This window comes from Tinamus guttatus, unplaced genomic scaffold, assembly GCF_059628265.1.
Source record: "Tinamus guttatus ecotype Peru unplaced genomic scaffold, ASM5962826v1 Tinamus_guttatus_pri_ptg000213l, whole genome shotgun sequence".
Lineage (NCBI taxonomy): Eukaryota > Metazoa > Chordata > Aves > Tinamiformes > Tinamidae > Tinamus > Tinamus guttatus.
In genome coordinates this window covers 12216976-12360075 of record NW_028288747.1, presented here as the reverse complement: position 1 = coordinate 12360075, position 143100 = coordinate 12216976, and the positions used below count along the sequence as shown (strand labels likewise).

Below are 143100 nucleotides of genomic sequence, written 5' to 3'. Positions count from 1 at the left end.
CCAACACCTACCTGCAGTCTGCTGGCTTCTCCAAGCGAGAATGTGGATTGAGACACACGAGACTTTTCACTGTAAAATAGCCTATGCCTGACATGAGAAAACCCTGGATAATAAAATTTTACATGTTTTTTCATTAGCTCTGAGTTAGCTAAGGTTTAAGACTTTTTTGTTGTTCTTGTTGTTAACTGATTTTTCAATGCAAAAAATAATTTACAAACCTCCGCTCCACCCCCATAAATATTTTCCACAACAAGGTGTTTATTTCTGAAGGCCCCAGATAATATGACTCATACTGAGTTTTAAAAAAAAGGAGAAGTGAGGCATTTTTGAACGCATTAATACTCTTTCACAGCCAGATTTTCCCCTTAATCACACAGCATGAACAGGTGAAAAGGGGCAGAAAAACTGCTTTAAGAAAGACAAAGACAAAAACCAAGGATCAAAGCAAATGTGGAAGCTAAGTTGCAATATTGCACCTACCTTGGGAATTCCCTATGCACTGTGCAAAGAGCAGGATGTTGGAGATCTCTTTGTGACCTTCTAGACTACAAGGAGTAAAATCATGGATGATGGACTAGGTGTAGCACGTGCATCCATAGCAAAAGGCTTCAAGTTTTACTTGAAAAACAAAACAACAAAAAATGAAGAAAGGTAAATAAAATCTGACCTTCAAACTTTCCTATCAACAATCAATTATTGGGTTCAATCACTCCAGGAAGGGCATTGCGGGCAAGGGGTGAAATCAAGATGCGTTAGAACTTGTTTCTAAGTGTCAAGTCTTGATTTTTCATGGGGTTCAGTTGATTTAAAAGCTGTTTATGAAGCATTTTACAGATGGGTGCGTTCTTTATACAAAATGCAAACTGCTTACCCAGATGGTCTCACATCTGGATTAGTCTGCAGTACAAAACAGAAAAAAACATAGTTGCATTTTTAAGCAGCTGCTATCTGTAGCAGACCTAAAATTGGTGATGCTCACCTAAGACATTTATATCAGTATAATTTGTGAATGGTATTTATTTCCCTACTTCTGACAAGCCACAGGGCCCTGGTGGAAACATTTCAGAGTGTTTGGGTGTCTGACTTACTTTATCATGATCGCAATGGAAATTTATTGCCTGATTGCACGCACTATTATTGAGAAACACAAACCTGGTTAAAAACAGAAGAATAGATGTTTTTCTGTGAAAATTTAGTTACATAAGCTCTCAGATAAACTGATAATACGCTGAAGCCCCTTATCCAAATCTTATCTCAAGCCAAAAAAAAGCATTGAAAGATTTGGGGAAAAAAGTATTCTAAAAAGATCTTTTGTGAGCCACTTTTCCTTGCCTTCATCCGTTCTGATAATTACCTGATTTCGTTTCATTTCTTAGGGAAAACAAATTGATTCCCCAGACGATCTGTGCAGCACTGTTCTAGGAGCTTTGTTTCAGCAGGTTTACAGCGTGTTTACATAGGAACTGTTCTTTCTACAGCTATTTACATTTTTGGCACAAATTGTTTTTCATCTACTTATAAATTATCTTTTTGTTTTCTTTCTGCTTTATCTTGTCATTTATTCTGTTGTTCTTGATCATTCTTGGAAGGGGCTATACTGCCATCACTCTTATGGGAAATTTGCTAGCTCTTTTCAGAGAGTCCCTGTGCTGAAACAAGCACGACCGTGTGACTTCAGATGTGGATCAGGCAGTCTGTTCCTGATGCTTCATGGTTAGAAATGGTCAGAAATGTCTTCACTGAACCCAAAGCATTTTCTGAAAATACCTCAAGTTTCAGGTCTCCGACTCCAAGGCGGGTTCTGAGGCGGCCAGGGAAGGCAGCACCGTGTCTCTGGCTGAGGAGCAGCCATCCTGCTGCACTCATCTGGTTTGGGGCCCTGGCCTTCAGCTTGGGCATGTTCCTGCTCCTGGCATGAACCTGTGCAAGGTTCCTTCTGGAGTGCAGGACAGGACTGCCCTCCCTGCAACCCCAATTGCCTTATCATCCAAATGTGGTGACCTCTTGTACCATCTGTGCAGCCAAGTTTCCTTCTCATGGAGAGGATGGAGGACTCCCCTTGCATGTCAGGATGAGGGAGCTTGGCTGTGCCTGAGTCAGGAAGGAGCATGCAGGGAGCTGGAATATTCCTGTAGGTAGACCCCAGAGCGCAGGCACAACCGGGACTCTGCTACAGATCCAGGCACTTGAAATCCCTGCGCTGTCGTGAGAGCTTTGCTGCAGGAAGCCTAGAAGTGATGAGAGCCTGTCTGTGCTGGGGAAGTGAGGCCTCCCCATGCCTGTGGTCTATCCTGGCAGCTCCTGCTTGGCCTCCTTTTGCTGGGAGAAGAGGGCACACACAGGACACGTATGCCAGTTAAATGACAGGCTAATTCTAACCAGTGATCCTGGGGAGTCATCACCATATTAAGAGAAATCCCTATAAACCAAGTTCAAATCCTTTTAAAAATGCCTCCCCTGTGTTCTGCATGAGGGCAGCTAAACACACATGCTCTTTTCCTCGAGCCACATTCCAGCTTGCATAAAAACCTCCCGAGTCTAGCTCATGCTGCTGGAGTGTCAGTCATACATAGCACAGCTGGGCAGCTGCCGATCTGCTCCCCTTCTCCTGGCAGAGGAATTTTTGGAAGGCTCCACGCTGTTAACATCCCTGTCGAGGTGGTAGCTGCAGGCGCAGCAGTCTGCAAAGCACAAACTTGCTGAAGCCTGGAGGCTTCGCCGCCCTCCCCCATGTTCAAGGAGCAGTTTTTACATGCGCGCTCGTAGCCACCGAGTCACCAAGGCGAATAAGACGCGTCGACTCATACCCCAGCCCACAACAAAACCTGCTCAGGCAGCGCTGGGGAGCTCGCACCAGGAAGCTGACTTCACCCAAACCGCTCGGCTATTTCTCATCGCACTATATCGGGCTCTGCTACCACCGCTGCTGCCTCCGGATGAGCGAACCCAGGCTCCAGGACTTATTTGGCCTGTACGTGCAGTGCTACCTGGTTCCTCCTTTTTTTTTATTTTCCCCCTTTTCTTCTCTAATATAATTTTTCTCATCTGGTTAAAAATAATCCCGCTGAAAACCAAGAACACACAAAGCTCCGCTCTTCTTTCTTCCTCCCCATCTCGCTTAAGAGCATTCGACTTCCGTAAGGTTTAATTTCAACGGCCGCTTTCAGCTTCCTGCGACTGGTGAGTTCTTTTTTTTTTTTTTTCCCTCCTAAATCTCTTGATGTGAATTTATCCAGTGCTTTTAGTTTTACTTCTATTAGTAAATTCCTGAAAATGATCAGTACTAGTTTTAATACTATCTGTTAAAATCTTCGATATTGTGATAACTGTGTTAGACATTGGTTTAATCCTCCAAGTCACGTATGCTGTCCTGGATTTTGTTTGTTGCAAGGATTTTTTCCACTTTACCATAAAAAGGCCTTGTGTAAAAGCAGAAAAAGTGGCCAGTGCCACTTTTTTACATGGTAAATTATGTTGTAATTTACACTGTAACCAGGAAAAAAAGAAAGAAAAAGTGAATTGCTATAAAAATGGTGGGTCTGGTTGTGATCCCTTTTGCTGTTGAACCTAGGAAAGGCATGCGGGTGTAAAGCTGCAACACCTCGTAGGACATTGCTTCCCCATCCATGAGGTACACCAGGGCTGTGAGGAAAATGCAAATTCAGGTTAAGATTTTACGGTAAGAATTTGTGAATGGTGAAGTTTAGCTTATAATGTGAGGTTTGAATTGCGTTCAGTTTGCCAGTATCTTTGTCCCTGGCTCTGGCTGCAGTGGAAGCCCAGATGGCTCCAACCTTCATCTCCACCGTCATCCAGAGCAGGAAGGATTTTGGGTGCATCTAAATGGCTGCGGATGTAACATGTTGCTTTGCTCTTCTCCCCTCTGCCACGTTCCTGGGACCCTGCTAAAGAGGGCAGGGGTGTGCGCAGGCTTGCGTGTATAACCTCTGCGCTCACTTTTTTAGCTTCTGCTTATAAGAACTTCACCCTACATCATCTTGGTGGCTGTGGGATGGTCTTGTCACATCACCAAAGAGAGGTAGCTCCTTCAAAGGTGAATGAGGAAGGAGTGTCCTTCAAACACAGGGCTCCACAAAGAAATTTGAATGTGGCTTAACAGATTTTCTGTTGTCTTCTTTCCTCTGTGTTTCCCACTGTGGATGGGGTGGGAGAGGGGCTCTGGGACCTGGAGGCCAGCTTTGACACATTTGTCCTGAAGAAAACATTTGCAGAGAAAAAAGGTAGGACAAATGGGATTAGACACTTGTTAGCAAACAGATGGGTCTGTCTTTTTTGGTTTCAGTGCGTGCTTGCCTACTGTCACTGTCAGCGTAAAGTGGAATTGGGCTTTGCATTGTGCTGCTTTGTATTTTTCCCTTTGGAAACCGGTCGGAAAATAGAAGTTCCAGTAGAAAAAGTGATACTCATATACTTATTGCGGAAATTGGTTTAATTTCCTGCATCGCAGGCAGGTCTGAAGATGTGTTATACGAGTGAATTCCGTGTTGCTGGGCAAAGGGGATATGGATTTGATGTGAGCACCCTGTTCGGGATGTGGGGAGCCTCTGTAGGGTAGAAAAGCTGCCTGTCCACTTGCTTCCTCCTTAGACAAGATAAAGCCTTAGCAGGATGTAGTACCAAGTTTTATATTCGTTAGGTCAGGTACTACAAACAGAGGAAGTTAGTAGTCTTATATTTAGAGAATTTGTGCTTTTATAAGTAATCTGCACTTGCTGCGTAAGTTCCAGGGCAAAGAATTAAAATACCTTAAATAGGCCTGATTCTCATATATAGCAAGACAAATTAATAATCTTCTGATTATGAAGGACTAAGTGTCTGTAAACTACTGTCATTTATTCCCATTTCAAGGCAGCTTTACTTCGCTAGAACGCTGTAACATGGCCTCACTGCACATTAATCACCTCCATCAGAGGAAAGTCTCTGTTCCACACACGGCACAGTAAAACATGAAGTTGGAGAGGTACTTCCAGAAATACCAGCTTTCTCAGGAAAATGTTTTTATGTAGGATAGCAACGGATCCTGGCTCAGCTGGTCCATGGGGAGTGTGAATCTGGTGGTGACAGGGAAGCGCCCTCCCTGCTGCGGGTACCTGCCAGGCCTGCTGCTCTGGTAAGAGCAGCAGCGGCTGGAAAGAGCAGGGGCATTGACGAGGCGATCTTGCACACAGTGAGGCCATGCCAGGTAAAGTGGACCCTGCGCAGTGTTTGCAGAGCACGCTGGAGATGAACAGAGCTTGCGGAGGCTGTCGTGCAAAGCCACTCATGGGCCTGTGTGAGCGGAAGCACCTTCCTCTGCCGCCTGCTTCCTGATAACCCGGAGGGAGGGCGCCAAGGCACAGCGGTGAAAGTCTCTCTGTTTCTCTTCTCGTTGCTGCCATGCACATGTGGATAGGTACCAGGAGCCGGCTCAGAGCTTTAAATCAAAAGAATTTTCACTGAAAAATGCCTATTCTGCTTGAAACAAACACCGCCATTTTCTTTCTAAAATCCTGGTGCTATGATTCTATGACTTTAATTAAGAAGTAGTCAAATATTGCTGAACACATTACTCAGTGTGGCCACGTCAATTTGGCATTATCCATATAACGAATTTCTTTTTTTTTTGGGTAGCATTTTGATTATTGTTTGAAAACAATTAAAATGAATAACTGGAGTTTGCCTGTTTAGTCTTAACTTGGCATTTCTGAGCCTAGCATCATTTCCCAATTAGGTTCTCATTTTTCAGTCAATGGCATGTGGTTTTATTAAATCAGCACTTCTCGAATGCTGAACACACCTTACTGCTGTAAAAAGTCTTCGGATGGCCCCAGTGAGCAAGGGAGGCCCCAGTGAGGCAAGACAGGACGTGTAGCCTGCAGCACAACACTTGGCGGTAACAGGTTAAAACGAGCAGCCACCGAAGTAGCGAGGGGTAACAGGCACGACCGGCCACCAGGGACTTTACTGGGGCTTGGGGCTCTGCTCTGGTCTCCAGAACCCAGGAGAATCCAGGGAGAGCTGAGAGCACCTTGTGCTGAGGTGGCTCCGGCCTCAGCTCGCTCCGCTCTCCTAGCTGGCCACGCGCACCCACTGAAATCTACACGTGGGCGCGGTGATTGGATCGGGCTTTCCCGAGGCGGACTGGGCTGACATGTCGTGTCGGAAAGACCCAGCAGAAGCAGGAAGGAGCGAAGACCTCTGGCAGCCGCCGCAGCGGCAGGGACTGGTGCTGGTGCTTTGCGGAGCGGCGCTCCTCACTCGCACTGCTTCGCAGAGGCGCCTTGCCAGCCCGGAGGAGCGATATTCCTCCAGCTGCAAGCTGTTTCAGTGTCTGCTGTATGGCGTTTTCTCTTGACTGTCACGGATTCGGTTTCAAAGGTTATCCTGGTTTCTGTAAAATTACAGATGAGATTCTCGTAAAGCAAAAGCGGGAGGCCAAGACCCCTAGGAAATTAAACTGTTTCGGTTGTCTGCTGTGCATGCCAGGCACCGAAATACTGCGCAGGCTTTCGCTCCAGCCAGAAAGCATTTCTTTCCTTTTTGGTGAAAGACATGGTAACGGACAGTTTTTTTTATCAAGTTGATTACATCTGAATTACCTATTAACTTTCTCACAGCTGTGTGCTTGTGTTTTTGTATTTCAAAAATATACTGTAAAATATACATTAAAACATATATATTAAAAAACCTTATGTAATTTCTTCTGTTTTCATCAGAAAACAGCCAGTTTTAAAATTCATATTTCTTTAAAATTCCCCTTTAATTCTGGATGAAAAGCTGTTGTGTAAAACGTCTCTGTAAATTTGAACCAAGTCTCCCAGGATTCAAAATGAATCATGGGAAATGTGATCATGATGTTTCAAGCTCTCCTAAAATATCTCTTTTCTTATATGCTGGATCATTTTCATGCAAAATATATAGAAACCAAGAAAAATAAGGAAAAAATCAAATGTTCCTTTCCCTGCCTCCCGCCGAAAAACAAAAACTCTGCACTGAGATTTACCATGGGGATTTGCCCAGTCTTTCACTAAATGAAAGCCAAATGTATGTCAGCTTTAAGAACCTGCAATGGCTTCTCAAAAGATTGAGCTGAAGGAGGACCAAGAGGGACTTTTATTTTACTTCTGGTGCTAAAGAGCAGAGCTGTTTCTCCTCTTAACCTGTTCTGTATGACCCAGTGTTGCCTGCAATACTATAGGTTTTATTTAAAAAAGTGAGATGAGATTAAGGTCATACAGGAACTGGAGAAAGGTGAAGGAAAGCAGTACTGGACAGACATATTCTGCTCTGTGTTACTGTAAAATATAAATCAATGTAAGTTATGAAACCAGATATAACTTTTGCTATTTCAAAAAAAAAAAAAAGGAAAAAAGAAAAAAAATGTGAAAGCACCTTTGAAATTGTGATTTAATCTACCTCTGTCCTTTAATCTACCTCTAAACTCTGCCCAGGGTGTATGCAATTCCATGTAGGCAATTAGGCACACACATTTTCTGTGTGCGTTTATTTTAATCTGCTACAATTAAGGAATTCTAAGGAAGTTTACAAAGTAAGGACATTTTTCCCTGCCTATTCTGTAAATACCTATTACCTGGGTTTACCCTAGTGCCAGGCAGAGTGCATGATCCTGAGTCGCAGGCTAGAAGGCAACTCCTTTTTTAATTTAAAAACCAATTCAAGGGCCAATATTCCCATGGGGAGAAAACACATGGGGGGAAAATTATAGTGATTGCAACTGCTACCTGAAAAGTGTGTAAAATTCTTTCCAAGCATGCTCTCAAAAATTTTAACTTTCTTTTCAAGCATGCACACATAAAAAAAAAATAAGAAAGAATTTAAAAGAACGGCAGTTACATGCTGGCTGAAATCCCAACTATGATTTTAAAGAGCCTAGTCTATACAGAGGTGAGAACAAACTTTCTCATGTTGGCAATTCTAAGGTGAAAAGTTAAAACTGCCAGCCGGTTTCTTTGTGTTATAAATTAATTAACCCACCAAATAGCTTTTGTTCACTTAATCATGGCTTTGCTCAGTAACTTTAGAGGCTTAGCACATACTGCAACAAAATTAAAGTCTCACACAATGAATATGTTTTCCTCCTCAAATGAAAAAAAAATCCATGTGCTTTCCAAGTGATTATTTTTAATTGTTCAGTATCAAAAGATGCATCTCTATCTGCTACTGAAAATGTGTATACATTCAATGCATATTTTTTTCTTATCACAAAACATGCAAAATAATCTTCCATCAAACACTAGATAATTCTGTACTAACTAAAATTTTCCTCCTTTGCTTTTTGCCTCCCACTGAAATCAAACTTATGCAAATGGTACATCATTTAATGAATATAGAGAACATACTTCTACCCCCTTACAGTCATGGGGAGAAGATCATATGTTATGTAGTTTCATGTACACAGATATATGGATTCATTATTGAAATAGTTACAGATTTTGAGTATATACTGCTTCATCTTTGGATATTACTGTGTAAATGCTTATATAATCATATACACCTAGTCTAGCAAACAATGTGTCATGTGAAAGAAAAATTAAAAGTGTTTATTCAAAACTAATAGACAATAATTTATAAAAGAGAAATGGATGCTTCGTGATGACTGTACCCATGTCCGTAAGTAGACAGTCAGCTATTAAAAACCAGGGGAAAGGGCTAGACTTTATGAAAAGAGAACACAATTGTTTGAGGTTGTAGATAAGGGAGTACTTCAAATTTGGTGAGCCAAACTGCCCAAGGTGCCTTTTTGATTTGTGTCAAACTTCAAGAAAGGTTAACTGTGTTAAAGAATGATATGACATGAAAAATTTGAAGTAGTTGGAGCTCAAGCTGCAAACGTTTCCGCATGTGAGTAATTTATTTTACACATGGTAGTCTCATTAAAGTCAAATAAATTACTTAAATACTGCACATTTTATGAGATTAGTTCTTCGCTTTGTTTATAATGAAATTAGACACCAAAGCTTGCATTAAACCTGGAGGTCCATTCTGATCCACAGAAAGATTTTACACTGGTACACACAGTAGCGCTTCTCTATTTCCATCGACTCGAGAGGCTGATCGGACAGTGAATGGGCCATGGGCTTCTTCTCTGTGAAGGGGTTTATTTCCTACATGAGATTTAATCACATTTAAAACTGAAGAGAATGCATTTGAGTATTATATGGTGTGTAAGTTGTCAAGTCATGCCATAAATATGTGAAAAAAAAAGAAGCCGTTTAGAGTCTTGGCTTGAGCTGGAAGTGGGTACTTATCACTACCAGCTCCCATGGGCTGCTCTTGAGTTCAAGATCTCAGATCAATTCCCTAGAGTGCTGGAGACTTTTTGTTCATTTTTAGAGCTGTTCTAATTAATTGTGTTCATGCTTAATTTGTAAATGACTGCATGTGATTAGTCACATCTAGGCGATCCTTGAAGATAAAGTAAACATTTCCTTTGTTTGATTGGATAATTAAAATTAGGGCTAAGCAGTTCTTCTAAGGGAGTCGAGATGTTGATTGAATGGATCTTCAGACGTATCATTATCCTCTGCCTATATGCATTCATTATAGGTATTATTACTAAACTAATGAACTGCCAGTTGTTACTTCAGGCTAAGATATCTCATTATGTGGCTATGTACATATGTGCATAGGTGTAAATGTATATTTGCTCTTAAGGTCTCATACTTTACATTCTTTACTTCATGTCTTATTTCATCTTCTAAATAACATCGGTCTGTTTTTCCTTTAGTTTGCTAATAATAAAATTGTAAAGATGACCGAATACTTTTCTTATTTTTTTAAAAAAAATATTTTCCCTCAATTTCAGTTGTTAAAACTGCCAAAGGAAAAAAATACAGGTTTGTGTCGAGCCAGCAATGATTTTTGTTAAAGGTTCATGAAATTGGAAGTTTTTAAACTTTTGTTTTTGATTTTTTTTTTAATGCTGAAACGCTGAAATTTTAAAACAAGTTATGGTTTCATTTTGTGAATAAGAGAGTGCAAAATAAAAATTTCTAAGTTGTTATGTCCATGAAGTTGTTATGTTAGGACCCTTTCTTTTTCAGTGTTTGAAGAAATTTGTTTTTGAGAAAGTAAGACATCCTGTCTTTGAAAACTTGGGTTCAGTGAATGTTGCTTGTTCTTCTGACTTTAAGAAACCATTGCAGGTGTGATTTTTTTTTTAAGGCTAATAGCTGTATAAAAGCTCTCACCCAAGCTTCTATGTATCCGCACATTTCTTTAAAATATAAAAACATATCGGCTGATAGTCTGGCAGTTAATCCATAAGTCTCCTAAATAGGGCAGGCACCTGAAGCGTCTCAGGGTAACGCAGTCTGCCATCTTGCTGCTAGGCCAGAGAATAAAGATGGATCTTGTAGTAACTGGCTTAGAAAGGGAATAAGATGAAAGCAGAATATTTGGTGTTGTAGTGTGGGGAAAAGATTAGGAATGATATGGGGCTGCAAGCGAAGTCCTCTGGGAGGCAGCTCCCTCTCACAACCAGCAGTACCAGCAGTATCAGCACCAAAGCCGCTAAGGGCTGAAACGGTAGCACTGCCTGAGTTGCAGACAGGCTGTGTCCTAGGTTGGCAAGATTGGGAACAATTAAGACTAAGGATCAAAATCCTTTAAAAATGATTCTAAATGCCAGGAGGCAGGTAATGCGCATGCCAGAGCTTAGTGAATGCCTGAAGAGAAGGCTGCGCAGCAAGGGGCTGTTTGCTCGTGGACCAGCAGGAGTCTCTGAATGGACTGTGGCTCATGTATTAATTTTCAGTAGTCCCACTCATTGCTGGCAAAAAGATGCACAGTGTTTGGAGCTTTGCATGTGCCTGGAGCTGGTACCACCGCCGTATGGAGATGAAAACAGAGGGCTCTCTGGACATTGATCCGGCCATCCTGACCACATCCATGGTGTGCAAAAGATCTCCATTGCAGGGGCAAACCCTCTCCCTGCTAACTGGGCACTAGTACCCCTGTTTTCTCCAGATCTACTACCCACTGAACGACCCTCACCATGCCCAGGATCACTCTCAGATGCTGCTCTGCGCTCTGCACCACTCACAGCACCCGTCGAGGGGAAGGTGTAAGCTGCGAGTTGCTCTGGTCAGTGGGCATGGTTCTGCTTCTCCTTCCTCTTCTTGATAGTCTTTCAGAAAGAGGTGCAGTGGGCATGTTATGTATCTGCAATGAAGTCTGAATAGACAGTGATTATAATCAACAGGATAGAAAAAAGCATAGAAACTGTTTTGCAGGCACCTGTGTGAGGTGGAAATTGGTGTGATGAGGAGAAATGTGGGCAGGCAAAGCCAGCACATGCATTCAAGCCTTGCAAATGGAAGTCTCCCCAGTGTTTTCAACTTTCTTTTATGCAATGTTCAAGATTAAAAATCATCCAACTCGTGTCCTGCTAACAACAGGAACTGCAGGAAGCCGTAGCCGTGATAGGGACCGGATTATGGCGGTGATGTTTAGTATGTTAATTGCTTTAGCTCTCAAAAACATTTTCTGACTGATCCGTGTCATGTCTAAGTATTTCTTTGTCTTGCCTACTTAATTTTGTTTACATAGAAGCTAATCCCTTTCAGACCCCAGTTTACTTGAGGTTGCAGTATCCGTATCTGAGATGGTGTTTGCAAGTGGGATTTCCTACCTCTTTACAGACCCCAGGCTATTAGGTGCTCTCCATGCCCTGCAGATGTTCAGTGCAATGAGCCCATGCCCATCTCGTGCGCCGGGCCGACACAGCGAGTGAAGTGCTCTGCAGCCATGGACAAACTGCTGGTAGTGCCCTGTATTGCAAAGAAGGTGGGAACAAAAATACGAAAGCAAAGAAAGTGAAGTTTCTGAAAGTGAATAGAAAAACTGCTTCATGAAAATCCGTGCAAGAATTTTATATGCAGTTAAATACAAAAATTCATTAAAGGTTACTATTCAAAATGATTGCATCAGAATTAGACCTGTATTTCCTATGCTTAATAATATTAAAACAACAAACAAACAAACAAACAAACAATTCACAATAGCATTCAAATAAAATCTTCAATTAGTGCGAGTGATGAAAACATAAAACAAAATAGTGTAAAAAAGATATAGGTATATACCTGGAATTCCAGCTGTAACATTCTTCATAAAACGTGTAAGATTCAGCAAATCAAACTTCTGGAAAATATTTAAGTAGCATAAACTCAACCGTCTGCTACTAGAAGGTTTTGTGCAGTCTTTTAATGGGTGCAGCATGTTGCAAGGTCAGACCTAGTTTGTAGCATATAATAACAGAGAAAGGAATGAAAGCTTTTGCAAATATTTATGCAACTGGTCATATGTTGATGCACAGCACTACTCTGTACTGGCGATCTTCAACCTTTTTTGTTTTCTATTGATATGTAATCTAAGGTTTCTGTTTTCTCATTAACTGAGCTATTTAACAGCATTATAACATAACATAACAAATAGCATAATTATTTTAATAAATTAAAATGTTCCTGGCTTAAAGCTGTGTCAGTGACAGGCTATGTGTGTAATGAATATGCATGTGTGTAGTACCAGTAGCAGTGTGAAGGAGTGTGAACTCCAGATGGCTGCCAGCAAAAGCAAGAGCAGGACTGCTGACTGCCATCTGTCTACAGGACCAGAGTAGGGACCCGCTATGGACTCTTCATTTTTATTCATCTGTGGACTGGAGCGCAGTGCAATTTGCTCTGAAAATATCTCCATGCTGTCCCAGTGGGATGCTTCAGCATTTGTTGCTGTTGGTATCAACTAGCTATGCCCACTAGCCCCTAACACCTTTTTAATCTTTAATTATTTATGTGTTTCCTTTTCAAAAAAAGGCAACATAACCAGGTCCATTTATCAACAACCTCATGGCAGAGCCACGCTGCCGATTTCCCGGCAGCCGGGAATGCTGCCACTCGGGCCGCAGCCTCCATCGAGTTCTTAGAAGCGCGCTTGCCTCACGCAAAGCGCGTCGCGCCGCCACGGCGCAGGAAGCGCCGCCTGTTGCAATGGCTCTTCCGAGCGCCCGTAAGTGGGGCGAGTGCCACGGCTGCCACTCTCGTGCCGCGTATAAAGGCCGAGGCAGCGTCTGAGCCTCAGGCGCGTCTTCTGGCCGCTTCACCGCGTGGAGAGGTGGCAGGGGCACCGAGGCAGGTAGGGTGCTGCCTAATTGCAAAATGGAAGCGGGGGAGCTGCCTGTCGCAGTTATCAATGCCTCGGAAATCTTCTCTAAGCTCATCCAGTGCTTCTCTCTTTTTAATGCAAAAAAAAAAAAGAAATATGAAATGAGCTGAAGCATTAAGCATAGTTCTAGCTCACTCTGCCTGATTACTCTTGCTTTCTCTATCATTCTCTCCTTCTCCTTGTACACCCTGCCAGAAATACAAGGGGAGGAAGAAGGGAGCGTGTCAGGCTAGTGAAACTGGAGCATGTTACTGTAACATAGCATATATGCTTTTTGCAGCCATCATTTGTTTCTGTGCCACTGATTTAAAAATTTGACTCTCTTCATATACAAACAAGGCAGAAATATATTATTTATGTAATGCACAGAGGAAATTTTGAAATTAAACTGTCGTATTCTTTAACCAGCTTTGCTGAGAGGAACTGTTTTCCTTCGGTTTGGCAGGTAGTGATTTTCATCGTGCTTTGTGTGCAGCCAGGTCCTCCTGGCGTGAGCACTGAATCTTCCACGCAGCTGGTGGGGAAAATATAAATGCTTTCCAGATAGGGAAATCTGTCTGAACGCTGGCAGCAGCTCAGGCCTAACTACATACTACAAGGAGGTCCTCTCAGTTCAATTTTACAACTTAACGTAACTCCTTCAAATGATATTGTTTGGCCAGCGCAGCATTGGCGACACAGCTTCTTTTGGCTTGTGCTTACTTCACAGAATCACAGAATGGTTAAGGTTGGAAGGGACCTCTAGAGATCATCTAGTCCAACCCCTCTGTGTTACTTGCTTGTTGAAAGTGATTTGTTAAGAAAAATGTTGAATGCTTATGGGTTCTGCTGTGAATCCTAGGTTACTTTTGAAAACTATTTTATTTCATTTTGCTCCAGAGTCACATCTGAAGTCTTTTCTTCCTTGTTGCTGCTCGTGGTTCTGTGTTATGATTCCTCACAGAATAGCCTACATTAGTTAGCAAAGGGCTTTTATTTTTTTATTTTTTTATTTTTTTTTGACTCTGGGCTGTCCGTAGAGATCATGGGTATGTTTCCAAGGGAGTTTAAACTGACTGATCAGGGGTGATTGAGGTTTTTGGTAGTCTTGCTTAAAGGCAGCAAATGTCTCTCTAAAAGCAGATTAGGGACAGTTATATCGAAGTTAGCTTGATTTTTTTGATTCTTGAGACAAGTAGAGGAAAAGAAGTAGCTGGTCTCAGTGGAGACTAGCAGAGATGATAGAACCGTTAGCGCTGGCGGAGCAGCAAGAAGCTTATTTACATGAATGGCTGTTGCACACACAGCTGGGTGGGAGGGAATGACAGAGTTCGGCATCCTTGATGTGGAGTGCTCCCCGTGGCCGTCCAAAGACATACCCAGAAAACCATATCTTGATCAAGAGTGTTCTGTTCTCTGTGGTTTATAAATGTTACATTTTATTTTTACTCTTCCAGAAACATCATTTGACTCACTGGAGAATTAAAACTGACAGCACCACAGAGCTGTGTGGGAGAAAAGGGGATTTTAGACTCAAGTGACACACTCAAGTCTTGAGAAGTAGAGATGTTTGGATGGCTTCTCACCAAATGGAAGTGATCTAAAGAGTCGCCTGATAACACTGCATCTCTGCAGCCAGCTCCTACCGCCTTGAGACAGTGTAATTGGACCTGGACTCTAATAAAATGCTGGATTCAATCAAGTGTGTGCTGGTGGGAGACTCCGCAGTGGGGAAAACATCGCTCTTGGTACGTTTCACCTCTGAGACTTTTCCAGATGCCTACAGACCCACCGTGTATGAGAACACTGGGGTGGATGTCTTCATGGATGGTGTACAGATTAGTCTAGGTCTTTGGGACACATCTGGCAGCGATGCCTTCAAAGGCATTCGTCCCCTCTCATACCAACAGGCCGACGTGGTGCTAATGTGCTACTCAGTGGCCAACCACAACTCCTTTCTAAACCTAAGGAATAAATGGATTGGCGAGATCCGCAACCACTTGCCCCGCATCCCTGTTTTGGTAGTGGCTACTCAGACTGACCAGCGAGACACAGGGCCCTACAGTTCCTCCTGCATCAGCCCGATGGACGGGAAGCGGCTTGCGCAGGATGTCCGGGCCAAGGGCTACCTGGAGTGCTCTGCGCTCAGCAACAGAGGCGTGCAGCAGGTGTTCGAGTACGCCGTCCGCACGGTGGTCAACCAAGCCAAAAGACAGAACAGGCGGAAACTCTTCTCCCTGAATGAGTGCAAGATCTTCTGAGTCACATCAGCTGTGGATTTGCTCACGTTCATCTTTCTTTGCATAAAGGTCTATCAGCAGAGATGGTGAGAGGCAAACAACCAAAGGAGGACTCCCAGCAGAGGATCACATGGCACAGGTGCCCCTAATGAGACAGAGGGATGCTTCGTCTGGTCTGCTTTTCTGTTTGCTTTTTGCCCTTTCCATAGGTACTATATTTAAAAAGAAAAGGTAGGGGTAAATGTCCTCCACAAACCTGCGTTTGGCCTTTGCTGGTCTGGACTGATGGGGATCTAGTCTGGTAACAGCTGTGCTGATGCTGTTGCTGTCACTGATGTTCCTCAGTTGTTGGTTTGTCTGCATTTATTTAATGATGGAAACTTCTGCCCAGATCTAACCCTCTCCTGACAGATCTGTCCATGTGAAATTTTTGTACTCTAAGAACTTTGTACATAAAGCTTGACCACTGTATATTCTATTTAAAAGACTTTTCTATATGTTGCTGTAAAATCCTGACAGAGTTTGTTTTCATATAATGGAAGTTTTTTTTCCTGTAATTAACCACAAAAGCGAACTGTCCTGTCCATAAAATAATGGCCTGCAGCCTAGCAGTTCTTACACATGTCCAAGCTACTAGACAATAGTAACCAAAGCTGGTGCGCCCAGCTCAGGAGTGATAAAAAATTAGTGACATTTCAAAGCTGTCCTGTGGATTTTTGAGATCTCTTTTGCTTCTTTGTCTCATTCCTAGTACAATGGAGTCTGTCTCAGCAATGTCTTTGAAATAGGATGAATTGGGAGGAAACTAACCTGTTACCTTCCTAAATTTGACCTGGTTGCAACCCGAGAAGAGTTGGCTTATAGTGGGCTGCTTTAGATACATGGGTGGGAGAAATCTGTGCTGTCACCTCTGTTGCCCCTGAGGTATTTCTGATGCCAAAAGATTTCAGTCTCCAGGAAACATAGGTGTTTTTTTTCAGGAGAACTAAAATTCTCATATACTTTAGTATGTTTCCTCCCCTCCCCTCACAAAAAAGCCAGTTGTTTTATTGAAAGCAGTCACTAAATGTAATTAAAAAAATAAGTGCATGGCAATATTTTGAATGGCTGAGCACCATTTTGGGGAGTTTTCATACCAGGCATAATTAGAAAAGCAAAGAGTGAAACAGGCTTTGCATCCTGGGGAGTCTGGCAAATGCAAGAGTCAAATCCCGAGGTACTTGGAGTTACTCTCCTGAAGAGAAGGGCAGTTGAAGGAGGTGGGAACTCCACACACATATGAGAGTTCTGCTGGAAGGCGGGTGTGGGTTGAGCCTACAATGTCTGTCATACATTCCTGGTGATTTGCAGTGTCCTCCTTCTCTTCCAGTTATCTGCAAAAAGCCTCTACTCCAAAGCAGCCCTCAGATCTTACAAATTTGTCTCATACCAAGGTTTCTGCTGCCAAGGTGGAAATCTCTTGGGGGGGATTTTAGTGCTGCAAGATTTTTGTTCTTTTTTCCTGCTCTTCAGCTAGCTCAGCAGTGGCTTTCAGGGGGTTCAGGGCATAGTGCTGGGAGAGGCGGCAGGCAGAACAGTAGGATGAGCATCCTCCATTGGGGATCCAAAGAGAACAACCTCAGTTTCAGCTGAGCCCAGCTCATGTATTTCAACAGGACCAGATGCAAATCCTGATTCAAATCCAAAGGTGGGAACTTCGGGAGTTAGCTCATTTAGCAAATAAGCTAACTGCTTATTTGCAGTAGTGCATCTTCCAATTTATTCCTCAAAAAGAGGTCAGGAGCTCTCCTCATTGCTCTATCTCTGAGCCTCTCCTTGAAAAGAAGTACAAATCAAATCCTTCTCCGATGAATCTGAGAGATGATCTGACTGTGAGGTAGTGTTTGCATTATGGCTGCCTTGAGGAGCAACTGTGCACAAAACACCCATCAACCTCATCTGAAGGGAGACTTCTTGTCATAAAATGCACATTGGTCTCATGTGAGGCTTTTATACCAGCTTTATATCCTTATAGGCTTCTGCACCCTAGAACACAAGACGAGGGCTCCCCTCATCACCCAGCCTTCCTGTGGTATTCTCCTTCCTGCCACTCTTTCTCATTCTAAAACTTCAGACACAAAGTGCAAAACCTTTGCCCCCTGAAACACTAAAATTGATTATGTTTGCAAAAGAACCTGAACAGCGTGATGCTTATGTACAGCTACACAAGCACCTAGGTTATTTGCAGTCCTCCCTTAAAAACCTTCCAACGTTTGGACACACACATTTCTACACCTCAGCACTTGCAATGCCTCTTCACTGACACTTGTCTTTTTTGTAACCCTAATTTAAAAGTAGCTATTGTAACTATTTGAACATTAAAGAATACATGCAAAAATATCCCACTGTTACTCTCCAAACCTTTTACCTTTTTAGAAATTTCTGTTACAGTCTCCACCCCACTAACTGATTTAATATCTAGTTTAGTCTACTTTTATTTGAGATAATTTTTTGCCACTACGTTCCAAATGTTTTTTTTTTATTGTCTGTGGGTTAAGCTTTCTTTACAACAGTTCACACACATATATACACATACACGAATATGTACATATATCTCGTATATATATATGATTTGAAGAATTAGTAACTGCTAGGCCAGGATGCCCTGCTGTGATTTATGCCATGGGATGCTGCATTCAGTGCCCAAAGGGCTGCAGGGTGGCTGCAGATAGTCCTGCTAGAGTCAGATGAACACGTGTTTCAGAATGACGGCCCAAGGAAATTTGCATTTCATCCATATTTGTTTCACCACGCTTGTTACGGTGTGCCACAAGGGCAAAATGAAGACATGAAGGTTTGTTTGCAGTGAAACAAAACAGATGGGGTTCTCAGAGCCATGTGAGTTAACCACGGGGGATGCATGGGGATTTCGGGGTGTCCTGATGTGCCCTTGGTTGGGGGTCCGGGTGTGAGGTCATTGGGTAAAGTCAGGCTGAATTTTAATATCAAGTCAGATAGAGGTGTGCGAGGAATGAAGGGAGTTTGGGCTTGGTGCTATCGAGCACTGGTCCCAGCGGAGCAGCTGCTCGGCGGGGACGACGCGAGGGGACGGGGTGGCGGGCAGGCAGGAACCGACCCCTTGGGCCTCCCATCGCACCAGCCTGGCTTGTTTTGCTCATGTTACCTGGGCCACGGGGTCCGTGGGTACAGCTCTCTGATAAGAATCTGCCTCTAATACTCAAAAGAGATTCAAATGACAGCTGAGCAAGAGTAGTTTCGAATTCTTTTCCTCTGAAAAAAAACAGCAGGTTCGGGGAGAACAACACACTGTGCAGCCTCATGTCTGCTGCGCTGAATTTTTTTCAGCTCGAAACCTTGCCCAAATGCTCCGTTTCAGCCTTTCCAAACCAAACCACTTCAAGTTGTTATTTTTTTGCTATGTTTACTTTGTCACACTGCTAAAATGGCTTAAAATGAAAAAAAAAGAAAAAGAGGAAAAGAAAGTGCACTACTGTTTTTGTCATCCTTTGACTTCTGACAGAAAAAAAAGTCATTTTGGATTACTCTTTTTAAATTAATTCTGCAAGCTGAATAAAAAGGTTGGATGGCAATGCAGTTCTAATTAACACGACGAACAACCCTTTCAGCAACATTTTTTTTCTTTTGTAATTTGCGAAATGTGATGACAATACATTTTGCCATCTGAAATACAGATTTCACAGCTTTTTCATACTTACTTGATCTGCAGCACACCACACAAAGCTTTTCTAAGAATAAACAACAAAAATAAGTTTCCAATCTTTTTTTTTTCCCCAGAATTTTCATGTGGGAAATCGTTCAAGCCTGTTAGATGTAATTAACAATGTTTTGTCTGTCTGCTAGTTGTAATTAGCAGTTTGCAAATATTTGTGTGATTTTGGTTTAGCTGCTTGTGCTTGCCTTGCTCTGCTCGGCAAAGCTTCGTGTCACAGTTGCTTCTGTTTTTGCGGTTACCTTCTCAGCTTCACGATGCGGGAGGCAACAGCCGGCAGTGGAGCAGCAGGAATGGGGCCAATGCAACTGCTTTATGTTGAGAGCACGGCTGGTTTCCCTGCAGTGTTTTTTCCCCACTGGTTCCCTGTCCACCTAACAGGGACCCTGCCGGAGTGCCTCCCTACCTGTGTTACCCTTTTACAGCATCTGAAGGAATAAAGGACAAAAGGGGAATACTGTGCATTTTATCATCTCCCTCTTTCAGGGTAGAACTTGAGTATAGCCGGGAATAGAAGATGGTCCCAGGATGCATGTTTGCCAGGGAAGTCCCCTAAAATAAAGTATTTGGATGTGCACAAGCATGGACCCCCATTCGGGAAGGTTGTCTAAAAAATGCTTAAGTTAGGGCCAAAATAGGGCCATACTGGAAAAAGATAGCATTGTCAGCAGCACCTGTGTCACTTGGAATCTCAAGTGATCTAGGTCCCTTTTGCAGAATTTTGAAAAAATGACACCTGTAGATGCTTTGAAAATTGGATCAGAGGTGCCAGGTAATGTGCTCTGGGCACACGCTGCAGCTGCTCCGGCTAGCACTCGTGTCGATACAGAAAATGCATTTAAATAAGCGTTTTTACACATGGTCCCATAACCACTGCAGCAATTGGGCATGAAGTAAAAGAAAAACTGAACTGCTATCCCTGGATGTGAGGAAATGTGCGTTTGCCTCAGGGATTGCACATAAGAGCCCTCAATCAGTTATCCCAGGGTACCCCTTGCAGCCGACCTCCCGCATACCCTTCACGTTCTGCTCTGAGCAGCCAGCTGCTAGAAACAACATTTGCTGAGAAAAGCAACATTTTGGGTTATTTGGGTGCTTATATCACCATAGCTGCTCGCCTGCAGTGCTGATGGACTTTCCCCTGGTACTGGAGATGTTTCAAAAACCCGCCTCTCCCCCGCTCCCGACCGGAGCTGGCTCCTGCACACGCTGTGGTGTTTGCACGCGGGCTGGGCAAAGACTGCTCTTGTCTCCACCGCAGCCTCTGCTGCGCATTTCTCAGCTCTGCGCATGCCAGCTGGAAGAGCCTTGAATGAGTTATTAGCAAATGAAATAATATCCATTGTGAAAACACATCTGCCTCTCAGAAATGACCTGTACAGGACATCCCGCGGGGATTCCTGCCAGGGCTCCCTCACCTCGGGCGGCAGCCGGCATGATTCACGTGGGGCGGCGCGCGACACAACCGTGTGTACGTTGGTGGCTGCTGCTGTCTCTGGGAAGGAGGAAGGAAACGGCGAGGGGTGCCCCTGCACGGCCCGCGGCACTCGCTCGCGCCTGCAGCATTTCCAAGAAGCCGGCGGCGGCACCGCTGCCTCTCCGACCAACCTGGGCTGCCTCCCTCCCGCTGGGCCCAGCACCCGTCCCTGCGGCGCCTGGATCCGGCTTCATCTCCTCGTGTGGGGTGAGAGGGCAGAGAAGGGCCAGCAGCGAAAGCAGAGCCGGGCTCGGCAACCTGCAAGATGAATTAACCCAGCAGAAATCGCTGGAGGGACAGGAATTTCTTACGCCTCTGCTAGTACATAAGCAAGTGCAGAATGTTCTCATTCGCAGAAACCTCTATGTCCTTCCTATATATAAAATGTAACAGTCATTTATCTCTTAACATTTTCATTTATTTGTTATTTCATTTACAACCATGAGAGCCTCTCTGCTGCTTAAAAACAGATACCAGAGCTGTCCTGCCATGTTCATGCAGCGTGTGTTTGAGGAAGGTTTAAAGGTCGCAACACCTCATAAAAGCTGATTTAGGATTTCTAATGTCTCTTAGGCATTAACATATTTATTTTTTAGATATTCTGTGGAGTTTGTAGTGGTGTCTGATCTATCACAGAGTTACTGTTCTCCTAAACCAGAGCTACAGCATTGTCTAACGAATAGGGCATTGGACTGGGCATGGACTTTTTGCTGCTAAGTCCATTTTTTATCATGTGCTCCATGAAGTCAGTTCAGACCAGTAGATAGCTGTTAAATTCAACCAGCCTTTGGATCAGGCCATATATAAGCTAAACGAGTTAACTTTCAGAAGTACAAATTCAGTTTGGTTGCTGGTGCAATCTCCTTCCCCAAGGGATTATATTCAGGATCATATTGACCAAAATGGATTCTTTTTCCCTGGGCCTGCTCTATGTGGTTCACAGAGGCAAAACAGTAGGATGGGCAGTAGATGGCAAACTCTAGGGCACAGACACATCTGTGGTTCTCCAGCTCCGCTGCTGCTGGTTGGGCGACATCAGGCAAGTCCCTTTTTCACTTGCCCCATAGGTGAAATGGGGAGACGTTACTGACCTTTTCTTAAAGTGCTTTCGGATCTATCACGCAAGTTCCTGGGAGCCGTACTTATTTTCTAATTTGACAGTTCCTAGTTCCCCTTCTAAGAAACGCTTCCGATGATGAGCTGGTTTGCGGTGTTTGCGCGGAACAGATTTGCAGTGCAAATTTACAGAATTAAAGCTCTTCGGTGTTTCAGTTAACTGAAGGCATAGGATAGGTAAGCACAAGGGCAGAAAGAGAAGGGAGAATATGTATGATGCAGGAATCCTCTACTGTTTTAACAGATGGCAATCATGTCTATCAATATAATGCTCCTAATGGTGTGAAACACAGGTAATGGGCTGAGCTAATATCTGATCCATCGGTAGCATGTTCAGAAGGCAGATTCCAAGTTCTGCTGATTGCGAGGAGGGTGAACAGAGGGAACTTCACTCTATTGCCCACTAAATGCTGTTTTGGGAGCACTCTCTTACATTCCCTGTGGTAGCATACCTGAAGACAGGACTCTATGCGAGATTAGCATTGATCAGCCTCTAGCAGGGACATTTTTATGGCAAGGACTTAGCTGCTTATCCAGCAGCTCTCACTGAAATCTCATCACAGATCTAATGCAGAAAGGGTTAAGCGGGTCCCTGAAAAGAGACTACTTTCTTTTTGGGATTTGTGACAAATCACTTAGGGACACCACTGAACTACCCAGAATAAACACAGCATTTAGCAAGCAGAGGAACTTAGATGGCCGCAGGGTAGCGGTCTGATGCTGTGGGTATGCTGGAAGAACAAAACACTGGGAAACCTGAGGCAGAATAGCAAGAAAAAGTCTGCCTTTAATTCCACAAAACTGGCCTGCAGAGTTGTGAATGCTGTGACTAACAGCAGACGCTGAGTGTGTGCCGCACATGTGGAATGAAGTGCAGAGAAAGCAACGGACCACATCATTTCACAGCAGTCTGCAAAAACCAAGAGAACCAAGAGAAGAGGTATTTAAAAAAAAAAGCCTCAGAACTCGGAGAAGTTCTTCATAAGAGCAATGGGCAAAGCTGCAGTAGGAGATGAGCAGACAGTCAGCATGAATGTGAATGGAAATTACATTAATTATGCAAGCAATGATGATGCTAGAGATAATTATACAACACTCAACTCCCTAGGCTGTGGAAGAAAAGCTGTGTTAGGCTCTCAGGGACTTGCAGATACATAAATAAGTTGGAAAGAAAAAGCCTTAGACTGGAACTGGCGTCCTCAAAGCTGCTCCAGTGAGGTTTATGCTATGCTTGTCTGACAGAAAACCATGGTCACAGACAGCAGCAATTCTTAAGTGCAGTCATGCTCATGCTGCCCTAACAGGTACATACTACAGAAAAGTGAAGTCCCAAGTGAAGGGGACAATGAATCAACTGTTGAAACAAAAGAGCAGTGCCACTATCTGGTGTGCTGTTTGAAGGCCCACACGGCACCATGGGGCACCTCCGAGACCAAAGAGTCTTGGTGTTGTCTGCAGAGTTGTGGGCTTCTGGGTAAAGACGTGGCTGCATCTGACTCATCCCAATGCTGGGCGAGGAAGGAAGACGTAGGAGAAGGGCCTTTGAGGGGTATTTGGGGTCGTGAGGTACGGACATGCCTGAACTGGTGCCACTAGTACCAGAGGAATGAGATGAAAAAGAAAAAATAAAGTCAGATTAATTGTGTGCCTCCAGTGTGTGCACAGCATTACATGACAGCAAGCAGATGTCATGGACTTTGCACAAAACAACCATCTTTCATGGTTTGGTACCCCCCAATATGGGCATAAGCGAATGAGCCACAGCTGGTGCAGGCAGTGGCCATGGTGGACTGGAGTCTGCTCCTCCCAGATCTCACAAATACTGTGCAGGGCACATCAGGCAAACGGGCAACAAAATCAAACTCAGGCAGGGCCAGTGTGATTACTGAATGATCCAACAATCTGCAAATTCAGCACTAAAAAACACAGAATAAAATCCATAGTAAATAGCGTAAAGTATAACCACTTTTTTTTCTTTCTCTGAAATGTCTAGAGTCCATTTGTTGAGTGCAATATTTTTACAGGTGTATATAGTGCAGTTAAAGGGAACTTGTTTCAAATACATGAAATTCAGGTCATTGAAGTAGTCTGAACACCTGCAGACATGAACATCTGAAAAGCTGTTTAAGTTCAGAGCTGTGCTAGACCACCTGATCAAAAGTAGTAAAGAGCTGTAACAGCAGCATTGATAGAGGCCCTAACAATGACATGAACGTAAGGAAGTGGTTTGCCCTAAAGAAGGTCTTGAAAGCAGGTAGGAGGGGGAAGGAGGAGAGAGGTGGGCTGCTGCTAAGCAGAATGGTAGGAGTTAAAGCGTAGTGAAAGGAAATAGCTGAGGCTGTAAAAAAAAAAAAAAAAGCGGAGGGTGGGAAAGGTTGCTGAGACCTGAAAAAATACAGAAGTGACAATCTGTCTGAATAGAGCTTTTACTCATTTTTTTATACCTATCCTTAAAAGTCATTAGATCCTGCATGTTTTGCGGCACAAGAAGCAGAGGAGCAAACATGACATCCCAAACTAGAAATTAGTTGATGGACATGCAACTCGTAGAAAGACTTGCATTTAGTGGTTAAAACCTGATAGGTCACTCTGCTTTTAGGTCACCCTCCACCCATGCTCTCTGCCAGGAGAGCATGGAAAGGTGGTCAAGACCTTTTGCAGCCCAACTTCCTGAAGAAGAATTAAAGGCAAAGTCTGATATTATCTCACAAGAAAAAAAGGAAATTTACTTTACACCTGCACAGTCCCAGGTGTGACACCTCCCCCTAGGCACATGCTCCCCTCCCAGTCCTGCTGATGCCACAGGATTGCAGCACCTCAGTACAGGGCACATACGAGCCCAGGGATGCAGAGGCCAACCATGGGCCCAGTGGAGTGTGTTCCAGGGCCAGGAGCACCCAGGAAGACATTTGACCTTAGGTAGGAGCTGAGGGGGCTGTTCTGCAGTTGCTGGGGGCTGCAGATATGGGCCAGGGTGTGATGGAGCATCCCTGAATGCTTGGGGTGGAGGAGGCTTCTGCGCAGCGGCAGAGCTGTGACACCCAGTGACACCCAGTGGTAGCACCCAGGGTGCAGTAGCATCTGTGACACTGAAAGCTAGGGCTGATTTTTCCTCTGTGCTCTGGAATCTGCACAGCTATTACAACCATCATAAAATCGATATGGAAACCTAAGGTTTGGTGGCCTAAATTTGTAGCTGTTAAGCAAAAGGTTTCCAAGATACAACAAGTTTTCCATGTAACTTGGGAGCTTTTCCCTCTGCTGAGACTGAAGCTCTGGCACTGATCCTACCCAGGTTTGCTGCAGGCTGCTAGGGAGTAGCCTGCCAGCATGCAGCAGTTTGCACAAACAATCTTATTTGCCTGGCGAGTGATCCTGCCCAGATGAAGTGACGCAGAAAGTCTTTGCAACACGTGCCGTGGGACTGGTGCTGTGCTGTGAAGTGCTGCACGCAGGTGGCCAGATGTTAGAGAAAGCGGGTGGCTAGTGATGACACGTGGCTCCCTCAGGGTATGAGTTGTACATTTTGGTGGGTTTCAGCAGGATTTGTTTTTGGAGTGATACAACTATTCTGGGCATAGCTTGGAGCGTAATTTCTGGTCCCACAGCTAGTATTTCAAAGTGTTTGGGATCCACATGCCCATTTGCATGGCATGTCACAAGAACTGTCAGGAAAAGCGCAGTCACAGAGCTGCATGGAGATGAAAGAAGGTAGCAGGCTGGCACACTGTGCTCAAGGGCTCACAGACTCGACGGGCACATTGCAGATGGGAAAGGCAGCATGGCTTTCTGCAGGGTGCGGGGACGGCTCGGCGTCCCCAGGACCGCAGGCCTGCCTCCTCCTCTCTTGGCAAGCAAGCGGACAGGAACGTGGCCGAGAGGAAAAGGCACTTCTGACATCTGATTCATTTGGTCTATTCCAGACATCAGCGAGGTGAACTGTGCCCCAGAACAGCAGTGTTTCTCCCTGCTACTGTAAAAGGAGACACTCAGGTGTCTACACAGGGACATCTGAAGATAGGGAGATTGATCCACCCTTCCCTATTTATCCTGGACAACAGTTAGCACAGCTTTTGGGATCCTCCTGTGTCCTTCATGGTGCTGATCTGGTGAGTCTTGCCTCCGCCACCACCTCTGCAGGTACGTAGCAGCAGGACAGGTGAAGCCTCCCTTCCTATGGCTTTCTGTCTCCAGGCTGGATGAATTCAGTTCAGATTGCAGCATTTTCCCTTAACCTGTTTGTATATTCTCATGAATACTTTAAGAACTGAGTATCTCTACCGTTTTTGATCATCCATCAGATTTAGGTGACACCTGCCAACAAATTAACAAGTGCTGGAGAGGAGAGAGACAAGCAGAGACATGATACTAGTTTTCTTATGAACTCCAGTTAATAGAATGATGATCTTATTCCTCTGATAAGCCCAATCCTTAGGGAAAATCTTTTCAGTGTATTCAGCTAGATAGGCAGAAGATGTGGATGCTGTTGTTGAAACTCTGGGTGGAGGGATAATAAAATAGACTTCTACTTGCATTAAACACTTTATATTACTACTCCACTGAGAGGGATGGAGGCACTTGTCACAGTGATTGCTTCTTTTTGAAGCTAATTGCACTTTAAAGGTGTTTCCTATAACTATTATTTGATGTAGAGTCAAATAAAGCTCAAAGGAATTAAAGACAAATGTAAGCTTACAGGGATATTTGTTTGAAGTTGAACTTCTGCATCATCTAAGGCTTTTTCTACCATGTAGATCTGCAGCATTTAATCTCACTGCAACCATTCCAGAGGTTTCCCACAAGGTAGGATGTAAAGGCAACTGAGACTAGTTGTCGGGCTTACAATTTTTTGAGACAGGGATAGATGTGGAGGTGAGGACTGTGTGGTGTAAATGCATGGCCTGATGCTAATGCAAAACTAGAGCCTTCCTCTTTAACCATCCTCACTTATAAAATGGTCTGCAAGAGCCTCGCTGGATGGACTAAATCTGAAGAAGGAATCTACAGTTCATTGTGACCGACAGTGAAGCTCGTCTGTACTCAGATTTTAAGAAATTCGTTTCCTAACATGAGTTAGGTCTAGCAATTTAAATGAAATATTGTTCATCAATTACACTTTAAGGTTAAGACCGCAGAATCTTTCATCACATTGTGGAGAAATTTATGTGATCACACAGCATAAATGTGGCACTCTCTCCAGCAGAGAATGGAAATTATTAAACTGGGCACAGGCTCAGTGAACTGCAGCATGGAAGAAGAGAAGGCTCTGACTCATCCATGCTGCAGAGAACCGCATGAGACTGCAGTTTCACTTTTTGATGTGGTCTCATTAGAGCTGTGAACGCTGGGTGAATTATTACAGTGAACCACTGTTCCTTCCACCTGGCTAAACACTTGGTAATTTTACTTCAGGCTCTGGGGAAAGCGAGCTCAAGCTGCTGCAGTTGGTGCTGTGCCCACAGTTTAAGTAATATTTCAGACCCTCACACGTTCAGGAAGGAACCAGACTCCCCCATCCACCCTTTCCTTCATTTACTTCATGGCTGAGTAAAGGAAGTACAAAAGGAGTGGGTCTTGTCCTTCAAGGCCTGTCACTGTGCCCCTGGGGACCTTTGTGGTCTCCAGGCCTGTCAAGAGAGGACACAGCACATCCTCATGCCGATACAAGGAAACTATATATATTTTTTTCCTTAATGTTCACTACCCCTTAGGTAAAACTTCACCTGAAGGGTTCTTTGATCAGAGATTTCAGGACAAAAAAATGTTCCCTCACTGAGAAGTTTTTCATCTGCATCAACTCCATACTCACATCAGAAATGTGACCGCTAATGAGCTGGGGACTCTTGCTTGTTCTGATGGTACACAGCAGAAATAACTCTGCAGAAAGTCAGTCTACCACAGCTTTTTCAGCACTGTACAGGGTACAGTAATATCAGCATAAAGGTCAGTGGGAATAGGCAGATGGCCAGAATATCGGAGTGTCTGTCTTGCTATCACAAAATCACAGAAGAGCAGGGACCTCTGGAGATGGTCTGATCCAACCCTGCTGCTCAAGCATGGTGGCCTAGAGCAGGTTGCTCAAGTTATACGTAAGAGCATTTATGGCAGAGGGCATTTTCTTCTCCAACATTTTGAAAAAGTGCATTATAATTCCCCTACCCACTGCTTTCAGCGGCTGCACCTACCTTTTGATGCAAGAGCAGATATGCAGGTACGTAGAAATATGATCCCGCAGCCACGCCATGTTCCTCCTTCCCAGGTCCCCTCCCCAGTGCCATCGCGGGTGTCCCAGTGCCTCGGGCACTGTGCGCAAGCTCGGAGGTGTGTGGGAGCACATCGGCCGCGGCGCCGCTGCCTGCCACAGTGCTCCCCATCGCAGCAGCTGGGAAGCGGCAGCCTGTAGCTCAGGGCGCTCGCAGGAAACGGGCCAGCTTCATCTTCTGTCCTGGTGCTGCTCGAACTCACGTCCTGGGGGGTAACCCAGCTGCCGAGCAGCAGTGTGAACAAGCACCTCTGCCCTCACCAGAACAATGAAGGACAGACAGAAAACAAGGCTCAACACGTGGCCACGCAGCATGGAGATCAGAGCTCTTGCCTGCCCAGAGACGTGGGCTCAGAGCCCTCCGTGCAGGGCCGTCCCTGACAGGGAGCCCAAACACCAGGGATCACCTAGTGACATCCTCCACAACCAGGGCCTGCCTATACGTTCCTCCTTCATCTCCATTCCTCTCCATGAGTCACCAACTCCTGCCCAGATTGACCAAGGGGGCAGAGGTGCTGGCCTTTCCTTAAAGCACATATTTGAAGATTTGTTCACAGGATGCTGATTTTTGGGGTCTGTGTTAGCAGCTTCCATGAGACCTCTTTTCTCATGCCCCTTGAGGAATTCAGAGTGTAGATACATGATTAAATTACTTTGGAGAAAGCTGCTTGGCTAAAGTACCTCTAGCAGGCGGCGCCTGGGTGAATGCTCCCGCTCTGTGACGATGCGAGAAGTTTTACCTTGCATTTTGCACCTGGATAATTACCATGGAGTGAATGACACACTGCAAATTCACACCATCAATTAATCTCTTTGTGTACCCATGCTCTGAAGCAAAGGAACATCCTGTTTCAGGAGTGTGGGTGAGGGGAGATGTGAGGGAGACACCCTGTCAAAAGAAACACTTCTGAGTGCATTTGGTAGGAAAATCAAGGGGTTGAGAAATGTTGCAATCACAAATTCTGTGCCTGCAGACTTATCTGCAGATCCAGTTGTCTTGGATTCAAAGGCAGCACCTGCAGCACACCAGAGCTTGACCTGCCCTGGAGACCAGCATGGAGAAAGGATCACTTGGAAATGGGGTGGCATTTTCAAGTGAGGTGCCAATGTCCTAATTAAAATGGGTAAGCACCCTAATTCCTTCTTCTGGGTTCTTGCAGACACAAAAAGAAGATTAAGAGAAAAGAATATATATATATATTGCTTGCCTCTGCAAGATGAGATGGTGAAATTGCATTTCAATTGCTCTTTAGCAGTATGGAGGCCTGGAGTTAGATATGCCCCTGATCTAAAATGTTGGCGCAGAGTATCTTTCTTTGCTCCCTGTGCTCATCTTGGGCTTGGCTGCACTTTACTCATGTATTTAATGACTGAACTGTCATTTAATTTTGCTGCACAGAATGCCCTTTGAGAGCCATTAGAAGTCTTTATTTTGTATCACACATTGATTCCCCGCCTTAAGAAGTTGCTCTCCTCTCTTCAGAGTCTCATCCCTGCCCACATCCCCACCTCTTGCATGGCTTTGCAGTGAACTGGAAAAGGAACCGACCTGGCTCGAAAATGCTGCAGTGTTGAATCAAGCTTTTTTTTTTTTTTTTTTTTTTTTTTCCTGGAACTTCAGCCACCAATGCCAGCTTCTGAGTAAAATATACATATCACAGATTGCACCAGGGGCTGGCAATACCTGATGGCAGGGCTGTAGCAAAGGTGTGAAGCACCTGAAAACCCAAGGCAGATACGGCAATGAGAAGGTAGGTCTCCACTCATTTCTGTCTGTGAGGTGCAGAGCTGGAGCCTGATGTGGGGCAGCAGGAGACCTCTGGATGTAGGAGCTTCTCATGCAGGACATGAGCATGCACCTGTATCACCACAGCTCTCGTGCCCTGTGCATGGCCCTGCGCGCCAGCTGTGCAAGGTGCAGGTGCATGAAACGCTTGAGCTGCTGCTGAACGTTGCTTCTCCCACAACACTGAAAATGGTTTTGTAACTGCTGCGTTAAACTAGAGGAGGAGAGAATGGAAGAAAGAACCAGAAGCCTGTGGGATCTTGAAGGCCATGTACTTGATAATGAGACATTGCTGTGTTTGAGCATGCAGAAACTCACAGTTGATGCCCAGAACAGAGCAGCATGTGTCTCCCATGCGCTGCTTTTCCACAAGCTTCCTGCATTTGCAGTGTGCCTGTTTCCCCAATCAAAAAACAAAGGGAACAGCGCTTCCATTCACATAAGATAGTTCATATGAACTAATTCAGTGCTTCTGATACAGAAAAAGTGCCAGGCAGTTCTGGAAGGCTTCTCCCTGGGAAGCTGCCTTAGCTCAGGTTTGTAGCTACTGCTAAGAAAAGCAAAAAACATGTATGTTTTAAGTTACTATTTTTTTTTTCTGCCTGACATTAAGCAGTCATGTTAGGGCTTGGTGTTAAAATATCCTCCTCGTTCTGGAGTTTCTTACCCAGGCTCAGATAATGTGGCTGAGCTACTTGCGCTCTGCACTGGTTGGTGGATGAGCTGCAGAACACGAAACAGCCTAACCACAGAGACCTGTTTTCTTTCTGCACCGGAAACACCTGCCAAAAAGGCTGTGTTCACTCAGACCCTATGTAGAAAAGCCCTGAATTAATCTCCCATCCATATATTAATAGGTTGTGAGATGATCTTTGGTACATTGATTTAAATATAATGCAGTTCATTGTTTTACTTCACCAGGTGAACAGCTAACATAACGGTGCCTGGAAATAAACTTCTGTTAAATGCATTTTTCAACACTGCTAATTCACTATGTACAGTCAGTTCACATTTTCTTCACCTGACTGAAAAGAACTTGGAAAAAATAAATTGTATTGGGATGATTAAATGCAACTTGCGAGCAAACAAAGCACTTTATACAACAAGGCATTAGGCAGAGACCTGCTGGCCCCGATCTGGAGGCCCAGTGCCTTGTTCAGCTTGGAGCGCAATCTGTGAGGCCTCTTGGTCTTCCCAAGCCCGGGCCACCAGGCAGAAGAGGGTGTTTTCCACGTCTCCCATGTGCCATGTGTGAGCAGGTGCAGGCAGCTTTTGGCAAACTGTCTAGATCCAGTTCATTTTCTGTGTGTGCTATTTGCCCAGTAACAAGATGACAGTTTCAGTGCTGAAGATGTTAGTGGGGACAATATCTATGATCCCAGAAAGCTGCCCCTTTAGTCCTGGAGACCCTCTGGTGAAAACAGCAGTAGTAACTCCAAATGGGCTATTAAGGTTGTAACACCTATGTGGGAAGGGGTAAGAAGAGAAAAGCTGAGTGGGAAAGTCACCTAGGGGAATGCTTTTGCTTAGCATCAATTCGTAGGCTGGATTGCCTTGTGCAAACCTGAAAGTGCTCCAGCACACACGCTTCAATCATGACCTAAGGGAGGCAGCCTTAAGCTGCACCCATCCACCGAGTGTCCTGCCCAGGAATGCAGATAGGTATCAACAGATAAGGTATCGAGTTCCCTAATTAGACTGTGTCCAGGGATAATGCAGATGGGAGACAGCCTGGATAGTGAGCCCTCTATGGACCCTCACGTCTGCGTCGGGTGAGGTTTGTGCATGGGGCATTCAGCCCCACCACCCCTTAGGATGGGGCCGTCCCTCCCTGTCTTGGCCTTGTCCTGAGTTCCTTTCAGGGCTCTGCAGAGATGAAGGCAGTGAGCAATCCTGCAGACAGTGGTGACACTGAGGGCTGAGTGTGCGTGTCGAAGGAAGGTGGCACAGGGTTTCAAGCTGTGGTATCCTGAAGGGTTTGTTATGAGCACCACCCAGTGTAGAGCACCTCTCAGGACATGGTGGCTGTGTCTCCTACATGTCTCCCAGCCTTCTGGTTTGCAGCAGGTGTGCTTTTGTGAAGCTACCAAGTCATGACAAGAGTAGATGATCAAGAGAGTTCCACTGTTGCATTGACAAAATGGATTTTTCTTGGATTAAATTATGATGCAAACTATACCTCAGTGCTAATAGGAAGGAACACACAGCCCTGAAACATGAGTGGGGTGCATCACACCTGAAATACTCCTGGATGTTTTTAGACAACATGCTGTTTTCTTTTTCTCTTTTTATAAAAGATAAACTTCTTTCCTTTTTTGAAGCCTATATGGGATTTCCTCATACACTGTGCACAGGCTAAACCTGTCAATTACATGTGCAGGTTCACTCTGTTGCGTGACTAACAAGAGCGCATTTTAGTAGACTCTTCTGTGCTCTTTACCGTTCAATCTCCTAAGGAATTTTATTCTCAAAGCCCGCAACAGGCAAACCCTGCAAAAGACGCCTGCAGCATGAGCAGGCACGAGGTCTCACGCTGCCTAGCAGAAGGGGGTGAGAAGCAGCTGGGTGTAAAGTGACCTTGCAGCTGTGCTAACAAGTGTGCTGTTGTGAAAGCCAAGACGAATCCAAGTCTAAACTTGGAGGATCCAGTTCCTAAGGTTTCATTTCCATGTAGAGCTTGGTTGCTACCCCCAGTCTTTAACTTACATGGACTTCTTGAGGATCATGTTTAAATACAACTTCTCTGTAGACTAGCAGGCGGGTCCAACTGGTGGCACTGCTAGGGTAGTATGTGGTGAAGCTCTCTATTTAGGTCTAAGTGATTCCCCTTCATTAGGAAATCACTTACACTATAACAATGCAAAGTTTTACCAGTCTAATGTATACAGTGCTCATTAACTGGTCCCTGAAACCTCCCTGGAAATTTCAACAACACATTAATTATGGGCAATTTGTGTTCACTTGTCTGGATTTGTTATCCAGTTGTTGCAGTAGTAACTTTGCCTCAAGGATGCACAGGATGCACAAAAATTCTGTAAGAAGACAGTCCTGGGAAGACATTAGGGTGTTAATTTGATTAAATATTTTATTTTTTGTCATTTGTGTTTGAGCAATTTTCTCCACTAGGAAAAATAACCTTTGCCATTTGGAAATTGCTTACCTAGCTGATGAGGAGCTATTCTGGGACATCTGTTCCGTACACTGGCATTTAGCAGATTCTTATGCTTTTTTTTGTGCTATATTTTTTTTGTTCCTCCTCCATCCTTCCCTGTTTGATCGGCTTTGCCGAGATCAGTGCTGGGGATGCCCAGAGCGGCTTTCCTGTCTCCGAGCTCGCTGCAGTGAGCTCTCCACCCTTCCCTATTCTAGCTCTGAGGCACTGTAGAGAAGAATCATGCTTCCCTTTGTTGAGATTATGTTACTGCCACAAATATTCTGCTTTCTATCTGGGGCAGGCTGGAATCCTTTTCTCTCTCGGGAATTTAAAGAGCAAGAGCATTTACCACCACTCACTGCAGCTGGAAGCATTATGCCCCTCTTCCTTGGAAAGAATATCCATGCCCTTTTAGAGTTGACTGGAGAGTTGCTGGGTAGGATGGAATGAACTCGGAGCTGCACACCTGAGGAGAGCCTCCAGGCTGGTGTCCCTTGTGTCACACTGACCACTGCTGCCTGCTACACTTTTGTGAATTACTTAGGAGCTTTTATCATAGCCCAAGGGATAGCAAAATGGGTCCTCCCATTACTTTCACTCAATCTATCATTGCCACATGCCAAACACCAGGTCAGGATGGAAAACTGTGATCACATAAGACATAAGGCCTAAAAGCATCATACACATGAAGTACAAATCAAATACACACCAAGGAAACAAAATTCCTTGGTCTACAATTGCATCTTATGGCTTTGCAATACTCTGTCATTACATGATAATGAAAGGTGAGGGAGTTTGCTTATGATCCTGCTTCCCTGATGTTGGTGACTCAGTCTGCATTGCAGCTCTGATTCTTTCACAAGTACTCAGTGCTCTCATTACTAAGTGTCAGTTATTATACTGTATTTTTCATAGTGTTCCTTGCTACAACCAAAGGCTCTTTTGATCTCAGATGGGTCTTTTGATATTTAAACTTCATTTCAGTTAAAGGCTTTTTCCGGTCAGTACCTGGTTTGATCTGCCCTTTGAAAGAGGGGCTCAGGGAAGGTGCCTAAGAAGTTTTAGGGGAACAAGCTCACACTGGTAGGGGAAGGACAGGATTGAAGCAGCAGCTCTAACCTAAACTATGGGGCAGAGCAACAGTGCCAGCTTCCTTGGATGTTGTTAGGGTAACAGCTAAATCCTCCCTGTATCTATAGCTTCCCATCACCAATTACTAGCTAGCTTCACTTCTCATTCCATGAGACAATAAAGGATACACGTTTATACCAAGCTATCTCACCACCACCGTGATTAATAAAAAGCCTTTGACTGGGCACAGCACAAAAAAATCATTAAAAATGCAGTTTATTGATAAAATTCAGAAGTATCAAAAGACTGAGATGTCAGAAATACTGACAGAACATATTGTGTAGCATGCAAGCTGACCCACCAGAATTTAAAATCAAAGTTCACAATTTTCAAAACCCTTTGCAGGGAGACTAACTTTCTGCAAGTTCCCCTTTTTCTCTGTAACTTTACAGAGTGTAAACTTTATCCTGTAGAATCATGTCAGCATTGCAGAAGATATCCCTTAACTATGGAGGCCCAAGGCAGCTGGAACTGGGTCCTTCAGGATTTTAATCACCAGCTTGCTATTTGTCTAACAGCTTCATCAGAATACCCATGTGTTATTGCTGTTACAACAGTGCTCAGTCAAAAGGAATGCATGCCATACTGCTCTGGGGGAAGCCCAACAAGCCCAAGAGTGCAGAGAAAGACTGCAAGGAACTCCCTCCTGCTCATGCGGACACAGTCTGAATGCACAAAGAGAAGCCCCTCTCCTCACAGCCATGCTGCTACATAGATCCAGACAGCTTCTACGTGACATACCCTCGTCTCTCTAGATGGTCCCAGTCTGACCAAAAACCTCTCCCAGCCTGCACCAGAAGGATGCAAGCAAAGCAGGGTGCTCCCTTTGGTCAGCTGGAGGTCACTCAAATACAGGAGCTTTGGCTGTGCCACACTTTGGTGACTCACCACCATCTCCTGCAAAGGGCGCCAAAAAAAGCCACAATCAACAGGGCATGGAAAAACACACAGTCATAGGGAGAGTTGCACAGAGACTCCAGAGCCCCCAGGAGAGATCTTAGCACTTCGAGAGTTACAGGTTTGAAGGTCCAGTCCTACATTTAAACCTTCTTATCATGTGACAGGTAACAGGATCCTGAAGAGGATCAGAATGACCTGATAGCTTGGAAATGAAGGACAACGCTTCCACATATGCTGTTATTTTCAGAGATGGCAGATTCTGGGATTCCATGACCACCAAGAACTCTTTCACTTGATCTGCTGGGATTGGCCAGACTGCAAGCAGCACCATGGCTTCCCTAAAAGGGAGAAAACTCTTCAGGTCTTCATGGTAGTCCTGCCAAACATGGCTATCCCTCAAGTCCTCCAGCAGGGCCAGAGTCTTCAGGGGCCAAAGACCCAAGCACTGGTTCTCAGCAGTCCAGCTCAGCTCACCTGATGAGAAAAAGAAACTGCTTTAGCAGCAGCTAACAAGGCTGTGCTGTGAACAACAAGCAGACAAAAGAGTCCTCTCAACACCTCACTCTCTCTCTCTGAAAAACGCTTTTGCCTTCTTAGAAGCCTCACCTGAAGGCTGGAGCTAAGGCCATATCTGCACTGCCCAGCCCTCCACCCGCTCCCCAGGGCTGCACTTACCAGCTCCTTCATCACCTCAGGCCTCTGCCCCGGCACACCTGGCCAGCTCTAGCCATTCCATGCCGGGCTGCCGCTGCAGCAGCCCCAGCGGTGCCCAGAAAGGCGAAGGGGCGACAGACGGCTTGGCCCAAGTGGCGCAGCTCCCACGGCGCTATGGACAACATGGCCGCAACACTCCCCAAACCCCGAATGCAAAGTAAGAGAAACAGTCAGCCGCGCCACGCTCGCCTTTTATAGCCGAGTCCCTACTGCTAGCCAATCAGTGCGCTCTGCGTTGGCCCGGGCTGTCCCTTATCCAATCAGTGAGCAGCCGGCGGCCATGCTGGGAACGCCCCGCTAAGGCATCGCTTATCACTCGTTAGGCCCTAACAGCCGCTTCGCACCGGCGGCCGCGCCCCGGGGGAGGGACTAGCGCTGTCATCACCGCCCCACGCACCCGCATGCAGCCAATGGCAGCGCTCCAGCGACCCGAAGAGCCAATTGGAGGGGGAGGGGCGCGCTAGCAGCGGCTATAAAAGGGCCTGCGTGGCCGCGATTGCGTATTTAGGGGCTGTGCTGGGGCTAGTGGCACGTCCGGCAGCCGTTCCTCCTTCTGGGAGATGCTGGCGCTGGAACCGGGCAGGAAGTGGTTGGAGCAGGGCCTTGCCGGGCAGGGAGCTGCATGGAGAGCGGCGGGCAGCGCCAGTGGGGCTGATGTGGCGGTCGGTGAGTGTGGGCTGGGGGATCTGTGCCCCGCGGCTTGCGGGCGTTGCTTGTTGTTCACTGTCTGCCTTGACTCTGGCTGGCCTGTTTGCTTGGATATGTTTAGATATCCTTGTGAGGGAGAAACTGGGGAGAGGCTGAGGCTTTGGGAGGCCTTGAGTGAGCTCCAATTTCTCATTGGGGAAGGGTCTGCCTCCTGTAGGAACATGCCTTCAATTGTGTCCTGCATGCTGAAACAGAAAAGTTTGGCTTTAAATTTTTCCTTTGCTACTTTTCTATGGGAATCTTCAATAAATCTGTAAGTTGCAAAAGCATTGCTAGCCTAATGCCTGAAATAGCCTTGGTATCTTGTGTATAGTCTTGTGAATGTGCAAAATATCTTGTTCTGCTCCCCCTCTGATGGGTGTAGCTGAATATGACTGGAATGCCTTGGGACAAATAAAATCCCAGCTGAGCATTGCTCAGGAGTGTGTGGAACTGAGGGTCCCTCTCTTAGCATTGCTTCACTTCTGCCCATTGCCAGCTTGTGCTAATGAAGATCCTTTCTTGTAGGAAGGCAGCTTGGGTGGGCTCCCAAGCACTGCCTGGGACCTTGGCCTCTGAAGACTTTGTCACTGTTGGAGTGCTCAGGGAATGGCGGGCTTTGGCAAGCCTGCCTCGAAGGACTGAAGAAGTTCCCTGACTTTAGGAAAAACATGGAAATACCTGCCACATGGCAAATTCCAGAGGATCACATTAGAGGATTTTTGGCTGTGGAATCTCTTTACTCAGCCTCAAAGACACTGATGTATGTGGTTGCACAGTCTTATGTGTCCAGGTTGACTGGTCACCCTGGTCCTCTGGAAGATCCCCTCACTCGCTGCATGGTGTTACGCTTGAGGCGTTGAGCAGGCATCCTCAGGGATAGGCACTCCTCTATAACCATAGAGGTATTGCGATCCCTTTTAGGAGCCCTAGAGTCTGTATGCCTGTCCTATTATGAATGCTTACTCTTTCGTGCCCTATTACTGTAGCTTTCTTTGGGGCTCTTCGGATGGAGGAGATGGTGACTAAGCTCCGGAATGTTTTGCGACCAGAGCTGCTGTTCTCGTGTGACCTCCAGCTGACAGAAAGGGTAGCAGTGCTCTGCACAGCCTGCATGCGCGTCGGGAGAGACTCGTCATCAGCCTGGGGCTCTCGGGAGAGCCCTGGGTTTGCCCGGTGCTGGCCCTGCACAGCTACTTGTGGGTCTGGCCACGCCGGGACGGGCCGCTCTTCGTGTGCCGCAACAGCGCGTGCGTGACGCGGAGGGAGCTGGTGGCGGTTCTGTGGGATGCCCTGCGGCGGCTGGGCCTGCGTGCGGAGCAGTACGGGGTGCACTCCTGACTAGGCACCGCTGTCACCACCCTCAGTGGGGCCAGCTGCAAAGCTGAAGCTAAGGAGTTAGTCATCCTGTAGTGCGGAATCCTTGTGGTATTTTGCAGTAATTTAGTATTAACATCTGTAAGGGATGTTGTGTTTCAGAATGAAATGATTTCTGCCACTTCTACTCTACGTGGATGTATAGTAGTAGTAAAGGATGGGGAGAGTGTGTCAAAAGGTGCCTTGGTTTTCATCTGTCTGTCTTGACAGAGAAGTCTGAAAATACTTCTATCTTAAACTAATAAAAACTTCCTTTTTTATAAGGTCTCTGCCTACTAGTAATATTTTTCACCCAGAACACTTGTAGACTTGTTTTTTAGAGCAGTAAATGACCAACAGATTGAGTTTGAAGGAACACTCATGCACTTTAAGGTTATGGGTTAACTTTAGTTAACATTACATGTTAACTGCATGCTCTCTTACAGCAGATTGCTTTTTGTATTAAAATGTAAAAAGCTGCTGTGCTGGAGAAAATGCTACCAAGGTAAGGAAAATAAGTTTCACTATTAGCCTAATAACAGATACTAAGAGTTGAGGTTTTACAAAGCATCTGTATTCATAAGGTACAAGGCAATGGCCTGAATAACAAGGTTCTGAAAATATATCACTTAATCTTCTATCTGCAATTCCCTCTGAGCATAATTAGTCTAATCAGAACTTTAAATAATTAAAATAGCAACAGTTTGCTCAACAGTTAATTATTTCCTTAAGGTGTGTTACTGTCTTAAACCTTTTTTTTTTTTTCTCCTGAATTTTAAGGCTGTCTTAAACTTGAGCAGTTCTCAATCTTGGTCTTGGCAAAGTACAATGATTTGAGAACTTCTAACCTGGAAATTAGAGTTATATGCTGTTTGTTAGCCTATGTCTACATGTGCTTTTCAGTATTTGGCTGGGTTGGGAAGGAATTGATGGGTCTAGCAGTTTGTTTAATCCGGCCGAGCGCTATACTGAGCAAGTTTATTAATAATCCTTGTTACTGTCACTGCTCTGCATGATCAATGCATGGATCAATGTAATTGCTAAACTGTCTAGTGTTTGAATCTCACTCTGTGTCTATTTGCTAACAAATTGTTGGGTGCTAGATGAGTCAAGCCTGTCTTAACCTTCAGTAAAAATTCCATGGGATTTCTGTGAGATCTCTGGTTACCAGAAGTTAACACTGTCCGTGTAGGCCACCACCAATGAACTGCTCTCTGCTGTGTGGCACAAGGGATGTTTGTGTTCACTGTAGGACTTACTACAGTGTGACAAGACTTAAATGATTGCTATCATATCTAACCTTCTCTTGAGATCTTTGTTCTGGCTGCAGTTCAGCCAAAAGCTATTTGTGTTTCACTGTCTTTGGTCACTAGAAATGCTTGCTTGTTCAGTAACTTCTGTCTGGGTACCTAAAATCTAAGTGCAAGTGCAACTTGAGATGCTGTGAATGTGGCAGCCCCCCAGGAACTTGGTGTGGGACTGGTGCGGCTATTGCTACTGTTGATTGGGATGAGTAAACTCTTAACTTAAGTTTCTTATCCAAGTGTGTTTTTCTGCTCTGTGCAAACCTTGATACACTTTTGCTGTCACCCGTGTTCCTGATGTATCTGCTTCCTGGGTTGTGCTATACATGGGCATAATAGACAGGTTTACTGTTCTATACATCTTGCTATGAGCAGTACGGGGTGGGGAGGGGGTCTGAAATTTTTATGGATGCACTTGAGGAGAAAATGGGGATGGCTGCAAAGCACCAAGGATTAAGTAGTTCTAGGCACTGAGTAATATAAGTTATCTTGGCTCCTTCATGGTGGGATGTTAGAAATAATCCTAGAGATAATAATGTAATATGTAGTCAGCCTATGGAAAGCCCCTGGACTATCCTTGTGTTTAAAAGATTAGCTGAGGTCCCATGACAGCAGGTAGTGAGGCAGCATCTGCAACTGAGACTTCTGTTTGGCTGCTGAAGATATAAAGTGGGTGAGGAAGCAGTGATGTCTGCTGGAGCTCCATTAATGGAGGGCCTTCCATGAGCGGAAGGAAGGGAATAGGATTGCGGTGGACACCTGCAAACTGTCCTACTGCAGTGCTTGCTATGGTAGCCTTATCCCAGGAGGGGTCTCCAGCCCCTCTCAGGGGATGTCCTGTGTTACCGGGCAATTGACAGGCTGAGCTGGCTGCCCTGTAGCTGGGTAGGAGAAGGATCTTGGATTGTCAAGTCTGACGTGTGAGTATACTTGGTTCTGGCGCCTCAGTTGGTTGCTGGCTGTTGCACCAGCGCTCTTTCCCGCATAGGCTGATAGGGGCCTTTAGCAGGAATGGTGATCCTCATGGTTGGTGTTTTGTGATGTTATAGGGGAGAGGATGGCCCAGAACTAGGTGCACATTAATGATGCTGCTCATTTATCAGATTTTTTTGAGCAAAGACATGAGCAATGTCTCTAGTGTCATAGGGTCCCAAAACAACTATCTTTTTGCTTTAAAATATTCTTGCAATAAAAATATTCTTTACCTTAAAATATTCCAGCAACTTCTTGCTACTAAGGAAGTAACTTGAGAACTACAGCTGAGCAGTCAGTTTCCAGAAGGGCTACTGTTGATTTTTACTTTCTGGAAGTGAAACTGTCATGTTCTCTAGAGAGAAATGTTTGCCAAAGCATTGTCTCTTGTTAAACTGCCTTGCTGCCTAGGGAAGACCAGTTTGGCATATGACTTCTTGTTGATCACAAGGCTTGTCCAAGTCAGCTGTGACTTGAACAGTGCAGTTCAGTGTGGCACTGTGCTAGCAGGTTGATCTGCATCTCTTTCAGGATGGAGGCAAAGCTGCAGATGGAAAAGTTGTTACTGCTTCCTAATGAGTTAATGCTTGAAGGCGCAGAGCTTGACATGGGAGGAACCAAGTGTAGGAGCTTCTCCCATTTCCCAGCGTGCTTTGTTTTTGACATGGCCTCAGATAGAAACACCTGGAGCCTGGGTGCTTTCTATTCTGTAGAAAACAGAGTGAAGAGTGTAGCCTGACCTAAAAGGTACATTTGATGTACCTTTTTGATGCATGTTCTATCTGAAGGAATTGCATTCTGGTGAAACTTCTTGTCTTCAGCCCCTGCTACAGCTCTGTCATTTTTCTCTATTTCTGAAAGCTGAGCAGATGCTGTGTCTTCTGTCGCTCAAAAGCGGTCAGGCAGAGAAACACTTGAGTCTTTCTATGCCCTTTTAAAAGGGTAGATATTCCTACAATCCAGTTTGAGCATCAGGCAGCCTGTCAGAGGCAGCCTGTGATCTGAAATAGTGTCTAGGCACAGAGGTTGTCTTTTTGTAGAGCATAGAAACCGTGATCAGCAATTCAAGCCATGTTACAAAGCTGAAAATGATCCTGATGAAAGAGTTGCATTAGAATAGGCTCGCTAAAGCAATGAAGTAACTTTGCCCTTAGCTCCTACCAAATACTGAATATTTTTCAAGAGCAGAGAAAATACCTGCAACTTACTGTGTCCTGGTGAGAGAATGAACAGATAAGTTTGGAACAAGAGTTTCCTCTCCACTGGAAAACTGTTAATAAAGCTGTGTATGTAAGTGGGTCTAAAGACAACTTACTTTCAAAAAACCTGTAACACTTAGGTTATTTTCCTTTTCTGGAACGTGTGGCTTCGATTCCATGACCTGACACTCTGAACGCTTCCTCGTGTATTTCCTCTTGTGTGTGCAAGAAGAAGAAAATATGAATGAGCGTGCTGGTTTGAGGTGGGAGGGGACTTTCAGGGGAAGGAAGGAGGCAGCAGTAGGTAGGTGAAAAAAAAATGAGGCAGAAAACCACACTGCATCTAAATGAAGTGCTGTGTGTTGCGTATATAGAGCAGGCCCAGGGAGGCTGTGTTGCTGGCAGGAAGAGCTGCTGCTACCTGTGCTGTGAAGGCTTCAGCTGGTCTGAGGAGAAACGTGGGGCTCCTCAGAGCCATGTGCTGCTTGCCCTCCTCGCAAAATGGTAACGTTCGGTAGCAAGTGCTTCGAAGAATGTGAACACAACAGCTTCTGAGATGAAAAATTGGCAAGAAAGCAAGTAGAAGCAGGCTGTGAGACGCTTCTAACAAACTGTGCTTAGAAACCAATCTGTTCTCCTTTATTGTTCTCTGATGAGGGGGTGGATTATAAGTGGTACAGGCGGCCTTGAGGCCTGTGATAATATCTGTAGTTTTCCTAATTTGAGGCTTAATCTTTCATGTTCTTCATGCAGTAAAAGGATGAAGATGCATTTAAAATTGCAAAAACGCATGTCAAAACCTCAGCTTTGGGAGTGAAAGGCTATTTTAGGCAGGATGATAAATACAGCAAGATTTAAAATAAATGTTTTTCACTTGTTTCCTGGTTTGCTTGACCAAGATAAAAATTCAAAGTTGGAAGTTCTTAATATGAAATAAACTCCCATCTGTATTTCAGGCTGTTCTTAAGCAGTGTGTGAGTGTTTAAAGTCAGACCTCACTTACATGGCAATACATGGATTTCAGAGGTTTTCTGAAGTCCCCAAAGCAGCATGTGTGCTTGTCATAAGCAGTTGTGCAGGACACGAGTGTCAGATAAGCTCAGGGGCCCATGTGTGTTCTCCATCAAATGTTTAAATAAAACACATGAAAATCAGGGCTGGTTGTTGTGCCCTATACTTGTGTTCTGCATATGCACAACTGCACTGTATGAAACCATGATTTATATCTGCCTGTACTCAAACCTTCTCATGCCAAGTCTCGTGTCTCAGGCAGACCAGAGAGCCAGATTCAACCACTAAGTGGTTTTGTTCCTTCTGCTTATCTGGTTTCTTCTTTAAAAGAATATCTCCTCTCTTTGTCTTGTGTCAAATGTGAAGCAAATAAATGTACTTTAACTGCATCACTGATTAAAAGTGATGTGATTTAAAAACGCCTTGAATGTGTGGGTTTTCAGTAGGGTAGGTAACAGGGACATCTGCTGGTTGATACTCTTAACAGTAACTTTGAATTTCCCTGGGAGCCAGCTCTAGTTTTGGAAGAGGTTAATGACTTGATTCTAACTTCCAAGCACCTGTGACCCTTTCTACATTCTCTGTGAGTGACTTCATACTTCTACTTCACAAGCTTGTAGAACATTTTACTATAAAAATAGAGGACAACTTTGCTATAAATTTAAGCCCCCTTTAAGGGATAAATGGATGTTTGATCAGTTGATCTACTGCCATAGATAAAGCCACAATTTAAAGCTATATTCTGATAAAGTTTGTAGATTAATCTCTCAAATCATTAAATAATGGTGCTAAAAGTCACTCTTCTCTCAAAGTATTTACATTAGACATTCTGGTTAAAATTGCCAATCATTTTTCCTGTGAAAGTTAAAAAGGCCAAATAGTCTGGTATGCTAAGATTACTAGTATATTTAATAGCGGTAGGGTGGTAGGATATGTTTTAGTTTTCTGTTTTAGTTTTTTTCTGTTGGTGCACACAGTGTGTAATAGATGTAACACCTCACACAAGATGCATTCTTGTATATGTGCATGCCTGCTTGCCAGTCTTTGTCACATAGATGGCATCGAGCTAAATGCATTTGAAAATGACTGCAAGGTTATGCTATATGCATTCGAGTTCATTTATGCAGGTGAATGCAGGTAGACATGCTTCTTGTTTCTGCATGTTGAGAACACCCAGCTTCCTTCTAAAGATCACATTATATAAAAGTACTTTACAGCTCTGCAGTAATCTTATGTAAATTGCTGTATATCAGTGTGTATTTACTGTGGTTTAGCTGGTCACAAGCTGGCCTCAAGCCTGTGGCAAAGCAGGCTTGGTCTTGCAGCATGAGTGTTTAGAGCAGCACTAGCCCTGATGTTACTCTAAGCAGTGGTACTCTTAAATACTACATGCAGATGTAATGGCAAACAGACTATAGACTAAAAGTATCACCCGAGAACCCACTGATGGGACCATATCCAATAACTTCCATCTTTGCCTCTCAATTCCTGTCACATGCTGCCTGTGGTCTGTTTGACCATTTTGACTTCAAAACAATTTTCCACCTTTTATTTTTTCCTCTTTTGAGAATTTGGCAAATGAAGTGACAGAGATAGATTTCATTACAGGTGCCTTTACTGAAATTATTTATTATTAGCCCTTAAATCTGGCCACAAATGTCACTGATTTATGGACCCCAGTAAAGAACAAACTTTAGGCAGTGAGTTCAGGGAGTGCTATATTGTGTGTATAGAGAGATCAATTTACTTCTAGCCTGAAGAATGCATGAGCAAAGCACTAGCTTTCAATCTTTGTGTGGCTTGAAAGTGTTTTGAGCTAATTCTTTTTGTTGATAATTCATTCTACCTTTCCACCTTTCTACTTATCTTTTTTTTTTTTTTTTTTTTTTTTTTAAGTGGCTGCCGTATTCTGTTACTTGGAGAGCAAAGATCATGGATCACAGGATGGATTTAATTTGCCCATAGGGAAAAGAAGTTACCACCTCTTCTCTGTGAAAAACCTGTAAGAAATGCCTGCAGTGCTAGGAAACTAGCTTGGCAATATGAGGAATAGACAGAGCTGAAGATGAACATTTCTTGAAGGCATTTAAGGTAGGAGGGAGCTCAATTATGGTAAGCTTGTGCTCCTTGTCACTTCTCTTCCTAAATATAGGAGCTGTAAAGTTCTGTAATCTGTTGTAGTTTTGCTAAGTTCTCCTGGCAAGCTGTCTTGTACCAGAAAATGGCACTTTCTGTAGGGTTCCTTCCCTCACATTGAGTAGTGGTCTTGGAGTTGTCCACGCTGCTGGAAGCTCTTGATTGTATGGCTATGGTGGCAGTGCCCACTGCTGCAAGTGCCACCTGTGCTGTCCAAAGGAGAAATTTTCTTGTTCCTGTGGCTGCAGCCCTTCTACATGGCATCAGTTTGGTTGAAAAAACATTGTTTTGGCTGCATAGGGGTAGGCAGGGAGGGGGTATTTCCTGTGTGATATGTTGGCTCTATGATGTACAGTACTACTTTCTCAATTAGACTATGGAGCCAGATCCTATTTTTGAGTGAGGTTCCACAGGCTTCAGCTGACTGGCTCTGAGTGGGCACAAGGGCAGCAAACCTTGACCCCCCCCCCCCGCCCCCCCTCCCTGCTCCCTCTGAAGAAGTGAGAAGGGGTTTAATCGTTACCTGTCCGTTGAATGCTGCATTTTTAGTAAGAAAAAGCAGTGGAGTGCAGCTCACCAGCTGATGTCCCTTCCATTTGTCTTGTTCAGCATCAGCGCTGGCAGCTCTCGGGTTACCTGGAGAGGAGGGTTCTTTGGAGCCCGTGGAGGTGGCAGGGACAAAGGCCGTAGCAGGACCCTGGCAGTGCTGAAGGAGGACAGAGCTTCTTCTAGCAGCTCCTCTGTGCCTCAGAATAACTCTGTGCTGCTGCACAACCTGTTTTGTCATTTTGGATGGTGATAAGTGTCTTCGTGGCCCTTGGGTGGACAGGATTCTACTTATTGTCCAGAAATGAAGAGAAATAGTCCATTTTCCTGCTGCCTGTGTCTCCTGTGGCTGTTGACAGCAGTGATGCTTCAAGGTGAGAACACTTCTTAGTACCTAAATGTTGTGTTGAGTTTTACTTGGATAAGAGCTTGTATCTAATATGTGCATCCTACCCAGCTAAGCTCCAGAGCTTTATCTGTTTTTACTTTCCTCACTGATGTATAGACAAAACAAAAACCATCCTGTACGGTCAGATCTATCTGCTCTTTGAGAAGCTTTGTTCGGATTTCTGCTTTGAACTCGAGTGCAGGTAGTCAGTGTGAGCCATCAAAGAGTAAGGTACTCCAGAATAGTTCTCCGTAAGTTGTGCCATCTGGCTCTGTGCAAGCCTTGTAGATGCTGCAGTCCTTGCCCATAGCTTGCAGAAATGCGTGAATCCATCTGCAGGTGATACAGGCATTCTAGGAAACCTGGTACACAGAGTGGAATGGTGAGATAATTACTTTAAAGAATACATTTTAGTGGATTGTCCATAGTAAACTTGTATAGCAAGGATATTTCCAAATATGTGTCTTTGGAACCAGGCAATTGAAGGTTTTATTCCAAGGATGCATGTGTGCTCATATGCTTTCTAGGGACTGTTAAAAGAGGAAACTCTGAAAGCATGAATCCGAGTGCTGCATTTCAACTTAACAAATCATTAGCTAGAGAGCAGCTTTGACTTCAGATTTTGCTTTTAATTCTAGCTTGGCAGGCATGTGACTGTCAATCTTTCTGTACACATGAAAGAAATCAGTAAAACAGATAATATTTTTCCAAAGAAACCCTCTATTGCTGCTGCTTATTTGGGGAAGATAAATAGTAAATAGGTGTGAACGATTGAAGCTGTCAGCCGTGCATCTACTACAGAAGAACAGTGTGCTTGTTTGAATAGTTTCAGGGTTAGTCTGTCTGCATTAAATGATGTTCTAGAGTATATGGATGATAAAGTATGGTTATAGTATAAAGTATAGTTTATAGTTACAAAAGTAAAAGCTAATTGAACTTTTGATGTTTTCTGATATTAGTACTTAATCTGATGTACTGAACAAATCTGTTATGTAGCTGTAGAATCAGCTAAAGGAAAATACGCTCACATGCTGTTTAATGAGCTGTTTGAAGACTATTCAAATGCTCTAAGACCAGTGGAAGACACAGATAAAGTACTGAATGTCACCCTTCAGATCACATTGTCCCAGATTAAGGACATGGTGAGTAAAAATTATTCCATTTTCTAGAAAGATGCACAAATTGGTGCACTATCTCTAAACTGTAGTAAATATATGTGTGAGCATGTTTGTTTGGAGTAGGAAAAGTAACCTGTTTCTTATTATGACAACTTCAGTAACTCTTTCTTTTTAAGTAAAGGAGGCTTAATAGGTACTTAACCATTTGTAATACGGGACTTCTGTTATATGGCTACAGGCTGATAGCTGCTGAATTGTTAAATCGTTTGTAATAGCCATTAAGTATTGATACTGCATCCTTCAAAAGGAAAAGTGTTTTAAGAAATTTAGTTTTGACAGCTTTCCTTTTAAGACCAAAGAGAAGGTGTCTGGAAGAAAGGAAAATTGCTTCTGTGACTTCTAAATTGCAATTTAAAGGTCTACCAAGTTTCAGAGAATCCATTGAAATGAATCTGTTAGCTATTTTTTTCTTAAGTTAGCAAAACAAAATTCTTAAGATGGTGGAAGCCTTACGGAAAAGTATTTCTATAGCAAGGATTAAAGCTAGGGAGGATCCAGAGAAAAGAATCCTCATAAGGAAAGTATTGGGATGAGAAAGTCTAAATGCGCAAGTCCTCTGTATGGACATACATACTTGTCTGAGAAGTACTGTTTTTGCCTGCCAGTACACTGGCCTACTTTGAGTGCTATTTGATGGCTATAAAACAAATGCTGTGTGTATCCAAGATGTGCATTTGTCACCTTTATCAAGAAAGTTCTGCATGTTTATGCAGGATGAAAGAAACCAAATTTTGACAGCCTACTTATGGATTAGGCAAAGCTGGTATGATGCATACCTCACGTGGGACAAGGATAAATATGACGGGTTGGATTCCATCAGGATCCCAAGCAATTTGGTCTGGAGACCAGATATTGTCTTATATAACAAGTAAGTAAGTGTAGCTGAAAAGAATCAGCTTTGCCAATGTTTGGCTAAAGGTGGAGGTGAAAGTAGGACCAACAGAACCTGAATGTTAGTCAATTCACTTTGCGTTAACAAGAGGAATGCTTGCTTTCTTAAGATTTATCGTTGTTCATCTAAATATTTTGTGTTATATACTGGACTATTTGACTGTTGTTCACACTACATAACAAAGCTATTTGGCTCCCAGTGCAGCAGAGAAATTCAGAACATCCTTCTCCAGTGGAAGTGCTTTTTGCTGAGACTCCTGAGGAACTCTGGAAAATTGTGATCACAAATTAGTACACATTTCACTCCAGAAGAGTAGCAAACCACACATTCTGATAATCTTTGAATAGATTTTGTATCTCAAATGTATCCCATTGAAGTCAAGTTAGAAGAAGCTGTGGCCCAGAAATACAGTGTAGTTTAGCAGCACTGATGTTTAGCACATCATAGCAATAATTCATCTGTCCGAAATCAAAATGGGCATTGCTACCTATAAGAAACAGTAAATAGTGAGCTCTCATGATGCAGGATAAATGATATGATTTCAGAAACATGCTTTTAATGGTCTGCCTCCGGGTAACTGTGGAGGGACTACCACAGTAATTTGTCACATCAATTTGTCACTTTTCTGTCTCTTAGAGCTGATGATGACTCCTCAGAACCAGTGAATACTAATGTTGTGTTGAGATACGATGGAAAAATCACCTGGGATGCACCAGCTATCACAAAGAGCTCATGTGTAGTGGATGTATCTTACTTTCCTTTTGACAGCCAGCAGTGCAACCTTACATTTGGGTCCTGGACCTATAATGGCAATCAGGTAGACATCATCAATTCTCTCGATAGTGGTGACCTCTCTGACTTCATAGAAGATGTGGAGTGGGAGATTCATGGTATGCCAGCAGTTAAGAATGTAATAACCTATGGGTGCTGCTCTGAGCCTTATCCAGATGTGACATTCACATTGATTTTGAAGAGGAAGTCATCTTTCTATATATTTAATCTGTTGCTCCCTTGCGTTTTGATCTCTTTCCTGGCCCCACTGGGATTCTATCTCCCTGCAGATTCTGGGGAAAAAGTATCTCTGGGTGTTACGGTTCTTCTTGCTCTGACTGTGTTCCAGCTGATGGTTGCAGAGATCATGCCACCCTCTGAAAATGTGCCTTTGATAGGTAAGCTTTACACTTTTTAAATATATGACTTATTAATTGCAAGGCTTTATGCCAAGGAGATCATGTCACAGGTGTCTTTTGAGAACGTAAATATATTGCATTTCTAAAGCCTAGTAAAATACTTAAAATGTGTGTGGAACTTGTACAGGTTTTAGGTATGCTAGAGTCTATGCTCTTCTATTTTAGATAATATATGTTAGCTGTATCATAATAACATATTCCACATAGTTAAGATATTAAAAGCAATTTTATCACTTACTATTTAAAAAAATAGCACCAGAATACAAAGAGCAAGTGAGAGAACTATAAGCACAAAGGTTGGACTGTTTCAAGATGTAAGCCTGCATTAAATTTTTATTTGGATACTTTTGTTAATAATATAATGTTGCTTTATGTTCCAGGCAAGTATTACATAGCAACTATGACGATGATCACAGCTTCCACTGCACTGACCATCATTATAATGAATATCCACCACTGTGGCTCAGAAGCAAGGCCTGTCCCACAGTGGGCCAGGGTGGTCATTTTAGACTACATGTCAAAAATCTTTTTTGTTTATGATGTGGGTGAAAATTGCACAAGTCCGCAAAGAAAGAAAGAGCAAGAACATAAGTTAGAAAGGGATGACAATGGTCAGCGGAGGCACAAAGAAGAAAGTCACCTTTGCAGTAGAAATGATGACACTGATCTCAAGAAGCTGAATGGAAATTCAAATAAAAGCTGTGAAATTCATGGTGAAAATGCTAGGGTGCCTGTTAACTGCTGCTCTTGTTATAAAATACTGTTAAAAAATATCGAGTATATTGCTAATTGTGTTCGAGACCATAAAGCAAATAAGGCCAAAGGAATTGAGTGGAAAAAGGTAGCAAAAGTGATGGATAGGTTCTTCATGTGGATTTTCTTTATTATGGTGTTCTTTATGAGTGTGCTGATCATTGGGAAAGCAGCTTGACTGAAGATCTGAACATGCTTGTTTTTGTAAGTATGAATCCACTTGGATAGCTTGTTTTTGTGGAGTTCTGTGATGGATGCTCACTCCATGTGTCCTTGTCTACTGTTACACTCTTTAATACTTAACGCTCACAGCAACCTCAAATTGTGAGCTGCCTGAAAGAATGTTATCTAGCATAAAGCATGATCCTACAGGCCCAGTAAAACAGGATTATAATCAACATGCTTCTTGCAAAGTGCCTTCAGTACCTGTGTGCACCAACATGTTTGCTTTGCTGACAACAGCACTCTCTCTTCTGTGTGTTAATTTCTCTTAACCTTCTTAGGCAAATGGAGCTCTGGAAGATGTGTAGTAAAGTGAGAAGCTAATACCCTGGGTGTACCCTGGGCAGACGAATTGCCTTTACAAACTGAACTTTGAAACCGTGATATTCTAGATGCAGTGGGAGAGGCAGAATGGCACTGTAATGGATCCCAGTCAAAAGTTCAGGTGATAAAGCTTGTTTTTATAATTGTTACAGTTAATAGGGAACACACCTGTGAAGCTGTAATTTAAGGTAGTGAAGAGTCAAGATGGCAATGTGATGCCATTGTTATGGCCAAATTTATTAAAGGGATTTGTGATTACTATTCTGTAAATGATGCATTGAATACTTAATTGCAGGTTTAATCTTTTGTATGGAATACTGAAAGCTGTAAGCCTATCTGGAGCTTCATAAATAATGCAAGGCATTAATGCCCAGGTTCCAATATAAAGATGAACTGGGTAGCTAGCCAAGAATTAACTTGGTAAGTGGAAAAAGTCTCAGGTGTATTCCTTATATATTATCAGCTCCCAGGAAACTGGGGCAACTTTAATGAGTAGTTCTTTTCTGCACAGTGAAAATAAACAGCATGTTTTCTAAAAATGGTCTCACCTATTTGTCATGCAGTTCAGAGTTTAGTGCTTAGTTTGAGGAAACTGCTTTTGTTTGTGGTGACTGGGGGGAAAAAACATAATCCCAAAAAGTGGAGATGTGAAGTATTTATAGATAAGGCTAACATTCAGAGCATGAGTCTTCAGAACATCAAACATCATGGGTCATCAAACAGATGAGTGAGGGTGTGTGTCCAGTGCCTGTACTGGTGGTATAAAGTGTAGAGAAATAATTGTCCACTGTTTCTTGGAGTATAGGACTCAGATACATCAAATGCAGTGAATGACTATGGGGGGAGATTGTACAATGTGAGAAAGGAGTTTCTTGCAACAGGATTTGTGATGGTAAAATGTTGCATAGATTTGAAGAATCAAGAGGAAAACAGAAGAAAAAAATCTATCAAGTATACTACTAAATACAGTCTCAAACTGAAGAAAGCTGGGAAAGTGTTTTAAGGAATTATATAGCTACATGCCTTATCTTCCACAAGGATCTGCTGGAGATGGTTCATCATCATTCAGATTCATCAAAACCTTTGGTCTGACTCCAAATGGCAGTTCTTAAACTTCGCTCTGCCCACTCTCTTCTGTTTGGAGTAAGCTAAAACATGTGTTTATAGTGGTGGACCTCTTATATGTGAGGATGAATATTGTAACCATGAGTAGATCATGGGACTCTTTTGTCATGCTGGAGCCCTTCAGAAGTTTCTGCCTCATTGCTTGAAGATGTTGAAATCATACACTGTACTCTCCTAGTCTGTCTTCTGTAATGATTGATAACACTAAAGGGTTCTCCTCTGTAAGAACATGGTAAGGTTTCAAAATTATTTATAGATGCTCTTTTGTAGCTATAGACTACATTTTCTTTTTTGGATTATAGTTTGGGTGGCTCCAAATCCATTTGTGTTAGCAGTCAAAACTGTGCATGACATCTCGAGTGCTGAGTGGAGACAGGAAACTTCAGTTTCAGCTGTCTTGCTGTCTTCTTCCCTTTGCATGTCTCATGCTTAGATCCAGTATCCCATGAGAATTCAGAGATGATGAAAGACTAATTATAATAACAAAAATGTTCATTTGCTTTTCTGAGAAACAAGCCTGTATAGGCTGAGTGTAAAGGGAATAGAGTGACTTTAATCAAGAAGACAATGATGCTGTAAATACAATGCAGTCCATTTTCTGCACAGGCTATTGGTGAGGAACGGGCAGACAGCTTGTTCCTGCACTGTCTCTTGGCAGAGATTACCTCTCCCCTCATACTGAGTCATTGCAGAGCAGCAAGCGAGGAGGAATATGGGCTCCCTTCTGCACTGCTTTCCCTGCCCTCTCTACTTATGCTACTGTCCTCTGGACACTAAGGTGAAAGCAGTTACTGCAGTAGCTCTCCTTTGGGCTGACTCTTCGGAGCCATCAGGAGCACAGTGTGTTCTCAAGCCTGATCTGAAGGTGAGTCATGCAGGCCGTGCAGCCTGTGTGCAGGGACAAACGTGGCAGCCGGCTAGTGTTCCTCATCTTGCAGGGTCCCCTGTCTTTCTGCTAGGCAGGTCAATGCTGTGCTTTCAACTGTAGCTCTAGCCTGTGTGTTTCAGACCATCTAGGGGTATGTTCACTACAGGACTCATTGAGATATGACTGGAGGAATGTCAGTTTATGGGGAATATAACAGGGTGGAGAATGTGATCTGTACATAATTCTGGATGCGATGAATGTTTTGGCATAAAGCTTTTTCTGCTTTTACTGTGTTTTTCTGAGCTGTCATCCTTCAAAGGAGAAGCTAGTCTAGTGAATAACCAGAAGACACAAAATTAAAATGGCAGTAGCAATTTTTAAAATAGAAGAGGGAGCTCTGTTCTACTGTGGGTTTGTGCATTCAAATGTGATTCAGAACAACTTTCTACATCACCCATCTAGAATTAAGAACTCTTCTGCAGAGCCTGTAATGCTATTTGCTTTCTTTGCTGTTCTGAGCAGAGAAATGGTCTATGCCGAATGGCATCCATACTTGCAGTACATTTTCATATTTGTTGTGGGAGAACTTCAGACATCTCCTATACATTTATTTTATTGAAAAGGATTTCAGTGATGTCTGGAATTGTTGGGAACAGTGCCGCTTTCCGAAGAGATTCTCTCTGTCATTTTCCTTGAGATTAAGGGTTGTTCTGCTTTCATTCTATTTCTCCCTGGCAAAGGGAGAAAGTGTTTTCTATGGAGCCGAAGCTGGTATGATTTTTCAGTTACTTAAACACAACCCTGAGAATTGTAAGCAAAGTACATCAGCAAATAAAGTAAATTAGGTTTCATTGAGTGCTTGTTATAAGTGTCCAATAACATTAACACTAAGAAACTTTGTAAATGTATTGTATAATGCCTTCAGATACTGTATAACATTCTGGTTTTTGTATTTGTGAATTTTCTTATATTTAATACACTAGCACAGAATTTCAAACCAGTGTAATGTGGGCAAATAAATAACAGTATTATAATTAATGCACACATGTGTGTGGTTCTGTAGTTAGTGTGTCATAGATTTGTTATCTAGCATTTAAAATACAGAACAAGAAAGCCAGAGCTCGAAGTGCCCACTTCATGTCAGCGGCAGAGCAGAACTTCGCTAGTGTTTCCTGACAACAAAAATGGACTCTCTGGTACATAAGTATTAGTACTATCCAGTGTAGTCTCCAAAGACCGGAAAACCCCTTTTGCAGGTGGAGCATGATGTGAAGTCAGTGATGGTGTGACCTAAAGCTGGAGCTTGTAGAGCTCTATCTATGCAGCAAGACTGCTACATGAGGTTGGCAAACAGTAAGGAGAAGGCAGAACTGATGAATAATGAGGTAAAGGATGTAAAATTACTCAGACCCTGACAGTCTGTTCCCTGGAGTGCCTTCTCCCTGTTGTATAGCTATTTTCTGTTTGCATCCCACTCACTGCAGGGAGCAGGGGCGAAGTGGGGCAGGCAGAGGGCGGCTGGACTGCCAGAGTTGAGATGCAGCCCTTTCCAGGGCTGTATTGCAGCAGTACGTCTGTTCTGGGGCAGGGGGTACTGGCCAAACTTCCAGCAGTGGAAGGAAAAGGGGCTGCTAAGGGCAAGTTACATGTCATGAGTGATCTGTCCAAATCGGCACTGCTTGTGATGACACAGTGAGACCCTGCGGAGCTGCTGTCACTCCCAGCCTGTAGGCCATTCTTACCACCACCTCTTTCAGCTCCCAGAGGTAAGTGTCCAGTGCCTTGTTTGTATGGAGATAGGTCATTGAAAGTGGCTGTCAATGGGCTGCCTAATTACTCAAAGTTTGTGCTAGCACCAGTGTATATTCAAATCCTGTCCCACTTTTTTCCATGAGAAGGTTGAGATGTACTTTCTGCATAGGTGGTCTGATATGGTTCATGGCATTTAAAGATAGTTTGTCTATTTTGTTAAGCATGAAAATAGCTTAGGTGATCACCAATAATATATCTGTGGTGAGTGAAATGTTTGTTGCTTCTGTCTACTGTTTGTCATATAACTGAAGGCAACAGGACAGTGGTAGTGACAGTCTGTTATGATCATGTTTCCTCATGGCTAAAGAATGGGAATTCTTAAAGTTTAACACCAACATTACACAACTAAGGAAAAAGCAAATGGCCCCCTACCCCTTGCACTTTTAACCAATAGTGCGGTGTAAATGAGCTCTGGTGTCTGATATTTTTGAAGCTTGCCCTCGGCTACACTGCTCTAATTCTGTTTTTGAAAACAGCTCTTACTACTATGCTGAGATGCTGTTTGCACTATAAAAATCGAGCTTTTCCCAAGTGCTGTGGTTCAAAATGGTGTCATGTGTTGGGCATGGCCTGCAGAACAGGTGCATGATTCAGAGCCAGGCTTCAACCCAGTGAGTTTTGTTGTGCCTGGAGCCTCGCGCTGAGAGGCTTTCCGGCGACACTGGCAGCAAACCAGACTCCAGTTCCCCGCTCGTGCGCCAGCGTCTGACTGGCGGTCGCCTCTGCTCCTCCGGCCGCGCAGCCTCAGCGCTCGTTGAGGCGGGGAAGTGCGTGGCTGCCCCGGTGAGGGCGGTGAAGGGCCCGGGCTGGCCGTGTGAGGGGAGCAGAGGCGAGGCCGTTGGCGGATCAGGCTGTGTCCTTCACAAGGTGCCGCCTTCCACAGCCAAGCGCCATGTCAGACAGTTCCTCACTTAAACCCTTGTACCTCTAGGGGTCATGCGAGCCCTGTTCTGGTGGCCTGGTGCTTCAGGACTCTTGTGGGATTTTTCTTCTATAAATGAGCAAACACAAGCTCCTAACCATAGATGTTCCTATTTTTTTCTCCATTTGATGCAGGCGTTGTGCCTTATCATGGTGTCTTCTGATGTTTTAGAAAGGACCAGATAAAAAAAAGTTCTGAAAAGCAGTTTTATCCCCTAAGAAGTTAGACGTTAGCTTACAATGTGATGGAGGCCTGCAGTCTTACCAACAAAATGGATTTGATTGGAACTTGATTTGTCATATCAGTCCCCAGAGTGGTGGGAAATGAAAGCTTTGAGTGGTGGAGGCTGTGGGCCTGCAGCTGATCAGGGCAGTCTGAGACCAGAAAACGGCAGCTGAAGTCAATGGACGTTAGAGCAGGGTGAACTAGCTCCCTGAGCCATGTCAGTGGAGATGTATCAGCTTAATTCCTAAGCAGCTTCAAGCTTGGTAGAGGCTTTGTGCAGATAGTTTGTCCTTTTCCACTGTAAAAGTTTATCTCTCTAGATTAAACTCTCTTCTCTCGATAGCTTCAGAATTGAGCTTGTTTCCTCCTGCAGTAATTTTTGCTCTCTTCTTGCAGTAGAAAAATCTTATTTTGGTGGGCAGGCCCATAATATAAGGCTCAAGAACCTACTTTAGTGCCATAGTCCCTGTCCCCTGTGGATGTGTCACCTTGAGTTCAGCAGCCACAGATGTTGACTGGATAGAGCAGCATCTGTGATATGGAAGAAAGAAGCTTGTTCTACAGCTAATATGCTCTGCTTGCCACACCGATTAGCAGGGAAAGGTGGTATTGTGTCTATGCAAATGGCTTTGTCTCTACAGAAAGCTATGCTGAGAAAGGGGGAATCACTGAAACAGTTCAATGCATGGCTTTGATTTCCAAAGGTGGGCCAATTTGGTAGATGCCACTTGTGACAGTTCTAAAGATGGGAGAATTGGAGTAGGATTCATCATACAGGCTTCCCTGCTTGCTCTGACTGGTTCGCTATGTTCATTAGAGCCTGCACTAGCACCCAGAGATGATGATGATTCTTGAAATGCCAATATGAACTGATACTGTCATCAGACTGCAGTCCTCTGTTGGAAGATTCCTGGCGTGTGAAGGCTGTACAACTCAGGAGATGGCAGTGTTATATGAGCATGCTGGAGGCACTTGTTAAATCACAGCCTGCTCCTGTTGTGTGTTTTGATCTTGCTTTATGATACCTCATTCCTAGCTGCATCTGCCTGTGTTCCCCAGAAGTGCAACTCCTGAGCCAATGTAGTTCTTGGTTCCTTCTCACCTCCATCCCAAAGGGGATCCCAGCATATGGAAGAGAATAGAAGGCAATCCTTGAGTCTGTCTTGAAGCAGATGTTGCTGAGAAGAATGGCTGAACATGCAAGAAGGCTGTGTCACAGATGAAGACTTATTTGCTTGAACGATATTTAGGGGACCTACCTGTGATCAGATCAAATTAGGAGCTTACTAAGATGAATACAGCTTCACCTAGGGCAAAATATATTGCCTCTTAAGCACGATGCAATACACTTGCCTGGCATTACTGGGTCAGTATTGTTCCATGTGATTATTAGTACAGTCTAGACCTAGAAATACTAATGAGCAGCAAGGTCAGCTCAGGGAGTAGACTTATATTTGTGCAGGAGGAAAACATAAATCATCATTCTTTTCCTTTACACTGCAGCTGGTACTGTTACATTGCTGTTTGGTAGCATTTTTTTAAATCATTCTTTAAGAAAAGAACCCAGCCAGGACAGTGGGGTAATTATTAACTGCTCAGATCTGTATGAGTATGGGTTTAAATTTATTAAAGAAGCTGAGCTTTGTTCCTTAGTAAAAGAACACAGAAGTAGATGGCTTGCAGGGATGCAGTGGGACCTGGAGTTGCACTCTTTGTACGTGGGGCTTTATTGTAGAGAGAGGGCAATGGGCAGATTCACAATGTTGTTCTGGCATCTAGTTTCATTGAGATGCTTTAGGGTCCTGGAAATACTAGAGTGTTACAGGTCTGAATCATGGGCTTACTGATGATATTGGGCCTCAGTCCTGGAAGGACCCAGGGGTTTTCTTACAGTGTGTGTGGATAATTCACTCCGGATTTAAGGTGAATACAAGGCAATGTGGAGTGATCCTGTCTTGTTGCATTGCCCGATACAGTTAAGGGTTGTTTGGCGAAGACAGTGTGTATCGTGTTAATGCTTTCCCTATTTCTTCTGCTTAATGGTAACTTGTTATTCAAAATTAATAATAAAGCATTCATTGAATTTAGAGAGGTGGCACCTCTAGAAATAGAGCATTGTGCTAGAGCATAGCTGCTTTGCCTAAGTTAAAGAGCCTGCAAACAGGCTCCTCACTGGTGCTTTACATCTAGATCTAGTTAGGACTAACGGTACTTGTGGGTGTGTAGATACCAATTTGGAGGTGCACCAGGGTGAGGATATGGAGCTTGCTTCTAGCTGTGCGTCGTACACGTGCTGACCCTTTGGGTACGTGTGGGTGATAGAGCCGAATAAATACAGACAATTTGTGTTGCACAGATAAACATTTATATTGAAAGAACTGAATCCACAAAGAAGGGGGAAAGATTTAATTTAATCTAGAAGAGAGAGTATGTGGAAGAGAGCGAGTACTCAAGAAAAAAGCCTGTTAGGATCTCATTACCATTTACCCTGTATGTGTGCCTTCCCTATTTTTATCGCTTTTATGGATTATGGTATCTCACTGTAAGTAATATCTCTCCAAAGAGCAATTTTATCTATGATAAGTAATTTACCTAATTGCATGCTATTGAGAGAAAAGGGTTGCGTTCAGGTATCAAGCTAAAAGTTCCAAGGTTCACTGCAAAAGTGGGTGAGAAAGTATCTTATCAGGGATCAGTCATTTGTAGTTTGCTCTTATTTCCTTAACTACTGTCCAGCAAGTCTAGATCCTGGGTAGAATAAATGGGCTTGGTTTTGTGCAAAATATCACACAGGTTTTTGTATATAGAGGTTATAACTACTCTGAGAGGATCAGTAGTAACTCCTTTCACTTCACATGGTGGCTGCAATATGTGACTGCTGTTATACAACTGTTGTCTTGCTTTTTCTGTTTCAACCTCACTGTCTTAGAAAGCACATTATAATCCTCTAGTACTGATCTGGGTTAATTTTTTTTGCCCTCTGAATCCCTTAATTGCTATTCGCAAATTTTCCTGCCAGTAAAGGTCACAAAGATAGCTTGATCTCCAGCTCAGCCTGCCTTTATGAAAGGCAGTGTAAGTAGTCTGCTGTTTAAATTCATTATTCTTCTGAGGCTTCATCAAAAAAGTCACTTTTCCATTATAGTTCACTTCCATCTATTTTTGTGGTGTTTGAAGCTTGGGGTAGGAACCTCTAATTTTAGAGGCACAATCAGGTAGTAACAACAGCTGTCAGACCTAAACCTGACCCTGTGTTGTTCTCATGCATAGGACTGTCTCTTCTTCTTGAGACTGGAAACTGTGCTGTTCTCCCTCCCCTCCGCATCTTTCTGCCTTTGCTAGGAACATCTCCAGATGGATGAAACTGGAGCCGAACCTTAACATGACATGGTAGCGTTTCAGTGCCCAGTGCAGGCAGTGTTGGGTGTTCACTCTAGCCCCTGCAGACAACTTATGCAAGGGAGCCTTTGAGAGCTGCTTTGCTTCCCAGTGAGGGAATTCACTGCCCTAAACCAACTGTTCTGGTTTGAGGGAACCAGTAGTTGGCATCAAGTGCCCTTGTAAGGCCTTGAGTCGCCCCGCTCCAGCGCTCCTTCTTAGCCTTTGCTCCCACACGCTATAAATGTGCTGGGCAGTCCCTGCTGCTTGTCCTGGACATCGTCCTGGCAGAGGCCAGCAGGGCAGGTAGATCTGAGCTGATCCCAAATCCTGTAGAACTGCCTTTTGTATAGGCTGTTTGGAGCACAGGCAGGGAAAGGACGTGTCCTGTCTGCACCCAGTCCTTGTCTGTTCCCTCCATGTCTTTACCAAGGCAGTTCTACCATGTTTTCTTACTGGGGGCTGCACTGCAGTGGTGACTTAGCTGCTTTTCTACGTCTCTTGCAGGGTATCTGGTGCTTGTCTGCTTATTGTGTGTGTGTGTGTTTCGTTCTGTTTTGTTTTCCCCTACTTCACCATTTGGGCAGCAGGATTAAGCCTTTGATATCAATGCTGAGAGCCTTGACCCATTTCTAAGGCTAAGCCAACATACTCTCCAGGTCCTTTAGTGTGCATTTTGCTTGTTGCTTCAAGGAAAGGCACCCTGCCAACTGTGAAATGCAGCTCATGAGTATGAAACATGGCTGTAAAGTACCTCTATGACTATACAAACCCTTCAAGAAGCAAGATGCAATTTATACGTCCTGTGGAGAGAGTCCCGAATTGTTTATTAGATTTCATTGAAGTAATATCTCACATGTGTGCAACTTTTTCTGCCTTCAGAGTTCTTTGTAGTTATTTTATGTATTTGTAACAGTGACTTAGCTAGAAGCTAATCCATATCCTTGTTTTACAGCTGGACAATACAAGCAGCATGAACTTCCCAAGACTATGGGGATAAGCAGCCTCTCCAGCCCCTGTATCTTTCTCATCCTTGATTGCTCTCAGTGCATATAACTTTCTCAAAGCCCAACTTTTGGGCTCTCTGTTACATCCTCCTTATTTTGGGAATGCTTTGCAGGGTTTCCCATGTACTTGATCGTGGGTAGATGAGATTCCTGACTGCTTTGTTTCGCCTCGTGCAGAGTTAAGATGCAGGGTACACTCAGTGTGTGAGCAATACTGTGCCCAGTGTGCCCTTTACATGGGCTTCATTTGTGCTAGATGGCAGGTTATGTTCCCCTGCAGTGCGACATTCAGTAAATAGCCTGAGCAGCTCTGATAACCTCTGCCACTGAAGAAGCAGTCTAGCTTCCAATAGGAGTAATGTTCTGCAGTACTGGATAAGTATTAAGCTTTAATTGTTCACATGGGCAGTGTGTCTGCTATTTCTCTATGCACTAATCTTGAATTGCCTTGTGGAAAGTATCTCTTTTTGTAATTCTTTCCTTAAAATAATTGCCAACAAACAGGAACACTTTCAGAAGTGCTGAAGAAAAAGGAGCACCTTGCCCAATACTGAGATTAGTGCTTTTTGCATAAGCATCAAAATAAGGGCTAAATTTTCAAAACTGCTGATCAGCCACTGGTGGGGGGGCGTCAACATGTCAAAGTGAAACGAGAGTCTCCTGGTTTATCTCAAAGGATAGAAGCTGCTCCCATCTTTTTGAGGAGCATTTCTTCTTTTACTTGCTTTCTACGCATGTTTTAGAAAATGAAATTATTCTGTTTCAGGCACAGAAAAGTCACATATAGTTAAGTGGAAGCAACTGTGTGATTGTAAAGGGAATATACAACATGCATGTGCGGAGTAAGATAGAAAGTTGTCTAGTTGAACGGCTTTTAGTTTGATTTCTAGAAGTGACTGTACTTGGAAGAGATGTTGAGAGCTGCTAAATAAATAAAGTATCTTCACCTCAGAAAGAGGTTATTTACCTGAGTTGGGAATACCTGGAGGCTCTGGGATGGGATTGTGTGTGTTTGAGCAGAGTAGATGCAACTTGTGCTGTTCTTATGCCTTGATTATTGGCATACAGCAACTTCATACAACTTCTTTCCTTCTTTTCCTTTCTTCGATTGTAACAAATTAGATAAAACAAAGCTATTTTGTCCTCAGCATGTGTAGAACCACAAGAGTTGGCTCTTCTGAAAGGGAAAAAAAATCTGTTGGGACAGAACAGCCCAACATGGGTCTGCTCCCTATGGCATGTCCAATCACAATCAAATGTCAGTGTGAATGGTCACTGACAGACAAGCTGTCACCCAGCAAGCTGCCAGGGTGGCTCTTCCCCTGCCCCAGGGTTGGCAGGTCAAACTTGCATGACAGCATGCAAGGAGCCAGAGTCAAAGGATAAGACCAGTGTGGGGGCTGACAGTCTGCTGCCCACCACTCCAGTGCTCGCTCACTCTGTCCTGCTTGGGATTCAGCTCAAGTAGAAATATCCTTAACAGCTTTTTGGCAGAAATCTTACAATTTGCCCAACTTTATCATTTGCTAGTTCCTGTGACATTCATAATCGTATCAGTTCATCCTTGATGTTGATCCTTGTATATCTGTTTTTAGCTTCCATCAGTTTGAGCTTGGCATGCTTATGAATGTGTTTCCATATGAAAGTCACTGTCTAAAATTTCTTACCAAAAGATTGCAATCTGTTTTGTTTACCCTTCAATTATATTTGCTCCTCTGAACCTGTCTGATTTTTTGATCAATAGCTCCTGTACATTCATCAAAAGCTTTTGTCTAGACTGATCAAAGTGTAAAAACGAAATGCAGTGAATTGCCTCCCTTTTCCTCAGTAGTCCTTTCTCCCTGAGAGGGAGGGCCTGTTCCTTACCTTCTTTCACCCTTCCAAGTCTCATCTACTATTAAATATTTGTCTTTTGAGTCCCTTGTCATTATCTTAGTATAAGCAAAGCCCCAATTACACTGAATATCTGTGTTAAAAATACTGGGCAGTAATGCATTGGCTAGCCCTATCATTTCTGGAGCAAAATAATTAGTTATACAAAGCTGCCTTTTGTTTCTTTTGTTGACTTTCTGGCAAGTTTTTCTACTCCACTTTTTTCTTCCCATTGGTTTCATTAGAACAGGAGCTTTCATCTTTTGGGGGGATGTGTGATTCCCTGTGCACTTATGTGTTGGCATTTCACTTCAAACAAGATGTAGGTAGAAAATACGCAGAAGACAAGATCTGGGACCTCTATGCCCAGTTCAGCCTCTGTGTGAATGTCCTATCCCACCACCAGCATTCAGACATTAAACTCCAGGGCTGGAAAAAAAAAATCTGGAAAAAATACAATTTTGTCAGATGAGCCTGCTCCCCTGCATTCCTTTCCTCATGCTATGGAGTTTAAAGCTTTCAGGATGTAGGAATTGATATGACTAATGAATAGGCAGGTAGCAATCATTACCAAAGGAGGGGGAAGAGGAAGAAACGGCTCTGCTAAGGTTAGGCTTCTCAACAGGAAAATATTGAGGAGCTCTGGGAAAGCCGACTAAGTTGTTATAGTGCTTTTAAGTTTGTAATGGGACATCACGAGGCTATTCTGAAATGATCTTTCTGACAGACAGTCTCTCTATTTCAGCATAATGTGTGGTGTCAGGATGTTTTAGTAGTGTCCTTAAAAACTTGTCTTAAATTTCTGAGTTCCTTGAGTTACGAGTGTTTAAGTGTGTTGTTATCCCTTATGTTACGTTGTGCAGACCATTTGGGGTGCTCCTAAGTTTAGCGCACAGTGGGGGATGCTGGGCGCTGGTGGCCCGGAGCAGAGTCACCGGAGGCTGCTCTAGCATGAGGGAGGAGGGCAGAGCGGTTTTACCTGCTCCGCTGGCACGAGAAGGGCCTGCGGGTGCTTATTCTGCCCCATCCCCTCCCTGATTGCGCTTTCCACAGCTTCTAGGCCCTGCCAAAGCTCTGAGAAGGTCTTTGGTGAAATTACACAAGTGGCAGGGAAGGATCAGAAGAGCAAATGAGCAAAGTCCCCAGGCCTTGGAACCTCCCTGGCACCACGTATTTGTTTAACCCTGGCATGGCAGATGAAGCAAAATCCCATGAAAGTTACTGCTTGTGAGGGTGATAGGGTGTTACAGAAGTTTCTAGCCTCTTTATATGGGTAAGTGCTGTTGGTTTGGGGAGCTTGACTTTTGGTCAATAATTTTCTGGTTGCAAAAGTGAATGGTGGCCAGCCCTCATCTTCACCTGAGTGCCACAGCCAGGGGGAAGCAGCGACACTCATGGAGAAAGTTTTCAAGCTGAACAGGAATGCTTAGTCACAGGTAGCTCCCATTTCCAGCCTCGTCTAGCTCAAGCCATTCTTTTTCTTTTTTCCAGCCTTTTTTTTTTTTTTTTTTTTTTCAACCTCTTCCTCTTTTGGGCAAATCATTTACTGCAATTTAGTGATTGCAACCACATAAAACTCACTTCCTTGTGTTTAAAAAAAAAAAAAAAGGAAAAAAAAAAAAGGATTAGATGTCTCCGTTTATCTTTCCACACAGGTCACATGGCCGGAGCTGGTTGTAAAATGTTGAAGAACAAGTTTAAGGTGTGCTAGGTGCCAAGTGCGGTACATTTCCGTATTCTGTCTCCCCTGCCTGTGGCTCACAAAGACACCACAGACAGACGAGGAAGTTTGCTTTCTCAGGGAGTGGATTTTTTTTATTATTTTTTAATTTCAAGCTGTGTTTATTATTCTTGCATCTAATCCTTTAAGACCTCACTGCTGTCCCAGTCCCAACCCCAAAAGGAACAAGCTGAGAAAAACCCTTACTCGACGATACGGAAACCCAAACATGCAGCAGAAGTTGGATGTGCAGCTTATAGCCAACACTTGGGAGAGTTTCAGGAGTCCATGTGAACTAAATGAATCTGATAAATGGTATGTGGGTGCAAAATGAGACTATTTGCAGGATGATCTGTCACTCTGAGCAGTGACAGGGTCTCTGCAGCCTCAGGCCAAGCCTGGTGGCTCAGGGTGCCCCAGTTGTTGGAGACCCTGAGACAGCAAGGTGCCAACAATGACTTGGTTTTTTTTTTGCCAGTCGCCTATAGAGAATGATAGCCACTTTGATTAAATGGCTTTTTTCACTTGTGAGGCTCTTGTGTGACACTTCAGAAATTCAGCTTTTCTTCCAGAAGCTGTGGAGAAGAAACATGCCCCATGCAAAGAGCCACTTTTACTGGCATTTCCAAAGAGACATGATAGTTAAGAAACACTCAGAGATGCAGCCAGGAAGCGTAGCAGCCTTACAGCTGCTGTCCTCAGCACAGAGCCCAGGGTTTTGCTGGGTTCTCTAACTGGAGCTTTTGGGCAGCAACTCATGAGATGCAAAGACATGGTGACACCTTGAGGGCTCTGTTCCTCATGGGGCTGAGGCTGAAACACTTGAGTGTGGGCGAAAGTCTGCCCTATTGTCTGCTGAGGTCTGTGCCCCACTGAAGACCTCCCGTGTTTCTTGTGAAAACTGTGCAAAGCCAACGAGGCGAAGATGTTGCTGACTACAATGCCTTGTACGTCCTCTATTTACAGTACAACTGACAACCGGGGGGCAGGCTATTGACACCATCTGCGTTCAAGTGACATGTTTTGAATGAGCCTCTGATGGTAGCTGCAGGGAACAGACCTTGTTCCTGAACCAAGATACACTTAAAACTGCATCTTTGATGTCTGTGGTGCTGATGTCTGTAATGATTTTACTGTAGTGATGATATGTGACTGCTCAGTTTCAGGGCTGTTTTAAGAACATCCCTCCTGCTTCATTATTTGAATACAAGAATATCATTTGAATTTCAGTCATTTTGCATATGCATTTAACTGTTTCCATCTCCTGTTGAGAAACAGATTTTCTCTGCTGTATGTCACGTGTGGTATATTCTTGGGCAAAAGACATATAAGCTATAGGACTCAAAGAGACTGATAGAATTATTTCTTCCATTTATTTCTATTTTGTGGGACATGGAGAAAAGAAATGGGACCAGGGATGGAGTGGGATATCTCACACAGTTAAGTTTTGCCTACTGTCCTCACTGTCTACCTATATGAAAGCTTGTGTAGAGCTAGAGGGACAACAGCCCACTCTCTTCCCCCATGTGTATTGTGGGGGTACTGGCTTAATGACTAATGTAATACTTGTTAACTGAAACCAGATCACCCTTTCTGTGCATCTCCTGAGAGGAAAGAGGAGTATACAGCCCTTGCATATCACTACCATTCAGAAAGAAAATAGGGACACATGGAGCTGTTCTTCTGCCTTTTTGTAGCTCATCACTGCCTATGCAGCCAGTGTCTTGAGTTTGACTAGATGGTGGTGGAGCAGATGTGCTCTGCACCCTCCAGAGACGATTCCAAAGGAGAGAGATGTGCATCCAAATTTAGAGTACAAAGTACAAGTTTAAAAGCACAAATTTAGAATATAAAGCTCTCTCTACCCTGCCAGTGTCAGCTGCCTTATGTCAGGCTGCAGCTTCAAGTCAGATATACTGCTCTTCCTCACTCATCAGGCCAAGCCTGATGTACTTTACCCATGCTTCTTGGAGCTCAACTGCCTTTGGATGTGCTCCAGGACTTCCCCAAGTACCATGCAGCTGTGGGATGGCCACCAATATCACCAAGATGTTGTAAAAGGCAGAGTATTTCCATGGAGTGGGGAAGCTTGTCTCAGTCCCCTCAAGCCATAACACTCAAGTGAGATAAGGAGAGATGTGAAAACAGAGATGGATGATCTGTTGCTTGGAACTGGTTACTCCAACAGTTTGGGTTATAATGAAATTTACCTTGGTGGTAAGTAGAAGGTAAGCAGGGGTAACCTGATGTCTTCAGCTGATCAACTTATGTGAAATCATTGCTGTCTTCCCAACAGTTGTTTGCTAATTATAGGGTCCCAGTGATGGTATTGGGAGATTCTTTGCCCAAAAGAGGCAGTAAAAATGTTGCCCACAGAGGATGCTGCTTCCTTGTCCTGCAGAGTATTGGGGACTCAGAGGTGAAGCCTGGAGCACACAAATAATGCCAAAGGGCAAGATGATCAGGCATTTGCATGCTTGGATATGCCTCGGTGACATGAGCATTGATGAGGTGCTGATGGTCCCTAACATGTTCTCCGTAACCTGCAGAACCAAAATTTGGTGGGCCGAGGTATCTTTGCCTAAAGAGCACCCAAGCTTTGGGGGAATTACTTATGGGGCTGGAAGACCCCCGTGGAAGTGACAGCAGCCTAAGAAAGTCCAAGACTACAGAAATTAAGGATGCTGTGTGTACAGCCTGAACATGTGTGACAGAACCATCGCACATGGTGCTGAGTGACTGTAAGATGGTGCTCCATATCCTACAGATGTATTTACAGGAGTAAGAACTGCTTATTGTAGTTGCCGATTTAAAATTTGGGAACAGAGGAGCTACTAATAAGCATAGGCTGTTTTGCCTCTGACCAGTTTAAAGGCAGCTCTCTCTCTGCTAGTTGTTTGAGGTCACTTCTGTGGCCTGTATAGGTTGCCTGCAGTTCTTTTCATGCTTCGGGAAGATCTTTAGGCTGACCTGTGGCTTCCACTTCCCACAGGGAGCAGATAGCAGACAGTGGTTGAGCTAAAAAAGTACTTTGTGTTACTGGGAGACTGTATGGAGGCTCAAAGTGTAGTCAGGCTTATTCCTCTCTGGAAAAAATTAAATGTGCTTCCTAGTTTGGAAAGAGGCGGGGAAAAAAAAAAAAGGCATATTGTGGTTCATAGTGAAGCCATGGTTATGGGCAACCAGACCATTGAATAGAACTTTGGTGTGGGGAGGCAAACTGTCAGTTTGCTTGTGGGACCAAAGCCTGGTGACAAGGAGGTCCTGGGAATGGATGCAGAGTGCCCTGGCGCGTGGGTCAGAGCACCCCGTGGACACAGGCTGTGCTGCATGTGGGTCAGAAACACACGGATGGGACAGATTGAGTCCTCTGAGCTGTCTTTCCCACAAGGAAGCATTTTCTAAAGAAGAAACTGGTTCCTGGACTGAGTCTTTCACTGAGAAGTTGAGTCCTTGTTTGCTCCCCTTCTGTGTGCATAATCTGTTGGAGTATTGCCCACGTGTGGGCTGCAAGATAGAGCTTCTGTCTTCTTTTATTAGAAAACAAGTGAACTTCAGGTCTGGCCTTCTAGTTGGAGGAAAAAAAAAAAAAGAAAATCTGATGTAATTCATGCTTGACAGGAGCTATTTTGCATGGAAGTATTTCTACAGATAGAGCAGCCTGTGCCAAATTTGTGAAGATGTCCATATTCTCTTTGCTTTTTGGCTTTTGGCACCTTGAACAACTCTAAATGCATGCTGCAGCCTGCCCTTGTGCCCGGGGAGAAGGCGCTCCTGGGGCCACAGAATTGTGTCTTTTTATTTTCTACTTTGCAGCTTTTCCTTGTGACACTCCTCCTACCGTTTTGGTGCCAGGTAGGACTTAACCTTTAAACTCAGTCAAGTGTGATTCAGCATTCCCTTAACACGCTGCAGCATAAAACCTGGTCCTGCTGACTTTCAGATGCACAACAGTGGTAGTTTCTCCTGTTATGAGGCAGGTCTTAGTTTTATTTATTTTACAGGTCAGCATGACAGGCCATATCCATGGCTGATATGTATGAAAAGGAATGTTGATCTCTATCTGTAAAGACCTAACCAGAACCCAACGTTAGAGGTTTAGCTGTAGCCACAGAACATACCATGGCTATACCTTTTCAGTCAGCTATGTATTTTGCACATACTCTGAGCTCTAGTGCTTTTATAAACAAGATGTTGTGATATCAGAATGGTGTTAATCCACTTGAATTTCTTGTTAATCTGTTTATATAGGCACTGTACCATGGTTGTATTAACATATGTTGTTTCCTGAAAAAAGTCAAAGCTGGTTTTAGCTAGCCATTTATTTTGGTAACAGCCAGAGTGGTGCATGTCTGCTCTTCAAGATCATTAAGAAATATGTTCAGAAAGGGAAGGGGATCAACTAGGCAGCCTTGGAGCTGTCACAGTTCCCGTTCCGTGTAGCTCTTCACATTTCCAAGGCAGCAAGGTCATCTTAAAGACACAACTGTTCCCTGGCATTGTTTATGTTAATATCCTGACAATGACTTGCATGTTTGAACCTTATGATGGGTTAATCATTAATTAGGATCTTACAAAAGTGAAATCAGAAACCAGCAATCTAGGAAAGCAATAAATTCTCTTATAATGTGTCTGTTTAGAAAAAGCAATCCAATGCAGTATAGATTCATCTTAATCTTGGATAACCTGGATAAAGAGAAAGAGGAAAATTCCACAGGTGCAGCAGAGACATATTTTACTGTAGCAAATGCTTTTGACTCAAAAGTCAAATGTTTGATTTTTGCGGAGTCTATGAACACCTGTGAAGAGCCATGGTTTGAGCTTTGTTTAATCCAAAGGGAATGTAGGTGAACCTCTGATGAGTGGGAAGATTGGCAACAAATTGTAGAGAAGGCATCTCTTGTGTGACTTGAAGATTTGTGTGAGAACTGAAGTCCTAATGTGGCTATTTCTCACTGAAAGCTGCTTTTAGCATCATGTTGCTTATCTGTTCCCTGAGCAAGATAGACTGAACTCATATAGGAAATGGTTCCTGGCTCATACGTGTAAAGAAACAAGCAAAATTAGGGCACTTCCTATCACCTTCCTCCGCATCTTACAAAGAACAAAAATGTATGTATTTTCAAAAAAAAGACTATGGAAAACTCTGGTTAATATCCTTCAGGAAGCTCAAGACATATAAAGTACAAATAAGTTGCCCTTACTGTAAAGTGAAAAGTGATGTATAAAGAGATGCTTGCAGATACTTTACTTTCCCTTGAGGGATGTAAATGATGTTGCAGTTGTGTTCTGGTCTTTTCTTTTGATTATTCAGTAGTGCTAGTCCCTGTCTTAGCAGCCAAGACCTCTCACTTCTTTTTGTTCTACCTCAGGAGTTTAATTCTGCTCCCTCACACTGTTTTTCTCCCAAGACTTGGTATTTCCCGCAAATTTTCTTCCAAGGGACTTGCACTGAGGAAACAAGCAGGGATTCTGCAGGGCTGCGCATATTGCCAATAGGTACAGTTTAGCCTTCTGGCCATAAAAGGGCTGAGGTTGAAAGCTGAATCATGTGGGGATGAAGGCAACGTGCCCTTTCCCCTCAATGAGGCACTTCAGTGCCGGACTCCACCAGGGATGTGCAATAACGTGCTCGGGGTTGGTGTGCGGGGTGGATGTAAAGCACGGAGAGGCACCAACCCCAGTTCACCCCGGTAAACTGCACAGGAGAAGAAAATGAGGCTGATCCTGGGCCCTGTCCTCGGCAGGGGTGGCACAAGGACAGTGGCTCCCTGGGGCAGGACGTCCTTCTCCTGAGGCGTCCCAGCTCTGGGGGAAGCCTCCCCGGCCTCCCGCCTGCACTGGCAGCTGTACTGTGCTCCAATGAAATAGCAGTCTCCGTTTTCAAAGAATGCTTTATTCACTACATCCTAGAAATGTACCGCAAATGGAGCAAGAACTAAAGAAACTCAGAGGTTTCCAACAGTACAGAGAACAGAGATATAATAAAACACCTAAAATATCAGCTCTTTCGAGAATAAGGCACACTAGTTTTTTATATATATATATATACTTTTTTTCTTTGTATAGTTTGTTCTTAACCTACAGCTGTTCACATTTCAAGTTACCAGACTTACCTCAGTAGTAGTGTACATGACATGGTTTAGAAACGAGCGGGAGGGGCAGGGCGCCGCTCAGGCCCACGGGTGCCTGGGACTGCAGGGCTCGAGGGGCCGGGACACCCTGGCACTTGCGGCCTTGCGGTGGGGCCTCCTTTCCCTCCCTGCCCCGGATAGAAGCTCTGGGTATGGCACAGGGCGAGGGGCACTGGGGGGTGCTGGTGTGGGGCTGGGCTGGCAGGGACCCCGGCGCTGCGACCTCCTTCCCTGCCCCAGGAGGTCTGCGTGGAGCCGCCGGCGTTGCCGAGGCCTCCCTGGGGTCTTGCCCGCGCCGCCGCCTCTCACGCTAAAACCACGCTAAGGTCTAGGTGCGTTTTCAGCAGGTCCCCTGCACGGGAGCGTGGAGGGGCAGAGTCCGATTTAATGGTTAACGTCCTCGCGGCGCTTTCAATAACCGTTCGATAGGTTCAGACAGAGCTCGGCTTTGCTGAAGAAAAGCACCAAAAATACAACTGCTCTGTTTTGAGGCAAGAAAAGGACATATCAAAAGGCCACTTAGTGCTGAGCTGGACATGATCTGGAAGTGGTTCAGTGGTCAAAATACCCCTTCACGTGAAACCTCTTCAGTGGGTATCTATACCGTAAGAAGGAAATTGTTTACTCGCTCCCTGCTTCACATCTCATTTAACTGGAGCCGTGTTTGCAGAGCCAATGCACTTCATAGAATGGGCAAGATATTTCTTTAACATTTTACTATACATTCACTGCACTACTAAATAAAAGCCTTTAAACAGGCCACAAAACACTGCAATAATATATTTACTTCTTAATAAAACAAACTTTTTATATAACATCGAAATAAAATGTTTTTTTGTTGTTGTTTTGTGGCAAACCACATACCATGTAAATTTGCAACATAAAAGGACTTTAAAAATGTATATTAAAAGATATTTACAAGCTCTATTTCTTAAAATCATGGGGTCTAATCGCTCCCATCCCTGATGTGCATGCACAACTCCAGTCAGGGCTGACTGGGGTCAAGTGTGGAAGGGAGGCTGGGAGGGAGGCTAGCCCGGGTTTATTAATTCCAATATCACTAACACCCCTAGTACCTCAGAAATTTGTCACGGAACATGATGAAGCTATAGGTAAATAGCGCTGTACTTCCTGTTGACAAGAGCCCGCTGGGTCTTGCCGAGGACAGCATACATTCGCAGTCACTACAACATATACTTCAAAGAATAAAATAAAGAGCGTTTAAAAACAGCCTAGGTTTTATACTGGATGAAGATCTAAGTCAAGACATCTTACATGAAATACCAGATGCTCATTTCTGCTTGTGCTCCAAGGCTGAACTACTAGTAGCTTCAATAAATAGAAAATCCAGTTGTTAAGGAAAACTCACAACCTTTTCTTTCCTTAATAGGAAGCCTGCTAATCACACTAGCAAGAGGTTTGTGTGATAAGGCTTTTTCTCCTTCCAAAAAGGAAATATTTTTTATCCCAAATAATAACGAAGAGATTGTATTAATGCCAGCACAAAAATGCAGAGGTCTTGCACGTTTCAAATTGCACTTTCCAGTATAACTTTTAAATAAGATACTTGTTGTTTTTTTTTTTCTTAAAAAAAATTCTAAGGTATGTATTCTTTAAATATTGAATATATTCTTCAAAATATATTGTTTAAACTTTTCCTAGCTGCTCAAGTGGGCTTTTTAATATATAGCTGATATATTATTAAAGGCACTACAAAATAGACATCTCTGGAGTGCAGAAGTTACTAAAAAATAACCTTCATACCACAAATATATTGAAAATATAACTGCTAAAAAAAAGACCAATGCAATCCCACTCTAGTGCATATAAATGCATATAAGGAGTGGGATGAATGCAGAGGTCACTTAGAAATGTATGAATACAGGCATGTTAAATTTAAAAATAGCCTAAAAAAGTTAGTGAAAACTTCATGCGTATAAAATCTCTCAAACGTATCCTTTGACGTGCTTCACTTGCAGGTTCTGCCTCAGTTCGCCGAGTCCGAATGTTACTACTCTCTTGCAGCCGGTTCTTTCTTCATAAATAGTAAAGTGTTCCTTCAGTGTTTGCTTTTCCCGCAGCCTTGGCGCTGCCAGTCTCAGTACGTCTGGTAGACGTCGTGTATGGGCACCTGGATGGCGGCGGCTGGGAACGCCTGAGGTATGTAGCCGGCGTAGCCGCCGTAGGCGGCCGCTGCTGCCGCTGCCGCGTTCTTCTGTAGTGTGGCTATCGTGGCCGTGGCCGCGGCGGGTGCCGCGAAGGGCACGTAACTTGTCCCGTAGATGCCGGCGGCAGGGATTCGCGGCACGTTGGGCGCCACGGTGTACACCGGTGTGATGGGGCGGGCCTGGCAACGAAAGGTGAGATGCTGAGGCGCTGCGAGCTGCCCCGCTCATGCGGCACCCCAAGTGGAGAGTGCCGCCTCCCCGCGCTACCTCCTGCTCACCACACACCACAAACCCCTCAGCACATGGCCCGCCCTGCAGCAGCTCGTTCTCCACAGGCGGGCAGGTCAGGAGAGTGGTGTTTTGAAGCACCCACCGTCATGAAGACCTGCCTCTGCCCTGGCAGCTTTTCCCAGTGGGACAGGGGTGGAACTAGCGAGACAAAGTGCCTCCTACGAGAGTATCCAGTCACCCCAGACTGGGGCTCAGTCTCTACTAAAATGAAAACGGTGCATGTTAGAAGAGCAGTGACTTCCAGAGGTTTGTAGCTACTCAGTGCACAGTGGATGCATACATGCCACACTGGAGGGAGGCCTCCAGTCCCATCTTTGGAAAGGAAGGGATTTAATATGGCTTTGCAGCACTTAAAATGCCATACTTCCTGAATGACAAGTTTCCTAGGACAAGAAATTGTGAAGGAAAGATTGAAATTGCATGTTCTGATGTTGGACAAGAGCTCCATCACTTTGGTGCTGCCTCCTCCCTCCCAGGCTGCATCACCCTGTGGGGACAGCAATTGTCTGATACGCAGATGTGTAAGATACATCAGATAGGCTGCACTTTACCAGTGCCACTTCCTCTGCTTTGCTCTACAGAATGTTTTGGCTTTGGATACAGAGGAAGGCTTGAAAGGAAAGGAAGCTATGCAAATGTAGCTCAGGTACTGGCTCAGCTATCAGATAAGTAGATGCCTGCAATTATGTGAGATGAATCTCATTGGGCATCTTTTTGGAGAAGGGAAGAGGGAGAAAATAGAGCATCTCTGTCAGGAGCACAGCCAGATGTTGTCAGATCTGGGACAATCCAGCTATGTGGGGCAGGACATGAGCACTGAACCCACCTGGAAGGGAGGAGGCGTCGAGACGGCCGGGATCACAGCTGCAGCGGCAGCGGCCGCGGCGGCTGCCGCACTGGCTGGGTCCTGCTGGACGGCGATAGGGTTGATGATGTGCTCGACTGTGTGGATTTTGCCATCTTCCATCATCTTGGCTGGTGGGGCGGCCTGAAACATGGAGTACTGGGCCCCGATCGCAGGGATGGCCACTAGGAGAGAGCAGATCCGTGGAACTGTGTTGGACGAGAGCCCCCAGGGCCTCAACTCCGCACGCAAGTGGCCCTCCCACGGCACGCGCCGCTCCCTCGCCATGGATTGGGGCTGCAGCCTGTCGGGTGCCTCCGGCCCCTCCACAGTACGGGCACGGAGCCCGTGTGAGCCGTGAGCCCAGCGCAGCTTGGGGCGGTGTGCGTGGCCGCGCGGGTCTCCTGTCATCCCCAGCCCAGGGCCACCGTGGGCAGCCACGCTGGGCTGCGTGCCAGCTCTGCACAGCCCTGTCCTGGCCACTGTCCTGCAGCTGGAGAAGCTGCAAGCGGCAGCTGCTCTAGGCTATATGCTGTCCTTCGGCCAAGCCTGCAAAATACCCACTGGTTTTCTATTTTGCATTTGCCAGGCCTAACTTGGCTAAATGCCTTTTATCCAGTCTTTCTGCTGCAGGATCAATCTGTTTAATGACACTATAAATGAAATTGCTCTTAAGAGGATTTCCTCTCATGCCAAAATAGGACAACATGGAATAATTAAAGCTTCCAGACGAAGGGAAAGTGTTCTGGTTATAATGATTGTGAGTTCAAAGACAGCGAATTTCTACATACTCCTAAATGGAGCTTGGTGGCACTGCTGAGAGAAGGAAAGTACTTGCTGAATGTTCCCAATAATCGTATTTATAATGGTGTTTTTTTTCTTCATAATGCACATTTCAGCTTTCAGTTCACAAGCATTTCAGCAGTAAGATTATTCACAGGGAAAACTGAGTGACTAATAAATGATGGACTAAGATCTGGTGATGATGGCATTTTTGAGAGTTGCAGCTGATAAGCCCAAAGTGAAACCAAATTAGCTATTTTTGTTGTTGTTGTTTGTTTGTTTTTCATTGGGAAGAAACTTTGGAATTCTACCTATGGGAATGACAGGTCCCAGCAAGCAATATTCTCATTTTGATCACGGTGACTGCAACAAAGGATCTGATCAAATCCCCTCCTTCAGGCAGGGACGTTCCCACTGAAAGCTACTGCTGCTTCCTCAGATGGAGAGCTCTGTATCCAGAGAGCGTTTCTTGTTCTCCAATGCCATGTGGTCAGCTCAAACCAATTTTGGCACTGATGTAATGAACCTGTGGAATTTCTCACCGCAGCAAAGGCCACACAATCTGTTCTGTAATAACTTCCACTAGAAAAGCAGGGGCAGGCAGCTGGGGCCTGGGACCGTGTCTCAGAAGTTTTGTAACTTTTTGCGGAGACAACGCGCCTCAGAGCTTTCAGGTTATTCTAAGCAGCTGTAAAGGTTACAAAGTCAGACCATCTCAACTCCTCCATTCTGGTAAAGTGATTGCAGAATAATATCCTTTTAATAAGAGAGGTAAGGCTGGCAGGTGATACCTTTTACTAGCTTGGCTGATTTGGTTGGGAAAAACAGACCAGGTCCTCTGTGCTTGAAGTTTGTGCTGGGAGTGTACGAGGGGCAAGGCCAGATGAAAAACTCTAAATCTGAAATGTGGAAACATTCAGAGTTGAACATGAGGCCTCTTTGGTAGTGAATGAATTACACAGGCCTCATAAATAAAGAGTTAAAATAAAGTGTGCATTTCAAAAATTAGTTTTCAAGCATCCGTTAGTAGTGCCTGGAATTCCTAAAGTATCTTTACAAAAATGCATAGTGGTAATATTTTTGGGCTATGAGTGGACAGTTTTCTCAGGAAGTCTGAAGATAAAGGCAGAGTTGCTGCAGATCTTCCTTTGAAAATTGCTCTCATCTTTTTAACAATGTTCCTTTTTCTTTAGACCTCTCTTTTCATATTTTCTCATCCAGCTGATATGAAGGACTTTTCACAGCGTTCATTAGGTGCAAGTTGCAGTTTCCACTTCAAATTGCACAGTCACCAATATGGTACAGTAGTTTCTGTTACGAAGCATGTTCTGATAACCCGCTGCAGCTTTGTAGGTGGGGGACACCATGTAGGCTTTGCCGTTATCATTACACAGAGGACTTTTGCAGGGGAGCTTGTCCTAGTTACCGTAAAGGACCTTCTTCCTCAGGCTACTTTTCCAAATAAAAATCTTTCCAAACAAGATCTTGAGGGATTTCAGGGCTTCAGCCAGCATTGTATTAAGCTAGGAAGGGCAAGGGTTAGATGCTGAGGTCTTGCTGGGGAGATGGCAGAGAGGAGCTCGCTGCCCTGCTCTCTGGGCAGGCCGGCCATAGCCCAGGCGTAGGGATTGCTCCCCACTGGGGCACTTTGCTGCGCGGCTGCAAAAGGTGCCCTGTGCTGGTGGGGACTTTCCCACCACAGGAAAGCCCAGGTCCTTTTCCCAAGCCGGCTGCCACCCCGAAATGCTGGAGGCCAGGCCCGCGTGCCAGCCCGGCGTCGCCCTCCCCGCGGCCCCACAGCCCCAGCACATGTACTGACCTGCACCGGGCTTAATGGCCACGGGACTGACGGTGGGGAGCTCCAGGTTGGGCACCAGCTCGTATCCCTTCTCCTGCTGCTTTCCTTTGCCTTCGTGGTACCTGCTGTAGATGCCACGGCCGGCAGAGTATCCTCCCAGGTAGGAGCCTCTGGGGCCAGGGGCTCGGTTGCCGGCTGCTCCTCGCCCTCTGCCTCTTACGCTGCCTGCTTGCAATGACAACAGCAAAGAGGGTGGTGAGTAACATATAGCAACAGCAGTGGGGAGGGTCTGGACGACCTGGCACCAAAGCCTGGGGCATAGGCTTAGAAACAGCGCTGATGAAATTAGTTTGATCTGAATTCTACTGATTTTGCTCTTCACAAATTTGGGCCAACCACCAAGTGCAAGTTTTGCTCTTGACTCTTCTGACAGTTCATAAATCAACCATTTACTCATAATATTGCAAACCTTGCGGCCTGTTTTGTAAGACGGGCTTTGTATTCAGAACCTGCCTGGGTGGTTTCTATGCGGTTGACTTCCCATTTCTACTCTTCGCCATCCTCCAAAGGAGACCCAGCCTTCCAGCAGCCTGTGACGAGGCCCTGCAGAGACACCTGGCCTTTAGCCAGCTTTGTCCCTTTATGCTGATATATTTTTGCTAGTGTTTTTTGTTTTCTCTGTGGTATTATTAGTAATGTGAATATGCCCCTTTTCCACAAATATCACCTCTGTTTGTGTTAGCGACTCTGTGCACATTATGACAGTGCTTTGTGGTGTTATTAATGTACCCTGCAAAGACCTTTGGACTCTGAGTTAACTCATTTGTAGCCCACTGCAAGTACAGATCTGAAATTGAGCTAAGGCTGAAATTTTTGATCAACCATTGTTAAAAATATTTCTTTTCTATGTGTGTGATTAAAGAATATATTCATGGTAAACTGCCTGTTGTATGGAAACACACATTAAGGATTTCAGGAAACTCTAATAGCTGTAAGCACAGGATAATTTTAACACGAGTTATAGCTTCCAGGGCTTTTTATGAATAACATATTCTATTTTGGTTAATTTTAAATATTTATAATCCATAACTAATTAAATTATACATAACAAGTTCATTTGGACTCATGTGGCCCTTTCTGCTCATAGTTGTTAATGGTCTTTAAAAGATGCTGCACTTAAACCATTTTAATGCAGAGGGCAAATGACACCTGGAGAGTTGTCAGCTAAGACTCTCCCAGTGAGCGATCCCTCTGGATGGCCAGCCCTGGAGTGTGGATTTCACAGGAGCCGCCTCCAGGCGCAGGCAGAGGACCTAGCAGTTTGGAAGGAGGCACGAGAGACTGAAGTCCCTGCACTGAGCATTTGCCCAGACTCACTGCAGCACCTATGAAAAGCAGATCACTCTCCCATCCCATGCTCAGTCTTTTAGCTCATTTTTAATGCCTCCATTACACTGGTTTGCACATTAGCAATTATTATTCCAGAAATACAGTCTGCACGGTCATAAATCGAGACTGATCATAAATACAGCAAAAGGAACTATAAAAGAGTGCTTAAAAAAGAAACTAATAGCAGCAGCTGTTATCTGGCTCAGGCAGGATTTGGGCCACCGTTGCCTGAAATCAAGCCTGCCCATCACGTCTCCTAATTGTGCTTACTAACCTTTCACAAAGTAATCTCTGTTGGGACCGATCAGGGCATTGTACGGGTAGCCGTAATATGCAAGCGTGTAGGGATCGCAGGAGTAAACATAACTGGGTTGCTGCGTTACTTCGGGGGTTGCTGCTGCACCGCCCTTGGCTGCTTTCTGGTAGCGTGTGTATTGCTCCTTGTCTACCGGCTTGGCCAAGGTCACCTCCAGGCAGGAGCCTTCCAGCTCAGCCCCGTTCAGGTTGTTCATGGCATGAATGGCGTCCTCCCTGGTTGTAAAGTGCACAAAAGCATAGTCACGTATTTTTTTCACCCGCTCAACACAGCCAGGGTTAAACTGCCCAAAGACCTTTTTAATGGTGTCCTCTGTGGTTTCAATCATTAAATTCCTCACATAGAGGATTTTAACAGTCTCCATGACATCTTCATCCACATCTATCTCCGGTTCTGCCCAGTCGACGGCAATTTGGTGTCCCCACAGCTGGATCCTTCCGGGCATGAGTTTCCTCCTGGCCATGGCAGCTGCCCGGTGGCTCTCGTATTCCACGAAAGCAAAGCCTCTGTTCTTCATCTTGTCAGCTGCGCTGGCGTACACAATGACATCCAGCACGCCTTCTGTCACCTTGGCGATCTCTTCCAGGATCTCCTCTCTCTTCTTCATCTTGGGGATGCCTCCAATGAACAGGCGGCAGTTGTCCACGCTGCAGCACACCCCCAGCAGCCTGCCGGGGCGGATTTCGTAGTTGTTCAGCTCCCTGACGGCACGCTTGGCCTCGTGCTTTTGCGTGTACATCACAAAGGCATAGCCTCGGTTCTTCCCATCAAAGTCCATCATGAGGCGCATTTCATAGATGCGGCCAACAGACTCGAACACGGGGACGAGTTCATCCTCGTAGACATCCCGCGGTATTTTGCCCACGAAGACCTCGCAGCCGCGAGGCGGGTGCAGGCCCTCCCAGCCGGGAGGGGGCCCGCCGTACTTGCGCTGCCCGTTCTCCTGGATCATGCTGTAGCCTGTGCGCTCCATGAGGGCCAGCAGCGCCGCCTCGTTGGGCGCGCCTGCCACGCCCTCGGGCACCTTCGTGCTTGCCACGCTGGAGGAATCGTTGCTCATCCTTGCAGCAGAGTCCTCAGCAGTCATGATGTTAAAATCATTCAAAGCCTGGTAAAACCTAGGCACAGGAGGAAGGGGATATGTGTTAGGAGCTGCTGGCTGCTACCAGAGTTGCAGCTGCTCTCTTTTGCCTTCCTGCAGTTGTTCTACAAGTTCATTTCTAAACCAGGAATAATGCTGAAGAAGAGAAGGAGAGTGACCTCTACTAGCCCGAGTGTTTTACTGCAGCACGGGGAGAACGGGACGAGGCCTGTGGCCATGCGGCCGTGTTTAGGCACATCCCTTGCTGAAAGGGTACGGGGGAGTCCCAAGACCTGCTGCCACAGGAGGCTGCCACATGAAGAGCTGCCACCAACCATCCCAAATCTCTACAAGGAGGGATTGTCTCCTCTTTGATGGCTAGTAAGGAATGAGCATTTGTTTGGAAAAGGGGGGATGCTTTTATGGAGCCTCCTATATTACAGGACACTTGTTTTAGGGCAATTAGTGAGCACAGGCTGCAGAAAGGCAAATTTCCAAAATCTCATTCTGCATTCAAGAGAGGGCAGGAAATACAGAAGTATGGAAGAAGGATTAAAATGTTAAATACTACAACTGCAAGATAATGAGATGTCTTTCTGAGCACAATTAAAAAAACCCAGACACTTTAGCATTCTGAGAGCAGTTAATTCATTGATTTTGAAAGCTGGAAAGGACCATCAGACCATTTAATATCAGTGACTGAATATCCCACGGACCATTACATTTTATTGTTATTGGCATATTGAGTCCTATAACATTTATCTGAGTAAATCATATCTTCCAGAAGACATCCAGCCTTGATTTTAAGGCGTCAGGAGCTGTATGTAGTCCCTACCACTTCCCTTTATGGCTCGTTTGGTAATCACTCTTTCTGACAAACAAGCGGGCCGTGTTTCTCATGAGAATTGTCTGGCTTCAGCTTCCAGCCGGCATCGCTAGATTAAAGAGTCTTTCAGTACCTGCCTCTTTGCCTTATGATGATATTTAAGCTGTTCAATCAAGCCGCAACTCTGTCTTCTTTTTAATAAACCTTTCAGATTGCACTCCTGAAGTCTTCGTCCTCAGGATTTTTCCCCTAAAATTGTTCCCAGGACTCTTCCCAAAGCCCTCTCTCTTCTCCCCTCTTCTCTTCTGTATAGGCAAGACCTATTTCTCCACACCTTGTCACTCGCAAATGATACTCAGTTTTTTGTCTGCTCTCACCCTAATTGCTTTTCGGGGATGCCACTTGCTGGGTAATATACATCATCTGTTACACACAGGTAGGTCTCTTGGTAAAGCAGACTCATGACCACCGAAAGACACAGGCAGAATTTAGGCTGCTACATCTGATATTAATAACCCGCATGACCTGTGTATCTCCTTAGTGACCTTAACACCTGAGAATTTTTTCGGGAAAGTCCTGGAGCTGCCCAGAATTGTGATCACTTATATCCAGAAATGCCTCTGTCCCCACCACAGACAAATCCCTATAGTGCCTGTTTTTGGCTCCTCCTCCATTTGGGAATTATAAACTAGACCTCTCTGAGCCAACCTCTATGAAAGGGCCTGATCCTGCAGGTGTGTTTGGATCAGGAATATTACAAACTGATGACTTTTGGGGCAGCGCAGCCATTACAAAATAAATTAAATATAAAAATAAATAAAATAAATATAACATAATTACAAAAAAAAAAAAAAAAAGGAGAACAGAGGGGAAAGCAGTCACCACTAATAGAGATGGTGACACCCAGGATATATCCTTCCTTTAGAAAATGCATTTTCTATGAAGTCAGATCTTTCATGGAAATGCATCAGTTATTACAACTTTTTGTTTCAAAATGCTATTTAACAAATATGTTTCTCCAAGATTAAAATGTTCCTGACTTTTAATGTATCACAGTCAGACATTTCCATTTTAGATCTGAGAATTATTCTAAATCAATTTATTTCAAATTTATTTTTAAAAAAATCATTTAATAATAAAATAAAGAATATTTTCATTTTTCACTTGACTGTGTGTTCTAAAAATGTGACTTCATCTTTCCTTAAATGAAAGCAAAGATTGTTAAACCAACACTTTGCACAATAATAATCACTACCTCTACACTGGCCATCAGTTGGAGAAAGAATACTTATCTTCCCACGTTTGCGTACACTTAAAAATGAGTCATTGCCGTCAGTTTTGTGTCAAGCTGTAAAATAAAGGTCTCTGTATGCTGTTATCTGCCTGGCTCAGGCGCCTGGCCTAGGGCCTGGGAAGCTGCAGATGGACAAGGGGAGCATGGAGAGAGACGGGGCCGACCCTCTGCTGCCCCGCCAGAAACGAGCTCTTGGCTCACTCTGGGTCTATGGTAGAGGGTCAGAGACTGGCTCTTTTCCAACATTTTTGCACTGCAGCCCTCCCTGCCTCAGAAAGACAATGTCTAATGTTGAAAGCTGCACTTTTGAGTTGCTGCTTAGTGCTGATGGCCACCTTAGCTGCAAACACTGCTTCACCACACTGTCTGTGTTAGTGAATAAATAAATAAAAAAAACCCTGTAAACCTAAAATGCATTTCATCCCTGTATAATCTATAGGGAATTTATATGCTTTTTTTTTTCTGTGCAAGTCCACAGACCCTGATTTCATGGATTTATAGTACCTAAGAGTTACAGAGCCCACCGAGCCTTATTTGATTCAGCTAAATGCACCATTAATAACATTCACTGCCACATGGCAATCAGCACCTTCACAGCGCTCAGCTATCATCCACCTGGATGAGAACAAACCTCAAGCATGTCCGTTCTGAGAGCCTCTCTCCACCTGTGGGCACTACCTTATAAACCAGGCTGCCAGAACAACTTCAGCCACCCATGTCAAGAAACAATCACTCTCAAGAAATTTTTTTCAAAATAACTTTTTTTTAAGTGTTCTGCAGCAACTAGGCATTTTGTGAGTGCACAGTAGATGGGCCACGAAAGCTTGCTACCAGGGCATGAGATAACACTGTGAGTTCAGTCAGCTCGGCAATGCAAGACTGGTTTGCCTATATGCATGAAGTGGCATAAATGCTAAGAGAAGAAGCAAAAGTTTAAGTCATATTAAAATGTGTTGTCTTACTTGTATAAGATCTTGACTTCTTGTCTCTGAAGAGGAAAATGCACCTGATCTCAATGACAAAGACTCATAAAACAGAGGAGGGTAAAAGTGTTAATTCCTAATCAGAATGGCAGTGTTTTGGTGACAATCAAGTTTTAAATGACATGTTTTTAATGTTAAAACTGTAGTTATTGTATCTATTGATCTACTGTATCATGTATGAAATGCTGAGAACTTGTTAAACACCACCAACAATAAGCAGCATAGATACTGAAGCTCCCACAGTCAAAACAAACTACAGCATAATTTAAGAAATAGTACCCGCCTAATTGCCTTTGCCCCCAAAATACCCCACCCTGTGCATCTCAGCTGAGTCTGGCTGGCTTTTACCCCACACTGTGGGACATGGAAGTGAGGCAGGAAAGGTGCACGTGGCTTCCCTGGGGAAACTGGGGCGGCTGCTATGGGACCCCTGCAGAGCCGCTCTGCTCTCCTACGCCCAAAGCCGTCGTTCTGGAAAACAGCCATCCACAAGCCTTTTCCCCAGCCATTCCCACATTTACCCTCAATTAAAACTTAGTAAAGTACCACAAAACAAGCAGACATTTGGGCCCGGTTTCAAGCCCGTCCAGGGGCTCAGGGGTGTCTGCATTTCTGCAGAGCTGTCCGTGCCCTGAGCAGGCACCAGCATTCAGGGCGGCTAGGCGCCTTGGCTGCTTTCTGTGTCTTCTCGACCCCCTCTGACAGATAACGGGCACATCTGGGTAAACACTGAGGCACCCTCAGCGCCCAGGTAAAATCCCTGTCTAGGAAACTAAAGCGGAGGGGCTTTGTGGCAGGATTTCTCTTTTGGAAGTAGGAGACGTGGGGCTGGATGATGTGTGGACAGTAGAGAGGCAGAGCAGCTGGGATGAACAGAAGACTGAAAGGAAAAGTTCACAGGAGAAGAATGGGAAGTCACGGGGGGTGTGTACACAGGCACGTGTGCACATGTACGTGTGTGTTTTGTAGATGCACGTGTGTGGCCTGGGCTGGAGGAGGAAAGCAAAGGCTCTCACAGGTTGAGTTGTCCATACTGTGCATCCTTGGAAACACCTGATAACTCCCGTGTTTGAACTAATTTATTTTCCATTCTCTACTCCTTCTCCCACAAACTTTGGTATCCAAGGCACATCCGCTTGCTACTGGAGCAGTCCTGTCTGCCATCCCCTTGCTGCACAGCTTGCAGGGGAGCAATGACGTTGTGCAGGCCCTGAGACCGCACTGGAAAGATTTTAGTCAGTAGTGCAAACCTCAGCTTAAATGTCCAGGTTGCTTGGTGGTACTGCTAGCACAGAAAATACAAACTGGAAACACTTAGATCTCTATCAGCCCATGCCCGGCGAAGACTTTTTCCCTAGTGATCCCTTTTTCACCTTCCGTTTGTCTAGCCTCGAACCCCTTCTTAGGGAAAACTTTGTTAGTGAGACTTATCTGAATCTTTGTGTCCAAGCAGTTGAAACAAATACTCCTAATTTATCCTGGAACATGATTAGCGTCTTATTTTTCTCATAATAATAATAAAAAAATGTGGTAAAGATTACATTCTTTATCACATTGAATAGAGTCTCTAAAATCACCTCTAAAAGCACGACTTAGAAACCTTTCAGTTCAGTTCCTCTGCTTGGAGGACTCTCCTTTACTCAAGGTGAGCTTTCCAGAGTGCACGTTTCAGTGAAACTATTCACATTTCACTTCCTCTTCCTTATGAAACATTAATTATCTCATTTTAAATCTTTTATTTTCTTTTTTGCATGGCAATGCAGAATGGGAAATGTTGCCGGTGACTGACCTAAGGCATTACAGTGAATAAATCAGCTAATGAAGGTTGATCCTTTATTAACTACCACCAGAAAGGCCCGAGGCATCCAGGAGGGCCAATTCGGATGCCCCTTGCATGAGACCAGAGGCGCAGGGAGGCGAGGAGGGCACAAGGAGGGAAACTCCTGCAGCCCATGTTCATGGAGTGGGCACGGAAGGAAGGCCAGTTCCATGCTGGGTGTAACAGGGAAATGCCTGCACGGCCTGGGGCAAGGCGAGAACTAAAGAGAAACTAAAAGTTCCCTTAAACACTGTCGTTCTTCTGCAGACTATTTGGGACACCATTTTAGGCTGCATGGACAAATTCCTGCGCAGATCACACCACGTTCCTCCATGAAAATACATGGAAGTGCCACTGCTTTGCCTTGCAAACTGCGATTACTCCTGCCATTCCCAAGGTAAGGTCACCACCAGCATTTTCACTACAGGCCGGCTGTTAGCAGGGTCAAATACCAGCTACTGCTTTAAACGCAGCCTTTCTACTTGTGTTGTGTAAGAGGGTAAGGTCAAATAGGAATCCCGCTCCCGACACCCTGCAGCAACCCTGAAACTACTGCCACAGGTAAAGCTCTTTCTTTGTTCTTCATGGTAGTTTTAGATAAAATAGATATAACAAGAACAGCAACAGGTAACTGTGTAACTTTACCACCAGATGTCTGCATAAATACTTTTTTTTCTGAAAACAGTTTACCTGCTTACAGATTTTTCAGCTGCAGAGCAAACTGAAAGGAATCTATCAGTGGAAACTCACTGGAGTCCTCGCTGGCCATGGCAGTGAACACGTTCAAGGTGCTCCTTCCTAAAGCAGTGGTGAAATGTGAGGTCCCAGCCCTTTTAGCAACCCACCACGCCTGGCACAGCAAGGGGGGTTGCTCCTGTGCTCCCAGCTTTGCCCGCTGGCTGCAGGCAGCTTGGAGACTCCCTCCTGCACATGTGTTCCCCGGCTTCCACCATGTGCCTGCGGCTGGAGGGCAGAAAAGGGAGCCAGTCCTCCCTGGAAAATTCATGCAAAGATTTGGCCTGACTCTAATTTAATTTATTTTTTAAGGGTCAAAAGCTAGACCCCATTGTGGTTTTCATAAAGAGAACGACAGCTGCATCAGAGCCTGGGTCCTTACTTGTTGACACTTAGGGAATGCAAAAGCCTGAAGTTGAATCTTCTTCTGTGTCACTGCAAGACAGAGAGTCCGTCATTTTAGCCTGTGTCTTCGGCAGGTGAACTTTTCTGAAAGCCATTTATATTGGAAAAGGAAGGTTTATAGGCTAAAAAGCCTTTTTTTCAGCAGAAGAATGGATAATCCCCTTGGACACTGGAAAAAAAAAAAAGTAGTACTTGAGGCCAGCAGGCCATGGTAGATGCTTGCAGCATGTCAGGCACATTGCTTTGCCCGCAGCTGAGCTGGATGAAGCATTTGCCCAGCCTAGTTTAAACACTTTGAAAAGGTGAATTTGCCTAATTTGGATCATTTTGGCGAAAAAGCTGTGGAGAATGTGGTTAATGGCATTAGCAGGGCACAAGGGACAGGAACATCTGACAGCAGGGGAGCTGATGAGCAGCTTGTGATGAGCAGCTCAGGAGAGGAAGGAGAACATGTGCAGCACAGTAGTCCTCTGCGCAGAAGACTCTGCCCAACGCAGAGAGAAACAACACAAAGCACTGCAGGGGTAACGTGAGACTTGTTTGGAAAACAGGGACAACAGGCATCCACAATCATTGCAATGGAGGACAAGACAGAGAGTGAGTAAATGGGATGAGAAACTGAGGCAGGAAAACAGTGGATGGATGAAGGGTCCTGGAATACTGAAAGTTTGTGCAGGAACAGGATGGGACACCTTCGTGTAGGCTGGCATGGGAATAAATACGGCCAGGGATTATGAAGGCATGGCAGCAAAAGCTAACACAGCAAAATACCTTAGTGCTGATATGAGGAATGGTCATTTAGAAGGGAATCGCTGCTTGATATGTTTTAAGGTCATGTTACAACACACTTTTTTATCAGCTGTTTTATGTTTTGCAGGTAATGTCTTGCTACTGTGTCTAGGAAAAATCAGAGCTCCTCCTCTAGACTCAGCTTTTCCATTAGTCATAATTTTAGTCATTAGTTTTCCAGAACTGCAGGATGGCTCAGTTAGTCAGTTCACCTTATACTGGGTATATCAATGCTTTGGTCAAGAGAGGCAGTTTTCAGCCTGGAGCTACTGCAGACGAGGTCTATGCACTAGGTTTAAGTCCTCTATCAGGGCAAGCCAGTTGTCAGTTGCTTAAATTTGTCTAAGTGTCCCAAGGATGTTTAAAAATGATTGGTTTCCTTTGGAGCATGTTAAAAAATGGCTGGTTTCATCTTTGGATATAGTGTTCTTTGGGCTAGGTCCTGCCTCTTACTGACTCTTACAAAAAGTAGAAAAAGAAGAGGGAGAGATTTCCAGAAGTACTCAGTATCTAACATCACTCTGTACACTAACGTGCTGGATTGCCCAAGTGCAAACTTTAATTCTAGTATGAGAACTGAGCGCTTGATTGTGGAGTCACTAATTGGGTACAACTTCAGACTTGTATTTGGTGGTTAAATTTCTTCCTTTCCTTACTTTCACCACTGTCATGAACAGCAGTAAGAACCATGGACCTAGTACCTTTAGCCACACGATACCAGTTCCCTTAGCCACATTAATCTTATGCCACTGCAATTTTGTGTGCAATATTAAAATACAAATAAAACTGAAATTACAATATTCATACAAAACCAACTCAGTTTGTATTATGCAAACTTCCTTCTTATCCTATTTGCAATCCTTTCTGCACTCTCATAAGACATATTTAATTTGGAAGGTGATGCTACCAAAAATTTCAGTTGCATTATCCATAGGTATTATCAACACAGAGGAGTGAACACACACAAGAAGGAGGCCCTTGAACCACCCATTTTCCTTGTCTGGAAATTACAAAACCAGTATTCAAGTAAAGGAATCTAATGGATTGGATAATGATAACCCAGATAATGTAGCAAGAAAACTTTGCAGAGTCTGAGTTTTTAACTCATATGTGATTTTCCTATGGCAGGAGTGAAGCGATGGTGACCAAAACAGTACCTGTATGCACCAAACCACCAGCAGCACAGAGCATCCTACCAACATGGTCCCTATTCTCTATTGCTTCTACATGTGAAGGCTGTCAATGGACTGGGTGCTTCTTGAGTGCTTTATTTACTGTGGTGCCAAAACTGCCATTTTAAAGCATTTCTGAAGAAAGTTTGGGCAGGAAAGGCCAGTCTCCTCCCTTACTTTATACTACACTTTGCTGCAAGTCATTAAGAACTTTGTCCCCAAAAGTTGCGCAACCTGCGTGTTGCACACAATCTGCCCCAGCTCTGTCCTTTACACAGTCCAACTCAAAATAATTATATAACTCCTAGCTCTTTCAATAGGACCAGTTGCTGTTGGGATCTGAAGTGACTATCCTGCAAGATACTGAAGCAACACACTGAGGAAAGCCAAAGAGATGAGACATGGGACACTGCAATCCTTTTTATTAGCTTTCCAAATCAGGAAGTACAATCCTCACTGTCCTCACAAATTCCCACACTTCAGTCTATTCAACAAAGTCTGTTACTAGCACTGTCTGGCAGGAAAAACTTAAACAAAAAAAAAACAGGCAGGAAAACTTAAATAAAGCACAATATAATCATTCAATATGGAGCAAGCACTTCCTGTTTTGGATGAGTTGCATTTAATGGGAATTTATTTTACAGAATGCAGTGAAACAGTGATCTCAGGCAGGTAAGTGTGCCCTCTTCACTAGTGGTCTGCTATAAGAAAAGCATCCATTCTAGGAAAGCAGAAGTGTTTCCTATAGGCTGGAGTATGAGCTTGCAAGCTTTTACCGTAAAAAAAAAAAGACAGGAAAAAGGATCTTGTGCAATTAGGACCAAACCAAGATTCCTCCTTTAATTATTGCAGAGGCAAGAGGAGACATTCACCTGTCTCACTTCTTGCCTCCTGGAAGATGCATCTTGCCTATAAACACAGTGGTGCAATCCTAGCACTGAAGATGCCTGCAGAGCGCCTTGTTGAGCTCTGTGGTGTAGGGCTGTGCTTGGGATCCTGTGCATTTCCATAAGGCAAACCACTGCCTTTCTGTCTGTCTGTCCATCTAACCAGCCATGTAACTATTACTTTAAATGTTGCACCTTGCAGTGTAGACCAAAGCATGTAAAAGGAGTCCATTGACTATGGCTCCACTTCCAGCCCTTCTGATCTCATGTTTTTTCAGCTAATTCTTACAAAAACCCAGAAGCAAGCACACTACCTGTGAACCCAAAGCCTATTTGCGTTGCTGATTTTATAACAAAAATCATCAAGGTTTAAGGCTTTCCAGTCCCCACTCATCTTTCGCGCTAGTCTTACTGCCACGGTCTGGGTTTCGTATCCACCACGTGAGCGCTACAACAACAGAGGGGCCCAACGTGCAACTCCAAGTTCAGCAGGAGGGAGCGAGTTAAGGAAAAGCTGAAAAGTGGCCCAACTTGTTCCATCCGCTCGGGTCACAGAAATGAAAATCAGCATAAGGCTAAACCGCAACAGCGATGTGAACGTTCCCTGTTGAAAGTACATTAGACTCAAAACATTTGGCTTAGTCAGTGACTGCATGTTTTTTTTTTTTCCCTTTGTGCACTGACATTTGACCCTTTTTATAATATGCACCTTGCACCACTGAAACCCAGGTAGTTATTTATTAAGCTCAGGTACCAATAGCTGACTTGTACATATCGTGCTTTTAACAGCCCGTGAGCGGAGAAGAGGGGGATGAAAGGCAATCATCTCTGCTGTGAAATTCTGTCATATCGGCAGAACGAAGCTGCAAAGTGCAGCAATTTGTGTCCGACCTCTGAGTTTATACGAACCTTTGAGCCCTTGGATCAAAATGGAGCAGCAAGGTGTACAAGTACAAGGAAGAGATTGCCAGGACTCGTTACCTCTGCCCGGGGTTAATATTGTAAATTAAAAAAAAAAATGTTTAACCAAGGCAGGGACTCTCTCAGGAGGCACCATTCCTGGGGTGGGTTAATTCAAGGCAGTCTAAACTGATCGAGATTACAGTTCAGTTGGAAATGCCTGTAATTTGGACCTGAAATTTCTGTGCATTTCAGAAAAACAGTGGGATTTGAGGCAGGTGCTATTTGAAATTCACCTTTTGCTGAATGTAACTGTCCTTTTTTTAATTAAAAGTTGAAGAAAGAAGAGCAACGATTGAATTAATATAATTTCTTCAACAAGGAATGGCACTAAAATGCAGAATTAAACAGAAATTCTTAAAAAGACAATCAAAATGGCTCCTCCTTTGTTAACATTATTCATTTTTTATCCAATATGTTATCTAATCTCAGTTATAAAGTGCAGAACTGTATGAGAAACCTACGGAAAAATAATCAAACCGACGGCATTACCACGAGCTCTGATAGATCGCCGTATGGCCTTGCCTCCATGAGCGAAAAGGACCTGTTTCACCGTCATGATACTTCAGCTAAGTTAATTAAAAAGCTCCCTTAACTCTTTGGGACACCAGGCAAAGTCTGCGGTGCCACATCATCAGCTGGCAGGCGCTGACGCGGGTCACCGCCAATCGCACCCTGTGCCCAGGCCCGCAAAGTTCAACTGAGATAATACGGCCGAAAAACGCAGCTTTTCCGCAGCGGCCACGGGCAGCCAGGCCACGGGGCAGCGCACAGGGCGGCAGCTCCTTCCTGCCATGCCCCGGCACTGGCCGTCCCGCGCGGCAGCTTGGGACGAGCAAAGAGGGAAGAGCCCCTTCCTTTAGACCGGGATGCTGCTTCAGGCCATTAATGCAGCCAATCTTCATCTGAATCAACAGTCTGGCTATTGGTTTAAGTCGGAGCATAACCAAAGCTTAGCTATAAAAGCTACATTTCCTTTGTTTATATATCAGTAAATTTACATGCAATTGTGTTTTTTCCAGGTTCAAACCTCTCTATTGTTATTAACACTGGCCCAATAAATACATAAACGAATGAATGAATAAATAAATAAACAAGGGGTGAACAGACTCACATCACGTGTCCTGTGTCATGAGCAAGCCTTAAGCGTTTCACATGCTTTTTAAGTAGACTGTGAATAGATTGATATCAGGACCTCATTCTCTTAAAATATTATCGAAACCTCAACACACAGAATGAGCCAGAGGGACACATTTCTAGTAATGATAATTGCATAAATACTGTGCTTGCTCAGCCCTCCTCGCCACCCTCCATCTGCAAGCCCCAAGCTCCCCATGCGTAGCAGCTAACCCCCTCTTAAGGCTTGGTTTGGATGTCCCTTCCTTGAGTTTGAGCAGGACAAAACCCAGAAGCACACAAAAGACGATGGCGGAAAGCGGCCGCTTCGCAGTCGAGTGTGTGATGGCTGCAAAATGCCTGCCTTTCGCTCAGTCGATTCAGCAGGGTAGACAGAGCCTCTCTGGAGCTGATTTTACTTGTTTTCTTCCGCCTAAGCAGTATAAATGGTTAAGCCGATCAGTATTTTACCTTGAACAGTCCTGGCATTTGCTTTGTTTCTTGCCAGGGAAATTCTTTTAGGCACTCGTTTGTTGAGCTCCTAACTCAAGTCTAGAAGTAGCCGCTTCCTTCTCATGCAACTCCTTAAGCCCCTCCGATGGAAGCAGAAAACAAAAAGCAAACGGGCGTCCTCGCCAAGGATGTACTTCCAGCCTCGGCTACCCGATTAACGAAAACCAAACAGAACACCCCGACCGCGCGGGCAGCGTCTCCCTTACCTCGCCGATCCCGCAGCCCAGGTGCGGCAGGTTAGCAGCCCCGAGCGCCTTTGCCTGCGCAACCTGCCTCTAATCACGAGAGCCGCGTAGCCTGGTTATAGCGTTCGGGCACCGCTTTATTGGTCCGCGAGCGTTAGCCATTTAAATTCCTTGGGAGTCATTTGTTAAGGGCTCTTAGACCGAGGCTAAGTGGGTGGGACAGGAGGGAAAGGGATGTTAGCGCTGCCAGATGCCGAGAGCTCTCCAGAGTCGCTTGAAAATTAATAGAAAACCACCTGTAACTAATGGGGTTTGGGAGGGCTGGGGTTGAGCCCCAGGGAAGGAATAGCCAGGGGAAGCTTTGCTGTTTTCATGGGTAGTAGGGGCTTGCAAGGAAAGATTTCATTCAAAATTCACAACTTGCAGAAAAAAAAAGGGAGTGAAACATGTACAAACAACTTCTTCCTAGCATGAGGCGTTGTGCAAATAGCTTGAGTTATTCACAACAGATAAGATAAAGAAGGTGCATATTTTGCTCGATGGTGTGAGGTTTTCGGTAAAATCTTTGCTTGCTTTATACATACTTGGCAAAATTATTTTTGTCTGCACTTCATGGATTTACTTTAGCTAGCAGGGAAAACTGCCTGTGCGTGAGGTAGGTTTACTAATCTCAGAGGCACCTGGATTGCAGGAATAATTCAGCTGGGGCTGAATACCTGGCGGCCACCGTTTCAGTTGCAAACACGGAACTCAGATGTGTTTGCTTGCAAGGGAGAGAAAAAAAATAAAAAGGCCTGGTGGAGAAGTAAAGGCAAAGGGGTGGTAAAACATGATTCATGACAGTAGAAATGGTTTGTACATAACAACGGTACATTAGGCCCCAGCAGCACTTAGGCAAAGCAAACAACACACCTTGCCGAGCAGTCGAGAGAAGGAACCGGAGTGAAACACGCTCAGGCTGACGGATTTGGCAGGGCAGCAGGCAGTGAGTATGACCCGCCAGCGGGAAAGGAGGGCGCGGGGCTGGCGAGGGAGCGGGCGGAAAGGACGCTGTGCAGAGACGGGGAAAAGCCAGCAGGCCAAGGCAGGAACAAACCCAGCGCGGGCCAGGCCGCCTCTCAGACGGCCTCGAGGAAGCGCTTCCCCCTTGGCCTCACACGCTCTTCTGCATGATGGCTCAGGAGAGACTCAGCTCGGCTGCGAGCAGACACGGGAGAGATGTTCTGCAGGGGTCCCTGGGGACCCTCCAGGGCCAGGACTCTCCTGTGCCCACGAGCAGGTTCCTGTCGGGTAGTTTTACCCAGAACTCAGGTCTTGGCTTGGTGACTGCTGGTGTTTGGCACAGGAGAAGAGTTTCAAAGTTCTGTGAATTCTCATTAAAAATAATGTAACTCTAGTGCACTTTCATTTAACGTATCTGATTGCAGCACACTGAAAATTGAAATGTGCCTGGCCAAAATATTCAGTTTAATATCCATTCACACCCCCTATGTACCTACCTATCTACCTGTCAGTAATTTTAACAGTTGATTCACCATTTGTTTTCTGACATATCTATTCCTTCTTTTTTCTTTTTTTTTTTTTTTCCCAAAAAGAAAAGCCCAGTCCTCCAGACAAACAGCAAACACGTGGTTTTCTTTCTGCTTTTTGGTCATTGCACTGAAAGAGAGTACTCCAGGAGGCACCACTGTGTGCGTGCCTTGTCCTTGCCCTTTCCTCCTGGCATCAGGCTGCAGCTGGACACAGGGCATCGGGCCAAAAGGATTTTCGCCCTGACCTAATATGAGCGATTTCTTGATTTTGTTTCAACTTTGAGCTCCCAAAAGCATCTCTGTAAGAGCGGTGAGTATGGCAGGGCCCTACGGCCCACAGCAAGGTGCTCCAGAAGCCGGAGGATGGCAGTGACCGTGACAAAGCCAGTGTCTTGTCTTTGTGGTGGTCCTTATAGTGAGCAGCAAAGGCAGCTCTTCCAATGACGACCCAAGTCCAAATGGTGATTGCAACCAGCCTGCTCTGACTTCCGGATGGCAATGGGGTGGCCACAGCGTGGTAGAAACAGTACAAACACACCTGCAGCCCGCATCCCGCTCCCAAAACGCCTGCAGCCAAGTGCACTGTGCCAGTCTTTTATCTTCAGCGTTCCTCTCGGAGGTTAACTCTTTGGGTGCGAGGAGGCTGCGGGAAGCAGCTCCGACCTGGCAGGTGAGAAGCTGCAGCACGGCAGGCCCAAGACCATAAAAGGAATCAGGCTCTAAACTGGGGTTAAAATCTAGGAGATTCTTTCAAAATTAGACCCATGTCTCAATCTCACTGACTGTGTAGGAAAGTGAGTATATAACACTTAGCTCACAGAACTCCCCTCAACAAAATGAAAATTTTAAAGTTAGGATCCTTATCTTTACTTTTTTTTTTTTTTCTGTTGGAAAACCAATTACCCTTAGCTTTTAACTCTATGTGTTATAAAGTGAATCTAATCAGCTACAATCAAGCACATGCCTGAATGCACAGGGAAGATTATTCCAGCGTAAATGGAAAGAGTAAACGGAAAGAAAATGCCCTGATGCCAGCAAGCTGATGGGCTGACACGCGGTGCACTCATTTCTAAGAGGGATCTTTCACATATCATTTGCATTAGGCTCTTCTAGGGAGCTGGCTTGGCCTCTGCTTTGTACTTTCACTTTTAGCTCCAGCTTGTGGTAAGTTTCCAGGATATGCCCTAATTATCGTTTAAAACAATTACACGTCAGTAGATGAGCAGCTACATGGTATCCTGAGGTGTTATTACTCCCAACAGCAGAATTTGAATATATAGACGGTGTTTGTACAGAAATCCTGAGAGAGTTTGGCAGAATCCTCCAAAACACCCTCTGTGCACCCCCTGGCTTTCCCATCCCTTTGGCTTTAAACACACTCTCTTTTTAATGTTTATATGGCTTTCTGTAATGGCTCCCACAGAATGGGAGAGATACAGCTAGGGCTGAGTGGAAAAGTTTTAATAGCAGGTCATCCAAGCACCATGAAGGGTAGAATCCGTACACACACCCACGCACACTCCTCTCCTCATAAAGCATCTTCTGAACTTCAGTGTGAATATAAATGCATAGTTTCTTCTAATACACAGCTTGACTGCAGTGATGAAGTGTCACCCTCTGCTACAATACCAAAAATAAGTATATATACATATATTTGATAGGCCTTTTGATTAGGCCTTTTATCGTCAGCTGGATGTTGCCTCACGGTCACAGGCCCTGGTTCTCATGGGGAACTTCAACTACCCTGACATCAACTGGAAGGACAACACAGCCAGGCACAAACAGTCCTGGAGGTTCCTGCAGTGCATTGATGATAACTTTTTGACGCAGGTTGTGGAGGAGCCAATGAGGAGAGGTGGGCTACTGGACCTCGTGCTATCAAATAGAGAGGGACGTGTAGGAGATGTGAAGGTGGGGGGTAGCCTCGGCAGCAGTGACCATGAGTTGGTGGAGTTCAGGATCCAACGAGGAGCAGGAGGCAGGGCTGTAAGTAGCCTTGCAACCATGGACTTCAGGAGGGCCAACTTTAGCCTCTTCAGAGACCTCCTCGGAAGAATCCCATGGGCTAGAGCTCTAGAAGGAAGGGGGGCCCAAGAGAGCTGGTTGGTTTTCAAGCAGCACTTCCTCCATGCCCAGCAACAGGGCATCCCTGTGTGTAAGAAATCAGGCAGAGGGGGCAGGAGACCTGCATGGATGAGCAAGGAGCTTATGGCAATGCTCAAGCAGAAGGCGACGGTATACAGAATGTGGAAAAAAGGACAGGTACCCTGGGAGAAACACAGGAATGTAGTCAGGGGATGCAGAGATGCGACAAGGAAAGCTAAGGCACATTTGGAAAGCAATCTGGCAAGGGATGTTAAAAATAACAAGACAAACTTCTTCAAATATATTAACAGCAAAAGGAAGATCAGGGAAAACGTGGGTCCTCTGGTGAATGGGGTGAGTACCCTGGTTACGAATAACACAGAAAAAGCCGAGTGCTGAATGCCTTCTTTGCTTCAGTGTTTACCAAGGGCAGCCCTTTAGAGTCTCAGGTCCTGGGGACAAGAGGAGAAGCCTGGAGAGAGGAAGACTTGCCCTGGATAGAGGAAGATTGGGTCAGAGAGCACCTAAGGAAACTCAATACCCACAAATCCATGGGCCCTGATGGGATGCACCCCAGAGTGCTGTGTGAGCTGGTGGATGTCATAGCTAAGCTACTCTTCTGTGATGATCACCAATTAGGTAGCAACCAAAGCCTGGGAGGTACAAATGGGAACAGTACAGAGAAAAGCCCATGCAGTCTAGTCCGACACGGTAACAAAAGAAAAAAGACTGAAAGAGACTGAAAATCGAGACGATAAGAGGAGGAGAGATTCACTGGAAGGTGCTAACGTATCTGCAGTGAAGACCTGCTTCCTGACACAGAAACGGCTTTCAAGGAGCCTGTATGCTTCTCACCGTCTGCTACTTTTTTAGAAAGAGCTACGTGTTCTCGCCTCTGCTGGCAGGGTGTACTAGGTGCACTTCGGGAAACGCGCGAATAAAGAATAGCTCTGGTTTCAGAGATGTTGGCCAAAGCCAAATGCTCAGGGAGATCCAGAGGCTGGTCACAGCCTCTTCATTTTGCTGAGGGTCACTGTGCGATTGATGATTAGTATTTCTGATGGTTAGGGTAGGAAATAGGACTTTGGGAGGTATTGCAGCCTGGCAACTGACGGGGCCACTGCAGACACAGCGGCAAGTGAAAGGAGAAGGAAAAGTGAGGAGTGGGTTGGCTTTTATGGCAACCTCCGATCTTGGGAAACTACTGACAGATTGGAGTGGAAGGAGAAGGGAGGGTGCCAGGTTAAGCGTTTCACGTGCAAACCACAGGCGTTTCATGTGGTTTGAACTCAGAGTGAGCTGTGAGCTCTCCCATCTCATCCTTTACATTTAATGAGCACAGGCACACGCAAGCTCTGCTGCAGCCGCAGTACCATGAGCTCCTCACAGCGCAGCCTTTTTTTTTTTTTCATGTCTTTTCCTTTTCTTCTCCTTTCGTTCTCTTTTTAACAAAACCATTTTGTGTTTGGTGGAACAGGTTCCTATGTGTTTGTAGAATCGCTTTACTGCCTATCTTAATGTTTAAAGAGACAACATCACTTTATTTGGATGAATAACATGTACTCTTACACCTGTTCTTATACAGTGCAAGGTAATAAAGCACAATTCCTCATGCCCTGGCTTTCTGAAAATTGAAACGGACCACAAATGGATAAAATTCTTAAGAAAACTACATCCTGCAATGGGAACCACTACCATACATAACACACAAGCAAACATATAATATATATGTTGAAGCAGGTTTACTACATAGCCTATAGTCTCATGAGGCTGGGATCTTCTCTGAGGGAAAAAAAAAAAAAAAAAGCCTGAGGAATTAGGTCCTGGCGATGCTCTTAAATGCCATGCTAGCCCACACAAACTTCCCCGGTCCCTGGGGAGCAGCAGCCCCGTGACCACCACGATCAGGACACGGTGGCGCGTGGTCGCTGGAGAGGCAGGGGTGAATTCTGGGGTTTTGGGGGTAGGTTTCCTTTTGGGGTCTGCCATAAAAGCAGCCTTCTCACAGAGTTGTAAAGATGGCCAATGATACCATGGTCTTTTCTTATTTAATCTCAGGTTTCTCTGGTTCATGGACAGTTGGTGGTTGTCCTGATAACCTTGCTAGAGGAAGTTTTGGTTTTATTTTAGCAAACACTAATTGTCACTCTGTAATGAAAGTCAACACAGAGGATTTCCCCTCTCTTTGTGTCTCTGTGTGTAGGTTCACTTTCCCCATGTAAATCCTGAACTTTCATTTGAGCTCAGAAGATGCTAGGTCCCCAGCTTTAAGCAGGCTCGATACGGAACAAGCCCTATCTAGGCTAATATATTTCAGTTAGGGCACAAAAAAAAAAAAAAAAACACCCAAAGTGCTGCTCCTTGTTCCCCAGCCTTCCACGCAGCTCCCTGCTGCTGGGGCTGGCACAAGGAAGGAGGAGAAGGTGGCACTGGCCCTTAGGGCAGGACAGTTGCCTTCAAGCACTTGTGGAAGCCACGGCTGCTGGGGAGGTCCACGGGGAAGGGAGGGCAGGGTTTCCTTAAAAGACTTCGGAACCAAGGTTTGGAGCACAGCTGCTGCTCTGCGGAGGCCCATAGGTTTCACGGCAGGTAGATGAGGGCACTTTTGCTAACACCGAGGAGCTCACTGAACCATCTAGAGAGATCAGAGGGTAGGATAACAAGCTGTTACTTTTTAAAAGTGCCGACACAGCTGGTGAATTTTAGTGCTCCCGATCCCGCGAGGCTGCAGGGGCTGGAGGTCCCAGGGCAGAGGTCCCGTCTCTGGACGGCCGGAGCTGGGGTTGGCTGCTGGCACTAATGACGCCGTCCAGTCGCGCAGGCCAGCAGCCTCCCTTCTGGGCTTTGTCCGTAAAAAATTCCCAGCAGTTCACATTCCCACCATGTGCCTCACAGGCCTTTGACAATGGGGAGCATGGTAGGGGTTTGCGGTCCATGTCTGCAAGAGCGGGGATGGAGACCACCAAATGGTTTTAGTAAATGAGAATATTAAGAGAAAAGAACATTTCGCCCAGCTAACAGGCTTTACGACAGGTTATGGCATAATCTTATCTATTTTAGTTATTAATGTCTTACTGGAAACAAGACAACATTCACCACTTGGAATCATTTATAAAAAGAGGTTGTGAGAGATGACACAGTTTCCTCCAGGAAGAAAGATTTATTCCCAGTAATACGCAGGAAAAACTTTTGACTAGAGGAGACTGGCTGAGTTGAAGGGGCATTTCCCACCTTCATTAATCACTGTCTCTTTTGCATTATGTTTTATTGCACATTCCACTTGGCGTGTTACGAAATACTGATTCAGTGTCAGGATTACAAAACGCAGCTATGATTTAAGCAGGGTCTGAAGTGCCCTTGTGCATTCAGTCAACAGAAATGGTGTCTTCACAAACTCCATAGGTGTTAAAATGGACTAAGCTTTATGTCAGTGCTATGCTGCCAGAATAGGTGGGACTGGACTTTGTGTAAACCATAGAAAGATGTATCCGGGTTAGGAGATATCCTGATGCCCTGGGCTAGAGCTGAGCAAAGAGTTGTTCCTGCCAGGACCTGCTCCCACCTTGTCTCCGCCGCCCTGCTTTGCACCTGGTCTCCTTCTCACCCCATGCAACCACCTCCACTGAGGCAGGTTTAGGTTGCGTGGGTGGATGGATTTGCCCTGTATGTGCAGCTATTCCACCAAATCCATGGAAAATCTACAGAGAGGCAAGCCCTTAAGCTATACAGAGCCACTTCCCTGGCACAGAATAACCAGTGCAGCAGCAACCGCTCTCGCGGTGAACCCTGCAGCCCTGAGGTAAAACCACGTGCCGTAACCGGGCGCGCCCGATGGCGAAGGGGCGCTCTGGCCTGCGCGGGGCTGCAGCCGGCGCGGGGTCTGCGGCAGCGGCGCCGCCAGAGCACCCACGTGAAACCCAAACTCGGGGCCCGCAAGAACGGGCAGCGGGAACGAAATGCCACAATAAGGCATTTTTACAAACCCACTTCTCTCACAGAGAACCCTCGGCGCACGGGTGGCATCACTCGCTCCACAGACACTCGGCAGGATAAAACGAGCAAAGCAGCGGTCACTGCCAAGACCGTCCTAACGGAGAGGTTTAGGAATGAGAAGAATGGCCCGAATGGCTGTAATTAGTAAAGGCATTTGAAAATTTGTTCTCTTCCTTCCTTGCTTCAGAACCGCTTCTGTGCTGCCCGAGGAGCCGCAGTTCAGCTGGAAGGAGCAAGAGGCAGCGCCTGCCCACGTTGGGCAAAAGTACCTCATTCTGGGGAAGGAAAAGGCTCAGGCCTGTTTGATTTATAGCAGAGGCGCAGCTCATGGGAACTGCTGTCCTCGGTGACTGGACACAAGTAACGTTCAGCAGGCGTCTGAAACGTTAGCTGTTTGCAAGGAAGCATCTGCAGTTAAACAGGAAATTGCAGCTTGTCAGAGGGTTAACCAGGTGAGGAATGACTAATTCCTCAGAGATACTCCCTTTTCTTGAAAAAGCAGTTAAAATCTTCTTGGGAACTTTAAAAGGTCAATGACTCTTTACTCCTTATCCTCTCCCCTTTTCAGTAACATTCACAGCGAACTTTCAGAGGAAACACATTCAGTGGGGAAAAAAAGAAAAGGGTTGCATTTTAAAGGAAAGCGTTTAACCAGCTGTGCAGAGAAACAGCTGCCTTGGCTGAAGCCAGACACGGCGGGGCTGTGTGCTGTCCTGGGAGCACCACTGGAGGAGAGCAGAGACCTGCGTTTGAAGATGCTTCCCATCCCACTACACTACTTGAGACTACTCCAAAAGTGAGATGGACACATTTTCATGCCGTTTGTCCCAGTTTTTCCCAGTTTGACTCATTACAACATAGTTAATACAGAAGCCCTGATTATGAACATGTAGTAAATGCAGCAACAACCAGGTTGCCACCTACCTGTGACCTGTCAAAATGTTCAGACTTTCATGGCACCCTTTTTAGGTCTGAACACCTCTCATATATATTATATTAGAAAGAAAAAGACCTTTACATTTATAGAAGGAATTATTTCTTTCTTAGACTTGTATGTTGAGAGTTGATTATTATTTTTTTATTTATTGGTGTTTAAATAATCTGAATGAGTCTAATTTGCTCTCGATGCCACATAATCATTTTTGACCGCACAGTCTTACATACAGGAATTTAATTTGACTCTCATATATGTTGCAAGTATTAAATCACTAGTATGTACAGAATAGTGCCTTTCAGAAACAACAAATAGAACAATCAGGAGGTGAGACTTCCCTTGCTTTGTTCTTTGGCCTTTGTCTCTTCAAGAAAAATTGTTTTCAAAGAATGTGCCGCAAGACTTAAGAAAAGTAGTAAGGTTATATTGAAGCTTTAGAGCACATTTCTGTCATTGCAATGGAAATTCTTTGGAAATTCTCAGTTCTTTGGGGAACAATTGTTAGAAATGAAACCTAAGTGGATTAAAATTGCCTTGCACATGATTTCCTAAGCATATTGATGATGTCAAGAAATTCTTGTATTTACACCTGCCAAGGCCATATGACAGAGTTGGAAAAGTTACTTTGGTCTGTTACTGAGCTCCCTAGATGATTAAACACAATGCTAAAAAGCAACCATTAAGTACAAATGACGGCTGCTGTGGCTGACCAGAGTGCAGAACAACACTTGCGACCCAGAGCTAGGGAAGAATTAATCTTCAGGCCTGTGCAAGCAACAGGCAGCCAGACGGTGGCCAGAGAGACACGTGGCTTGCACTGTAGTTAGACACGATCCACAGGAGCTGGCCACAGTGCCAGCTGTCGTGAACACACCAGCTCAATGTGCTCCTGGTGTCACCTTCGCAGTGAGCCCAGCCACCGCGTTCTCATCTCGCGCTCCACCTCAAAAGTGGTTCGTGCTCAGGAACCGGGTGGCCGTTCCTGTCCCAGGGACAACTCCAACATCACATCATCTCTTGCCATGAATCATTTCCCTGTGAATTTAAGAACGGTCTAAGTGTGACTTAGGCCCTCCTACCATGAAGCTCTCCATGAAATTGGAAGGCAGTAAATTTTAGACTAATGAGGGGATGTCATCTATCAGGAAATTTATTGCTGCAGGACTTATCTAACTGAGGACTACAGCCTCCAAAATAATTGTCCATTTCTAACAAAGATACTTAGTTGTATTCAGAACATAATGCAGGAAATAAGACTATAAAATGCCATGTTTAAGACATAGACAGTTTCCCGTACTATTCAATTTGCTGATTGGTGTGATGGTCTCGTAGGTGATTAGGAGGAACTTTGGAGAAAGGCTATTCCATAGTTTCCTCCTCTTACACTGTGCATTAGGGCAGCCCCTTCTGGTATGTGCATGGGAGAGCAAAGTGGATAGATCACTAGCCAGGTTTTCTCTGGCACATTCTGTGTCCATGCGAGATATAACCATAGGAAACACTTCCAGGACAAGGCTATCCTCACGGGCGCTCCCCAGCCACGAGGCTGTGCCATGAGCTGCAGTCCTGGTGAGTGCAGATGAGCTAAGCGGCCGTGCACATGGGGCAGTTGCTTCTGTTTAGTGCCAAAATGCCCAGCCTGACTGCAGCTTTGCGATCTTAATTGAAGAAGGGGCTTCTTAGGTCACAGGGAAACAACAGAACAGATTATCAAGGGAACTTGAATCATTACAACTCCAACAACAACCAGAGCTGATAAAAGGGCATTTTACAAAAGGTTCCTCCCTGGGTACACTATGATCATGTTTCACCACGAGCAACCAACTTTGCTCCTACCTCAGCTGGCCAAAGGTCACCATGTCAGAGTGAACAACGTCCCGCAGTACCTGATGGTTAAATCTCCTTCAGCTCGCTACAGACAGTCCAGAAGGTAGCTTCTGGGAAAGGCAAAACTCACAGATACTAACTATTTTATGCACTTAAACCTGGAAGGGGAGGGAGTGCATTTCTGTGCAGAAGGCCAGCGATATTTGCCACTATCACCGTAACAGAATAAACAGACAATAAACAGACCTCATGTTGTCTTTGGTGAGGAATTAATTTTCCCTTTTGAATATGATTCCTCACGCTTACACACATTTTGTACTTTTTTTTTTTTAAATCAATGCTTGGTATTCTTAGCCTGTTTTCCTAAAACAGCCCCTCAGCCCCAGCACTTGAAATGATTTTGTGCTCCCCCTTTAGCAACTTCTGAACCTGCCAGCCACTTGCAGCTCAGCGTCATGCAGGGGGACGGGTATCATGAGTATTTTAAGTTCACACAGCTTTATGAAAAACAGGGCTAAGCGGGAGAGAGGACTTAAAATTTGTATGCGTTTGAGGGGGAGGCAGTTAGAAGTCAGCTTCTCCCCGCTCCCTGAGGCCGGTCGGCACGGACATGTAGCTCTGAGCAGCCCCCAGCCTGCTCTGCCAAGCAGGAATTGGGTGCAGAAAGGAGCAAGGGAGAAATGCAGAAGCTGGGGGAGGGCAGCAGCTGGAAATATCTAGTAGAGCTGTAACTATTACGCATTCCTGCAGAATACTGTAGGAAACCAGGCTTAATGAGCTCTGCTAGTCACAGACCATCCGCTTACAGTGATGTTAAATCCTGCAGTCTTCGTCTGTCAAATTCACACTTAGATAAGTAGGAGCTAAGCATGCTCCAGAGTATTTGAAAACTATGTAAATGCTGAGGTATTGGCCTGGGGGAGTCTGATTTTAAATATTCATATCTTGAAATTACGACAGGTACAAACCAGAAACTCCATCTATCAGACATAAACTTTAATCACTACATGGCCCAATTGCTAGAAATCTTATAACAAAATTATGCAGAAAGGGTATACAATTCCATTCTAATTCCATGTAAAAATTGCATTTCCTAGACTACACTACACTTTCATTTCATCAGGCCATGTAACTTTTTAAAAATTAACCTACACCCTAAAAAGTGTCCTGGTTTCTTCAGAAACAGTACATGTAGGCTTTATTAAATTTGCCATGATTACAAACATTAAGTTACTGGAATGCCACAGAAGAAGAAATGAAAACATTCAAAGGTGTGTCCTGAGGCCGAGAGACTATGAAAAATAGGATTTTGCACTCTTGGAATGGGAGGCTGTGTATGAAAAATCCTGGCTGCTGCTTTTTCTTTTTTTCAGTTCATTAGTGGAAAGGCTGGCTCCAGAGAGAGCTGCCTTCCTTCCCTCCCTCCTTTTCTAGGAAGAGCACAATGCACAGAAAGAACATAATGGTTTGAAGGAGAAATTGTTTTTCTCTTATCTTTTTCCATCTTTCAGTTGCTCTTTATAACAGTGGTTAATTTTAAGGCAATAGTAACAAAGAAGATGTATTCAGAAATAATTGACCTTCTAATATAGCAAGAAATATCCAGGATAGGCTAAAATCTGGAGGCAATGATGTCCTTTAATGAGGATGGTATAATGGAACAATCCGTCTAAGTTGCCTACCGATGGTCTGGAAAACCCTGAAAGCTAATGTACTAAAAAAGCTATTGTGCATTTATTTCAGCAAAGGGAAAAATCAGTTTATTTATTATCCCATTATGGGTGTTTGTTTCTAATGTTCTTATACTCAAAGACAGTTGAAGCACCAAAACAATGTATTGTTTAATATCAAACAATGGTCTTGTTTCTCATCCGAACAGGGCAGCCAACACTTGCTCGACTGTACAGTCAGAATGAATACATTACAGTTATAAATTTAGACTTATCAAAGAAAATAAGAAATTGTATAAAAGCAGGGGAGGAAATGTAATAGAAGAAAAGAGGGCCCATGACTATCTGTCAGGAGTTTCTCTAACTAGCCTACCCTGTTGAGAGCACCATGTTTTACAAACCCAAGTATGAGTTTTTAGCTCAAAGACAGCAAGGGTCATATGGTGATCAGGAATATAAATATGTTTCATTACCGTGGCAGAGTCACATGCAGGACCTTCAGCTGAAGGAGCCAGAGCAGAAGCTCCTGAGAGGGGGGTCTCAGGTCTCAGAGGTCTCACAGCGGCAGAGGCCCCAGTAGGTTCCTTCAGACCCTCAAGCCTCGCAGGCCTCGTGTTGGCTAAGCACAGTCCAAGCACTGTCTGGTATCATGGGATTCATGGGATAAACCATCCACTTACGCTTTGTTTTCCCGTAAATAACACAGTGCAGTCGATGCATCTAAGTGAAAACCGCTGGTTAGAAAAAATAATCAAACAACAAATAATGCCCAGTAGGCTGCATTAAAAAAAAAAGAAAATTGAGGTGCCAGGCACACACGTTTGGCTACCATATCTCCAAAACACCTCGTGAAGCAAGCCAGGAAAACGCTGGGCTGAAGTGAGGGAAACACTTGTTCTCACTCCGATTGCTCTCAGTCTGGCTACTTGGAAATGCTGCCTGAAGCTTCGGCAAACAGCAAAAAGCTTGTTGATTTCTAAATGTGAAGAAATCAGCCCATCAAAGACAAGGAAAGACGTGGAGAAGCACTTGACCTGAGTCTGCCGGCCCCTCCTTGCATGGACATTCACAGCACAAGTGGTTAAACAGAAACCTAAGTGAATGAAAACGGAGTCTCGTCACAGGGAGAGATGGGCACCCAGACGAGGGCGAGATGCTCCACGGCACAGCCTGCCGCTGCGAGCATCAAAGCATCAAAGCCAGTGAAATACTGGGCTATTACACCCCGCTCGCGCAGAAAACATCCTGCTGGTAGCAAGTGAATGGGAAAGTTGTATTTCACAGCCAGATTTTAACACGGGGGTTATGCTTTGGAGATGAGAGGCTGAACGAAAGAAACGGGCTATTTTTAAAAGTGAAGCCAAATGCTTCCAGTGAAGCTGGAAGAGAAACACCCAAAAAGTAGCCGACAGTACAGCTGTGTTTATGGGAACCTGCTCTGTTCAACCACAGAATAGTTGGCTCATAGTTTTTGAGTGCGGGTAATGATTTAATATCTTGACCCAAGCAAGAACTGGAACACCCCGAGAAAAGATTTTGGCCAGGTTATATTTAATGAGTCAGAGTGTCCTGCTATCTGATCATGTTTGACATGTTTGCAGTTATTTTAACTGCAGAATAATAAGATGATGAAGTTTTGATGCTTCCCATGCAGTATTAATGCACCCGGCATCAGCAATGCTTTTGCACAAGGATTTGTCTCCCTCAGAGAGACACAATTCCTGCTTCTCCAGTGAACCTATTTGGTAGTGGACTCGTCCCCCCGCCTTAGGACTCACATATGGAGCCACTTTTAGAGAGGAGTCGTTCCCATTAAAGGGAATCCTCCACAGTGAGGGGAAACGGGCAGCTTCATCCAGCCTGGTGTTGGCGGCCGGCATCACCTCAAGGGCACTCAGCCATTTTGTGCAGGTTCTCCTTTCTGCTAGGCCCAGCTATGGTGCGTGCGTGTGTGTGTATTATATCTTCTGGAATTTGTGTCTTTTTTACATGAGCAACCAGAGGAATAAAACAAGAAATAGAGCATGCTCATGAATCTGAAATTATTACTCCTGGAAAGCTGACTCAAACAGAGTCTGGGGCACTTGTTTGGATGATGATGATCTTTAAAGAACTTCCAGCCTCCACACTCAGCCCCAGCTCAATTTATTTAAAAATATAAATATTTAGCCCAACAGAGCTGACTGGAAACTTACTTACACTCATTATAAATTAGCTAATGAATATAAAATGCTACTCCTTAAATCCTTAAATACTTTTATAAATAAATAGAAAAATCTATTGTATATAAAGATACTGCCAGCCTAACATGCTTATTTGAGGTCTCAAAAGGCTGTCCTCATAGCTAAAATATTTAACGTTTACAAAGATGTTTAATTAGGAAAGTTTTTGTTTGTTTGTTTGTTTTACTGAAATGAAAGTTAGGAAAGTTAGATGTGACACGGCCAAAAGCCAGTTTTGGAGCTGCATGCAAAAGCTCACTTCTGTCAGAAACTGCTATAATCTCTAATATCAAAGCTGCACTGCAGTTACCAGAGTACTCAGCATTAACTGTCATACAGACTCAGTGAGGTCCCCTGCATTAAAGAGGAAAAGCAGAGGGAGGTTGGGTTCATTTGGCTGCTTGCAAATCTGTTTGACCAACACACAGCGAGGCAGAAACCCCCTTACACAAACCTATCGATCTTTCACATTAACAGTCAGAAAGACAGAGATATTTTCACTTGTTCACTTCCTTTAAAAAAGACTTGCCTTATATCTTATCACATAAACTATTCCAAAATAATACTTTTTTTTTTTTTTTTTAAAAAAGGTGTTTTATAAACTACTCTAAAAGAATCTTTTTTTTTAACTCTTTTTTTTTTTTAAATATTGGACTTCATTCACAAAAACATAGCAGTAATTTATGTAATTACAGTTCTGGAAAACCCAACTTTAAACAAAACAGCAAACTCCCTTGAACTCAATTAGACAAGCAGACAAATAAAAGGACAGACGCAGATCCTATCTCCTGTAGTTTGGCACGCTCATGCAATTCTACCCTGTAAAAATTTGACTCCTTTAAAAAAAAAAAAAGCATCTCCAGTATATTTAAGAGCAAAACTATCTAGCCTCAAAGTTCAGCATTATGATAAACTTCAAAGGCAGTTAATAACTTGGCAGGCAGGGCAATCATGGGCTCTCGACATGGGGTCTAGCAAGGTTACTGGAGCTCACCACAAAGTTCTGCACAGGTCAGGGAGACCTACAGCCCTCCAAAATGCACTTACACAGGGCTGCCTCCGGTCGTCAGGAGGGATTTTTAATAAGTCTCCTCAGCTCCAAAAGGGAAGGAAGGGAAAAATGCATGAAAGTGTGAGTTTGTAGTATTGTTAATGTCCACAAGAAGTTCTCAGATTTGCACATCAGCCATTGCAACCAAAAGAGCAGTGATTTTGCATACTTCTTTTTTTGAGAGAATTTCCACTTACCTTCTTCTTTTTAACCTATTTTTAACTTAGCCTTATTTTTAACCTAATTTTCTAGATTCCAAAATGAGGAAGCTGTCTACGCAAGTGGAAGCCCTTTAAATCACATTTGTATTAACAATTACAGTGTGTTTAAAGTTATAGACATGCTAGCTGGAGTGGACCCGACATGCCTCTCACAACGTAGGACACATGTCACAGCAACCTCCCTGCCATTACAGTTAATGCACGGGAAAGCTCTCACTAGGCTTTTATTTTGCTTTGGAGACACTCCCAAGTAATTCTAGGATTTATGTATTGAAACTTCCTTGTATGAAATGCAAATGCAGAGTAGAGCTGAGTTGAGCCTATAGTATTAAATGGGCAATTGAAAAGATAGAGTTTGCATTTTTTTTCCCCCTTAACCAGATTTCATTGCAATTTGTTCCCTCTGTTCTTCCATGGTGGAGAGATGTCATTGTTAAGTTTAAGAGAAGGCTCTTTAGGTATCCTGCTTCTGCTTGTAAAGAGCAGCTCACCATCCTATTTGTCAGATTGAGTAATTCCAGTAAATCCAACAGAGGCTGACTATCCATGTCAAAAACTTTCCAGTGCCAAATCCTTAGTCTCATTTTTGTTTAAGAAGTCATCTGCCTATGCAGATGCTCAGATGTGGTTTGAGCATCTCTGAGAGCTGCTGAAGCCCATCATGACTGAGTGGCCCTCTGAGTATTGCATGGGGAAACATTAACAAGAGTGCCACAAAGCAGGTTAGAAAAAGCTGATTTATGTGTGACAGAACATTTACCTAGCAATTTTGGCTTTAAAGTGTATGCATTTTTTTCAAGTGAAAGTATTCAGTTCAGTAGGGCTTAGTATAATCCCATCTGACAGTCTAAGGACTGTATTTGCAGGAAAGAAAATAGGCACTTTTACTGGAAATGTTACCACAGTATTTGTCTGTTAATATCTTTGTAGGAGATGGGAAGGAATTGGACCAGGAACATTTCTTCAGAAAGGATAAAAAGACACTAGAGAATTCACATCTGCAGAATATGATTTCCTTCACTCAGCCACTGAAGATTTTAGTTGGAACAATGTGGATTTATTTTTAAGCCGAATGCACATTAGATACAAGAGAAGCAATCAGAGGAGCTCTCAAATGTGATTCATCCTAAGCATGAAAGCCAAATGACACTTCAGCTTTTTTACAGTGTCTTCTCCTTTCGTCCTCATAGTCTAGGAGCTGCAGAAAAACTCTGAAAAGAGTACGTTTACATAAATCAGGATATTGTAGTAAATAAATGAAGTAAAAACATCATTTATTTAGCCCTTTTTCAGTTTATTTCTGCTAAAATCATTAGTTATTCTATTTTTACCTTGTAGCATCTAAGCAAATTTTCATCACATAATACTGTTTGCTTTTGACAACTGTTAAAAAATGTTGAGAGTGAAGGCAAAACTGTGATCATGCACTGGGGACGGCACAGCTGATACTCATTTAGATAGCTATGTTTAATCATCAACTACATACTGCACTCTGATCTGAGCAAGTGGCTGGATGAGATCAAAAGTTATTCTGAAAGTTATTACTGAAGGCAATGAATTGCATAAAGAAGAGTTCTCGGTGAAAGAGCACACTGCAGAAAAGAAAAACTAAATCAAGATCTGTGCATTCATTTCTCATTGACATCACTGGGAACTGCATATACATGCATCCAGCATGAAATAATTTTGGTAATTTTGGTAATTAAAATAATTAAAGTTACTTCATTTCAGAGAAATTATATTTCATATTCAGTTGCAATTCATGGGTTAATATTGAATCCATTATTTTAGCAAAATTGAAGAACTGAAATTTCGATGTGTTGTAAATGCTTATGCTCCGCTGGAAATGTGAAAGCATAAATCGATATGTCTGTAATCGCTGTCTTCTTCTCTTTACCTGATCATTTCATTCACCCCAGTGGAAAGAGGAAAGACAGCTTATTGTGACAAAGACAGCTTCTGCAACTGCTGACAAAAAGTTAGACAGTTCTCTGCAGGAAACCACTGCTTCTGTAAACAGCAAAAAGAACTCACATTTCTGCCTTAAGGAGATGAACTCATTAAATGCTAATGTTTTAAACTGCTCACAGAGAAATGCAAACGAGCTATGCCAGTCACATGGGCACTGTTCAAGAGGCAGGCCGACGATGGAAAAGCTTTTCCATCATTCATAGAGAGAAAAACACAGAGCCACATTCCAGCAAAAGAAACACAACGATTTTCAGAGACTGCAGGGAAACTCTCTCTTCTCTCTGAAGCCCAAAGGCCTTGCTGTTGCCTGTCTAGAAAGTTCTCTAGCTGCCTGCTGTGCCTGGTGAAGAAAATAATGATTATAAATGCGTCCACGCAGGGTAGGCTCTTCTGCAAAGAAATCCAGTGTAAATGATGATTTTTTTGATACCAGCAAAACCAAGACCGAAGTAACCTGTCCAATACAAGTGGGTTTTTGTCACCTTCTTTGTTGTGGAGAATGAGAAAGGGGATTCAAACATACAACCTTGGTGTGATCCCTGTTACAGAAACTAGTGCAATAAATAAGTGAAGACCACTGGAATGAGTGCTCAAGTGCTGGAGATCCCTGAAGGCCCAGCTCAAATGCTACATCCCCCAAAAGGGAAGGTGCTAGAGCAGCCTCCTCCGGGTCCAAGCCTCTATTCTCTAGCCTGTACTAGCAGGGACCAAGGCAGGGACTGACCAGCATGGGACAGTCACCAGGACGTGACTGTCGTGTCACATCACCAGACATGGAAGCCACCACATTCCCTCAAGGTCTCCTTCTGACTTGGTCACTGCCGGTTCTTGCAGTGGTGCCAACATTCAAAGACCTGCAGCCCTGAAGGTGAGAAAATGGCAAAGTTTTGCCATTTTTCTTATTACCCTTCTAAACTTCTAGCTGGGATTTTTTACTTGTCAACATTTCTTTTTGCCATCCACCCACTGTTCACTGCTACTGAAGGAGTCATACTGCTCCCCAAAATAGCTACTCCCATGGAGGATATATCCCTTTACTATGGCTATTACAGGTTCAAAGAAAATATCTTCCTTCTTTCCCATGGAGGATTATCTAAGTGCCACCTGGAAAAGTATCTCTGTAAGATCTCTGCAGGATTCATGATATTTTGTTTAGCTATAGATCTAGCAATAATGTTTCTGTCACAAGAACTCCCTTTAAGGATGAAGAGTTTATTTTTAACTAGCAACTCTGTGAAAAGCCCAGGCTGAGCATCATGTTTGGTCTTTTCCACCTCAAATACCCAGGAAAACATGTGCAGGCCAAGCTGACCTTTATGATACCTATGCAGCCCAGCTGCTTTTAGCATATTTACACAAGTTTAACGAACTGAAACCTGGTAAACAGTTCTGCTGAAAATGTAGCACAAGATACGAAATCTGCTTGCTTCATTTTAGCAAATAAGAATACATTATTAATTGCCGAAATTATTTAAATTGCTCATAATTTATAGATCATCAGCTCATCTAAAAACGAAAATGAAGAAAGTGCTTCAGAAACATTTAACGACAGAGAAGATCTGCCGAGTAAGATGCTCCCATTAATGCACAGTCAGTTCTCAGATGAAAAACAGTCTTGGACAAAATTTGTTAAGACATTTCAGGAAGCAGAAAGTGGTATCTGAATAGATATCTGTTCTGGGGAGAGTCCTTCTTCACGTGAGAGGTTTGCAATAATTCATAATTCATCAATGGGAAAGACAAAGGTAGTTTGCAAGAAAAAAAAAAAAAGGTGTTCCTACATCTTTTACAAATTTAGCTATACTACTCCTTTACATGAAGCAAATGTCTTATTCAGCTATCATGCTGATTATACCAGCCATCCGATTTAGAGGGCGATGAGAACACCCATCTACTCCCTACCACTCCCTGCTGCTATGATCACATCACGCTTTTAAAGGCTGCAGTTTCAGCGTGCTCAGGGGCAATAGGGAATGTTAAAAAAAATCTCTTTACTTTGACAGTACTGTTGACATTTCAGTAATAATCTTCCAGGCAAAATTAAAACTATTGCAAGAGAGACAACTGTACGAATAACAATTACACCATGTGAGATGCATCTTTTGCTCGGTTTTCTTTAAAATGTTATGAACCCTTGCCCTGAAATCTGTGTCTAATGTTGCTCTTCCTTGACTCCATGATTCGGAGGTAGAAAGGGTTTGGAGCTGCACTTAAGCAAGTCCTCTGTAGTGTAAACAGGACTCAAAGACTGAACAGATTTTGTCAACAAACTCTTATTCCTTCCATCTAAGCCACAAAATCTTTGCTATCACTGTCTGGAATCCTATCTTTGTACAAAAACAGACAAGATAGATAACATTGTCTTCACTGTCCTTTGTTTAAGATTTTTTTTTTTTAGTCTCCACGAGCTCTGAGATAAGATTTGAAATCCTTAATTACTGCAAAGGAAACTTCCACACCAACCCAATTTACTTTCAAATACTGGAATCAGCATTCCTGGGAGGAGAATGCAAGAATCACACATTGATGATGACACGCAAGAATATTACATGTGGGTCCATATCAATAACGTACTTTGCTGCTAAGAACTCATCAAACTACTGAAATTATGGTGTGGGCATTACCAAAATTTTTCTTGAATCATATATCTTTAAATTAGATGCTGTTGGGAATCCAGTTGCTTTTTTCTCCAATATTTTTTTCCTGCATTTTGCTCTAGGACTTTTAAAACTAAAAACAAAAGCCACATTTAGCTTAGACTACTTTTAGTAAAGTGAACGCGTTAACACCCTTCAGCATCCCTTAACACTGCTGAGGATCTACTAAGCATAAATTGGAAGCCACGTTATAAAAAAAATATTTTCCCTCCTAGCATTATATTTTGCATCTCTTTCTGTGCATAAAACATTCTACATATGAATGATAAATATTGTATATGTCATTTTATATTTATCGCACAGAGCAACTCCCCTTCAGGATTACCTGAGAACCACCTGGGATGTCACAGATGATTTTTCGAGAGTCACCATATGTACTTTTCTGTGCTTAGATAAAAACACGTCCAAACTAGCAAGTTACATGTGGAGGCTGGTTCCTGCACAAACAAGTCAGCTTCCCCAGCGTGACAGAAACTTTCAGTCCCTGAGTAAACTGAGTAAAAAAAAAGCAATTATTTGAACCTATTCAGCTTTGTCTCCCTGTGGGATACATGTAGTATCTGGGAGCTTGAATCCCGACAACTTTTTCTATATCTGCTGTCTTGGAACATAGGGTTTATGAGGCGAATAATTGAATATTATGAGATAAAAATACTGAAAAGAAATTGTCACTTTGCCTGCTTTGGCAAAGCTGGCTCAAAAATCCTCAAGTCTTTTTTGGATTGAGTCACTAACCCACGCTACTGCATTAAGTTGATCATATGTCCTCACTAGAAACTCTGACTCGGGCTCTCACTCTTTGGCTGGAGGATGAGCAGGAGCCAGCTGGCCTGAACCCTGCTAGGAAACCATGGATGAGATATCTTCAAGTGTAACTTCCCCTGTTTTCTTTTTTTTTTTTAATGGAAAAAGTCAAAACACCTCGCAGTTCACCGCACCACATTTCCAATGGCCCCACGCAGTCAAGCCCACGCGCAGGCTACGAAGCGCAACGCTAACCCCTCCGCCAGCTTTCGGGTCCTGCCCCTTGGGCCAACCTCGCGCAGCCGCCGCACCAACGCACCCCCGCTGAAGCGAGAGACGGTACCTGCCGAGTGCACGGAGGGCTCCTGTGTGTGCTGGTCGGCGCCAGGCTCCCACGGCTTCCTCCCCCAGGCGGCCGCGCACCCTTGGTGGCCACGGACGGGCGCGTGGTCAATGTTTTACCAGCCCGCCGGCCCGCCCTCCGTGCAAACACCGCGCAGGAGCGCAGCGCCACACTCGCACCACTGTAGCGTGGCGCACGGGAGAGGAGGGAGCCCTGCTTCGACTCCCTCTGCCCTCCACACACGAAACAAAACTAAACGCACCCCAAAAGAACTATAAAAGAAGAAACCTGCTAAGAGGCGGCCATGGGCAAAGCAAGCTGTGGGGGGAAAGGCTACCTAACCGGTGCTATGGACAGCAAATTGGTGGCCGGTCAGTGAGGACGTTTGTGCACGCACACAGGCTGAAGCGCACTGGCCAGAGGACACCGAGGGCCAGGCCGGGCTATGGGGGCACACGTGTTCCCAAATCCCCATCTGCAGTGCAGCAGAGCTGTACACCAGGCACAGCTAGAAACTTCCACCGCCACTGTGACCCCCAAGCAACCTTTTCCCCTGCTCTGAGATCAGGGGATGGCGAGTGGCGAAGGGAAGAGCCTAACGGTGCAGATGAGCGCTATAGATGGCAGAGGACGTCCCCGTGGTGCTCCCTGCTGTGAGCCGATCGGTCCCCAGGAGCTCCTCTGAGTTAAAGTTCAACCAGCTCTAACCAGCGTTCTTGTGCTGCTGCCAAGTTAACCACTGCGAACGGAGAAAGGAGCTGGCGGCTGCCCAGGTATTGCTCCTCCTCCTCAGGAGGAGAGGTCGAGGGTCTGCGCAGGAAATGGGGCAGGGGCAGCTTCCAGCCTGCGGGTGCCTTTGCCCACCTGACTCACAAACGTGAGCTCACCAGAGGCCAAGGGGAAACCTAGGCCACCTTGGGGGACTCAGTTTTGTGAGCCTGTCTTGGCTGTCATGGTCCAATAGCCCTGTTTTGAGGCAGACTGGTTCTTTTGGACTCATCTGGGTTTTCTGACTTGAGCAGTATGTAGTTTAAGGGCATGTATTTAAGGACTTCATCGACTGCTCTGTCTACCACAACCTGCTGCACGGGACATCCAGGAGCAGTTCCAGGTGCAGGGCTTAGGACTGACTGTCTGGGGTTTTGTCCGGCCTTGTGTGCGTCCAGCCTCTCCCACCTCTCCCAGCAGTGCTGGGCTGGTGGACTCCGGCTGATCCCAGCCAGGTTGCAGGGATTGCCTCTGCCTGCTGACACTGCCATGTCCTCCCCACAGATGGCTCTTAGCATGCAAGTTTTACAGCATTAGGACAGGGCTAAATGGCTATTTGCCTGCACATTTTAAGGTAGCCCTTCCTGCAACAACAAAGCAACAGAAGGGGGGCCGGAGCCCAGAAGGGGTTTGGTTGGTGAGCAGGGCCGCCGGCAGAGCTGTTGGCATGCGCCCAGCCGTGGCCGCATGGAGCTCTGCAGCTGCTGCTGTGCCGCGAGCTCAGCCTGCTCACACCACGAGCCCATGCAGCTCTGTGAAGCTCCAACACTTGCCACCAATGGGTGCAACGAGCCCACGCAGCTCTGTGAAGCTCCAAGGCTTGCCACCAGTGGGTGCTTTCAGGTGCGGCATTCGCACCCGCCACTCGGTGTGGACCTCCCCTTTCCTTTTGCCTGGAAAAAAGGTAGCGGAAGGAGACTGTCTCTCACACGCTTGGTGCTAGAGGCAAGATCAGCAGCCTGGGGCACCAGCACATTGGACTCTTAGCAAGCATGGAGAAGGAATACGGACTTCCCTCAGCTGCCTTGGGACAACCTGCAAGACTTGGCAGTGTCTCTTGTGTATGCCATAGTAACTCCCAGCTGTCAGCTTGCGTTCCCTCTAGTTAAAAACACTCACAGATGCTTCAAAGCAGCTGCTCCCAGTCTGCAAGGAAGATGTACATGGGAACACGGGAACACCTCACCTGGCCTGGACACGGACAGGACTGACAGCTCTTTCTCGATTCCATGGGTGGTGGTGCATGGCTGTTCTTAGTTGGTGGAGCAATTTGTCTGGTTAATTCCAATAACGAACAAGACTCTGGCATGCTAACTAACTACGCGACCCCAGAGCGCGTAACTACTTCTTGGGTAGTGTCCAACTTCTTAAGAGGGACAAGTGGCGTTCAGCCACCTGAGATTGAGCAATAACAGGTCTGTGACGCCCTTAGATGTCCGGGGCTGCACACGCGCTACACTGACTGGCTCAGCTTGTGTCTACCCTACGCCGGCAGGCGCGGGTAACCCGTTGAACCCCATTTGTGATGGGGATTGGGGATTGCAGTTATTACCCATGAACGAGGAATTCCCACGAGTAAGTGCAGGTCATAAGCTCGCATTGATTAAGTCCCTACCCTGGACTTAAGGAGGTTGGACTAGAGGATCTCTAGAGGTCCCTTCCAACCTTAAGCATTCTATGATTCTATGTTGTCACCAATGCACAGGGGAGGGAGGGACCTGCTCTCCTCTGCCAGCTTTTCCTTAGGCTTGGGGCATGATGATTGCCAAATCATGTTGGCCTTTCCATGCCTCACTTATCCTCTGTTAAAAGCAGAGATAATAACAAGCCTCTTCTCCACAGTGCTGCTTGTTCTCTTAATTGTGATCATCATGTGATCCCTATGCAAAAAGAGGGGTCTGTGAGCAAACCCTTTTATTTGACAAAGCTTAACTGACCTTGAGGCATTCCCCGACTTGCTTGGGGGGAGCAGGAGCCGCTCACAGCAGTGTGACTCCACCTTGCACTGAGCTGCACAGACAGGGGGCTGAATGAGCCGGTGAGGTGTGGGAGATGCTGAGGTGTTGCTCCTTCTTGCCCAGATACATCACACCCGATCTCAGATACCTTCCCAACAAAACCCTGAGTGGAGAGACATCACTTCTGTGAAAAGAAGTGTCTGCTTTGGACAGCTTGGCATTCCCTGACTGCAGATGCATTTCAGCAGAGGATTCTGAAGGGGAGACCTTATTGCTCTCTGCAGCTACCTGAAATGAGGTTGCAGTGAGGCGGGGGTCGATCTCTTCTCCAGAATAACTACTGATATGACAAGAGGAAATTGCCTCAAGTTGTGCCCAGGGTGGTTCATGTTATATATTACGAAGAATTTCTACACAGAAAGAGTGGTGAAGCCTTGGAACAGGCTGGCCAGGGAAGTGGTGGAGTCATGGACCCTGGGAGTGTTCAAGAAGCCTGTAGATGAGACACTTCTTAGGGACATGGTTTAGCAGGCATGGTGTTGAAGGGTTTACGGTTGGACTCAATGAACTTGAAGGTCTTTTCCAAACATAATGATTCTATGATTCTATCTGGATTAGATCGAGATTTTATCACCACAGTATTTCATTTAGTAACACTGCTGGTAAGGTCTCCAGCAAGGCTGGAAGCTGAGACTGCAACAGAAGGATCTGGGAATGCAAAAGTGGAATGCTGGTACTTTGGTTATATTGGGCCAGCTTGAATTTGGTTTGCCTGGTAGACAAAGTCACCACTCATTGCCTGCAATTCAGAAGCTATCCAAATACTCACTTTTACGAGATATTAATACTTCTGCAAACCATGTTAGCATGGTGCAGGCTGGAGAGCCAGCCAAGCTGTGTTTAATCTTGGACTTCAGGGAATTTAATTTGTCAGTCACAGCTCGTAGGTGCCGCCACAGCAGAAAAATTAAGGCTCTGCTATGGTATAACAGAAGTTGTATAACTTCATCCTGGCTGCATAGGAGAGTGGGTAATTTAATGGGTCCTCCCACTAAGTCTATCTGTGTAGATAGGTTGATATAGTAGAAACAAAGCTGTGATTTCACAGTTGCACAAGCAATAAGAAAGATTATATCCCCTGCCCACCTGTGTATAGCTGACTTGTGAAAACTTGTGGTCTTTTATTTACAACAGCTTTTGTGATGTTTTGTCTGCTTTCAAGAAATTCACCTCAGAATGAAAAGCATCCTGAATCAATGAGATTTACCTTTCTTTGGAATGAAGGATAATACTTTGATATGGTGTTGCAGCTGAAAACAAGTCACGAAGAGGAATGACTGAGCTAAGTACCCTTGTGAGGCATTTCTTTGGAAGTGTTAAAACCTTTGGTTCTCTGTAGACTAGGATAGGCTGAGATAAAATAATTTCCCAAAGTTCAAACAGCAAGATAGTACTAAAACTGGAATCAGAAGTGCAGAAAAACATTTCTTCTAATTTTTTGTTTTCAAAGTTACTGCAATTTTCAGGGAGAGGCAAATGCTTCTCAGGAGGCTGAGCGTGTCCCTGCGCTGTCTCTTCAAAGTTCCCCATGCCCTGCTTATGCAGATAACCATGGGGAGGTTTCTGATTAACACACCAATGACGAAGAACTGTGCCCCGCACTGAAGTTCGGTGGCTCATTCTGAGTTGCAACCTTTGTCACAGAGCACAGGTTTCAAGGGCAACATAGCACTTGAATGTTTAGTTTACTAAACTTGCTGCCAGTGGAGGAGGTGCTGGGTTACTCAGCATATGAACTATAAAGTCAAGTATTAGTTTAGTACAGAAAATATACTATGTCTCCAGGCTGGGTTGGGAGCAGCAGAAGGAAAAGATATAGATCCTAAAAGTGAAAAAGCACCTAAAATACCCATGAGTTTGGTCAAAGCATTTTCAATGAAACATCAACTTATTTTAAAGTGTTAGCAACCCTAACAACAAATAAATCAAACAATAAAACTTAAACCTGGGGATCAGATAGCAAGAGGGGGAAATTCTATTCTGCACTATGTAGCGAATCTTGAGCAGGGTTTAATTTTATTCCAGTTCTTTCAAAAGACGCATGGCAACACTCTCTTTGCTAAACACTATGGACAGATCCAGAGAAGCTTTGAAAATTTCATATTCATAAAAAGGACCTCTGGTATCTGAGTACACAGGGCTGTGGGGAATATGTTCCAACCCATCCCTAAGCAGTATTTCGAAATAACCTCCTGGTAAACACTGGAGCCTTACTGATGACCTCCAGAAAATGCCCCATCCCCTCCTCAGCAGGACTAACCACCACCTGCTGTAAAGGAAACAGGTGGGAGGGAAAAAGTAATTTTAAGTCCTGGAAGATCCTTATCACACCGGAAAAGAGTAGAAAAGTGGAGTGCTGTGACCTGAGAGCACTCTTACTGGTGGCCTGAAGGTGGCACACATATGGACACCTTTCCAGCTGTGGCATTCGGGCTCTGGGAAGCATGACCAGCAGAGCAAGACCTGCACCCTGCAGTACTTGATCTTCAGTTGGGTCCGTAATACAGTAACTTGTGCTGCGCTTTGAGAGAGGTGATCCTGCCCCTCTACTCAGTCCTGGTGAGGCCACATCTGGAGTACCGTGTCCAGTTCTGGGCTCCACGGTACAAAAGGGATGTGGAGCTGCTGGAGAGAGTCCAGCGCAGGGCTACAAGATGATCAAAGGCCTGGAACATCTGCCCTATGAGGAGAGACGGAGAGAGCTGGGCCTGTTTAGCCTGAAGAAGAGAAGACTGAGAGGGGATCTGATCAGTGTCTATAAGTACCTCAAGGGAGGGAGTGAAGAAGATGGTGCTGGCCTCTTTTCACTGGTGGCCACGGACAGAACTAGAGGAAATGAAAACTGAAACACCAAAAATTCCATGGGAACTTAAGGAAAAATTTCTTCACAGTGAGGATGATGGAGCACTGGAACAGGTTGCCAAGAGAGGTTGTGGAGTCTCCTTCTCTGGAGATCTTCAAAACCCGCTTGGACGTAGTCCTGTGCCACGTGCTCTAGGTGACCCTGTGTGTGCAGGGGGGTTGGACTAGATGACCTCTAGGGGTCCCTCCCCAACCAACAAGGATCCTGGAGCAAAAACCTACTGCAGAGTGAGTCCTTGGCAGACAAAGTGCTCCTCCAGATAATAAGAGGAAGGTGATAGCAAGGAGACTGTTTACAAAATGCCTCTGCAAAACTGGTCCCCAGAGTAGTTTTGCTAGTGGTTTCACCATGCAGTTTCGGTCATCACTGTATTGGAGGGACCAGACCTTTTGACACAGAATATGTAAGAAAACATGCTCATGATCCATAGAGATATTGAATGCCAATAGGGAAGAGTATATGCCAATTGCAAGCAGTTTCCATAGAGCTGATCTGTTAAATATCTGGCTAACAGAATGAGCAATCATACCATAGCAGGCTATAAAACTCCCTAGGAGGAGCAGCTTTATTTTGAAAGAGAAGCCTATCCAAACTTTCCTATTTGCACTTTTTTTTTTTTAACAAAAATGATATTTCAAAAGCTTATCATCCAAAGCTTACTCGAGAACTGCCTACTTTGACTTCATCTGCATTTTGTACAAGCACATGATGCTAGTGATTTAGCAACTCCACACTGCAGAGAAATATTTCAAAATACTCCTTCCTTTGTAGCTGCTCAACCACTTTTACATGTATTGCTGCATTGCATGATGCCACCCACAGCTTAGTAAAGGATTGTATTGGAAGGGCTACAGTTTAAAGTCACCAGTGTGCATTAACCATGGGTTTGTTTTTAGTACGAAACTCCCTCCACTAAGTTGCTTCTGGGTTTCCCCTCGATGTAACAGTTTGAGGACAAGGAGGATCCCATCTCAAACTGGGAAGGTGCTGGCTGGCTTTCCTCTCACTTTAGACACCAAAACAACATGCACAGGAAGATGAACCCCATGGACTATCTGGTTGCAGCCATCACAAATGGAGCAATTTTATAAATTAGCCTCTTTCTAAGGAGCAGGATTCTCACATAGGTTTCTATGAGTGGTGCTTAGAAGATGAAAAAGGTTGAAAAATTAAATACCCCTAATGTCACTATCGTGTTTTTTACTGTTTTACTCCTTTTAAGGATATTAGTACGAAGAGAGATTTCTTCTACTTACATTTCATTTCAGACACTCCTAATTACATTGCTAAATGCATATATTATGAATATGAGTTAAATAACTGTAAGTCACAGCTTGCTACAGGACTCTTTTTTTCTGTGGTTTCTTTGAAATAAGAATATGAACACAGCACTTCCCTTCCTCGGGGCTTCCTCGGTCGCCTCACCTCAAGAGGTGCTTGGCTCTTGCCCATCTCCTCAGGGCCTCCCTGAGGCAGAGGCAGCTTCCCAAAACAGGAACACGGCCCCAGGGAGGACAGTGTCGGGAAGCTCCACGTGGTGGAGAGGTGCCTGGAGTGGGACAGGCGACTGCAGAGACACCAGGACGAGACAGGGAGTCAGGGTCTTCACAAGCGACTGGGAAAAAATTAATTAAGAATCACAAATAGAATTGGCTGAGTAGAAATATGAGCTTTAAATTGCTTGCAGTACAAGTAATAGCTGGAAATGAAGAGGGGGAAGAGCTAGGAAAGCATCTCGAGTGCAGAAGAGATCAGTGGACGCTCATAGTTTCTGAACGGAAGGAAAAAGATGGACAGCAGCAATCCAGGTGTCAGGGTGTTCTGGAAGGAAAACTCCCTCCAAAGTAATAATGCTTGTGAGAAAAGCAGAAAAAAGCATGATGTACAAGGAGAAAATGAGGGCTAACAGGTAGTGCAAAGAGAAGCCAGGAAGTATAGCATTTGTTGGGTTTAAAGAAGTCAGACTGAGGTAAAACAATAATGTACTTGGCAAGACATATGCCTAACTGAAAGGAGAGCTGGTGCTCTGGGTGAAGGAAGAACAGGCAGGTTAAACACGCATGTGGTGGATGGGGTCACAGGGCAGGGAAAGGGGACTGCAGCTGACAGGGAGCTGGGGACGCCTGTGCGGTGCAGAGAGCCCAGGGTGAACGGAGCAGTGGAACTGCAGGGTAACGAATCAAAAGGAAAAATGAAACAATCTTTCCTGTTTATGAAAACAAAAATAAAATAGCCCCAAGCAGATTTTTTTTTTGCTTATTAAAAATCTTCACATAAAAGAAGCCTAGGAGAACCAGCAACAGCCTCTGCATAGCAGCTACATCACATGTGCACATCAAATATGCTGCTGAACTCGTTTTTTTTTTTTTTTTTTGTAAGGACTAAACCCAGGTGTCATTTACTCCTGTGCACACATAACCAGTTATACTTTATGCCTGTAGCGTTCCAGGCTATTGTATGGAAGCTGAAGAACGGAATAATAACACAATGTTCTGTACCAGAAAGCTGCAGCATTTAGCTAGTGTATCAGTTTCCCAGTATAGTCTTATGGTATTTCTATTTTTCAGATCTTCCATTAAAACTCAAAGGGACTCAATCTTTTTTTTTTTTTTTTCCATGCAAAGAAAGGATTTAAAAGAAACCCTGTAACCCTGTAAGGGCCTACTCTGGCAAGCGCATTGACACGTTTTCAGAGATCAGTGGCAAACTGCAACTTCTACAACAAATAATCGATGCGTTACAACTCTCCTGAGGATCGTATCATGGCTAGTGGGAAAATGGTGATTCAAATTCTCACGTTATAAAACATATCTTGCTTCTGCACTTTTATAATTCAAAAATCTTTCGCAGGATCTGCAAAATTCACATTGTAATCTTTCAGATTAGGGAAGCACTGTATTTTGATAGCTGTTCTACTGATTATTATGAAACCAGGATTGGGGATTTCTGCATGCTGGGGAAAAAAAAAAAGTACTCTCTATTTTTAAATAGAGATGCAGTTATTTGTAGGCGACTGGGTCTCAGCCTTACCTGCCAGATAGAATTCAGATTTGAGGCTTGGATTTGATTTAAATTGAAACTGAAATTGTACAGCTTGCTCTTTACCAGCTTTTGCGCAAGATGAAGGAACTATCAGGAGTGGCTTGTTCTTGCAGGACTTCTGCTTTCTTAGTGGAAAAATCTCTCTGAGGGCAAGTTTGCATTTGAGCTGACCTGTAGTGGAACCGTATCTTTGGCTTTGCAGCTTCAAAATGCTTCCCTAACGCATGGGGATCTAAACACCTGAAATGAAAAGCTGCTATTTGACTTAGCTCAGTTTATTCCATGTGGATAGGAGGTTATTTCTGCAGAGCCCTGAAGTTCTGTTTGCACTGTGTATTTGTAGCTGGGTCTCTACTGCGGGTCTCCATCAGCCATGGAGAGGATGTTTTTCTGAAGCACAAGGGAGTGACTGGACTGAAGCTCTGTTATGAAATAATGCACATGCTGAGAACTACATGAGTATTGCAGGCCATTGTGAGGAGAGATGGCACATCACATTCTAATCATGAGCAGCACTTCAAGCTGGATTGTGAGAAATATCTTGAAAGACACTATGAGAGAGTGCCAGGCAGCTGTCTAAGAGTCACCGAATGCTAAATAAAATATCTAATTCCAAAACCAAACAAATGCATAGTATTCTAGCAATGTCAACAAGTATGAGAACAGCATTGCAAACCTGAGCACAGGGTTTTTCATGATTAATTTTGTTTGCCTTTATCTTTTGCACCTTATCGTCTGAATCTAAACACAGATTTAATTGGTATTTTGAAAGAATTCTGTCTTATTGTGAAGTGATAGTCAATATTTCATTTAAAGTTACATACTTGTGTTTTAAATACGACTTCTGGCTTACATTTGCACAGCTTACATTTCCCTTCATAGAGTCCCAACTCGCTTAAGTAAAAAAAAAGTGCGTAGTATTTTCACTCCCTTTGATACACAGTCAGCACTAAAGGAGAACACAGTGTGAAATGATTAAAGTCAGAAATTAAAATAATACTTGACTGTACTAAGGGTGCTGCGGGTATTCTGGGAGACAGACTGCATTTATCTAATCTCATGCATTGCAGGCTACTCAGAAAAAATGCAGGGATGTCTACAGTTGGGAAACTGAGCATCTCAGCAACTTAGTGGGTTCTCCTCTTGCTAAACTACAGCACTCCTTTAGGAGTAGCTCCAGAAAAGACCCTTAAACCTACGGAAAGTTGGAAAGCTTTGATCTTTGTCATTATTAAAATAGAACAAGGATCTAGATCATGACTTATGTTTCCATACATTTACCCATTACTCAGATAGGAAGTAGGGAAACATGATGGATTGAAAAGGACTATTCTGGAGCATGAGAAGAACAGCAGTACAGCAAAGGATTGAGCCTGCTATTTTGCACCTGTCCTAGGCTGCATCTGTCAGTTTTGTATTTGCTCTTGATTTCTACTTCCCTAAAAAGGATAATTTCTCCCCTGGTGCCTCCTCCCCCGACCTGCCACCTCCTCCGAGCGGCCTCTTCTCCCTCACCAAAACCCATGTCCAGGCTGAGCCACTGGCTGCCCAAGACCAGGACCTGGCAGGCTGATAAAACACTGGAATTTCTTGCAGTCCTTGCCCTGCATAGCCTTCAACCTCGGCTGGGAGGATCCAGGGAAAACCATTCCCGGAGAGCAGCAAGCAGCTGCAAGGACCAGCATGAGTTGTACCCTTATCACATTTAGGGAAAAGGTAAGGTATTTCTTCATGCCAGGCTTCTTTCAGTAATGAAGGCAATGGCATGTTGGAACAACATCACTCCTAGAGACAAACAAGTGAGGGCACCCAGGCTAAAATAAACAAACAGATGGAAACACAAGAGAAAGAAGAGTTTAATGTTTTGAGTTTACTGCTGTTCTTAATGTGTGCATTTGACACACTATTTGGATGACCACACTACCATTTATTGATTGAATTCCAGTTACTGAGCCAATTTATAGTTGAATGATGCAATTTTACTGATACCTTGAACAGAATTTCACTTGCTTGTGCTACAGTAAATCATCACATCTCCTTATGGCACTAAATCCTGCATGCATACATTCCACCAAAAAATGTGCACCAGACATAGCTGCTATGAATATAAGCCTTGTGGGATCACACTGTGTATTAGCCTGAAATTCCAGGATATGAATCAGTCTGTGGTGCAGAGTCTGCAGTAATCTTTTGCAAAAAATAGCACGCGGATTAACACTCACCGAAACTTTATTTTCATCGGTGTATTAGTCAACGTTTTCGGTATAAGCATCTTGCTGATCACATTCTTTGTTAAGGAACAAAAAGGAAAACGTTAGCCTGAAACTCCTTTGGTGTCCAGCTCTCCCACCCACGACACCGTATCGCTGAGCCGACTACAAAGCGAGGGGCAAGACGGAGTGTCGGTTTTAAAATTCCAGAACCATACCAAGAATGAGCACTGTTTACACACAGCTCGCTTGCTCCGTCCCGGCGTTACTCGCGATGCTGCTGATTAGCAGCAGCGCTCTGAGCTTCTGGGGTCCTGCAAGCGCAGAGGCTGCTGCCACTCGCACAGGATTTATTGCTCGTCAGCAAACATGCCAACAAGGGCCACGTCCTGGCTTAGCACCACTGCCAAGCCCCCCGCAGGGCCATGTGGGACAAATAGGAATCCATGACCGTCTACTCCTCATGGTTCTTGCCCTTTTATATCTAACTGGAAAAGGAGGCAAGGGGGTTTTGTCGCCTGCAATCACCCGGATTCCTCTACCACTAGCTGAAGTCTTTAGGCCTGCATGGAACAAAGACAGACAGACAGAAAGAAGGAAAGAAAGAAGGAAAGAAAGAAGGAAAGATATTGCACAGAAGGTGAATGAAATTCTCCTCTGCCATGTTAATATTCCACCTTAGACTGTTTCCTCTTTCTCTAAGAAGTTTCACCCTTTTCACATTATTCTGGACATTCTGTAAAAAGCAAGATTTCCCCTCCATGTGACTAAGATGTGGGAGCAATATCCAAGTTAAGCGTGCCACATTTCTCATCTAAAGGAAAATGATAGGATGCTCAGTCACGCAAATTAATGTATCAGTCAGAGTCCAGAGGGTTGTCCAGGATGTCAGATTATGATTTGAGACAGCTTCTTTTAACCTAAGGAGTCAATGTTCTTCACTGATGCAGGTTAGCACAGTTCCTCTACAGCCAAGGCAGCTGTGCTATTTCAGACATGTTCTTATACTGGGCTTATCATTACAGATCTGAGTGCCTAACGATAGGGCTTTAAGCAATGTGACTAATACCAGGAATAAGTTGCTTTATCCCTGCTGAGACAAGAACTAAAATTCTATAGTAGCTAATGCAATTTAAAAGATGCAGACATTATTCATAAAAAAATGTATCTGTATTGCAGGTAGTGCAGCTCTGTACAAATCTCAAACAACTCCCCACATCCACAGAAGGGAAACAGCACATATGATTGCATGCATTTGTGCCCACATTTGACTCAAATCCTTGTGCATATGAGCACTCATGCATTTGTACATGCGTGTGTGCACTAATATGTGCAGTGGCACTTTGATTGCTTTCTTTAAATTAAAAAATATAGATCTTTTATAATTATATACGGTAGAATGATGTCTTTTTCTGATTTCACAACAGATGTTTATAGCATTATAGCACATCATAACATATTGCACTCAACTAATAAGCCTATAATGTACAGTGGGTCAGAATCAGTTGTTCAAAGTGTTCTGGAATCAAAATTTAAACTTAGTTTAAGGCAATGGAATTGCAGTGGTGAAATATGCTTTAACAATGTGCTTATCACTGCTGCTGTGCACAGAAGGATATAAATAATGGTACTTTGCTGTATTTTTTGGTGGTCTGAAGAGTAATACAAACTGATGAATATAATGTTTTCTGAAATATATTCTCAGGCACAGATACATTTGCAAGTTCTCAAGTTTCACTGTATTGTTGTGAAGGACATTATACACATTCTGAGAATACTAGAATGAAATTCATTCACCCAAATAAAAACAGAACAGCATTACTATTTGCAGACTGCCTTAGGTCCGTGTATTTGGGTGACTCCTCTCCAGCAGTGGCCATCAGCTGAGCCATGCAGCAGGACCAGAACATGACAAGCACGTGTGATCTCTTCTGCAAGAATCCTTCCAGCTCTCAACCGTGTTCAGCTCAGGGAACTCCCTGAGCCTCACAGAGCTTCTCCAGTGACCCTGGAGGATTTCTCTTCCAAGGACTCACCCCGTTGACCCTGGACACATGTAAACCTTCTGCAGTCACCACGTCCTACTGCAATAAGGTCCTCCGACATTTCCTGCGTGAAAAAGCATCTCCCTTTGCTCTGAGGCTGGTTCCCAGTAGCTTTGCTTGATGGCCACTGCTCCTGCAGCATCCCACTACCCACCCTCTCCGTGTCACTCAGGCAGGACTAACCCTGTACCAGCTCCTGCCTTTCTCAGGCTGAGCAGTTACAGCCTGCTCACCCCTAAGTTGAGTATCACACACGTTTTGGCTCCTCATTTCAAGGGGATTAGGAAAACTGGTAAACTGTTCTCCCTGCCCAGGCTCACTGCACATCCTCACCACAAAGCTGCAGCCCAAATTCGCTGGTTGGCTACAGAACATGTCAAATATCACATGCACACAAAGCTCAGGCTGGGCCCACGATCCCAGGTGTTTAATCGCCCGTATGGCTTTCCTCCAGTAACAAATGTAGAAATCCACCCTCCTGCTTTGGCAATCAGCATCGTACCCACACGCAACACACATAATAACCCTGAAAACCCAACACACGGCAGCCAGGGGCTGCCACTGCGGGCGCACTCAGCTGGGCAGTGCAGATGGCCAAAATGAGCCACAAAACTCCATGGACATTTGGAGAAAATCAGGTTTTGTCTTGAAGTCTCAACTTTAGTTGAACCAAATATTGCATACTATGTCCTCCTTGGATGCTGGGTTTATTGAGCCTTTGCTATTTTGCTGCCAGTTTTCACATGCCCCATTTACTTGATAATCTTTCCAAACACACCTTTTTCACTGGTGTGATTATACAGAGGTGCTAAATTCCCACAATTGGGCACATGCTAGTAGTTTGGAAGGCAGCAAGGAATTTGTTTTACTAGGTGTGTTACAGGGTTCTAAGGCTAAGCTTTATTTAGGCGCACTCTTTAACTTTTAACTATACTACCTGGCACTCTCTGCTTCTATCATATCACTCTGCCGGATTTTCATTTGTGTCACGTTTCACTTTGGTTAACTGTAACAGTTTGCCGGAAGTAAAGCTTTTTAATGCAGATATGTTATTATGTGCAAATAACTGTAAATGATGCTACGAAGATAAATAACTCAACTGACTTGACTCTGTGAGCTTATCAGTTGCCCTCTGAAACCTGAAAGTTCAGGGTGACATCAGACAGTGCATTTTTTTAAGCTGTCTTCCTAAGGAAGAGCCTCTAATACTTCATGTATTTTAATTTCTCTCATTAAGTGATCTGCAATGGAAATTCTGCCTGGTCATGCAGATCCTGTTCATGCAACATACTTCTAATTGAATTTGCAGCTACTCAGTATTAGAATGAATGGCTTTTGAAATGATTTTAGGTTTAGCTAGAATATGACGAAATATGGTTTAAACCATGCACATTTCATTTGCATGTGGACCATAGGGTTTCATGGTTTTCCTTGGATGTGAAGGCATTTTCTTTTGCTTTGTATAGCAGGGCAGCTCATCATAACCACACATCGGAAACCAGCTAAGCCAGTGGTATCCTGTCAGCGGTGTGCGTGCTAAGGCCCCGCAGAGCGTGTTCCCTAGCGGGAAGCAGCCGGAGCCAGGAACGGGGATGTGGAGAATGCGGGGACAAATGTATCAAGCAGCTCTAGCTAGTTGGCAATCAGGTAGCAGAGCAAGCTCAAAGCGCAGTTGCAAAATCGGGGCTGAAAGCGGAGGGCTCACCATACTGAAACTTGGAACAACATTGTATAGAAAATGCTGGTGTTATTTCTCACATACTTATGTATTTTCACTATTGACCAATGTATGGACTTGTTTGCAAGCAAGTTTAAGATGAGAACATGGGTCACAAATAGCTCTGGTCTTGCTCAGAGCCCTGCTCAGCAGAGCCCTGCAGGATCCCTGCCAGGATCCGAGGCGGTCTGGGACACAGGCTGGATCGGGGGCTGTTCAGTGCACGTGTTCCCCGGCCATGGTCCCTGTCCCCTGGCAGAGCACAAGCCGCCACTATTGGGATTACACACCATACCATCTGTTTTGATTTGGGGAAATAGAGAGCAAAAGGACAGAAGTCTGACTGAACTCTGTCACATCAGACTGGATGCAATCGGCCCATCCAGAATTTAGCAGTGTCTCAAGATAATCAACACACACGTTTCGCACAGGCAAGCTTTCCCCTGGGCTTTTGTTACTGGTGTCTATTTTCCGCTTTGTATCAACTGCTCTTTTCCTGGCCTGGTTTTACATCCTGGAGGAGCCCTGCCCCAAGGCCACCGTGGCTCCTGTTCCACGTTTGCTGGTAGTGCTCTTTTTCCTGCACCCAAACTACTGAGATCAAAAGTTCAGCAGCTTCAGCCCTCGCTCTTGCCTCTCAGTCAAAGAGAGCTACTTGTTCCAGGGACCTGTCTGGTCTTCAAAGGTCCGTCCAAGCCTATGAGAAGATTCTCACCACTTTCTGATTTGCGCTGTTGCTTCGGCTGCAGAACAGGCAGCGGGTGCGAAAAAAGATCGCAGAACAATGTTGTGGAGGCAGCAAGTTACCCTTAAGGAATGCTGCCCGCTTATGCAGAAAAACTGGGTGCCAGCCCTTCGCCTACCCTGTTATTCAAGTTCTGCAGCTACTGCCAAAGGCTCCCAGAATTCGCTGAGTCCGACTGCACGACACCTCCGACGTCCGAGACGCGCTTGCCTCGGGGTCGTCAAATACCCGCTCCACGTGATGGGGCTAATTAAGTTTTTAGCCAAACAAACCCGTGTTTGTGAGGGTATAAAAGCTAAGACGATTAGATGTTTCCATGTTAGTTAACTAGACGTAACGGAGAAACAAAGTTGTCGGTGTTAATTTTCAAGTGTTACCCTAATACGTGTGGGACAAATTAGTGGATAACAAAATTAATCTGTGAAGAAAGAGTCTCAGATGTCAGTTAAGTCAGCAGGTATACTCTGTGGAAAAAATGTCTTCCTTAAATTCAATATTACCATTGAGAGAATGTAACAGGAGAATAGTTTGCCCTACATACAGAAAGCTCTGCTGTTATGAAAAACAACTTTAGTTAAAATAGTTTGATTTCCAGAATTCTTTTTGTAAAGCTAATAATAATGAAGTTATTCTATAGGTTTTCCACCTTATTCCTTTGGGTATATCGGTGTATATAAAAAGTGTCAAAAAATGGTTAAAAGCAACATAATTCCAAACTTTTAGTATAAGAAATGTCTACTATTAAACTGATGAATTGTCCAACTCCTGTCAATAATACGCTGACCAGCTATGAAGGCTGTCATTTTTTCAGTGACTTTCCACCCTATTCCTCAGAGGGGGGTTCAGTTATAAAGAATCAACTTGTTTTATGTTTCCATGGGAATCAGAAGCCAACTGTTCTGTCCCATGGATAACGAACTGCTTGCAACACCATCCCAAACATGGATAGATAAATGTAAAATGGAATTTAGATCCACAGCATATTTGTGCCCAACAAATGTTCCTCCCCTACCCAAAACAACAAAAATAGAACAGCAGAGCCTCCAGACCCTTCCTCCCACAAAGAAAAAATGCTTTTCTTTTTCCTGCTCTAAAATCCTTAATTTTTTCCAAGCAAGGCTGTTCAGTTTGACAGCAGTTCTCAACATCAGCATCTGCTATTTCCTATCATTTTGCCTTCTTTCACTGCTGCTTCCTGGGCAGAGATCTCAAAGATTTTCAGTTTTTATCTTCATCCCCGTACAAGGCTCATTCTGTAACACTTGCTCATGCTGGTGGGCACTAACTATAATTTGAACTGAATTACTTTGCTTGGGGACATACTAAGTGCACACCTGATTTGGCAAAATATGAAAGAGGACGATTGTGCTGATCAGTGCCCGTCAGGAAGGGGAAGATCCTCTACAGAAGATTAAATGGTGCCGGTGAGCATTCCTGAGTGCTGAAAAGTGACTGCTGATAGCACAGCCCCCAACACACTTCTGGCCTCTGCCATTAAAACACCACTAGCCCAGACCCGAGGGCAAATGCCCCCTCCCGCCTGGCCATATGTCTGGGAGGCAGCAGGAGCTGTGGGACATCCCCATGACGCAGTCAGAGGACAGCTTCGCTGTTTAAATGAACAGGGCACAGGGGACAACTCTGGGCAAGTTCAATTTGCCAGCGCAGATACTGCCAGGGAGGTGCAGCGACAGAAAACCAAACTCTTTAGCAACCAAAATAAAGAAATCTCTGACATCGGGAAATACCGAGGAAGATGATCAAATAATTACTACTCCAACAAGTTTGTACTGCCCGCAGCTAGAGGAACTGCTCTCTACGGGAACAGGAATGTGGTTGATCCTGCAAAATCATGATAAGGGATCTACACCTAACATTTTTGGTCTGCATATGTCACAGGTAGGTTTCCAGGGAGCCCAAGGAGGGCTGAGGGCACTCAGGATAAAGCCCTGGTACAAAACCTCTCTATTTGAAAGGGCTGAGGTGGGTTTGGCCTCCTGGTGTTAACGCCACCTCTTTGGGTGATACCTCTAGTGCTAATGACACCTCTTTACTCCTTTGGGGAAGGTGAAAATGTCAGGGTAGAACTGTGTGAACAGCTGTCCCTCCCCACAGCCCTGCTCACAAAGTTACCTGGAAAACAACAACGAAGGTTCCTATTCCTTGCTTTCCCTCACAAAATAGATTTTTTTTCTATAATATTTCAGTAACATTTCCTACAATTTTTACATAATGTGTGCGCTAAACTGACAATTGAAAATTGTATGTGTATATACACACACACACACACACATATATCTATTTTTTAACACAGAAGAGCTTATTTTCTAAAATTAGCCCAGACTTACAAATAGTTTTATTAAACTCAAGCCTTCATTTTTGGGTCGCTGTCTGCACGTTTTCTCCCAACTGGGATTGTGGCAATCATGCATATTGTGAGGAAAAAAGCACAAGTACGGATTTCCATGTTGATGTTTCACCATATGTGGGCTGATGCTGTTTCTGGGTTTGAAATACAAATCTAGTACACACAGATGTTGCTGATCTAGCAGAAGGACTAAAGGGCCCATCTCCTGACCCTTTCACAGAAGGTTCGTTCAAGCAGCCTAGGCCGCTGCGTAAGAGCGCAGTCTGATCACATATCTATAATGGCACAAATGGATCAACAAGAGCAACTGCATTTCCAGGCCTACCTACATTTCATTGTATTTTCTAAAATCACGTAACACTTACACACAAGGCTTGGGCAAGACGGACAAGCACAGAGTACAAGGCAATCAGCATATTGCTTGCTCTGTGCGTATTTCAGGAGGAAATAATAGCTGGGATTTCTTTTTTCTTTTTTTTCTCCTTTTGGGGAAAAATGCTGAGAAAACAGCAGGCAGGTGGCACAAGCCATTAGCTGCCATGGAATTTCAAAGGCAGGTCCTGAAATATCGCGGTCTGGCTGCCGCCTGCGGCTGCAATAGGCCCTCGTGCATGCCACGACCTTGCCGTGCTGGAGAGCTGCGGGAAGGCTGCCCTTGACTTGAATGGAAGCAGGATCAAGCCCTACCCAGAAAGTTTCATATGCTACGTGTCGTATGTGGATGCCAGCATTATGCAACAGAGTGAAAAATGAAAACCTGTCAGGCACAGAACTGGTGCACTCAAGGACATACTGTTATTTGTTTTGCAGCTTTGCCACTCGGGCAGGGAATAACAATGTACCATTGATAGCTGCCATGATAAAGTCAACCCGAATGCCTCATTTTTTAACTCCCAGAATCTGATCTAGGCTTTGGAGGGAAATGACTTCCCTGACCTCAAGGTTTTATATATATATATATGTCTCTCTCTCTGTCTATATATATATGTGTGTGTGTATATTCACATATTCACATTCTCCAGCTTTATACCTCCACTCTCCTCTCCCTTTGTCCCCCAGCCGACATTGCTTCAGAAAAGCACCATAATTAATTTCCCTCCCAGTTCCTTTATTATTTATTTTTTTCTGCCAAGTAGGTGGGTATTGTAAGTCGCCAACCTTTGCTTTCTGGAAATTCTTTGGTGTATTACTGCATAGCAGAGTGGTGTGACAAGGATAAAGAGATTAGGAGTAATTTCATATAACTCCTTCTGTCAAGATCTGCAGAGGGCTTTTACTTGTAACTCCAACTGCTGCAGAAATTCTTCATTAAAAACTTTCAATATATGAGCAGGAAATCTCTAAGCATTAAGACACAAAGTAAGCAAAAGAAAAAAAAAAGGGGGAGAAAAAAGCTCAGAATATTAAAAGTAAATCAAAGCCCAAATAGAGAAAGAATATAAAGCGTGGAAACTACTTAACTGCAACAATAGTAATGCATGTTAACTCCGTGGGGGTCGACGCCAAGGCAGCTTTGAAAGCCAGGAAACCACGCGCTGATTTTCACTAGTTTCGAGTAATTAGGCACAAGCAGTTTGGACACGGGCTCTCTCTGTCGCCATTAGAGAGCAGAGCCATGAGCCGATGCCGGGTGCTCGTACTGCAGGTTGCAATTGCTCATGGAAAATGCAGGTGCGCATGGTACCAGTAACCTGCATGTGCAGCCCTACGTGCAAAGCAGGGCTTTTCCCCGCATAGAGCGCTGGGAATTGCCACGGGAAGGCATTTGCCAGGTAGCGCTGGATGCAGGGGTAGCTTTTCCTAGTGCGGCTATGACCCCGCGTTTTGTCCTGGTGGGAACGGAGGGAGCAGAGCAGGGAGAAGGAGGGAAAGATGACCTAACTGACATAGTGGGACAGCACACACTTGCAGTGTAGACCCAGCCACAGCTTTGAATATGAAAAGAAGCAGGCTTGCACTCCTTTTGGGCATCCCGTAGAATGAACAAGGGCAAGGGCAGACACAAGGTTAGAAGACTCGTCCTGTGCTACCACCATGTGCTATGGAGGTCCTGCTCAGGGCTGGAGGCCTTGCAGAAGAACACGTGGGCACGTGTACATGAACAACAGGACATACGCTACGCTGCCAGGTTGTGGGAAGAGCTCAGACTTCGTGCGCGCTCTTAGGGGGTGCTGGCTCTGTGCTTGCTCCCTTCTCCCGCTCATGAGTCATCTGCCCGTGAGCGTTCAGGAGCGTGTTCACATCTCGGCCTCGCGGCAGGGTGACCCACGGCATGCCATGCCGCTCGGGGCTGCTTGCTGCCCATCCCCTCCAGCCGTTGGCTGTGTGTCAGCGTGACGTTTTTGTGTGTTTTTTTGCCCTACTTTTGGCTCAAGCCCCTTGAACAAGGGCTGCCTTTCCCGCCCGCATCTGTGCTGCTTGGTACAACGGGGATCTGTCATTTGTGCACATTTCAAACAACATACTGGAAAGCAGGACCTTTGCCAGCCTACACTACTCAGTTAGCACAGTCCAGCATCGACCCTGCACCTTCCACGTCAGTGGGGCTTCTGCCGTCAACGCTGTGGGCTGGGGACAGCCTCCGCGCAGGCTGCAGAGCAGGCCTGGCCGCAGGGAGCGGGCGCTGCGCGGCCTCCCTCGCCACATGCAGCGCCACACACGCTGTCCCCTTGTGACTCAGGTCTTCAGGTGTGCACCGTGTCCCCACCTCCCTCTGGGCCCTTCGCCTGTCTCCACTGCCGAGCTCCAACAAGCCCGGGCGCAGCCAGGTCCCCGCCACCCCCGCGCTCGCCTCGCTGCTCCGTGTCAGGCCAGCACGCAGACTTCGCGCGGTGGCTCACGCCGCCTGAGGCGCCTTCCTGCCAGCAAGCTCACTAGCTCGAGAAGCCTGCATCGCTTTCAGGGTGTCCTGGTGTCCTGGTCCCACCTATGGGGCGTATGGTTGATGTCACCAGCATGTTACCGCAACAGCCACGCCTTAAGGCCAGCTAATTTACAGTAGCTATAATTTACCATAGGAAGCCACCAGGAAAAAAGGAGACCCCAAATGCTAGAAGCCTCACCTGGATCTCTACTTTTACTCCTGCCTTTGAAAATGGTTTTAATTAAGCAGATCTCTAGATAGGTGCGTGTGGCAGTCAGCCCTACACTGGCCACGTCCCCTATGCCAGGTAACACCTGTGGAAGGACCAGCATGGCCAGTAACCCCGTCTGGATTTGGACCCGTCCATCGCCCCTTCTGCCGCATCAAGCTGGGGCACCCAGCCTGGCCCCCAGGCCCGCAAGCCAAGGCGATGGCATCTCCCATGTTTTTGGGGTGGGAATGTCTTCCGACCCCCAAGTTACTTGCGGAAGCGAAGAGCGCTCACAGCTGCCAGCGCCCGCAGCGGGAAACACCTTTGAGAATGCGAGTCTTTCTTGACGAGAAAACGTCACGTTTTCTGGAAAATGGGGTCAGCGGCTGGGCAGTGCAGGTGACTCATGCTGCTAACTGAAAGGGGGAAAAAAGTAAGGGAGGTGGTTTGTTTTGCCCCAAAGCAAACATTTCATTTATGGATTCTCCACCCTTTTTATTGTTAACTTTAATCACCTTTTTTTTTAAATGAAATATCAAAGTAGAGGAAAAAAAAAAAAAGAGGAGTTGCAGCATTTTGGAAATGTGGAAATAGCATTCCATCATACTTATATATGTTTATATTTGTTCATCCAAAATAACCTGTTAAATCTGACATAAATCCACAATAGATCTTGTTAATCCTCAAGCACACTTCTCAGTGAAGAATACCTTTAACCAAAACCCTTCACCTCCATCTAGACCAGGCACTCAAAACTATGGGAAGTTTCTTAACTTACATTCTGTGCCCCAGCTTTTTTAACAAATGAATCCCACAGTGTGTTGCACAGATTAACTCATTACTGTTTATGAAGTATTTAAATACGGGAGATGGATACCACAAAAAAAGCCTTAGAAAAAAATAATGATTCTCCCTTCAGATCAGAGAAGAGCAAGAGCATCCAGCATCTATACCCAGAACAGCAAGGAAAAAAAATATATATATATATAATAAATTGCTCATTAAATGACCTCCATGCCTTTCATTCATGGTATAAGGCAAGAATCCTGATAAAAAACAGAACAGTATTGTCCATGTAAAAAAAAAAAATCACGTAAAGCACCTCATAATCATGCATACCACAAGGCAAATTAAGGTTGTACAGGCAATAAAGCTGGCACGACCTAAGTTACACACTCTTTTTTTTTCTTTCTTTATGCAAGGACATCCCTGTGCATGGTTTCCTAAGCCTCTATCTGTTTTCTGAAGTAGACTGAAAAACAAAACTAAATTCCATCATGTGGCATCCCAGTGATGCCTGTGTCACAAGGAGGGGTGGCACATGAGCGTCACCACACTGACTTCTGCTACTCAAAGTAACTACATACATCACAAAAACAGGAGCAGGGCACCGCACAGCATTTGCTGGCAGACGTGGGGTCCAGGAGGACACAGGGCCATGGGGGCTGTCCCATGGGGGCTGTCCTATGGAAACGTGGTGTCTCTCACCCCACATCCATCCAAATCATCTCTTCAAACCCCTCTTTCCTGGTAGCTCTTCCAGGCAGACGGGCTCATTCCCAGCCACAATGTCCCTCTTTTCCTACCTCCCTGCCTATGGCTGCTCCATCCATCCTGCTTTTCACAGTCCCAGCCCCTCTGCTGCACCCTGCTCCCAAATCCAGCTGCACGGAGTCCAGCATCCCAGCACTGCAAATGCAGTTAAAACCTAGCGCAGACAGGAATGCTCCTAGTGTGAGAAGGACTTTCAGGCACTTGCACGATAAAAGTGGAAGAAGTCTCCACTAAGCGCATGAAGAGGGCCTGCAAAAATGTGCCAAGAGCAAATTCCCTCACTTGGATTTTCAGAAACGGCCAAGTCGCTTCAGCTGAAGTGGCCTTTGAGTCTCTATACAGGCAATTCCAGGCAATGCATACGCCTGGGACAGGCTTTCTTGGCCAGGCACAGTTTCCATCAAAGGTGTTAAAGTTGTGCAAAATTACGAGCAAATTAAAGTGGCCTAATACTGGGAAAGGCAGGGCAACCTTATTAACCAGGGCTGGTGTGCCTCCTCTTTCTTCCTTTTAACCCCACACACAGGATGGGAGCTTTCTGATCTGAAGTCCCATCCACAGCCACAGCCACAGCCCTGTGCATTTCAGCTGAGATTCACAGCAGCCTGGAACACCACACCTGACTCACCAACGACCCGCCCGGGCCTTTTTCTGCAGCAGGGCAAGGACTTGAACCCATGTTTCCTACGCCTTAAACTGGTGCCCTTCCTGCAAAACCAGTCATGCCCACACTTCTCTTCATTTTCTTCTTGTTTGGCTTGTTCTACACCCTACTGTGCATATACATACAATAGTACGTGTGAATTCAGAAGAAATCTTTTTAATTGTGATTGACATTTGCAAGGGCTTGGGGAATACAGTGATTTTTGGCACTAACTGCTTTCCAGATAAGGATTAGCATGAAATTAACAGACTGGTGCTCTTTGTTTAAAATGGGCCACATTTCAAAATGGAGGCAGCTTTCAGATTTCTGCACAAAGACTGTGCTTTGATTTGGAAATAGGGAAGCACAGAAAGGGTTGCAACACCCGCTTCATTAGCTTGTTGTCTCGCTGTGTTTGCAAGTACAATTTAAGAGACAGATAAGATTAGATGAGGAGGAAATGCAATAGAAACGGTTCAGATTTGGAGCTGTAGGAGCAGTAAAACATGGCTTTTCACAGACTGATGATAGTGAGTTTCTGGGGGCAAGCAACCAGTGCCCCCTCATCAGAGACAACACAGGAGCCTACTAAGCCCTTTTTGCATTTTTGGTTGGAACCCAGGTTCAAACAGTGTAGAAACCAAGTGAATTAAAAGCCCAGTTCCATCCTCCCACATGTCATTTGGGGTTCCCAGCCTTGGAGGGGAGCTTTTCCCAAGTGACTTTTCCTGGCACCTGCAGCTCCACATCCCGCTGTGCAACACTTTGGCCTGGCTTACACATGCGCCGACCACCGCTCAGTAAGCCTGGCTTTGCCTCAGCACAAGCATTGCTCTTGCTCCAGGACCCAGGAAGGCCAGTGGCAGGTGCCACCTCAGCAACATGCCCAGAAATGACTCGCTGGCCCCAGAAACGTGCACTGCTGCCGGAAGGGAAAAGGAAGCAGTGAGTCAGCAACGCATACTGCCGGCAAGAGGCTGCAGTGCTCAGCCTGGACGGGGCCCACCAGGGAGTTTCAACCCTGTGGTTTCGAATCTCAAACTCAGAATGAAACTTGCACAATGCCGACAACACAGCTTAACTAACCGCCCCTGCACTGACCAGAACTCAGGCCAGGTTGGTCCAACCCCATTGTGGGTAGTGCTCAGACATGACTACACATGTGGGGCAGATAGCTGTGTGTCTGCCCTGTAGTGGCGTGATTACAGCTCCCAGACTTACAGCAGGATCCTTTCTGATTAGCTTAGATAAGAGAGAAAAATAAAGCATACGGTTGCCTGCATACTAAAAACAGGGAAGCGGGTTCAAAGGTACTACAAACTTGCAACTGAAGGTTTTCTTTACTAGGCTACTTTGGGGTTTTATTGAAAATTTGACCTTCTGTTGTTTCATAAAAACTTTATGGATACGTGACTTTTTCATAAAAATAAATTTATTACACTGCCCTTAGGCAAGTGGATTCTACAAACAGCAGTTTTGCTTTCATTTTCTCTAGAGCCCCCATATTTTTACATAGTTTCTATAATTAAAAAACAAAACAACAACAAAAAAGAAATGTCATTGTGTCTTTTGAAAAATGTAAAGAGGAAAGATGCTTCCCGCTAGAGGCACGTGTATTCCCACTATCTCTTGTATATACGTGGCATATTCTTTAACAGCTTGTCTCCTTAACAGTAGATTCCTAGAGTTTTACAAGGAGAGACAGAAACACCTATTTGCTATATATTGGTGGGGAAACTGCTCTACTACTGCACCTACTGTGCAGGTGGTGTGGACATGGCCCCATGGACCGCCACCAAGAGCACTCCCACCACAGCTCCATGGGTTGCTTTTGCCCATTGCTGCCTGGGAGCAAAAAGGATGGCAAATAACATCTGAAATCTTAGCCATGCTTTTAACTGTGCCTCTCTCCCTGTTTTACACCACTACCGACTCATCTTCGGGACATGCAAAGCCACAGGTAAACCCCCACACAGGCAGCAGGTGTAGCAGAAACAGCCCTGCAGCTGCTCTGTGAGGAAAACACCTCCTTTACCTGCACTTTCATCCTTCTGATGAGAAACCAAGCTGCCACGGCTACCAGCACCTCCGGGTTAGGAATACTTAACGGCTCTTACTTAGGGTTTCTGGCAATTCCTTCCACATCCCTTAGAGCTGTAGGCTTTGTAAAGTGCCCTGTATATCAACCATCAGTGAGCTGATAAACTTTCCCAAGGCAGGTGGCCCTGCAGCAAGCATGACTAGCTCCTTACTGGTACAGATATCTTTTACAGGAATTTCTGAGGAATTTTCTTACTTAGGCTTACAGGGTTAGCAGACAGTAAAAAAAGAGTGTTGTTTGTCAGTCTGCTTTGCGGCTTACCAGGAATGCCAGTGTGGAGAGCAATACCCGCCCCAAAAAAAGACTATTTTTCAAGCAGAATAAAAACTGAGCACGGGTAGACATGTTCTTCACAGCATCTCCAATAATGACCTGCAAGTTCCAGTTGGAAAACAGGTCAGAGGAAGGGACCAAGAGGTGAGGATGGGCTCCACAGGCTGTGACCCAACACACTGCGATGCAAGGAGCAGCAGAGCAGTCAGGGACGCATTGTGGGCCGGGGTCCCGTGACAGCACTCAGCACGAGGCAGAGCACCCCCACGGTCCTTGCCACCTCTGTTGTGTTTGGGAAGATTTATTCTGCACACGTATGGTCTGACCTGTGATTCATGCAGGTAAGCTGATATGTGGTACTTCGGGATGTGCATGAAGCATGTAGAAGCTTTTTGTTTATGATTGCTCAGTACAATTAGCTTTTATGGAAATTACTTCTCTTTTTTCTCCCTTCCTGCAGCAAAAAGGTGACCTGTTCAGCTCTGCGGGAGCCCAGGGTGCTGCTCCAGTCACTAGCAGTCACTCGTGTCACTTGCTGAGCATGCCTGCTTGCAGGCCGAGCCCAGCTCTCCCAGCCAGGAGCCCAGCACAAAGCAGCTCACGAGGCTGCATCAATCTTCCTTCTAATCTGAGTTTAACAGTTCGGCCTTGAGGAAAGTTCAGACTTTCCACCCAGTCTGGCTGCCTGAGTGTCCTCACAAGAGCAAGGAGGGTGAGCCAGACGCCCTGCCCCGAGCGAGGCCTTCACATGCGACTGCGCCCCGGCACGGCCTGCTCGCGCCGCCGCGGGCGCTGTGCAGCACCACGACACATGTCTGTCTGCGGCCCCTGGGCTTGTCGCTTCACACGAGCTCGTCAGCAGTGTCTGCTCTCCCTGGTTACCTCACAGGCACTGAGTAAGACCCAAACAACACACAGCAACAACTGCAGGTGTGTTCAGATCACCCTAGTCCAGCCTGAGGCACCTCCAGCTTCCCTTCAATCTGCCCAACGCACATTTAGCCAGTCAGATAAGGTGGGTCTTTTCCTGCCCTGCTTCCCAAGGCCGAGAAGCAGAGGCCACAACCACAGGTTGTACTGCAATCCCAGCATTTACCCTTGCAGCATTGCACAGTTCCATGTTCCTGGGAGCTTCATGCACCTTATTAGTGCTCTCTCTAAGGGACAGAGAGAGCTAATGACTGTGAAATGCTCCTTGGGAGCACAAGTGTGCACATCAGCACGTGGGTGCTGTGCACAAAACCATTAACTCTGCTGGAATTGCAGCATCCACAGCCAGGAGAGATCTTCCTGCCAAAAGTGTGCACAGGATGTGGACATGGCCTGAAGTCACATTAATAATGCATTTCATTAAGGTAAGCTTAACGTGCTCTCCTGTTGTAAAAAGCATCTTACGGACATAGTCCTGCCTGCATATTTAGGTTGGCCTCCACTCTGCCCTCATGCCTTTGGTGCTGTTTTCCCAGGCCTGGCCCTTTCCCCATCCCCAAGACTTGTGAGTCCCCACAGTCAAACTCCACATGCCGTCTGCCTGCACCTCCATTCCTCATCTTGTCTCTACAGCACACACCCTCACTTTAAAGACATAATTCTCTCTTTTCCTTGCACTGCAGTCACCTGCTGTTGACCCTGTGCCTCCACCTTCCTCCTTTGGTTTTAATTCTCCATTTTCTTCCTACAAGCTTTCTCCTGGCTGCTGCCAACTTATGCTGGTAAGTCAGTATATCACCCTCTCCTCATGTTTTATCCATTTCACATATTCCCTTCCCCTGCTGCCCCAATTCTTCCCTTTTACTCACCCCCCCAAAAAAGGGAAAAAAAATAATTTCACATTCCCCCCTCAGGCTCTAAGCTCTCTGCTCCTGATTTTATCCTGCTCCAGCCTTCAAGTGGTCTTATTCAGCACCAGCATTAGCTCCCCCATTATGTCCTGCCATTCAGCCTTTCTGTGATTTCCACTCCATCAGCCCCGATGACTCCTGTTTTGCTTTTAACCCTCTTCTTTCTACCAAATGTAACTGCAAATTCTCTCTGTGCTTCAATTTCCTTCATTTTGCCTTCCCAATCAATATCCATCCCCACCTGACACCCCTCGCACTTTTTTTCTAGTATCTTCTGAAAGCCTGGCTATCATTTCCAGCTCAACATGGATAAAACAGAGTCCTTAATACCCTCACCTCAAGGATTCCTGAAAGCTCCTTTCTCTCCCACTGCCAGCGACAACTGTTGTTTTTTAATAGACATGGCCATCACTTTTATTTCAGCAGGCTTGTTTTCCAGGCATGGTTAAGATGTGAGTTGCTTTCCACAAACACATCAAGAGATATTGCCTATGCTCTCTATCCTCATGGCTAAAACTCTTCTCCAGGGTCTCACTTGCACATTAACTTGATAAAGGCTTTATCCTTTCCTCTGGCTTTCCTAACTGCAATCTTTATTCAGTTTCATCTTCCAAATGCTATTGCAAAGGTCATTTTCATTGCCTGTTGCTTTGGGCGCTCCACTCATTTTTATCCTTCTGCTTACAGCTCTCCACTCTCGAATAAATAAAATATTAGGTGTCCTCACACACACGGCTTGTGCAGGCAGACAGAGGCAAGTGACGAATGCTCTTGCAGCTCCTGAGTGCCCACACTGTGCTTCCCAGCAAGCACCTTCTCTGTTTTCTCGCATACTTTCTCCCTGGAAGGACCTCCCAGTTCACAACCACAAAGAAATTTCACTAATCTCTTAAATTCCTCCTTTAAACCCTCCTTGCCCCCATGCTGCTGAAACACTGCAGCAAGTCTGGCTGTTCAAGTGCTGGGGCTGCTTTCTGGTCGGGCTCTCACCTTTTCCGTGTGCTCTGCTCTTGCGTCCAAAATATAGAGGCAGGATCTCACTTATTTCAAGATAGAACTCAGGCATACCCATTAGTTAATCAGAGGCCAGAAATTAATACACGCCCTGAGCTACTTCATTTGGGATAGGGCTTCTACAGAACAAATTTCCTTGTGTAGACGGCCCCTACACTGGCCAATACAACAGAAAGCATTTCATTTTTCAGTGGTTGGTTATGCCTTGCTCACTTGGGAAATAGCTGAAAGTTACAGGTGTCTCATGACTCTTTTGTATAACAGTGTAGATCATTCTCATACATTTGTAGTTTCTTTCCATTTCTTGCCAAATAGGCCCATCTGTGCTGATTTTGTCCCTACTTTATGACCTAGCTAGGTAAAAGATAACATTCAGGCTGCAAATATATTTTGTAAAATACAATTAAAAAACAACAACAACAATAAAAAGTCTTTTTTTTCAAATAAAAGCTTGCTTGTGATCGTGGCAAATCAAAGTCTAGAAAGGACGAGAAAATGCCCTCCAATATCAGGCAGTCAGCTTTGCGGTCATTAAGAAGTTGCTCTGCTCCGTTGAGTTTACAGTGTCACCAAGACCCTAACAGCCGTAGCCATACAAAGCCTACATTGTGTCAACAAGGCTGTCGAGAAGATGCGCCTGATCTTGTCAAGACCTAGGTGTTCCCAAGAGCATTTTATTGGGGAAAAAACAACAACAAAGAAATGTTATTTTAGGCTTCTTACTGGAAAAGATAAAGGTCAGAGTCCCTCCTCCTCCTCAAGCAGGATTCAGTGATAACCTGTTCGTGGGATAAATTTCAGATATTCAAAAATTTCACTTCAAGTCCCCATAGGAAACAGATTTCAAAGCAACTTCACTACAAAATCTGAAGGGATTCTTAGATTTGAGGGTTTAGGTCACCAGTAACTTGGAGATCTATACTTCGTGGCTAAGGAGATAACTGCATACACTAATGCATACCCATGAAGATGGTTCTTCATAATCCTGTCAGATTTACATCCTTGCTATGAAGCAAACCTGTTCTGTACTTTCGCTGAAGCCATTGATTTTGTTATTCTCAGCAGAAACAGGATCTGGCACCTCAGAGATCTGTTGCTGTTTGTTCACATTTTCCCCTGTTAAATTTCTCAATAAATCAGAACAATTTTGTTTTGAGAAATAATACAGATGATTAGGGTCAGCAATCAGAATGAAAAAAAGTCAAGATGAAATTATTGCTTCACCTGTGTCATTTAACGTCATCTACATCATTAGATGCTTTCATCAGCTACTAACAAAGTCTACTTCTGAGTCCATTTCCATTATTTCCCCTAAACTGTCTTAATTCTGATGGAGAAAAATAGCAGATAATAAAAAAAAAATGAACAAGAGCAAATCCCTCTGCCTTTTATCAGATGCTCTCACAGCTGCTACAGAAGAGCTTCTAACTTTTTATAGAGCAACAGCCAAGGTGTAGGTAGCCTGTGCCATGTGCAGAGAGCCAAGCCTGGACATCACGATGCCAAAATGTGGCGAGGCCATGCACCGACCTGGCCTGGCCAAAGCTTTGGGGTCAGGCCACACAGCTCCAAGGCTTCCTAGCACATTGCCGCTGAAACAACAGCCTCTGCAGCCTCTATTAAATGCTTTTATTCCAAGGTTTTCAACGTTTTTTAATCTGGTATATTGAACACAGCACATTACTCTCTAAAACTTCAAAGATCTCCCATCCTAGGATGCTGCAGGAACACACAGAAACGACTAGGAGCTGTATTTGCTTGCCAACCAATCCTAAACATTTCCTCAGCAATACCTAGCTTGCAGGCTTTGTGTGTGTTGTCCTGTGGTTCATAAAACGAGAGCATCTTAAAGCACAAGGAAAACCCCCATTCTCACCTCACAGCGACTTAAGTCAGAAGCAAATTCCTTAGAGCCAAGGAAGACCTTGCACTGGTTCAAAACATGTCAAAAGAAAAATCTGTCTCAAGAAGACAACAGTGTAAAAGGAGCAAAGAGAGAGAGCAAAACGAGGACAGAAGAAAAGCATCTTCCTCTCCATTTATCTTCCAGACTGTTGTAATTTTGCTGCGAGCCCGCCGGACACTCACTCGCAGCGCGATTCTGGCATTATCTAAGTTGCCTTTCAGAGAGTGCACGTTGTCTTCCAGTTTCTCAGCTTTATGCCAGGCTCTGCTTAACACGGCGGTGACCCCTCCGCATGGCGCTGGCCCCTGCGGCGCGCAGGAACGCGCGGCGTGCACGGCCCTGCGGCGATGCCGCCCCGGCCGCCCGCAGCGACGCGATCGCTGCGTCCTCCTTGCGCAAGGTGCTCATTTCCCCTGTGCGCCTCACGTGCGCTCGGCTCCACCGGGAAAGAGTAATTGCAGGCTTGTCCAAATCATCATCTGCGAAGTCTAGGAGGCTCGTAAAGGCACCAATATTCAATTTGCACTAGCCTCAGGCCCTTGATTTCAGCCAGTCTTAGTCCCTTGCCCTCTGCGAGGTCAGCTCAGTTGAGCTGATAAAATTTAGGCGGGATTGTGAGATTTGTTATGTCCCAACCTATCTTTAACCTTTATAATACTTTGGCTTTAGCCCAAAGTTTTACTTTAAATTCCTAAAGAGAAATGAGCTGTATAATTTTCCCTCCAAAATAAATTAAAAAAAAGCTATTCCTTTTAACACGGAGTCCCCAGTATTTCTCATCTAATCATGCGTCCCTCAGACTGAAGGAGAAGCCTGACCAAGGTGCTGCTCTCATTTGTGAAAACATGCAGTCAATAAATACACCTATTTTAAACGGCCATCGGAAGGAGGCCCTTCCAAGGTGCGATCCCATAGGATCCCCCGCGTACGCTGACAGTCCGTAACAGACTGGCGGAGCGCAGCCCAGCAGAGAGCCCGTTTGTCACCCCGGCGCTGACTCATGGCTCCGCGCTCTGCACAAACTGCTGTACTTTAAACGTGGAAGGAAAACAAACAGCTATTCGAACAAAATGTACTGCAAAGTCATAGGCACGTTGCAGTTTGTGTTTGACAAGGAGATGCATGTTCCTTTTAAATCAAACTTTCAAACTCACACTTAATTTCTCACTCTTTTCTTATTTAATAATTGCTTTGGCTTCTTATCTGTCACCTTTTCCCAGAGTTATAACTACAGGACACTGGAAGTCCTCTGCTTGGGATGAATCACCCAAACTTCACTCAGAATCTCCGCAATCCACTTGGTTACACTTCCCACCCCCCGAAAAAAAAAAAACCAACCCAAACCCAAAAGTTTCAAAGTGGATTTTTGGGGCCCTCTTCTCCGCGCTGGCGCTGCCGGCCCAGCCGCGGCAGAGCAGGGGGCAGCGCGGAGCGGGGCAGAGCAGAACCGAGCCGGCACCTACCTGGGCCGCTGCGCGGGCCGCCCGCGCGCCCCTCCCGCGCATTTCCCGCGCCGCGCGGCCGGGGCGAGTTGAGCAACTCCTCCTCGCTGCTGGTTTTTTTTTTTTTTTTTCCTTTTAGTGCCCGCTCAGGAGGAAGAGGCGCAATCAGTGCCGCGGCCGGCGGCGCCTTCCCGCGCCGCGGAGGCTCCGCGCGCGCTCGGCGGCTCCGCGGGGCTCCGCGCCGCGGCCCCCTCCCCGCCCGCGCTGCTCCCAAACTCACCAAACCAGCTCTCTGCTCCCGGCACCTTCCCGTCAAGCCGGGCTGAAATTTTAGCCTGCTCGCTGAGCGCTCGCTGGCCGGGGGCCAGTGCAACATTCCTCTTGTTCGAGGAGGGCAGATAAAAAAGAGTCAGAAAAAAGTAAAGGAGGGAGAAGCCCTCGCGGTGCAGAGGCAAACTCCGGTGGAGGGAGCAATTCCCCTTTTATCTTTAAAGAGATTTTTAAAAAGGTGATTTCCAGTGGCGGTCGAGGGAGGATATCCTCCTTGCTGCTCTCCATCCTCTGGGTGGATGGGGATTTATGCAGAAAAGCTGGTACTCACCTGAGGGAGAGCATCGCCGCGCTTAGCATAGTGAGCGGGGAAGCCTGCGAGCTCCGCGGATCCAGTTACCCCAGCGCAGCGGCAACGCTCGCTGAAGAAGCACCACATTTTAGCCTGTTCTGACCTAAAGTCACATCTGGCGTCTAGAAAAGGAACAAAAAAGAAACTGGTTTGTTTAAAAAAAAAAAAAAAAAGCCAAGCCTCCTGGTAACTGCCTTGCGATGCCTGTGGCCCATATCTGCAACGCCCAGGGCAGCAGCGAGGCATCTCTCTCAACTTTCTCACCCCTTTTCCATTACCCATTACCTGCCTGCGCCTGGCTGCAGGCTTTGAAGTAGCGAAACAAAGCGTGAGACCTGTTTATAGTAAATGAAACCAA

General features: G+C 44.8%; 3 protein-coding genes, 1 long non-coding RNA gene and 2 pseudogenes across 7 annotated transcripts; 4 read left to right on the top strand and 2 right to left on the bottom strand.

Annotated features, from left to right (window-relative positions):
* The first annotated feature begins 4188 nt into the window (after positions 1–4188).
* Positions 4189–14791, top strand: LOC148594706 (uncharacterized). Its single transcript, XR_015913376.1, has 2 exons — positions 4189–4241; positions 14619–14791. It is a non-coding gene; the product is annotated as an uncharacterized LOC148594706 (long non-coding RNA).
* Positions 14792–14809: 18 nt separating this feature from the next.
* Positions 14810–15422, top strand: RHOH (ras homolog family member H). Its single transcript, XM_010216923.2, has one exon. The coding sequence runs from the start codon at positions 14847–14849 to the stop codon at positions 15420–15422; it is 576 nt and encodes a 191-aa protein (XP_010215225.1). The 5' UTR covers positions 14810–14846.
* Positions 15423–34621: 19199 nt separating this feature from the next.
* LOC148594705 (uncharacterized) lies at positions 34622–35796 on the bottom strand (annotated as a pseudogene).
* On the top strand, positions 35795–37771 carry LOC148594704 (uncharacterized; annotated as a pseudogene).
* A 7415-nt stretch (positions 37772–45186) lies between these two features.
* Positions 45187–49461, top strand: CHRNA9 (cholinergic receptor nicotinic alpha 9 subunit). 3 transcript variants are annotated; one of them, XM_010216922.2, is made up of 5 exons: positions 45187–45256; positions 46267–46412; positions 47162–47316; positions 47977–48509; positions 48911–49461. In XM_010216922.2, the coding sequence occupies exons 1-5, from the start codon at positions 45187–45189 to the stop codon at positions 49459–49461; spliced, it is 1455 nt and encodes a 484-aa protein (XP_010215224.2). The 3 variants fall into 3 exon arrangements, with proteins under 3 accessions (XP_010215224.2, XP_088380955.1, XP_088380954.1); XM_088524829.1 differs by lacking the exon at positions 45187–45256 and having other exon boundaries at positions 46281–46412; positions 48911–49145; positions 49257–49461; XM_088524828.1 differs by lacking the exon at positions 45187–45256 and having other exon boundaries at positions 46287–46412; positions 48911–49121; positions 49179–49461.
* Positions 49462–69399: 19938 nt separating this feature from the next.
* RBM47 (RNA binding motif protein 47) lies at positions 69400–142753 on the bottom strand. 2 transcript variants are annotated; one of them, XM_088524762.1, is made up of 5 exons: positions 142722–142753; positions 76440–77599; positions 74798–75004; positions 72178–72380; positions 69400–71239 (listed from the first exon to the last, which is right to left on the bottom strand). In XM_088524762.1, the coding sequence occupies exons 1-5, from the start codon at positions 142748–142750 to the stop codon at positions 70991–70993; spliced, it is 1848 nt and encodes a 615-aa protein (XP_088380888.1). In that variant the 5' UTR covers positions 142751–142753; the 3' UTR covers positions 69400–70990. The 2 variants fall into 2 exon arrangements, with proteins under 2 accessions (XP_088380888.1, XP_088380889.1); XM_088524763.1 differs by having other exon boundaries at positions 74798–75001.
* Between the last annotated feature and the right edge of the window lie 347 nt (positions 142754–143100).

Excerpts from the sequence above, each read along its gene's own strand:
- RHOH (XM_010216923.2), top strand. The coding sequence starts at position 14,847 with ATGCTGGATTCAATCAAGTGTGTGCTGGTGGGAGACTCCGCAGTGGGG.
- CHRNA9 (XM_010216922.2), top strand. The coding sequence starts at position 45,187 with ATGAAGAGAAATAGTCCATTTTCCTGCTGCCTGTGTCTCCTGTGGCTG. Across the intron at positions 46,413-47,161 it reads TGTCCCAGATTAAGGACATG|GATGAAAGAAACCAAATTTT; the intron begins GTGAGTAAAAAT and ends ATGTTTATGCAG. Across the intron at positions 48,510-48,910 it reads TGAAAATGTGCCTTTGATAG|GCAAGTATTACATAGCAACT; the intron begins GTAAGCTTTACA and ends TTTATGTTCCAG.
- RBM47 (XM_088524762.1), bottom strand. The coding sequence starts at position 142,750 with ATGCTAAGCGCGGCGATGCTCTCCCTCAG. Across the intron at positions 75,005-76,439 it reads CAGAGATTACTTTGTGAAAG|CAGGCAGCGTAAGAGGCAGA; the intron begins GTTAGTAAGCAC and ends TGTCATTGCAAG. Across the intron at positions 72,381-74,797 it reads GGCCATTAAGCCCGGTGCAG|TGGCCATCCCTGCGATCGGG; the intron begins GTCAGTACATGT and ends GCTCTCTCCTAG.